The sequence below is a fragment of the Schistocerca nitens genome, chromosome 3 (genome assembly GCF_023898315.1).
Source record: "Schistocerca nitens isolate TAMUIC-IGC-003100 chromosome 3, iqSchNite1.1, whole genome shotgun sequence".
Lineage (NCBI taxonomy): Eukaryota > Metazoa > Arthropoda > Insecta > Orthoptera > Acrididae > Schistocerca > Schistocerca nitens.
Genome location: NC_064616.1, coordinates 378627683 through 378771861, shown reverse-complemented (window position 1 = coordinate 378771861; position 144179 = coordinate 378627683).

Genomic DNA, 144179 nt, shown 5'->3' with positions numbered 1-144179 from the left:
AGTTACAGTTATGGTTCACACTAATTCATTATTGAACACACATTTTTGTTGGTGTGGTCACTGTTGCTCAATAAAGATACACAATACTCAGCAGCTTGGTACACTAGAAACTATGTGGTGACATGAAGAAATCTTCTTGTATTCCCCTGTTTATTCATGCCAATTTACTTAATATGTTATTTCTAATACTTAGTTTTCGTTCTGTCAGCTGTGAGTGATTTCAATATCTCAGAAATCCGATGGACTGACTTTTGGTATCAGTTAGACAGACTTCTCCTTGTGCATAATTATTCAGTGTGTCAAGATTGGTATCTTGTTTAAAATTGGATGAGAAAATTTTTTTGGGATGAATGCAAGAGGTGTTAGAGAAAAGTCATTCAACCATAGGCAGAGTTTGCCAAGTAATAAAGCTGTATTAAACATTGCAGTACGACTCTGTTATTCAGGAATAGGACTCAGTCCATAGTCCTGATTTTTATGTACATGTGGATGAACGAGGAAAAGAACTGTTAACTCCAAATGCAGAATACAGGAGTTGAATAAACATATGAACACACTGCAAGAAATGTTTGCTTGAACATGCAGGCTATGATGTTGTCTTTGACCTCAAACAGCACATGTGTGATGCTGCCAGTATTTTGCAAGTGATATGCATGCCAAGAAAAGTGTTCTGTGTAGATTTGAGTAAATTATGTTAGAGCCACTTGAATCTGAATGTGAGCAACTTGTTGGTGCTCATTTTGTGTCTGTTTCTATAACTACAGGAGGCAAAGCTCTCAGTTTTTCAGGAGGCACTGTATCACAGATTTATACCACACACAGGGAAAGGGGAAATACATCATGTGCTAAGCCACACCATGGATAAATTTATGTTGAGTGAGCATGACAGACGGTCATTGAAGAGCATTGTGACAAAACAAAAATGTGTGACAGCTGCAAAAGTCACTGCATAACTTAACTCACTAACCCTATTAGCACTGAAACAACACAAACATAACTCCAAAAGCCGGGGATTATAGGGCAACCTGGAATTCCGAAATCACTGATCTGTAATCCGAATGCCTGTAACAGAAAATGTGGTGTAGAGCAGTAAAACCATGACTATGGAGGCAATGAAAGCAAGTCATTTGGTCAGATGTGTCTTGTTTTGCTTTATTTCCAATTTCTAGCTGAGTTTATGTCCTAAGAGTGAAATGTAGTGGGTGTTCAGTGATGATTTGGATAGGCAGATTTATCATGGTATTCCACAACCCTCATGGTTACTTTATAATGTCACATTACTGCCAAGTATTATGTGACCAGTGCGGCTGATCAGATCCATCCCATAGTACAATATTTGTTCCCTAGAGCTAAGGATGTGTTCCAAGAGTATCGGGCCCCTGTTCACAGAACTCACAGAATCTAGGACTGGTTTTGTGAGGTTTAGGATAAATTTTCACATCTCCCCTGGCCACCACAGTCACCAGATCTCAATAATATTGAGTATTAATTGTCTACTTTCGAAAGTAGGGTGCATGATGCCTTTACACCTCCACATGATAATGTGAACTTACCACTGTTTTAAAGGAAGAATGGTATAAGGTTCCACTGTAAACTATATAGGAACTGTATTTCTCTATTCCAAGACAACTAAAATCTGTTTTGAATGCCAACAGGTTTCCTACACCATATTAGGCAAATTAAACACTAATCAGCCAGAACAGTATGACCACTGACATACTATCGATATAAACCTCTCCAGGCGATAGCAGTATCACCCGGTGAGGAATGACGACTAGTCAGGCACACACATGTTGCATGTAGTATCAGTGAGCATGCTGTCCATGTGTAGAATGAGGAAGGTGCATTATCTATCTGAGTTTGATTAAGGGCAGATTGTGATGGCCTGGAGGCTCAGGATGACAGTTTTGGAAACTGGATCACTGGTCAGACGTTTGAGGAGTGCTGTGATGAGTGTCTTCAGCATGTGGCAAAAGCAAGGTGAAACCAAATCCAGACATTGTAGGGTAGGGCGACCGCCCCTCATTCCATACGTTGGACATTGTAGGCTGGGCAGACTGGTGAAACAGGACAGGCAGCCAAATGCAGTGAATCCAATATCAGTCTTTAATGCTGGGTAGGGTACAAGTATGACTGAACACGCAGTGTATTGAACACTCCTAACAATGAACTGTTCATGGCCCTTAAATGTGCCAATGTTAGCACCTTAACTTTGGCAACTACAGCTGAATTGTGTATGTGACAACTGGCACTGGACAGTGCAGTGCAGTGGCAGAGCATTCCATGGTCTAATGACTCTTGATATATCCTTCATCATTCCAATGGGAGGATGTGAATCCATTATCTTCCAGATGAACAGCTCCTTGACACTTGTACAGCAGTATGGAAACAAGCTGGCGGCAGTTCCATTATGTTCTGGGAAACATTCTTGTAGACATCCATGGATTCAGTGGAGCTCATGCAAAACACCGTCACTGTCAAGGGTATCATACACTAGTTGCAGACAATGCACACCCCTTCATTATGATCATGTTGCCTATTGGCAGCTACATTTTTCAACAAGATAAAGCACCACATCACAAGGCCAGGCATGTGGTGGAGTGGCTTGAACAATACAGTGGCAAGTTCCAGTTGATGTGCTGGCCCCCAACTCAGCAGATCTGAACCCGATCAAATGGATCTGGGACGGAATTGAACATGGCGTCAGTGCCCGAGGCCCTGCCCCCCCCCCACCCACCCCCCACCCCTCCCCTTCCCGTTCAGCGATCAGGTGATGTGTATGGAGACGTGGTGCCAGTTCCCTCCAGCAAGCTACCAAGGCCTCATTGCTTCCATATCACCACTGTTATCCGTGCCAAATGTGGACATACTGGCTGTTAGGCAGGCGGTCATAATGATCCGTCTGATCACTGTATCCGTGCCAAATGTGGACATACTGGCTGTTAGGCAGGCGGTCATAATGATCCGTCTGATCACTGTACATTGTGTTTTTGGTGCTTCCATATTTTCGCCACCCCCCCCCCCCCCCTATTATTAACTAAATCCAGTTCATATTGTTAGAAACATAATAACAAAATCACAATTAAAATGTCATTAATACCCAAATATTGTTATTCAACACCATCAGTTCGCATAAACCTGCTGTTTAGCAGTCTGAGATACCTTTACTACAGTAACCGCAAAAATATATGTTAGATATCAGTAGCAAAAATGTATAAAAAGAAGAACATTGTGGTAGATAAGCATGTTGCAGTTTCGCAGCCCAAAATCCAAATAAACTTTCTAAACATCAGTACCACTCATGAATTAGTTGTTAAACCTGCTCTGACTGGATTACTGTTCCCTACAGTGCAGTACAAGGAGCAATCTGTGATAGTGGGACTTGTAGTAAGTGTACAATAACACAGGGCACCGCAGTGCTTGTGTTATTCAGAAGTACGATGCAATCCGAAAGAAGCACAAATTTTCATTGTCATCATTCTGTTATACAACTGATGGTTGTTCATACTTGCAACTGCAAATACATTTCATGTATGTGATCAGCATGTCACCAATCCCTCCAGCTGCTATTATCAGTAGATTGCTGCTCATTATTCTGCTCCTTCATTAGTGAAGCAGTTCATGAATTGGTATCATGTGCCGGCCGAAGTGGCCGTGCGGTTAAAGGCGCTGCAGTCTGGAGCCGCAAGACCGCAACAGTCGCAGGTTCGAATCCTGCCTCGGGCATGGATGATTGTGATGTCCTTAGGTTAGTTAGGTTTAAGTAGTTCTAAGTTCTAGGGGCTAATGACCTCAGCAGTTGAGTCCCATAGTGCTCAGAGCCATTTTTTTTGGTATCATGTGCCTGAGGGGACACCTTTCCAGAACTCCAAAAAATCTGAGGAGGTACTGGCAATCAAACCTAGGTCCTTGTGCACTGAGGGCAACAATACTAACCATTCAGCTATGGAGGCAGTCAAAAATGATTTTACCATTTTAAATGGAGGTAAGTGTTCTCAGTCAATGGAGAAAAGCAGTTGTAGGTCTTTTCCAAAACTTTTGTAATGATCACACTGGCCTGAGTAGTTGCTATAGCATTGATCTAGCCAGTTCTATATGAACAGCACTAAAGCACTTATTAGGGGTATTTTATCACAGTTTGAAGGGATGTGTTACTAATTGTAAATAGAATATAATTAATTAATTACTGGTTGTTTTTGTTATTAGTTATTAATTCATGATTCTCTTATGACAATTCACATGTGGTTCATTTTGTGATAGTTGTGTATGAGGTGTTAGGCCCTATTCCTCATTTGCTGATTATCAGTATTTATTGGTCCATTTTGATCTGTTAAATAGTGCACTGAATATAGAAATCAAATGAGAGACAGATAAACATCTAAACATTCTTATTTTCATTAATGACATGTGACTCTGTCCCTATACAAAAAGTAGGTTAACCCTATTTTTCTTATAGATGGCTTCTCAGTTAACAATCTTGAACAAACTGAGAATAAAGTTTTCACTGAAATCTTATACAGAATTTCTACAAGTACTCTCCCATTCAATGCGTATAAAACCCATTACCGGTAGATGTGTCTACATATACCAAAACTAGAACCTGAAGAAATTAACATAAAGTGTAGAGGATAGTTACTACAGAAATTTGAGAATACAAAATTCCTGTGTGCTTATATAGACAGAAAATGTAATTGGTCAACCCACAATCTTCATCTTTTTAAAAGATTTCATTCAGCAACATTTGCAGTATGGATTAACACTTCAGTGGCTGAAACATCCACCATAGGTGTGTACTTGGATACCTGTTGTGAAGGATGGAGATCCTTACCTCTACCTCATAGTATAAATTTTCCTTGTTGACTTTTGCCCGTAGTAAATTTTCTCTCTTCAAATACACCAGCAAGTAACTTGTGTACAGAACAAAAGTAGTCTGTGCCTTGAATTAAAAAGTCTTAAGGTGATTCAAGAAAGAGTTTATTTTTCCAGCATTGTGCAGTTTTATACACTGCTACCACATACTGAATGTTGTCATAAACAATAGTCCAAATTTAAACAAATCAAGGATAATAATATTTGTTCAGCACTGAATAATCAAATACCATTCCTAGAAATAATACTGTTTCAGGACATCATACAGATTATTCTTCTGTCTACATCAGTTTACAAACTAAAGATTTGTATGTAGCAATACACTTTAATGCATTTTACATTTGTTAATATACAAATAACAGCATTACGGATGTTTTTACTGTCATTATACAGCTTGTGAATTACCTGAAACTATAAGTTTGAAATACTTACAAAGCACTTTTCATAATGGTATAGGCCTCAACAAGAGTATAAATGGGATTTTCAGTTAATATTTTTTAGATGTTCATTTAATTTGCTAGTAGGAAGAGATGTCAGGCCTTATGTTAGGACATGGCTAGCTTCAGCCCATTATAAAGGGCATTTTTCTTTCATATAATGCTGTGGCTATTTGCATGGTATCTTAATTTTTGTATTTTATTATACTGGTGTAGAGCACAGGTTAAATTAGAATTTATTGTTTTCACAAACATTATTACTTTTAACATATATACACCTATAAGGGTAAACATACCTAATTTTTGAATGGGTTTCCTACATGATCCTCTAGGTTCGTCACCACAAATAACCTTGATAGCTTTTTCCATAGTGTTAATAATGTTCTTAGGATGACTTGTGCTGTTGCATGCCATATTCCTACCACACAGTTTAAATTTAATGAGAATAATGTAGGACAAGGAGTTTTTAGTGCACACATGTCATTAGAATATTCGCTAATCATTTTCATGGCAAATATGTTTCTAAACACCTTACAGCATAAGGAATCTGTATGCATGTCTCATTTGAGATTTCCAGTGTTGTGATTCCCCAGAATTTAGTCCATCTCTCCTTTTTTAAAGTGTCATTCCTTATGGATAATTTAATGGTAAATTCTATTTGCTCCTAATGTTATATTCCATAATCGCAATCTTTGGAACACTGACATTTAAATGGATTTAATTGAAGTGTGGTCTACTTCACTATTTCATCGGTAATGCTTCTGCACAACACCTCCAGATGGTCATAGGCCCTGTTTACACCACTTTCTAAAAAGCTTAGAACCACTGCTCAACAAACTAATGCATATAAACAGAAGAGTAATTCTGTGTGGTGACTTCAGTGTAGCCTTTGCAAAATATTCAAAGCAAAAAAACAGATTTACTGATCCTGTTTTCAGCCTTCAACTTAAAAATTACACATAACAACACCAGCCTTGACAATTGACTAGATATTCATTAATGTGCAAATGAAGTAGCAGAAACACAGGACACAGGCTTTTGGGACGAGCTAGCACAAAAACTTACTCTTGACTTAGAAAATCAGTTTTAACTCAACAAACTGCTACAGCCACTGCTTGAGCAAAGAAAACTGGAAAGAAATATACAAATGTTCAAATACTAGTGACACTCTTCATAGCTTCATTAGCAACTTTACTTATTACTTTGATCACTGTTTCCCCATTAGAAAGAAGAAAATTCAAAAAGAAAAGTTAAAAAAAAGTTATTGGATTACCATTGGAACACAAATATCTGAAGAAAGGCTTTTGCACAAAACACCTATACAGAACAAATCTTCAGAGTTTAATATGTATAAATCCTACAAGAGAATCCTCAGCAGAATCATAAAACAGGCAAAAACCGTAGCAAATGATACATACATAAAATCCCTGAAAGTAAAATAAAAGCCATGGGGAATACTCTAAGAACAGAAACAGTAGTAGAATGTCCACTACTCCTAAATATTAACCTCGCAGGAAGCTCAGCAGTATTATTGGACCCCAGAAGAACTCCAAATAAATTTAGTCCATACTTCAGACAGGTAGAAGGAAATCCCATACAGAAAATCTCACAGTGACCAGTAATAAATCAGTTCAAATGCAAATCAAATGATAAGACTCTCTTCCTGCTCTGAATAGTGGGGGTGAAATGCTAGACATAATTAAGAAACACAAATCAAAGCACTCCTTTCGTATAGGCGGTATACCTGTCTTCAGTACAAAGAAATTTGCACCCTTCATAGTCAAGCTTCTAGTCTACAACTTCAACTGTTCACACTCAGAGGGTGCATTTCTAAAAAAAAAAAACTGAACACAGCTTAAATAATGATCCTCTACAAAAAGAGAATAAAAATAAATATATCCAACTGTAGGCTGATATCACTGTTATCTCAGTTTTCCAAAATAATGTAGAAAATCTGCCATTTAAAGAGATATTTTCTAAGATGGGATCTGTTCTTTCAGACACGTCCGAAAGAACAGATACTATCAGTGACAAAGCAGCTCATTAGAATGAAATTACAATGAAATGAACACCCTTAGCTGCTTACAGGCGTTGACATATGTCAATGGGGACAGATGAACATGTGTGCCCCGACTGGGACTTTAACCCGGGATCTCCTGCTTACATGGCAGATGCTCTATCCATCTGAGCCACCGAAGACACAGAAGGTAGCATGACTGCAGGGATTTATCTCTGGCATGCCTCTTGCGAAACCCAATTTCTCAACGTATTGTCACGCACTACATTCGTAGAGCCCCCGCCCATTATACTCATTACTCGCAGCACATTGCCAATTCCCATAAGAGTTCGGGCACGGTTTGTGCATTTGCACAGAAGAAGAAGATGGTCAAGTGGCCGGTGAGCCTTAACTATTTATTTACTAAGATGCGGATTGTGTTGACTCAGGAATGTCATTAGTCTAGGATAAATAACATCTTCAGATACTTTAGAAAGTGCAGATAAGATTAATATGGGAGACTGTTTCCAGCTGTAGATTTATCCCCTTTCTCTAAAATAGGGGCTAATTTTCTATTTTTGGATACTTTGGGAAACTGCCTGAGTCAGTCCTGTCATTTACCACTGTGGCCATGGAATCACATATGTTGTCTGTGCACCTTTTTAATGTGTTAATAGATAATCCATCATAGCATGGTAATTTTGTATCTTTTTAGTGACCTTACTATGTATTTTATTTCCTTGCTGTTACTTGGGGCTACGTGTGTGCTTTTTTAACTGAAAACCCATGTACCTATACTGCAGGTTATTGTAACGGCTATTTATCGACTTTCCAAGAAAAGACAAGTACTTGTTAAAAACATTTGACGTGTGATATTGGCATTTGATGATACTCTCTTTATACATTGTGACAGAAAAAAGATCGCAACACCAAGAAGACGTAATGCAACATAAACGAAATTTGGTAGGCAAAATTCTACATCTGAAAGATGATGTCTGTACAGATTTCGCACCAGTCACATGAGAGTAGCACCAGTAGTGGCTCTATGAGGATGAAAGTCAGGTTTGCTTGAAATACACTCTGTAACAGTCTTGATCATTAGTTACCTTTGAGATTGGACGTGTTGAGTTGATGTTAGTCAAGAATTCCTTCAAGGTGACAAAGACGCCATTATCAGCCCCTCAATGAGTTTGAAAGAGGTCATGTACTAGGGCTATGAGAAACTGGATGTTCCTTCTACAGTACTGCAGAATGACTTGGTATGAAGTTAGCCACTGTACATTACAGCTCAAAGTTGTGGTTATGAGAATGTATGGTTGTAAGAAGACCAGATTCCAGGTGTCCACGTGAGACTATCGAGATGGAAGACTGTCATGTTTATTATATGACTCTGGCAGATCACAGTTCATCTGCAGCAGTAATCTGGGATGCAGTTGTCGCCACAGTGACGCAATGAACTGTTGTGAATTGGTTACTTCAAGGATAGTTCCGAGCCAGAAACCCTGTAGCGCACGTTCTGCTGACCCCAAACCCCCACCGTTTGCGACTTCCGTGGTGTCAAGCAACAGCTCATTGAAGGGCAGGGTGGAGGTCTGCTGTGTTTTCTGATGAAAGCTGGTTCTGCCTCGGTGACAGTGATGTCTGTGTGTTGGTTAGAAGGAGATCAGCTGAGGTCCTGCAACCAACCCGTCTGCATGCCAGACACGTTTAACTTACACCTGGAGTTATAGGCTGTGGTGCAATTTTGTATGATAGCACGAACTATCTCGTGATTATCCCACGCACCCTGACTCAAAATTTGTACGCCAATATGGTGATTCGACCTGTTTTGCTGCCATTCATGAACTGCATTCCAGGAGGTGCTTACCAACTGGATAACAGTATTACACATACTGGTGTTGTAAACGAACATGCTCTACGGAGTGTCGACATACTGAATTGGCCTGCTTGATCACCAGGTCTGTCTCCAATAAATCACATCATCAGACATCAACTCCAGCATCATCCACAAACATCTCATCAAACGTCCCTGTATTGACTGACCAGGTGTAACAGGCATGGAACTCCATTCCACAAACTGACATATGGCACATGTGCAACACAATGCATGCACATTTACATGCTTGCATTCAACATTATAGTGGTTACTTCAGTTATTAATGTGTCATTATTTCATATTTGCAATGGCTTATCTCATTGTTACATTAACCTGTGATCTTGCTGTGTCAATCACTTAAATATGTTACCTTGGCAAATGTAGTCCAGAAATTTTATTGATCTATATTAATTACTTTTTATGTTAATTGTCCTATCAATCCCTAAAGCTATTTATAGCTTCACAAAAAGCTAAACCAGTGTTAGTAAAGTTTCTTACCATAATGGCTACCTATTTACTACTACTTTCTAACAGCAGATCTTTGTAACAATCATGATAGTTCTTAAATTCTACCTTTAGTCTATTATTATTATTGCTATTCTTTAGCACTGCAAATTGTAAAAGTCTAAGTTTTTGGCTTGCTGTTTTCAAATCATGATTTATCCAGTTATTTTTTTTTATACTTTTTTCCAATAATTTACTGGCAAGATCATTTCCAGATGCAAGGCATCAAAACAAGAATAAAAGTCTGACGCACGTTCTCTGAATCTAAAGTAGTTTTTTTCAAACCACTGCAAGGTTGTTAGCTTCCTGTTAAGATCTTGAGCACTGTTGTCGCATGTCGTTCCTCACATAATTTTTCTTTTTGCTTCAGATACAAATATTTTAAGCTTCTATCAGCGCCTCAACAGCATGGTGGTGAGAAATGGCAAGCTTCAGAACTGATGCATTATTTGTAAAGTGATACATGTTAGTTAAAATGTTATCAATGTACGATTTGCTGTTATTAACCTCTCTAGTGGGCTCATATATCAGATAAGTTAAGTTAAATTGACCTAGTATTAGCCTTAGGTCTTTTAGAGCTGGAGTCATTAGGCATCAAGTCAATTTTTGTATATGTATTTAGTATGATGTTAAACCATCCATTTTTATGCAGTGCTGTTTTATCTATGCCAACAAGCAGGTCATTAAGAACTTCAAATAAAATATCTAGGTTACCATGTGGAGGTGTGTATAGGCCTATAATAGGCCTATTTAAATACTCTTTCCCCCAATAGTTGTTAATTGCTGCTAGTTGTATAACACCTTCTATGCTGAAAGTACTTACATATATCACTTTATAGTTACTACCTCTTGCTGCAAACCACCATGTTTCTCATTTCTGCTGAAGGCAGAGCAGAAAATCATGGAGATTGGCTGACATACACTAATTAGCTCATCTCTATACCAATGTTCACTAATAACTAAAACAGCAGAGTTATCAGTCGTTGCAGTGGTGTCCAATTCATTGTGCATATTGCTAAGACTTTGAAAGTTTTTTGAATTAATTTCAATCTATGTCAGGGTTACTGATAACTAATTGGTGGTGCCACTCTTCCAAATCGTTCAGCACACCTTGCAGGATTCCCTCATTCCCATTTTGATGATTACTACGCGTATTTTGGTTCCCGATATGGTCTATTAAGTTCGTAGATACAAGATTCTCTCTTCATAGTTTTCTGATTTTGGTGTGATTGTCGTGTTTTGTTTGCTGTAGAGCAGTTTGCCTTAATATTAATTGTGCTACACTCGTTTCCATTGTCCATATGATTGATGTTGTGTTTGCACTTGGGTACCAATATTTTATTTGTTATAAATTGTGATCTGTCAGGAGATAACATGACCGCTGGTACTGATGTTTCGTTCTCTGTATTCAAGTGGTATGGTGGGAGGATTTGGTGCATTTTCTTTCCTCATGGCTCCTAGCATGAAATTTGCAATTTCATTTTTGTTGCTTAAGTGAAGCCCATTTCGTATATCATATAATGTCCCTGCGAAGATCACTTGCTGTAATTGCTGTAATATTAGTGTATTTTGGACACAGTTTATAGTTCTACCTTTGAACAGTTACTCCTTTGTTCATACATGGTCAATTTGGAATGTCATGTCTAAATCGCACCCCAATTAAAACACTTCTATTTTTACAGTATAAGGTAGTTTGTTTCGTTGTTGCAATTACTGCAGTATCACAAGTGGATGTTTTGGGAGTGTTTTGAGTAATGTTTTTCAGGACGATACTTGCATTAGCCTTGGGTAATCATTATCTAACGTTTGATGTGTGAATCTTCATTTAGAAATTCAGATAGTTTGCTATCCTGTCAGTCGCCCAAGAACTTCTTGCCCCACGAATTTTGTTTCACATGAAATTTTGTAGTTAATTCACTCTATTTTGGGAATTAATGATCGATATCTTAGATTTTTTTTTCTACTTTGCTTACATTGTTTTTTCCGAGTGAATGTTGGTTTTACCTGACGTAGACATGGTTGCGCCCTACCTTCTGAGCCCCTGCTAATATCCACAGTATTGAAGGATCATGATCCTTGTTCACAATTACGCACTTGTGTTCATCAGCATACCTAATCACATGTGGATCGGTCAAACACAATACTGCTACACAAGTTGCATGTTGATTGCTTTTTGTTTTTGGCAGTTTTTTCTTCAGTTCTTCGTATTTCCTCATGAGGCCTTCACACTCAGAATATGTTGCAGCTAAGCTTCCTTTTAGTACTCTACATTAATTTCCTCTTCCTGTGATGCCAAAAGAACCTCAAGATTGCTTACTGCCAAGCAATCACCAAATAGCTTTTCTCTCACTATTTCATGTTTCTTCAAGAGTTCTTTATGTCCTGGACACATTGCTGCTACAGTTTATTTTAATGCATTAATTTATATTTCCTGAAAGAGTGCGAGTCCTTTAATTTGTTTTCTACTACTCGTAACTGTTCTGTTGTAACCCAGGCCAGTGAGCGCGCATAATTAAACAACACGCGCATCCGCAACTGGCCTATAGAGGTTGCTTTGAGTTGGCACAGATGGCGCATCAAGCACTGCGCCGTTTACAAAACAGCTTTATAGAAGCCGACGCACCGGGTCCTTGATTATTGTAATGTTTACGTGACAAATGTATACTTCATTGTTAGACTGGGCCTTAATGCACTGGTTGGTTACATGTGTTTGTAATGATTACTACGTCATTCGGTGCCTTAGTGTACGCCTTCATGTCGAAGCGGGATAAAAGTTGGTTAGTGGGAATTCTGATATTGTGGTTGTGCAATGTTCCAATTTTTTGGCGACGAGTGCAGTATTCTATTCCACGTGTTTCGTTTCATGGCTCACTATGGCTAATATGTCAGTGGAAGAAATTCTTCAATATCTTGTTGAACAGCATCGAGGTCTCACTAGCAAACCTTCTCCATGGCACTAAACGGTTTTGCAGCATCACTAACGTGTCTGGGTTCATCGCCGTTCTCACAGCCCCCACCGTTTCCTCTTTATGATGAGTCCGCAGAAGACTAGGATGCATACGAAAAACACCTTCAGTGATATTTCCAAGATTTTGTTGTCGCCGACCCCAACGTGTGAAAGGCTTTCTTTCTGTCAGTGGCTTAGCGTGGTTGTAAAGGTTGGGGAGACTCTACAGTTACAGGGAGACAAAGTAGTACAATAAACAGTAATTTAAACAAGTGAAACAAAATGCATCAAATAAAACAACAACAACTATTACTACTGCTACTACTACTACTACTACCTCTACCACCGCCACTAATAATAATAATAGTAATAATAATAATTATAATAATAACTAACTTGTTCAAGAAATTATTACAAAATTCTAGAACTCCAGCAGCAAGAGAAGAAGCACTTATATTTTCTTGTACACAAGTGCAACGCACCTGTCTTTTCTTTCCACGAATAAGTCTATAACTCGGTCTACAAAGATCTGAATACTGGATAGCTCTCCAAGTAGTGTGTTTTCTATTGCTAACGTGCTCAAACACGACAGCCGGGTGTTGGACACTGAATTCCTTAAATAATTCTTCACTCGTTTAAGAGTACTCATGCTTCGCTCACTGCTTGCTGTCGTTGCGGGTAGGGTCAAAACCAAAGGCAGGAACTTCGCTGTTTCTTCATTAACAGAGTGTAAATCATTGTTGAGAATGTACTTTAAGAGGATTCTTGGAGATAAGTGATTTTCTCATCAGCGTATATGTTACTCACTGTCAGTTCAGTTTCAAGTTGTTCTTGGTTGAAAAAATGGTACTGTTCTAATAACGGAAGCAGTTTCAACTTTGGGAATTCTTTTTGATAGTTCGGGAAACACTTTTCGTTCAAAAGTTCAACAAACTGTATTTGGGGAAGGTCTTGAAATCTTCTTTCCATCTGAACAACAATTTGCAAATCCAGTATCTCGTAAGTTAGTGCCCTCAGAGATGTCTTTAGACTATCACAGAATGATAAGTTGCCATTCAAACACAAGCTGCATTTAATGCATTCAGCAACGAATGTTTCCGTTCTCAATTGTCGTCAGTTAATCAAAACAGTTGTTATTTCGTCGTGGCAAGCAGTTATACTGACAAATTTTGACTGAAGAACATTAAAGAGATGATCGACATAAACAAAACACCCTCGGTAGAAGCAAAGCAAGTAAACAAACGCAGTGTCATCCACCGTCGTTTCATTCCCACAGCACAGCTAAAACATTCTGGGTCCCATTGAGAGTCTGTATAATCAATTATATAATTAAAAACACTATATATATCTGAGAAATGACTAGATATTTTTGAATCTGTTCCAGTGAGTGTTGCTAGCATGTGGCAGTTTAAATCCTTTCTCTGTTAGCAATACAGTTCGTTTTGATGATTTGCTGAAAAACGAATGGAATGCCGTAAGATCACTTACAAACATGCGTACTTGTATGATTTTGGAAGCATGTAACAGTACCAAATTCAGCTGGTGTGCGTAACAATGAATAAACAGCGCATAGGGACAGAAATGCTTCACCAACTGGTGTAGTCCTCTTTCTCTGCCCGCCATTACTGAAGCGCCATCATATGTTTGACTAACCACTTTTCCTTCCATATTCCATTCTTTCAATACTGCATGAATAATTTTTGGCAAACCTTCAGCAGTTTTATCCCCAGAAACATTGTAATATCCAACGAATCTTTCCTCAATTTTGTCTGCAATACAGTACCTGAATATTATATTCATTTGACTCTTCCATGATACGTCTATGTTTCATCAGCTTGAATCGAAATGAAATTGCAGTTCCGAATTTCAGATTTTATTTTCTAATTAACTGCCAGAGTTATCATTTCTATTACATCATTCTGTATATCTGGAGGAGTTCCGTTAAAGGTTGAAGGTGATGATAGATCATCTTGGATTAAATGCTCGCCTTGAGCTAGTAAATTCAACAATTCCAGATAGTTACCTTTGTTGCTGGAGGATTCGTCTTCTCGATGGCCGCGAAAGGCTAGTTCTTGTTTACAAAGAAATACAATTGCCTGAATAAGACGAGCCAATGCTCTTCTGTTGGATGCAACCTGTTCGTTGTATTTTATTGCTGTCAGACGAGCGGCTTCAGAAAGGGCGTGCTGAATTCTACTTTTGCCCAATAACTGAAATGATTCTTTGTTTTGTAGTTGACGTTTTGATATCTGAGGCTTTTGTGCTTTCCTGTCAAAGGTCTTTATTGTACAAATGCCCTCATTGCACCATTCCTTTTCACCACCAAACAGAAGACATATATAACAATATAATCTGTTATTAACTGCATTCGCAGTCAGCCAAGTATACTTTTCGTACCAGGCTGTCTGAAAAGTGCGTTTTTGTTTGGCTTCACTTAAAACTACACTGAGTGTAGGAGTAGGTCGTTTGTCCTTCAATTCGCACTGTTTCTCATACGCCAATGTAGAAAAAGACGTCTTTAATTAAAATTTCTATAAGGTGTTCAGTTGCTGGCTCACTCATGTTGGCGACACAACGAAAATATGCACTAAAATCACACAAGAATGACTATGAACACAAACCGCGCGACTGTTCAGTTCCATGTTAAAAGCCAGCATAGAAGCGCCAGAGACTAGTCTCGATACCTACTAACAAGTGCAGCGCACCGGCCTTCGTGGAAGAGCGGAAGTGGAGGGGAACCGAGAATGCCCCTAACACAGCTAGGTAAGGGAAGAGAGGCAGAGACAGAGCAGTCGAGTCTCAAGCAAGCAAACACACGAATACTCAGGGTTGCGGCGTGGGCTACAAAACTGATGTCTTCGCACATTTAGAGCTCTTAGTAGAAAGTTGTTTATATTTTTGTTATGAATTACTATTGCATCTTTTTTAAGTACGAATACAGGGAGACTAAGTCTCAAAGTCTCCCCTCACGCTACGCCACTGCTTTCTGTCATGGATTTCTCCTCATGTTTATCACCTTTTCTGTCAGAAAGCTCCTCTTCAGGAATCCGTCAGTCTATCTTTTGACGAAATGTGTCAGTGGCTCTCTGCTTATCACTGCAAACATATGCACGTTGTTGTAAAAAGTGGCCGCAACAGTCGTACAGAGCTTGGGCAGTGGAACTTCACGGGATTAACCGCCATTGTCAGTTTGTTACTGCAGCTTACCAGGAGTAATATGCTGATTCGATGGTTCGTGATGCTACAATTCGCTTGGCCATTGATAGGGAAGTTCATGAATGCGCTTTAGAATGTGAAAATCTCTCTTCCACATTGCAACATTGCTTAGTCTTTTGAAGTATCTAGGGAAGCAAGAAATCAAATAGAAGCTTGGTATGAAGTGGGCGTCATTGTTTCTCCTCAGCCACCGTTAGTTACCTTACGGGGAGAGGGGAAGGGGGGAGGGGAGGGTATGATGGTTGCGTCTGTGCAGTCGCACTAGCCACGTTCACAGCGAGAGGCCTTTTTCAGTTTGATACTTATGAATGATTTTTTGTTTCATATGCAGTTCTAGCCACACTATTGCAAGTCATTGCCTGTAGTAGATTACTAAGTAATTACAAACCTGGAAGAAAATGTAAATTTTACTTTAATGCCTGTAAAACACCCTATGTAGATCTTATTCCCGACCCTACTACTTTTAGTTTCTCTGAACAACAGCTGAATGGTATTGCTCTGTCTCTTAAGAAACTAGTGACGTACTTGGGCCTTACACTCAATGAGAAACTTCTATAGCTATTCCATCAGAGAAATCTAAATTTACATGTCACTCACGACACTCAGTATTTTGAATAGCTGAATGTAATAATCTGGGACACACAATGAACTACTTGATTACAATTACCCAAAAGCTTTATTAGGTATGAGCATACTATGAGTGCATAATGTATGGGTAATATTTTGAAATTTTAGACTCTGCCAGTCTTGCAACAAGTCAGCATAAAAAAATGGAGAGCCACCACCATCTAATCAACATTCAACAGTTCACAACATATGAATTACATTGTCACTCTCACAATTGCTGGCGCTTCCTAAAATTGTCAGTACTTCTACCACCTCTTGGCAAGTACACACAACTACTCCACGAATAATTTACAGGAAGTGACACCCTCATCTGTGTTCATGTAGTGTTAGGCATGACTGAAATTTGGTTGTTGATGAACCCCAGATTTTAAAGTATTATGATACATTATATGCACTAAACAACATTTTAATGTAATAGTTTTATTGTCTTAAATGAATATTATGGCTCTGTAGTGGTTTACATTGATGAGACCAAGCAGAGATCCCCCCACTCACCCGCTCCATCATTTTTCCTAACAGAGTCTTAACAATCATGTGTCGAAGTAATTTAGTGCCTAAGCAGAAATCAATGCAGGTCGCAATCGATCTGGTGTTATTAACCAGGTGCTGTGGTTATTCATCACCTATGATTATCTACATTACATGCAACCTATTCTACTCTTTTACACAGGAAATAAAATGGCCCATATTGTTCAGGATGCTTCTTTTCAGTTCTTTAAGAACAAAATGCAAATAGTTCCTGGCTCTTTGTGAAGCAACGTTCAGCCATATAACATTACAGAACAATGCCTTTCAGAGTCAAAGTGAAGCAACTCCTAGTTTTAAATCAGTCTACCAGATGATATTAAGTGAAATTGTTTATTATTTTCAGTTAGGCTACTACTCATCATAACATCGCATCTTTCCTGTTGAGAGGAGTCATATGTTGGTCTTGAATTGTTTTACCTGATGATTTTGATTTACTGATAGGTAGTGACCATGAATTTAACTGCACACATTCAGTACTTTATGTGATGATGTGAGAAATATAGTAAACATTTTTACGTTTTATGTCCTCTTTTACATTGTTTCCTCTGTGATCAGACAACTAAGTACATTCTACATATAATACTATGGGGCATGGAGTGTGAATATGCGCAGGGTTATTTCATTATTGATTATTCATTGACTATTAGACTATGACACAACTATAGGTAGCAAGATATCATATACAATTACTTTTGTAGATATCTCTGCTGGAATAAGACTAACATCAGAATAGGAGAGTTAAGTACTGCAATTTCCCATGATCAGCAGTTGGCTTCCTGCTCTTTTAACAAAGGTGAATATAATGCCGAATACTCCAAACTGAGCTTTCAGAAAATCTCATCTTTTGTGGTGACTAGCATATTGTGACAAAAGGCCACAGCTCAGAAATTATGGACATGGCTGAAATCCTTATAGTTCACATTAAGAAAAACTTTTCAGCTCTTAAAGTCACACCATCAATGCAGTTAAGAGAAAATGGTTTACAACATTTGGCCACAAATTTTGATGGGTACATGTTAAAAGTATGTGTGTATATCAGCCTCCTGAAATAGTAGTTCCAACAGAAACATATCAGCCACACAGAAATGACCCAATGTGATAAAGAATGCAATACTATTAGAAAGATGAACAATCACTAATTACAGGAAAGTGTACAGTTTGTTGTGTCATATACCCTTCAGCGTGGCAATGACACTGTAGAGGCATGCAGGGAGTCTTACATGTGTCTGAAGTCCTCTTCAGTGAAATATGTCAAAACTGTTAGAGTGAGTCTGCATATTAGAAGCGGGCTATTATAGCCCCGTCATTCAGTTCAAAATACGTTCAGTGGACGAATGATTTCCCAGGCCAATAGACTACATATGCGTCATGTAACACCACACCCGAGAACAACTGGCACGGCTGCAAAGCATTTGAAGTGTCAGAGAAGTAGTTTAGTAAATTTCATAACTTTCAGTTCATGAGGCAATCAGTTATTCAGTAAATTGAGCTTCAATCAGACCAGCTGAATATAAATCATGTGCCCCACATATCCACCCCCCCCCCCTCTCTCTCTCTCTCTCTCTCTCTCTCTCTCTCTCTCTCTCTCTCTCTCTCTCAAACACACACACACACACACACACACACACACACAAGGAGAATGAATGTAACCGGTAGACATAAACATGAAATTGAGCTCTCTTTTATAGTACTGTTGCTTTGTATTATCACTGAGATACTATGTAAAAGAAGGAGCAAAATATTTTGTAACAGAAATTAGCTACTGCTATTTATAAATATAATACAGTCTTTAGAGATTTTCAATAACATTAGCCACAATTGGGCACTGGAATGAATCAATGGCAATGGATGAAAATTTGTGCCAGACCAGGACTCAAACCCATATCTCCCACTTAACATGGGAGGTCGCCGAATCTGCTTTGGCCATACCAGATTTCTTTCAATCTGACCCAAATTCCTAGCCCATTGCACACTACTAGCATAGTGTCACCTACCCCTTAACCTTTCGCTCGCCATTTTGGATTTCGCAAGAGATGGAGCTCGTTTAGATTACTCATTTAAATAAAAATCCTCTCACAAGTAAATAGGAAACACAGCTTACAGTTTTAATGATGGCATAGTTGTTTCATCTCTAACAAGACCATGTGAAGCACAGCGCAGTACTGTTGAACATACGAGATGTGACAATAAAGAAACCAGGCTCATGCACTAACTCTTTACTGAAAACGGTTACACAGCTGAAATGTCCTCCTTCAGTGCAGTCCCATCCTCGATCCCTGCACCGCTCCATGCGAATTTTCCTGTTTTGGAAACAGTGCAGTAAGTATTTTTCTGTTATGCTGTTCAGGAGGCTAGTCACTTTTTCCTTCATTGCATGCACGGACTTGAACCCGGTTCCTTCGAGCGCAGACTTCAGTTTCAGGAAGAGGAAGAAGTCGAATGGTGCTAGGTCAGGGGAATACGATGTACCTGTATGTTCCGTCATTGGACGTTGATTTTCGCCAAGAACCAATTCACAGGCTTCGTACTATGGGCCGGCACGTTATCCTGACTAAGAATCCGTGAGCGATTCTTCCACAGATCTGGTCTCCTTTGTCGCACACATCCATGGAGGGTCTTCAAAACAGCTACATGATAAGCCTGATTGATAGTCTGACCTTCAGGCACCCCATCAATGTAGATGACCACTGAAATATCGAAGAAAACAATCGTCATTGCTTTGAATTTTGATTTACTCATGCGCGCTTTCTTCTTCTTAGGGGTTTGAGGGCTCTTCCAGTGCATGGATTGTCGCTTAGTCCTTGGATGGTATTGGAATATCCATGTTTCATCACAATTAATTACTTTGCTGAGGTAATCAGGGTTAATTTCAATGTTTCCAAGAGTGTGAGCACAGCAGTCCATTCGATGTTGCTTTTGCTCGTTTGTGAGAATTCTTAGCATCACTTTCCCTACCGTGCTTGACCCTGTTAACCCATTCGAAAACATGCGTAAGAGATAGACACTGATCACCACAAACTTGTTTCAACAGATCGTAAATTTCTGTGGCGGCTTTCCCAAGTTTTGAAAGGAATTTGATGTTAACACCTTATTCACTTTAGAGCGTAGCATAATTTCGAAGGAACTCAGATACAAGACCCGTTTCTAAGAAGGCTTACAGCCTGACCACAAGTGCATGAAATGTTGTACATGTGCCAAGGGAGTCCCAAGGTTATTACCCCACTCCCCACTCTTCTCGTTGTCATCGACGAAGCCGGAAATACGCATAACAACCAGCCCGGTTTCTTTATTGCCATAACTCGCACTTTACGGTTAATAATTTTAATATAATACAATTTCTTTTTACGTAAATAAGAGAAATAAATAATTGACGCCATCTTATATTACTGTTCATTTGTTGAGGCAGATATGAAAAAACTGCTATTGTTCCAAAAAGGGTCATTAGGGGAGAGTGGGTGAAATACACGCACCTAAGGAAAAATCGATGTGAACCATTCGTTACGTCATTAAAACCTACGAAAATAAGTACGTACCATACAATGGACATTTCTCTACGTAATCCAATCGTCTGTAAATAGTTATAAACAGTACCTTAATTTTGAACATTAAAATAGAAAAAAGTGCAAATGCGTGGTATTCCCCACCCCTGAGGGTAATGACACGCAAAGTACTGGGTAATAACACGCAAAACAAACAAACCATACGAATGTACAATACTTGCTATTTTTATTTGCTTATTAGTTACTACAAATAGTAAACAGTATATTTGAGAACGAAATATTTTAATTCTACAAAAATCTCTTATAATTTTCGTTTTTTACATTTTTATTGATGTGAAAAGAGTTCATTTTCTCATACAGCAAAGATCGCACTTGTAACCTTTTGGAGTGTTCCAGCCACTACATTCTTCATGACTCCATCTGCTACAAGAAATACATCGGTACCATAGTTCTCCGTCTTTCCCAAACTCTCCACAAACTAAACAGACATCTTCTGAAATCGCCAATGGATCAATATCATCCATTTCATCGTCATCACAAATGTTCTGCAAGTCCAGATTTAGTTCATCCTCGCTGCTACTTCCACTTTCTTGGTGGTGTTTCTTCTTATATAATGTCTGTTTCCACTTCGAGACTTTTTTAAGTTGCAGATTTCTGCATTTATCTGCTTTATCTTTAAGATTTCTTTTCTTGTTTCCTTCAGCTTTCTTTTTCATGGCTTCTTTTCGTTTCTTTATTGATAACTCCGTTAGCAGTTTATTCTTCTCTGGAGTTGATGTAAGGATCACTGATTTTCCCTTAGGCTTTCCCTTGGCTTGTTTCGTCTTAGGAAGAACTTGTTTTTGTTTTGGAACAGGAGATATGTCAAATACACTAACGTGCTTGACACATGCACTTTTATTTGATGTTGTTGTGACCTCTTCTAGGCCTATTAGAAGTAGAACATCTTCTGCTGAAGATCCAGGAATCTGTTCTTGACTGCTTTTGGGGATATGTGGCTCATTTGTAGATTTAACTACTTCATTCCCATTTGTTGCATTTGAAACCTCTTCATATTCAAGGACAACATCTCTGAAGATCTCACATTGTTGTAAGTCGTCATGCTGAAATTTGCTTGGATTGAAAGGGCAAATCCCACATGCCTTAAACCCTTACTACCCTTTAACCCTGACTACCCTTTGTCCATGGTAGCGACCTTAATATATGCCTTATTAAACAGTTCAGCTAACCCTGAAAGGGTACAGTACCGCCCGACATTGAAAATAGGTACAATGTACTTCATTATTCTTGTCATAACAACACATTTTTTGTGTAAAAAATAACTCAATTTCAATTAATACAGCGAAGCCGGATACCAGTGTGGGAAAGAATGACAATTTATTTATTTAATTGATCACATGTGCACTCCCACAAAGTAAATCCCTACATCCAGTTTGGTGAGATCTGTGAAATGAATGAATGTATGGTCGTCTGCTAACCGCAGATAGTGAATGTGGATATATGATCATCTTTGAGTCGATCCTTTGGCCACCTTTGGTGGGACCAAAGAGATGAAAGGTACCAGAGCTTTGAGCGCCTGAAATGTGGCTGACCAATACGATAGCAAGGTGCTTCCCCCACCTCGGCAGAGGTGCGAGATGACCTACAGAACGGCCATATTTCAGCACTCTGCCGCTGGATCTTCTGCTGTTAAGACCTGTTTTAGTTGTGCTCAGTAATGACGAAAGACTGGAGGCATGGTATGCATGTGGAATATTTAAGAGTAGTTTGAATTAATAATTTCTCTTTCTCAGGAACCTTTGTGGGGAGAATTAAATGTCAGGCAGGTAATATTAAGGGGATTGTAGTAATCTTCGGAAGTGACCAATGGTCACAATGAAACCACGTGTAGTTATAAGTTGAGATACTTCCGTGTGCTTAAGTTAAGCTGAATTACTAGCGTGTGTACAATAAGTTGAAATATTTAAGAAATAGCGTGTGTATCATAAGTTGAAATATTTAAGAAATTACGTGTGCAGGACTTGAAATTAGAGACGAGTACTTCCACGTGGTGAGTACTGTGTGAGTCTCAATCTGTGTATGAGACAAAGGATAAAGAGAAGTACTCGTCCATGGTATCAGTTGAGGACTCGCGTGTGTGCTTAATATTAAACTGCATGATATGATTCCGTGTGACGCTAGATTTAAACTCTGAGAGAGAATCAAGGTGAGTCGGCCGTCTATCCAGCAACGCCACTTGGCTTGCATTGCACAGGAAGACGTGCATTTATCTCCAGAGTTCACAGTAGGAAAGTAGAATTACAATTTGGGGCAGTGTCATGTGAAACTGGGATAAATATTGATTGAAGTGGGAAAGCTGAAAGTGATAATGTTGTAACCATTCTTTGTGTAGTATTTCATATTGTTGTGTGGTGTATGTCATGTAATTTGGGTATGTGTGGTTTGCATGGGAGAGTAGCAAGGTAGTTTCAAAAGATTGGCGGGTTATGCATGTTCTTTCGGTACCGCTCGGTCTGGAGGAAAGTTTCGTGATGATGATTGTGAGAGTCGAAGTGTGAGGTATAATAAAAGATCCACCATCCTATCCAGAAAGTGCACTGTAGCGTTAAATAAATTACGAGACCATAATATAGAGATTCACTAATGTAAAGCCAGGCCCACTGGGCGGAATTTCTCATGTGATATTGTGTGGGTTATAGAATTTGTGTGTTTTGGAATAAATAATATAGTGAAAAGAAAAAGATTGGTGGATTTTTCCAATTAATTGCATGTTGTCATGATGCCCCGAATTTATAACGTGTGCGCCATTCACATTCAGTGCGGTGGCCACGTGTTGATAAAAGCCGTTAAATAAAAGACAAAAAGAAAATGTGATATTGCCAGTGCGTAGTGTACAGTCAGAGTTCTGTAATTCACTGATAGTCAGATATGCGTTTCCGTTGCGTATTATTCATACAGGAGGATAATTTGTAACTAAATAGTAAGATACGAGAGTTCATGTTACTCGATAAATTAAGAAAGAATCCACTCGCTTGGCAGACCACTCATCTTGCAGGCCTGACTGCTTAATGCCACAGTGTGAGTAAGGCAAGTGGGTGCCTCTCAAACCATATGATGTAATTTTTTGATACACCTGTGACTTCATATACATGTCACATTCACGATTGAAGGCTGATTTCAAAGAAGAAAAGAATGTAACATCTAGTGGTTGAAGCTTGTGAGAAGTGTGTGTAGGTATGGTTACCATGACAATAGAATGTTTTTTACAAAATTCAAAAATATCAAGTGGAATGTGGCTGCTGTGATTATCTAAACTCAGCAGCACAGGGTCATCAATAGTTGATTTTACATTGTTCTGAAAATGTTGGATCCATTCGAAAAATAATGACTAATTGAACCAGCCATTGACAGAACAACCATATACTGCTCCAACTGGTCCACCTTTACTTAAGAGATTTGACATAGGGGGATGTAGATAGGGGGATGTAGATACCAGCAGCACTGAAACAACATACCACAGTCACGTTTTTCCCCCTTTCCCAAGACGTGGCCCCACCTATTTGTTCAACACCTTTGGGAGCCAAAATTCTCTCGGGCTTTTGTACAGTATTTATGCCCGTTTCATCGACGTTGAACACTCGCCCCTCTTTAAATTTATATTTTTCAAAGACATGTTCTAAGTTTTCAAAATATGCATTAACTTCTTCTTCATTAAACGCCTGTATTCTGTTAAATGCTAGTTGCTTCAGGTTTTCTCATGGTAATACTTGGGTTTCTTTTTAAAAATAGAGCTAGCGAATCCTTTCCAGCTAACCTAGATGACTTATCAAAATTGTTTGCAGTGTTGTTAGCCTCTGCATACTCAAATGCAATCTTTCGCAGCTGAATGCATGTAACACCATTGAACAGCTTGGCCATTGTAATAACATGATCCCTAATCTCATTTTCCTGTTCTGTCGAAAATGTTGGGTTTCTTCCAAGTTTTGGACCCTCAGTGTTTTTAACGTTCATTCTCGTTTGCAGAGTAGCTTCATGCATCCCGAAAGCTCTTGATACTTCACTTATTTTTCTTCCAGATTTGATGGCATCAAGAGCCTTACAAAGTTCCTCTTGCGTCCATTTTGCTTTCTGGGTTTTTCTTTTATAAAATCTACCCATCTGAAATAAAAAAAAACCTCAATAGTATTGAAAATATAACCTGCAAGGGGGAATACCACGCACTTCAACAGTTGCGTGGCATTACCCCACTGTAAGTTCGATGACTAACCTAAGCATAACTCAGCACCTAATTCAAATAGCGGGACAAATCTACAATTAAATTAAAGGTTTCATCTAGGGTTAGTAGTTGATACGCAAGAATTACATTAAAGCAACTTATAGTAGCACTTACCTTGCAAAATACAGCTGACCAAAATTACATGAGGCATGCCAAAAATAAACAATACTTCACTGCTTCAACAATGCCACTGGAAAATGGCTGGCGTAAGCCTGGTAGTAGTTGTTACTCCTGCCAGCAGGGTGTAGCACCAACTGGGAACAGCTTGCGCCATTCAAACTGCGCAAATCAGCCGGCGTGGGATTACCCACATCCGTATGGGAAGGGATCTGAAGGACCACAAAATGGTAGATCCTGTGGTGTTAAACTTTAGGAGATTTCAGTATGGCCGGTCACTTTACAACTGAGGGAGAAACCATAAAATAAATTAAAAATCAGAGAAATTTATTACTCTTCAATTGTCTGCCTCAGTTAATGGCAGCTCATGTAGAGTCATTGTATCTTGCTCTTCTCTTAAAACGCGGAGGAAGGTCACATAAATATGCAATACATCACAGTTATAAAAACACATTTTATTTTAGTATACGTAAACGGCTTTTGCAGTGCAGCACATCAAAAACATTTCAGAGGTCACAAGGAAGACATTCCTAACACTGCAGTAGGTCATTGTTAGGAGATAAAATGAGTGCAAACAAATAATACACTGTAATATGTAGTGCGTTATGCTGACTCATGATATAATGTTGATAATATACTGAAACTGCTCATTGTTTTTAACAAGGTCTGTATCTTATGTGTTATTTTTACAGCCCATGGCACTCTTCCAGTTCGCGTTCACCTTTGCGTGCTTTCTACTGCATAAGTGGAACCTGGAATTTTTTGGTAAGTGCTGTCTATTATTATATTATGAGGGCATAAATTAACGATTTTGAATTGCTACTTGAAGCACTTCTGCACACTACCTTCCCACCTGTCTACTGTATACACTGATCAGCCAGAACATTATGACAACCTACCTAGAAGCCAGTACGTCCACCTTTGGCGCGGATAACAGTGGCAAAGCATCGTGGTATGGAATGGCGTTGCTACATGGCACGTTTTCTTGCTGAAAAATGCCACTGCAGTCTGGAAACATAATCGTCATGAAGAGATGTAAGTGTTCTACAACTAGTGTAAAATACTCCTTGGCAGTAATGGTGCCTTGCGCAAGCTCCACTGGTCCAATGGATGTTCACGTGAACGTTCTTCAGAGCAAGCTGCCACCAGTTTGTCCTCGTCCCACACTACAGGTGTCAAGGAGCTGTTCCCCTGGAAGACGCGTCCTCCCATCGGCATGATGAAGGTATCGGGATTCATCAGACCATGCGACGCTCTGCCACTGCGTCTAGTGCCAGTGGTCAATGCCCAATTCAGTCGTAGCTGCAGATATCGTAGTGTTAACATCGGCACATGCAGTCAGCTGTGGAGGCCCATCATTAGGCGTGTTCAGTACATTTTGTGTTTAGACACACTGTCCTGTTTCACCAGTCTGCACACGCTACGACGTTCGACATCCGTAATGAAGGGTGGCCGCCCAAGCTCACGTCACCTTGGTTTCGCCACCTGTTGAAGACACTCACCACAGCACTCTCCAAACACCCAATAAGTCGTGCAATTTCCGAAATGCTCGCACCGAGCATCCGGCCGATCACAATCTGCCTTTATCAAACTCAGATAGAACGCTCGCCTTCCCCATTCTACACACGGACAACACACTCACTGGTACCTCATGCACCGTACGTGAGTCTGACTAGCAGTCAAGCCTCACCAGGTGACGCTCCTATCGCCTTGTATCGATAGTGGGTCGGAGGTCATTATGTTCTGGCTGATTAGTGTAAGTACTGTACACCCATAATATCCAACAGAGAGACAGTGAATAAAACTAATTCTATAATCTAGACCTTTATGATCAAGTACCTGCCCTATAATTAGTGTTTTCAGAAGGTGAAACAAGCTGTAATAGCAGCAAGTGTGTCGTGTTCCTAAGGTACTTCTCATCTAATTACTTCACTGCAAAATGTTTAAATGTGTGCGAAATCTTATGGGACTTGACTGCTAAGGTCATCAGTTCCTAAGCTTACACACTACTTAGCCTAAATTATCCTAAGGACGAACACACACACCCATGCCCGAGGGAGGACTCGAACCTCCGCCGGGACCAGCCGCACAGTCCATGACTGCAGCGCCCAAGACCGCTCGGCTAATCCCGCGTGGCACTTCACTGTATGTCCCCAGTTTTTTGGTATTAACATGTAGGGGTCACTGATTGTGCATGGCCAATCTAACATAAGTTTTGAAATAGAGTTTCTTTTTCATGAAACACGATCCAAGATGGCGAACACGGCAAAAGAAATCCACAAAGTAGCAAAAAATGTTTTTCTTAATTAAGTGAAAAACTGTAGCTCCGTCAGAAAATGTCAGATGAAGTAGTTGTAGTGCTACAAGCCAGCTATCTACTGCTTTTTTGTAAGTATCAATTGCTTCTTTACGCTGTGAGATATATCGAAAAAACCGTTAAATCGAGTTCTCTATAACTGATTAACATTCATGTACCCATACTTGCTAATTACTGTATGTATAGCCCGCAGTAAATAAAAAATAGTTGTTTGGAAAATTAGGAAATATTAATTATTTTTCGAGATTTGTTTTTCCCGTCAAGTGGCTAGATCTTCGCAGAGGATGGCCCTACACTATCGATTTTACGCTTATCTTATTTGCAAAGAGATGTTCTACTGTTATATTAAGTAATTTTTACGATTTTGTTAATTTTAAGGATCAAAAATAGCTTCGAAGAACTCGCTCGTTTGTTGGGAGTGCTTTTTTAACTGTCTTAAATTTTATTATATGAAAGTAACTTTTAATTAAAGATATTGCCTACATTTTTTTCACTAATTTAAATAATAGATAAATAAAAAATAATAACTTTGTTCTTTACTTATTTTCATTTATTTATCTTTAAATCTAATGGACGTATTTGACATGTTACGGCGATGGGCTTGATGGAGGATAATATTGAGTACTTATATTTTCAAGAAAAAAAAACTAGGATATGTTTAATTGATTTTTTAGTATTAGTAATTTAGTATTAAAGTGAAACCTGCAAGCGCGGAGTGCATTAGTTGTAGCGGGTGGCAGAGTGGGGGCTACCAGCGCTTGCATGCTCTGAACACTGATTCTAAATGGCCCACAGTTGCATAATCTTTGATATCTAGGCTTTTGGGCCACTTATAAAAATCCTTTTGTACTTACTCTGAGGTAGCTTGACGAAATAAACCTGGATTTTATAGTCTTTTTCACCTTAAAAGCAAAATAGCCCCAGAAAAATTTAATTTTCATTGAATATACATTATTTTATCTTTACCATCATGATAAAAACTTTATGTTATTACAGCAGGATTTTCATGTAATACCTAAACCTTTTTGCTTGATTAATGATACTTAAGTTGTACTTGTTGCTGGTTTCCTTAACAATTACTCCGTTACTAAATTATTTTTGTACAATAGTAAATAAGTGCAAGATATCACATATATTGCGTATATAAAATCATTATCGCTTGCTTAAATACATAAGATTCTTTAAACATATCCTGTTATGTTGAATTTATTTAATTTTGCAACAAAAATAATTAAGTGCTGAAGTAACTGTTAAAGAAATGAACAGTAAGTATAACGTAAGTATCATTAATCAAGCAAAACTCTTAATGTTTTACATGAAAAATACTGTTGTAATAATATAAGTTATTAAAATGAAAGTAAACAACATGAAAATTAAATAAAAAACTAAATATTTGTGGGGCTCTTTTGCTTCTAAAGTGAAAATGACTATAACATTCGTGTTCATCCCGTCAAGCTACCCCAGAGTAAGTACAAAAGGATTTTTGCAAGTGGTACAGAAGGCAAGATAGCGTAGATTTCGCAAGCACGAGCCTTTTAGAGTCAGTTTTCAGAGCGAGTGCGCACCGGCTTCCCCATAATCCACTGCCCGCTGCCGCTGACGCACACTGCTCCCGCAGGTTTCAATTTATTACTCCATTACTCAATGACGGATTCGGAGGGGGGGGGGGCGTCATGGAGACAGGTAAACCCCATCTCCCCCAGGTAGTCCGAAATAAAGACAGAGAGAGAGAGGAGGGGGGAGAGAGAGGAGAGAGAGAGGGAGAGGGAGAGAGAGAGAGAGAGAGAATCTCGACATAATCACAACATTTATTTATGGGCAGCATGTAACTGTGAGTTTAAAAAAATGCAAAAAACATGGAATTAGCAGAATGTATGACTTGTGTTGTGCCGTCATTTGTTTGCTTCTCGTTTCTTTTTTGGTCAGAATTTAAGATAAAAATGCAATAAAATATGACGTCCTTTATCGTGTCGTGATTGCGTAACAGACAAATGAGCTATTGCATCGGTCGCTGTACAAAAAAAGATAAATCTTTTACTTTGTGAAAAATTTATGAATTTTTTGGGGCTGTATTCAGGCTCATAAATTCAGATATTTTTGGTAAATGTTTGATATTTCAGGATTCTTTTCCTAGACACTAAGAAACAGAAATGCTACCAGTTACTATGAACAGCTTAATTTAAAGCTACAAATTTCGATTTTCCACCATTACCAGGCTTCCTGTTAGAAAATAGAACCTTTCATTCTCTTTGGTGTATTTCAGTCATGATGGAGCACTTCACTTCTAATACAGTGTGTATCATAATTAATGGCGTAAACGCACACAGTTGAAAGTACACGATACTAGAAGCAAAAAAAGTCTCAGTAAACATATGGTCGAAAATGCATATATAAGAGCTCCGAGCAATTTTTCATCTTCGATACTGCGAAACAAATCTCTTTTGCAAGTTCTTTGCTTTCCATATTTTGAGAAGTGGTAGTATGGACCAAAACAAGAAAAAAGTCCAGTAAACATGTGCTCTAAAATGCATATGTTAGGAGTTATGAGCACTTTTTCATCTTCGCTACTTTGAAAGATAACTCTTCTAATGTACAAATGCTCATAACTTTCAAGGTATGCACTTTAGAGCACATGTTTACTGCGACTTTTTTGCTTCTAGTATCGCTTACTTTCAAATGTATGCGTTTACGCCATTAATTATGATACACCCTGTATACATGGTACCAATTCTATAAATGTGAAAGTAACTCTGTCTGTTATCTTTTCAAGGTTGAGCCACTGAATCGAAGTTGATGAAGTCTGGTATGGAGATAGCTTGAATCTTGTGGTAGAACATAGGCTTCTTTAAAAAAAAAAAAAAAAAAAAACTAGACAGAGGTGATAATAGTCGACAATAATGAATCAAAGGAGCAAAACGTTTGTTGGCAGTGCACTCTTTTGTAACCTAATACGTTGCTTAAGCGATAAGAGCTACTTCGAGTAGGAGAGTACTAAATTGTAGATCATAAAAAGATCTACACAAAAGTCGACGAGCGCAAAGGCTTGCCTTTTATGGCTCATCCGTAATCATCATTTGTGTCTTTTCATTGCGCCTACCGTAATTAATCCGAATGATAAAAATAGTGATTGTGGGTGAACCATATGTGGCGAAACAAGTGCGTCATCATTGTAAGAGGTACAGAGAGGCAAGTTAGTGTGGCGGGGCTTATCCCAGTTCACTACTACCAGCGCCACGTTATTATAACGTGCCTGTGCTTAACATACAAAGGACTGCACCATAATCTAAGAGTGAAATTAAAAATTGAAATAACTTCCACAAACTTCATCAGAATATACTTAACTATATTATGGTTAACATTGCTATGTCTGAGAATGATCAAATGAGTATGTCAGGCAAAACATACGATCTTCAGAAAAAATAAGTAACGATAAATACAGTAATAAGACTAGAAAGCAAAAAATTGGTCAGAATATGCAAAAGTGTCACAACTGAAACTAACAAGTTACAACTTGATTTTGGTCGAAATAGACGTTTTTACGGAAAATTGAATGCGTTAAATATTAGACTCAGAAAGATGAAAAGTCGTACGTAAACCAGATATATGTAAAAACCTGATATATGTGACACAAGTAAGCTTCCTCTACTACGTTTCAAGTTATTTATTGAAAACCACATTGTAACAGAAAGTTCTACTTACAGCACTCGTTTGCAATAATGTGATAATACAGCTGTATCTAGTTCCAAGACTATATTGTAAACAATAACAATTACAAGGAATCTTAAAAAGGTAGTTCAGAGGTCGTGTTCTACTGTCAATTCCGTTCTAAGAATTCTAGCCGACAGAGTATAAATCCAGTCGAGTTAAAACTTTTTCAGTAACAAAAGCAAACTTAACTCTATTTACGTAAAAATTAAGAATATCGTAAATCGTTAAACGACAGACATATTAATTGATATATGCTCTAGAAAGTGGCCATTTAGATGTTCCTACCTGTGCCTAAGGCGGTTGATAGCAGATGTTTCGTTTGGCGGTCCGTTGCATCCATATATAAATACGGCCAGAGAGACAGTTAGGATAGACACTTCGCACAAAGATAATGTATCAATCCGTCGGCGTCAGTCGAGCGCCTGAGTGCCTGGTGCCTCGGATGACGTCAGAGCTGATAAGACTTGAAGGCGTTTTCGGTAAAAGTAGGAAGTGAACTCGAGAGGACTGTATACCGTCTTGGATCGCTTACATTTCATGAAAGCAACTGTTTGTGAGCTGGCCGTAATGTTGAAGAAACTGCATCAAAAGTGGCGAGATCATTTTCACTTTTAAGGCGAGTATTTAATTTCTGGTGATTAGAGGTCAGGGTGATAGAACATTTTACATAGAACTTCCCGTGAAAATTATGGTTAGTATGTTCTCCATCGCTGGCTATCCGTAAAAATAGTTTTCAGGCTTTTGTTAACGCCGAAGGCCGGTGTAAAGTACGCACAGAAATTGAAGTGCCTTTTTTATAACTAAGAAACGACCATATGATTGTATACCCGCCACCCCAGGCATAACAGATAAACGTTTTCTCATGAACTTCTTTGTAAATTTTTTTGAGATCTGTGTTTTAGTATGACGTCCAATTATGTACCACATATGGATTAGGCTGCGTATTGTTGCCGGCAAACTCTTTACTGTATATAGCAGATTACCTTTAAAGGGCTCAAATAACATTCTTCAAACTATGTCGCAACAATTATGATTGGACTAGGCTTAAAATAATAATAAAAAACTGCGTTTCAATCGATGCATTCGGGTTGAAGCTGTGATGCCATAGACAGAAAGATGTTTAACTTCCAACACCTGACTTCCTGCAATGGAGTTGTGGATGGGACGGCACATATGCACATCGCGAGCTGGCTTCTCCGATATTTACTCATCACAACAATACTACTGATACGCTAGCGAAGCCGCACTTAAAGGCTAGTTGAATATATATCAATAATTTCTTTTCGAGCTAGATTCAAACTCCTGTAACCATTACTGGAATTCAACAAAACTTTCTGAAGCTATCAAATTTTAATTTTTGGCAAATTAGAAATTTTGATGACATTTTTCCGCAACTAAGATACAGAAGTCTTTCATGATAGTAAAATTTTTTTGTAAAACGATATTTATGTATAATTTTGTTGATCGAAAAAAATTTCTTGAAAACTTGTCACGTTTTTTACAGAAACCTTACAAGGCAGGAAGAAGAGATTGATTCAGTACAACACTTCGTGTGTGTGTGTTTGTGTCTTTATATTAAAATTAGTCTCACAAAACCTATAAGTACATGTTCACCTTTCTGATTATTGTGCCCCCTCCAGAAAAAAAATTCTGTGTTCACCCCTGCAGTTACTAATACTAAAAATCAGTTAACCGTATACTAGTATCTTTTCTTGATAATATAAGTATTCAGTATAAACCTCCATCAAGCGCATCGCTATAAACAGTAAATTTCGACCACTAGGTTAAAGAAAAAAGTTATCTCAGCTCCAGAAGGACGGAGAAACTTCTTTTTTAAATTCGTGAAAAAAATCTGCAGTATCTTTCTTTCAAAGCTGTCTTCACTGAATAAAAACTGTGGTATTTATTTAAAAAACAGGATCCACAAAAGTGCAAGTTCTTCGAAGTCATTTTTTTATCCTTATGATTAATAAAATCGTAATTATGAGGGAAAGTTTAAACTGATCGTAAATCTCTCTCTGTGTGTGCCGAGTAAGTGAATGAAGGACGGTAAAGACACACCGTGATTTAATCAGAAAATTCTGCGGATGCTGATACTGAGACACACCCGGTCCAAAAAAGAAAGTGGAAATGTCGACAGATAAAACTTAATAGAAATTCGTGCATCTACAAAAAGATCGACGCGCGAAGTATACAACTTCCACCTTAGCGAAAGATCTTGCCAAGAAATTCTGTTCCTACGTAAAGTCACTAAGCGGGTACGGCTTCCACACAAACACTTGTTGAACAGTCTGGTGAGGCAACAGGAGACAGCAAAACGAAAGCTAGAGTGTAACATTTCGCATTTAGAAAAATCATTCCCGCAGGACGATCGTATAGACGCCCGTGTGGAGTACATAGAAACAGCCATACCTCGCGTTGAGAAGCAACTGCTGGAGATGAAAACAGATAAGTTCCGGATCGAATCCTAACATAGTTTTACAGAGTACTCTTCGCCACTGTCCCGTTACGTAGCTTGCGGTTATCTCGAATCTCTCGCCCAGCTCAAAGTCGCAAACAACTGGAATAAACGGTGGTCACTTTCGTATATAAGAAAGGTAATAGAGCGGACGCGCCAAATTACAGACCAATATCTTTGTTGACATTGATTTGTTGCAAATTTTTAGGCATATACTAAGTTCGAACATAACAAATTTCATTGAAACGGAAAAGCTTCTAGCCACAAATCAGCACGTTTTTAGAAAGCAGCGAAATTCAGCTTGCCTATTTCTTACACGACATCCTGCGAACCAACGATGAAGGGCAAGAGGCAGACTCCATATTCCTAGATTTCCGGAAGGCGTTTGACACGGTGCCCTACTGCAGACTGTTGACGAAGTTCCGAGCATACGTAATAGGTTCCCAGATATGTCATGGGCTCGAAGACTTCTAAAGTGACGGAACCCAGTATGTTGTTCTCGACGGCGAGTGTTCATTAGATCAAGGGTATCGTCAGGAGTGCCCCAAGAAAGTGTGATAGAACCACTCTAGTTCTCTATATACCGTGCATAAATGATCTGATGGATAAATTGAACGGCAATGTGCGACTGTTTGCTGATGACGCTTCAGTGTTCTGAAAAGTGTCGTCGTTGATGGCTGTAAGAGGATAAATAAATGATTTAGACAGAATTTCTGTTTAGTGTGACGATCGACAGCTTGCTCTCACTGTAGAAGGGTGTAAGTCAATGAAGATGAGTAGGAACAACCATCCCAACTCAAATGGGAATCCCTGGAGGGAAGACGTTTTTTTGGTGAAACACTATTGAGAAAATTTAGAGGGCCATGATTTGCGGCTGAGTTCACCCATCCCAACTCAAATGGGAATCCCTGGACGGAAGACGTTTTTTTGGCGATACACTATTGAGAAAATTTAGAGGGCCATGATTTGCAGCTGAGTTCACAACGATTTTACTGCCGATTACATACATTTCGCGTAAGGACAGCGAAAATAAGATAAAAGAAATTTGGGCTCGCACGGAGGCATAGAGACAGTAGTTTTTCCCTCGCCCCATTAGCGTCTGGTATAGAAAAGGGAGCGACTGGTATAGGTGCAGGGTACTTTTCGCCTTGTACCAAGGTTTCTTGTGAAATATGCCTGTAGATGTTGAACGTTGAACTGATATAATTATTAGCACAATGGGCAGATTATTGTTTGTGATTTATTGTGATAAAAACATTGAATTTCATCTGTGATAGAAACACATGAATTGTGTCAAAATAAGTATAGTAAAGGGTCGCTGCCATCAGTCTAGCTGGGACCCAAAAAGATATATTCCGTGGAAATAAAATGATGATCATATACTCCACTTTCATTCCCGCAGATAACACTTCTAATGCTGTTATTTGTTATGGTTTGGAAAATCCACTTTCAAGTGCAAAATTTTCATAATTTGTGAATGTTGTCAACATAAGTTTGTTACCAAACATGGGGCCAAATTCAGTCATTACTACATAAAATGGCGTTCCAAATGTTCTCGTATTCTTATCAACAAAATCACCACTACCACGTCAATGAGGATATTAACTTCAGTCCCCTAATAATTCTCATCATATTGTTTGTATCAGTGGCATCTTTCCCTTCTCATTCATCCGTTAGATCTTTGATATCGAGATTCATTAGCTAATTGGATGGGGAAATCTCCTTTGCTAAGTGGAGAGGTTTCAAAAATTCCGTAACTATTTAATACTCACACAGCCGTTTCGGCTTCTGTTTAACCTGGCGTTTAGTAGCTGCCTCTACAAAGACTGCTGCATTTCTTATACTCGTATAACTTACCGAATTCAGAATGGTGCTATACACAGAGGAACTTTCCGTATCTAGAAGGGACCCAGTAATTCTGGTGATATTTCTATTATTATTTTACAGTCAATAAGATCTGTCTGTCTCAGATAAAACTAAGTCCATGAGGTGATGCTACCATGAGATACCTGCAGCACTTTCCACTGACTGAGTGTTATTACTCCCAGGTGGTTCACCCATATTTCAATAAGTGATAAACTTGTTGCGTCCCCACGAACATCTAGGACATCAGAATTCGACTACTGCATAGCACTGCATGGTTAAACAAACCTAACACTATTGGAAAGCGTTACAAGTTACATGTTCCACAGCCTGAACGTGATCACCAATTTCGCTCAGCAGCAATATGCCCCATAGCGCGCAGCTCTCCAGGGTTTCTCTGTTTCTTAATTTATTATATACAGGTTCGCAGCAACTTCCCGTTCCGAGCTCTTGTAATGGAATACTGGCGCTGCTGATCACCCCCAGTTCAGAAAATCCGTATACGCCTACCTCTGGCTTGGTATTTGCTAACCAGGTTCCCCGAGGCAGAGATGGATAGGTTCGGATGGAAACGGTTCCTTGGACCTGTATCAGTTGAGCTAGCTCTTCTTCTTCTGGTTCCTATCCGTTCCGGATGTTGGCAACCATCTTGGCAGTGCTTTTCCTATCACTTGCAGCTCTAAATAGCTCTGTAGATGTTTTACAGGTCCACGTTCTGATGTTCTTAAGCCAGGATATTCTTCTCCGGCTAACGTTTCTCTACCCTGGTTTTTTTCCTTGCAGGATGGTCTGGAGGAGATGGTATCTGTTGTTGTTCCGCATGATGTGTCCCAGGTACTGAATCTTTCTTGCTTTCACGGTGATCAGTACTTCTTTCTCTTTCTTCATTCTTCGTAGAACCTCGAAGTTTGTGACATGTGTTGTCCAAGGTATTCTTAACATTTTCCAGTACAGTCATATCTCAAAAGCCTCCAGCCGTTTACCCAACGATTCTGTCAGAGTCCATGTTTCAACACCATAGAAGAGGGTGAAAAATACGTAGCAGCGTCGTAGAAGTCTGATATTCGTCATCATTGCTAAGCCATGATTCTTGAAAAGGTTACTCATCTTATTGAAGATAGCACTGGCTTTTCCAATTCGAGTTCTCGCATCATCAGAAAGATCCCGCTGGTTATTTATTGTAGTGCCAAGGTACGTCTATTTATGTACTTGCTCTATGTGATTTTGGCCTATCTTAATGTGACATGCAGGGACTCTGTTTTCACTGATTATCATTTTTTTCGTTTTTTGATGGGTGACGTCTGGACCGTATTCAGAGCCTTTTTTGTGCAAGTCTATCGACAAGGTACTGCAAACTATCCTCACTATCAGAAAATATTACTGTGTCATCAGCATATGGGATATTGTTGACATGTTTTCCTTTTAAGAGCACTCCCATCTCTACTTCATCAAGAGCTTCCTTAAAGATGTGTACTGAATAGATGTTGAAAATCACTGGGGATAATATACAACCCTTGCCTAACACCTCATAGAATGTCTATGCCTTCTGTATTTTCTCTGTCCAGCCTCACAGAAGCCGACTGGTTCCGATATAGTTTCACAGTTATAAGTAGGTCTTCATCATCTAAACTAATGCTTCTTAAAATGTCAACAATCTTCTGATGTTTTACTCTGCCAAAAGCCATCTGATAATCAATAAAACAGGCATAAATGTCGCAATTCACGTCTCTGCACCTTTGAAATAGTACCTGGATACTAAACAATGCTTCGCGCATGCCAAATGCATTTCTGAAACCAAACTGTCTAGACGAAATGTTTTATTCACAGATCTTGTAAGTTCTTTGGTGAATGACCCTCAGAAAGATATTTAGCAGTTGACTCACGAGGCTGATGGTCCTGTATTCACCACAAGGCTTAGTTCCGGGCTTTTTGGACAATGTAATAAATTCGGATTTAAGCCATTCCCGTGGAATGTTACCAGAGTCGTAGGTGTCATTGAATATTGCAGTCAACCATTTTAAATTATCCTCAAAGAGCAGCTTGAGAATTTCGGCATTCACATTGTCGGGACCAGATGATTTACCATCTTTCATTCCATTTATCGCAGCTTGTACTTCTCCCAGCAGAATTCTAGGCCCTGTTTCGCAATATATTTGAGGAAGTTCCGGCCGGTTGTTATAAAAGAATTGTTCTGTGTATGTTTTGTATGTTTCTTTAAGCTCGCCTTGTCCAAATATAATTTTTCCTTCATTATTCACCAACCTGTTTCCTGTCTTTTTTATGTAATTTCCTGTCACTTCCCTGACTTTTTTATGAGTGTTCAAACTATCATGCTTCAATTCTAACTTCTCTGTTTCATTGCACTGTTCCTGTATTTCTCTTTCCTTAGCTTCTCGTATCTGTTTCCTGATCTCCTTGTTGATATTCTTGTATTCATCTGAATTACTTTCCTCATTCTGTCCATCATTTTAAGTATCTCTTCAGTCATTCATGACTTCTTTTTGCTGTCACTGGATTTCAGAGGTTCTTCTTTAACTGATTCTAATGTAGAGTTTACCTTTTTAATTTTCTCTTCGGTGCCCAAGTTACCTGACAGAGACTAGTTCATTATTAAGATGGACACCTGCATTTTCTCTTATGGAAGATTCTTTCAGTTTGCGAATATCATACATTTTGGCTTTTTTCTTTTGAACTCTCTTCATTCTGATTTTAAAGCCACCAGCTAGAGGAACGTGGTCTGAGTTAATATCGGCACCTGGATAGGTTTTCATTGAGAGACAGCTGTTTCTATATCTTTGATTTATCAAGACATAATCAATCTGATTCGGGGTAATATTTTCGTCTGAATCTCTTGGGGACTTCCAGGTGTAGAGACGTCTGGGTGGTAGTGTGAAGAATGTGTTAGTTGTTACGAATCTCCACTCTGCTGCAAATGCACTGAGTAGTTCGCCTCTCTCATTCCTGTCACCAAGTCCATACTGGCCTATAATGTCGCCTTCGGATCCCCTTCCTATTTTTGCATTAAAATCTCCCATAATTGTTGTAAGATCTTTTTCGGTAGTTGTTGCAAAAAACCTGAGATTTGGGAATAAAATTCTATAACTCCTTCATCACTATGGTCTGTTGTTGGAGCGTAGACCTGAATAATGTTCAGTTGTGCGGGTAGAGCACTTATTTGGTGTAACATCACTCTCTCTTAAACAGGTATACAATTAGTGACACATTCTGTGATTGCTTTCGATACTATAAATCCTACTTCAGACTTATGTTGTCCATGAGATGTTCCTGAGTAGTAAATTCTGTGTTCATTGATGTTACAAGAACCTGAACCTGGCCATCGCATTTCACTAATGCCCATGATCTTAATGCACATTCTTCCCATTTCTTGGATTGCATTGATTTTTCCAGCGTGAGCCATCGTCTTCACATTCCATGTGCTTATCGTTATACTATCTTTCAATGATACTCTCTTCTTTGTGACAGCGTTGCTCAAAACTGTCCTTCCGCCCCCCTCCACCCCCACCCCCCCGGAGATCCGATTTGGGGGGACTTGAAACTCCGGATAATTTTGTTTTGAACACAGCCGTGATATGTAACTAGAGAAATCTATAGGACATTTAATGTAGTGGTTTCTCGTTGCCTTCCACATTTTGATGCCGTTGACCAATCTGGTTTTTCCGTCTTCAGGAACGATTTCTCATCCCTAGGACAACGGAGTGCCTATCGTTTACCTGCTCATCCGCTCTCCGAGGAATGGTTGAAATGGCTCCGAGCACTACCGGACTTAACATCTGAGGTCATCAGTCCCCTAGAACTTAGAACTACTTAAATCTAACTTACCTAAGGACATCACACACATCCATGCCCGACGCAGGATTCGAACCTGTGACCGCAGCGGTCGCGCGGTTCCAGACCGAAGCGCCTAGAAGCGCTCGGCCACACCGGCCGGCGCCCTCCAAGGAGGCCGTTGGAACTTGGTAGAAGGGGACCACTTATATAGGTGGTCACTCGGTTTTGGACGCAGTTTAATGTCATTCCCGGGACGAGTTGAGCTAGTGATGGATGTAAATCAGAGAGGAATTCGGACACTCGTCCTTGAACTCCCATCGAATGTGTATCCAGACCAGCAAACATGTGACGCGCTGCCGGAGTTGGAAACACAGTGGTGGAATGGAAGGGAGACCGAGTTGTAAAGCCCGTGCCAGATGAGGAGTCTATTGTAACCGCAATACGGTAATTAAATGGTTCAAATGGCTCTGAGCACTATGTGAGTTAACTTCTGAGGTCATCAGTCCCCTAGAACTTAGAACTACTCAAACCTAACTAACTTACGGACATCACACACATCCATGCCCGAGGCAGGATTCGAACCTGCGACCGTAGCGGTGGCGCAGCTCCAGACTGTAGCGCCTAGAACCGCTCGGCCATCCCGGCCCGTTACGGTAATTAGATGCTCCAGCAGGTGCACACAGCCACTGCGGCCTGCGGCGAATCTGTCTTCTGTGAGAAGCTGGCTCAGGCCCGACCGGCAGGCCGCTGTCCGTCCCGTCTTCCTGTAGTAGTAATTTTGTTCAATACAGCCCCGCCCGACCGTTTCCTGGATTTGTGTTGTTATTCACTGAGCAACTGTCTAAGTTCCGTTGAAAGGTGAGGCTCCTACTGAAAAGTTATTTCGAACTATACTAACTATTGATTGTGTGTGACTAAAAAGTCTGCAGTAACATTTTATTGCTCGGCTTTATGTATTTTATGGTATGATTTTAAGGTATGGATATCTTTTCGTGATAAATAGGAAGGTACAGTCGAAATTTTCTATTTTTATGATTTTTTAATTATCATATATTTCCAAGTTTTAATTAATTTTCACTGCTGTCCGTCAATCAAATGTTGCAATTTTAATTGACCACATGAAGTTATTGACAGCATCTTGGTCCACTGATTTAATAATCGATAACTAGTTAAGCTTTTTAGTGACACCTGCCTATTGTGTGTGTTCACGTGATGCCAAGAAAATAAAGCTAAATGTCGATATTGTTCTCTAAATCCTGCGTACAATACAAGAATTGGAACGGAAAATCTCGTTCGACATATGAAGAAGAAACACAACAGTGTTTCTCTACAGCGTCAAAGACTCGAAATAAATTTATCTTCTAATGAATAATTTACCAATCTCAGGACCAATTCTAATAATACTAACCACAATTCTGTATCTAAATCTGTACCATCCCGTTTAGTAGAAGTTTTACCGTCCACTTCAGCAGTCTTGCAGCCCACCATTAGAGTGTGTCAAGAAGTCCAAGCAGTATATCAAACACCAAAATCAAATTTAATTACAAATTATACGATTAATACAAGATCCTCGCCAACTCATTATTCCAAGCAAACTGATAATCAGCTACTAAAAATGATTGTAAAAGAATACCACTCATTTAAAATTGTAGAAGATCATGAATTCCGAAAACTGCTTAATTTACTTTGTCCAGCATATAAGATACCAACAAGAAAAGCAGTATCTTGCAGTTTATTGCCTGCCATCCACAATGAACTAAAGGGAGAAATTTGAAATTTATTTAGGCGAGGAACAGATGTGTGTTTAACTGCTAATGGATGGACAGCTCACAATAATGAAAACCATTTCTACGTCATCACAGCCCCTTCATCGATGGAAACACGATGTTGCAATATTTACTGCTGGATTGTATTCACTATCAAAGCCGGCACACAGCTAACAATATAGCAAAAATGGTTGGAGACGTATACGAATGCAGTATACAGAACAATGTTATTCCCATGGTCACGGATAATGCTGGCAACATGTTAAAGGCTGTCATAATCGCAGGGTGGAGACGAGTGAGGTTCTTTGCACACTCCTTAAATTTGGCAGTAAATAGTAGTCCGGAATAGGAAGAAATCAGATCAGTTACAGCAAAAGTCAAAACTACTGTCGAATGTTTTCAGCATAGTTCATAAGCGTTGTCAAGGCTACAGGATAATCAAGAACAATTAAACCTTCCGATATTGAAACTAAAACAGGGCTGTGTAACTCGTTGGATCTCCACGTATGATGCGATTAGTAGATTTCATCTAATGAAGCCTGTTATGATAACTATTCTAGATATTGAAAACCCACAGCTAAATAATTTGTCTGTTGAGAAATGGAAAATTATTTCAAAATGCAAAGAAGTTTTACACAAATTTCACCGAGCGAGGTGGCGCAGTTGTTAGCACACTGGACTAACATTCTGGAGGACGACGGTTCAGTCCCGCGTGCGGCCATCCTGATTTAGGTTTTCCGAGATTTCCCTAAAATCTCTTCAGGCAAATGCCGGAATGGTTCCTTTGAAAAGGGCACGGCCGACTTCCTTCTGCATCCTTCCCTAATCCGATGAGACCGATGACCTCGCTGTTTGGTCTCCTCCTCCAAAACAACCCAACCCAACCTTTTACGCATATTTCATGTTGTTACAGAGTCTCTTTGCTCAGAGAAACATGTTTCCTCCTCAATAGCATCCGTTTATGTTTGTGCCATGCTTGACAACTTAAATGGATACTTAACAAAACAAGATAAAAGTTCCAGTGAAGAACTATGACAGACAACTAAGCGCGAGATAAATGCAAGATTAGGTGAGGCTGAAACAGAAGAATTAATTGCTCCAGCAACGTTGCTAGATCCAAGGATCAAGCCTCATGGTCTAGCGTCTAAAAACACAGAGAAAGCAATAGGTGACCTCAAGCAGATGTGTGCTGCAGTTAAGTTAAATACTGACCAAAACCGCCAAGACTTTAATAGAAACAATGAAGAGTCTCTCCTAGGTCAACATGAATGTCAGTCACTGATTTGGGGAAAATTTGACCAGCAAGTTAAAAAATTTGCTTGCTACACAAAATCCTGCTGCATCGAGGGCTATGGAAATAGATAATTATATTACTGAAGAATTACTTGACAGGATTCAAGATCCTCTTATCTAGTGGAAACAACGAAAACATATTTATCCACATCTCATTGAAGTGATGCAAAAACGGCTGTGTATTACTGTCACCTCTGTGCCATGTGAGAAGATTTTTTCCAAGATGAGCCAAATAATTATTGAGCGACGGAACAGACTGAAGCCAAAAAAATTATACCAAATAATGTTACTTGCTCAAAATTTAAAATAACTGAGCTATACATGCTTGTGGACAAGTTTACATCTATTTACAGGAAACATTGCTGAGTCTGAACGTAATTTATTACATAACTAATACTCCTAATTATTTAAAAATATTGATTGATTAAAACTGTTTTTACAGTAAGAACTATTAGTTAACAAAGAATTTAGTTTTGTAGAAATAATTAGCAGAATACTAATGTGATTTGGGTGACGTGTAGTAATTGATGACTGTGACTTTATAATGCGACAAAGTTTTTGTGATTTTCTTGTAATAAGATGTAATTTTATCACATTTAACATCTTCTTATTAAAAAAAATCAGTACTAAGTTATTGACTGCATATTATATAACCCGTTTGCAACACAACGGCAATCCTTCTCGGTCACAGAAGGTTCACTTCATAGATACTCTTCGTCCGCCGGCTGTAGAGCCAGACCAATACAGGTCCAGTGGACACGGATTCACTTCACAGATACGTTCCGTCTAACCGGCTGTAGAACCGGATCCATACAGGTCCAGTGGACACGGAACCTGGATGCATGTCCGCAGAGCTGGATGCAGATCCGGACCCAGCTCCTTTAAAGTCTTGGACCTACCCATCCCTACCCGGAGGTGCTTACCATCTGACAGGACCCAGGAGGCATGCTATAGACGTGACGATATACCAACCCCAAAACCCGCTTCTTTCGTGTCTATATCGGTGATGAATAGTAATGATTATTTTGAAGGGTATCAAGAAAATTCTCAGTAGTTGATTCATTAGAACTCATATCAGCAAAACATGACGAGAACGTAATCAAACTCTTTACAAAAAATACAGGCTTTCGATAAAATATATGTGCCAATAATTTCCTAAAAATGCACTAATACACACACACATTTATGCTTAAGGCAGTCTGTCTGAACCGAAAATATACCTTGCAAAAACCTTTAAAATATTCGAAATGGAAGATACAACATCACGAAATTAGGTAAGTACCGCTAGCTGAGTGACTGATTAACACTAAGACCTCAGCCATGAAAGACTTCATGAGAAAGATAGCTGACACATATACTCGTCTCATTGCCATTTAAATAGTGGGCAGAGCCGTATTTAAGATATGCAGTTGCTCTCTAGTCATATTATAAAATGCACTCTTTTAAAACGCAGTGCGTAATCATCTGTACAGCCTAAAACTGGGAAATCCTCCCAATGGACTGTGAATCTATAGCTACTCAAGACTAGCGTCCACTACCTGAAAACGGCGTATTGCCAATGATTATGAGAGGAACTGTTTCACGAAAATGTTTACTAATCAGCTTTCTGTGTGATGTGAGGATTACCTGCGACGTATTGTTGTCGTAGAACAGTACTTCTGAAACAATTCTGGGTCTACATAGGCGACGTGTGGTCTGAGTACCTCGTCTCTTTTTCCCAACTGCCAATTAAGCTATGATCTTAGTTGAAGCTCTGAAACTTAATGCATCCACCTAATAAGGCCTAATCTCTAACAAAGTGATCTGAAGTCTCTATGGTTCAGAGACCCAGTCACAATATACTACGAATCTATAACTCCTGCGGTAGTTTTTAGTTCTTCATACAATTGTCTTGCACAGAACGAGAGAAGATAAGTCCACGAATCAGATCTATTGTGATCGTACTCGAAAATGCTACACTGGTCTTTGACGAATATTTTATCTGCTGTGGATTAACCGCCAAGCCTTAAAATTACTCTTTGGAACTCACAAAAACTTAAAGAGAAATAGATTAGCTTCTGACAAGCTACAAAGTTTCCCAGGGTTCTACCCCGCTCACGACTGGGACGTTACGAGCCTAGTGCACTGCTTTCCATTCTCTTTGATACATACGTGTATTCGAAGCAGTATACAATTCTTTTCGATTAAGATAGCACATTTCTACACTGTCCCACACAAAAAAACCGGTGCAACACGAAGGAATTTTCTGAATTGGATGGAAATCTGTAGATGTGATGAACATGTACAGACAAAAAAATCATTTCGTTTTCAGAAAACATTGCTCATTAATTCAAGAGAAAGAACATCACAATTTGAGCAAGTCAGGAGCGCTGTGGTCCACCTCTGGCCCTTTTGGAAGCAGTTACTCGGTTTGGCCATTGATTGACAGTTGTTCGATCATATCGTGCCAAATTCCGTCCAGTTGGCGCGTCAGATCGTCAAAATTCCAAACTGGTCAGAGGACCCTGTCCATAATGCTCCAAACTTTCTCAACTGGGGAGAGATCCGGTGACCCTGTTGCCCAAAGCAGGGTTTGGAAAACCCGAATACAAGCAGTACAAACTTTCGCCGTGTGTGGACGGGCATTATCTTGCTGAAATTTAAGCCCAGTATGGCTTGCCGTGAAGGGCAAACAAAACTGGGCTTAGAATATCGTCGACCTAACGCTGCGCTGCATGGGTGCCGGGGATGACAACCATTTCAAAATGAAATAACGCTCCAGACCATCATTCCTGCTTTCTGGACCATTTGGCGGTCAGGTTGGTACCTCACCACTGCCCAGGGCACTTCCAGACTCGTATTCGCTCGTCATCTGGGCTAAGTTCGAATCTGGACTCATCAATGGAGACAATTACACTCCAATCAATGAGATAACAGGCCGAAGACGCGTCTGGAGACGACCCAGATAGTTGTGAGATACAAACCTGACTGTCGCCCGCCTTACAGATTGACAACTAGGGATGATGGTCTGAGGTGGCATTTCTTTTCATATCAGGACTCCTTTGGTTATCATCCGCGGCACCCTGACAGCACAGTGGTACCTCGCCAATATTCTACGCCCCGTTTTGTTGCCCTTCATTTCAAGCCATCCTGGGCTTACACTTCAGTAAGATAATGCCCCTCCGTACACCGCGACAGTTTCTACTGCTTGTCTTCGTGCTTGCCAAACGCTACCGTGGCCAGGAAGGTCGCCGGATTTCACCCCAGTTTGGAGTATTGTGGGCAGGGCCCTCAAGCCAGCACGGGATTTTCACGATCTAACGCGCCAATTGGACAGAATTTGGCACGATATCTCTCAGGAGGACATCCAACAACTTTATCAATCAGTACCAAGCAAGCCGAATAATTGCTTGCATAATGGATACAGGTGGATCAACACGTTATTGACTTGCTCAGTTTGTGAAGCTCTTTCTCTTGAATAAATCAAATTTCCGTCCCATTCGGATAATTCCTCCTTAATGTCTCTCTCTCTCTCTATCTTTGTTTCCTATATTATACAGGAAATTATCCTTAGCTTAAGACACTTGTGCATATGATACACTGTTTCGGTTTTTAATCACTCGTCCTACAGCGGGAGTACTGGAGCTTCCATATGTAACGAATCTAAATGACTCTTTCAAACAAAGAGAAATATTCGACCTGTTTTTGAGGTGTTTAGTAATATCGCACTTGGTCAGACGATACATAGACCAACAGTACTATAAACATACACTGTTGGTTAGTGTAATGGGGATTGTCCTGTGGTCGCAAGTCAGTTGTCTCGAAAAGCAGAGTTCCAAAAAGGCCATGGCTGTGTGGCTTATTCAGTGCTGTTATTAAGAGTGTCTCCTCACTAGATGCCAACGTCATAACAGAATTAATACGCATATCAATCATGGATGTATTTGTAAATGACTGTACGCCAAAAGTCAAATGTAGAGAAAACGAGATAATGGGACGCTAGATAAGCAGTCGTTGCCGAAAAATGACATTCCAAGCCATGTAGCTACGTAAAAACAGCGATGTTCGTCGCGACAGCAGTACGCTAACTCAATGTTACTGGTGTCACAGATGTTTTTATTTTCCCTGGAACGTGTACGAATGAGTATTTATTTACAGTATTAACGGAACATCAGTATCTACAAACTGAGTGACTAGTACATTTCATTCCAGGAGTTCGAGATCAACGCATTCGTTTGATGCTGAGTGAAATAGCATTCGCCATCCAGGAAATCTATCTCCAGTAAGTAATTCGTACCTTAGTGTTATCTGCGCTTTAGGATAAATATTGCTTGTGAATTTAATGTATAATTTAATAGTAACCATCAACTCTGAGTATGCTGTAATGAGTACTTGTAATCCTAGTAGTAGGCGGGCGGCATATTACAACATAAACAATTTGTTTTAAAACTATTCACTGCGTACATTAGCAGTGACTAATCATCGTCGTAAAACTACGAGCTTTTGCCTTACAAGGCATTTTTTTTCTTTAGAGTTGTAAGATGAATTGCTGCAACAATGAATAAATTTTTATTTCCGTCGTAGTTGTTCTACACAGTCGCAGAAAAAGGTATATGCTTAGAGTAGAGTGATAACCCAATTAGATGTCCTAGATGACTATGTTAGTTGTCCGGTATTGAATTATTCCTCAGGTGTTGACAGGAATGCACTCCATATCTATGCTTATGTTTACAGGTACCCAGATATAGTAGTCATCATAGGATTGACCATCTCCTTTTTCAGTCTCAGATACGTCCGCTTCAAGTGGGTAAGTACGCCACCCTCATTTTTATTTTCCATAGAATACATTATTTTCAAAACTTTGGGCAAATGCAGTTGACGGTATACTGGAGAATCAGGGCGCATTTGACAGGTGAAGAAAATTTGCTGCTAATGTCATAACAGTCGGATAACGTAATCTTATGAATTGTATTTTGTATGTGTTAGCATTGTTTGTGTCTGTCGTCAGTAGCTGTTAATTAATAACAGAAATCATCCTACAGCGACGCGTCTTCAAACAAAACCGTTAAATTGAAGGCATGGTTCCGTACTCGAAACAAAAGTGTATATTTCACTATATCTCACTGAATACAGAGATACAATTGTTGTTAAATATACGATAATGATAATAGTTCATTGTTTATAGGTGATGAAGAGGACATAATACATTAGCAAAGGCATTATTACCTTCAGTTCGTTGTGGCCTCTAGCTCATCTACATCTACATCTACATGGATACTCTGCAAATCACGTTTAAGTGCCTGGCAGAGGGTTCATTGAACCACTTTCACAATTCTCTATTATTCCAATCTCGTACAGCGCGCGGAAAGAATGAACACCTATATCTTTCCGTACGAGCTCTGATTTCCCTTACTTTATGTTGGCGATCGTTTCTCCCCATGTAGGTCGGCGTCAATAAAATAGTTTCGCACTCGGAGGAGAAAGTTGGTGATTGGAATTTCGTGAGAAGATTCCGTCGCAACGAATAACACCTTTCTTTTAATGATGTCCAGCCCAAATTCTGTATCATTTCTGTGACACTCTCTCCCATATTTCGCGATAATACAAAACGAGCTGCGTTTCTTTGAACTTTTTCGATGTACTCCGTCAGTCCTATCTGGTAAGGATCCCACACCGTACAGCAGTATTCTAGAAGAGGACGAACAAGCGTAGTCTCCTTAGTGGGTCTGTTACATTTTCTGAGTGTCCCGCCAATAAAACGCAGTCTTAGGTCAGTCTTCCCCACAACATTTTCTATGTGTTCCTTCGAATTTTAAGTTGTTCGTAATTGTAATACCTAGATATTTAGTTGAATTTACGGCTTTTAGATTAGACTGATTTATCGTGTAACTGAAGTTTAACGAGTTCCTTTTAGCACTCATGTGGATGACCTCGCACTTTTCGTTATGTAGGGTCAACTGCCTCATTTCGCACCATTCAGATATCTTTTCTAAATCGTTTTGCGGTTTGTTTTGATTGTCTGTTGACTTCATTAGTCGATAAACGACAGCGTCATCTGCAAACAACCAAAGACGGTTGCTCAGATTGTCTCCCAAATCGTTTATATAGATAAGGAACAGCAAAGGGCCTATAACACTACCTTGGGGAACACCAGAAATCACTTCTGTCTTACTCGATGACTTTCCGTCAATTACGACGAACTGTGATCTCTCTGACAGGAAATCATAAATCCAGTCACATAACTGAGACGATATTCCATAAGCACGCAATTTCACTACAAGCCGCTTGTGTGGTACAGTGTCAAAAACCTTCCGGAAATCCAGAAATATGGAATCAATCTGAAATCCCTTGTCAATAGCACTCGACACTTGATGTGAATAAAGAGATAGTTGTGTTTCACAGGAAAGATGTTTTCTAAACCCATGTTGACTGTGTGTCAATAGACCGTTTTCTTCGAGGTAATTCATAATGTTCGAACACAATATAGGTTCCAAAATTCTGCTGCATATCGACGTTAACGATATGGGCCTGTAATTTAGTGGATTACTCCTACTACCTTTCTTGAATATTGGTGTGACCTGTGCAACTTTCCAGTCTTTGGGTACGGGTCTTTCGCCGAGCGAATGGTTGTATATGATTGTTAAGAATGAAGCTAATGCATCAGCATACTCCAAAAGGATCCTGATTGGTATACACTATGGACCAGAAGGCTTGCTTTTATTAAGTGATTTATGTTGCTTTACTACTCCGAGGATATTTACTTCTACGGTACTCGTGTTGGCAGCTGTTCTCGGTTCGAATTCTGGAATATTTACTTCGTTTTCTTTTGTGAAGGCATTTCGGAAGGCTGTGTTTAGTAACTCTGCTTTGGTAGCACTGTCTTCGATAGTATCTCCATTGCTATTGCGCAGAGACGGCATTGATTGTTTCTTGCTGCTAACATACTTTACGAACGACCAAAATTTCTTTGGATTTTCTGTCAGGTTTTGAGACAAAGTTTCGTTGTGGAAACTGTTATAGGTATCTCGCACTGAAGTTGGCGCTAAATTTCGAGCTTCTGTAAAACATCACCAATCTTGGGGATTTTTCGTCTGTTTATATTTCTGTAGTTGTTTCTGCAACGCTTAACGTTCTAGAATGAGAAATTACAATTACGTGAATCGGTTTCCCATCATGCTGGCACTTTTCCCATCCCATACATCTCACACAGTTCCCTATATACGTGACAGGTGATAGAAACAAATTGTGGCTTGGAGTCTTCTCCAGGCAGTAGAACATCACAAATAACCACACGCTCTATTGTCAGCATCTAGAGGTGATTAAAACTTTGAATTAATATTTGATTCTGAAGCGGACGGTGCCTTGTTATTAGCCTTCCGGACAAATTGAAACTTTATGCCAGAGAGAGATTTGAATCTTTCACGGCCATTGCTCTTAGCCACTCTACACAGGTCCACTCCTGTCAAAAGTTCTCCTTATAAACTTTTCAGAAGCTCTCGAGCTTGCTGGACTAGTATTTTTGGAAGATACGAAATCGCAGGGATATGTCATACGCAGCTGTGAAAAACAATGGACCCGGATTTGAGTCACGGCCCGCCATACAATTTTGATTTCCCGGAAGTTACAAGGTTGTATTAAGTGGTACTCCAATAGTGCTCGCTTCTGCCCTTCTTAGTATTCCCGATAAGATCACGCAGAAACATGCAAGATACAATTAGACGCGTGTTCACGTTGCTAGCACCGTATGTCCGCCGTCCGTAATACACAGTGATCTCTCATGCAATGACTGACGTTTATTTAGAATGATACAAAACGTTGAACGATTCTTCATAGAAGAACATATAGGATGATGGATCACTTGATACACAGTTATGTAACGTATAAACAGAATGTAAATTATATTTCAGTATGTCGGTACCATCTCTGTGGTAAAAAATGGAAATGAGCGTTTGGCGTCATTGGCCAGGAGGCCCCTTATAGGGCAGATCCGGCAGCCTTGGTGCAGGTCTTATTACATTCGACGCCATATTGGGCGACCTGCGCGCCGGAGGGGAGACAAATCCCCGACCCAGCCGGGAATCGAACCCGGGCTCGTAGGACGGCACTCCGTCACGCTGACCACTTTTTTTTAAATCTCATTTTGATCGTTATAGTTTGTTCTATGTGTTCGGGGCGGACGTCCTACGACGTTCGTTTAAGTTCTTCGTCGATCCATTCACTCAGTTTTTTTTATTGCAGAGGGCAGCTAACCCTCTGACTAAACACGCTGAGCTACCGTGCCGGCACCACTCAGCTATCGGGGCGGACATCTCTGTGGTAACACCAAGTAGGAAGTAAACTAGCAACCAAACGTTTTTCGTAATTAACAAATCGGATTATATTTACTGAAATGGGTGTCGGAAGGCTTACTGACAAAGTTACGGCTCTATTTCAAGATTTTTAACATATAACAGGTACATAAAGAAGTCAGAAATGTTCAGTAACACACGATATATATTTTGCAAGATGAATTAAAGCTTACAAACGTTGGCTACTATGCCAGCATAATATATAGTTGATTTAGTTACCAATAGCTACCCCACGTTCTTGAAAACTTCGTGACATACTTTATGTAACGTGGTTCAGAAACTGTATTGCCAGTCGATGCCAATCTAGAGAAATCATTTTGCATTCTGTATTAACTAAACGAAACTCTTATTTGGCGTTGTTTCAAAAAAAATTATTTTTATTGTGAGAACCAGGTTTCGGGTTATCAACCAATTGCCTAGTACACAACTGCTCCCAAAGAAGGTAATCAAGTAAAGACAAACAAGTCAGCTTCTTGATCTATCGATTTATGACTTAAAATATAACGGCTATCTCAGTTGACAATTTTGACACAGTTACATTTGTGTCCCAAAACGTTCGTTAGGACAGGATTTACAATAGCTATGAATAACATACACTGGAGTAGAGTTATGTGCGCAGGGCATTGTTTCATTATCTGTTTATGAATGAGAGCACCCAGGTTTCGCATCTTTGTAGAGGTTATAACGTTGTCTGAATGGAGTGAATAATTCAGTTCAGTCTGCTCACTCAAGAGCAAATGTGGGAATACATATTTTTCTCCATAATGAGTGCAAAGCGATTTCATCTCATAAAAATCGTCGTACATGAGCATGCAATATCTCATCTCTGCACCATAATAGTTACCAGAATTCAACCGGTCACCAACTAAGATGCAAAGTCCCATTGGTTCACCAACTTTGATAAACACCCCATCCCTCTTTTTCCTGAAATTCTCTGACTGTATAGGTACCTCCGTTCTCTCCAGACGAATGAGAGGTGAAATTAATTCAGTAAGCTGAAGAATTCTTCTGCAAAAAACAGTCTTCAATTTTGGCATTATCTTGGCTAGCCATTCTTGCACGGCTAGTGTGAATAAGACGTAGTCTCCAGAACGAAATTTTCACTCTGCAGCGTAGAGTTCGCTGTTATGAACCTTCCTGGCAGATTAAAACTGTGTGCCAGCCCGTGACTCGAACTTGGTACCTTTGCCTTTCGCGGGCAAATGCTCTACCGACCGAGCTACCCACATACGACTTCCGGCCCTTCCTCACAACTTTACTTCCGCCAGTACCTGATCACCTACCTTCCAAACCTCTCAGCAGCTCTCCTGCGAAACTTGCGGAACTAGCACTCGGGGAGGAAGAAAGGCAAAGTTCCCGAGTTCAAGCGTCGGTCCGGCACAAAGTTTTAATCTGCCAAGAAGTTTCAGAGTAGCGCATATTCCGCTGTAGAGTGAAAATCTCATTCTGGAAACACCCCCCAGGCTGTGGCAAAGCCATGTCTCCGCAATATCCTCTCTTCCAGGAGTGCTACTTCTGCAAGTTTCGCAGGAGAGCAGCTGTGAAGTTTGGAAGGTAGGAGACGAGTTACTGGGGGAAGTAAAGCTGTGAGGACGGGTTGTGAGTCGTGCTTGGGTAGCTCTGTCGGTAGAGCACTTGCTAGTGAAAGGCAAGGGTCCCGAGTTCTATTGCCTGTATTACACTCCAGCCGAAGATAGCAAGAATACTGACAATATCCGAGAAAGTTTTGCAGTGAAGTGTTTCGGAAACCTATTTGGATTTCGTCGTACAGGTATCGAGTATTTTGTGGAGTTGTTACTCTAATTCGTACATGAACTGGAGTACGACCGACATTATCTTAGCCTCGCTACAGTTATCAGAGCTATAAAGAGTCCAACAGGCATCAAGATGTCTTTAAATTTAACCGTGAAGACCTGTGTCAAAATAACACCCTCATGAACTAAAAAAAAAAAAAATGGTTCAAATGACTCTGAGCACCATGGGACTTAACATCTGAGGTTATCAGTCCCCTAGAACTTAGAACTACTTAAACCTAACTAACCTAAGGACATCACGTACATCCATGCCCGAGGCAGGATTCCAACCTGCGACCGTAGCAGCAGCGCGGTTTCGGAATGAAGCGCCTAGAACCGCTCGTCCACCGCGGCCGCCCATGAATTACACACTAAACTTCTCAACACACAACTGGATCAGACGACTGATCTTCTTTATCTTTGAATCAGGTGCCTGGTCGAGTTGAAATCCTGTAGGTTGAACATTTCCGTGATTTCCGTAAATCGATTTAGGCAAACACCGGGACAGTTCCGTTGCAAAGGATACAGCCGTCAGTCATCCATCCTCTCTCTGATGTATCTGCAATTACTTTATCATCGACAGGGCATTGGAACCTAATCTCGTTTCCTTGCAACATTAGAATGCATGACAACTACTCTACGTACACACAAACAGCCGCCCAGTGTCACTCTGGTAGTCATAATTACTCTGAATTATCCGAAAGTCATAGGTTTCTACTATGTTGCCTGCATGGTCATTAATACGCACCTTAAACAGCAAGGCCCTCAACAAACTTCACTGGGATACACCCTTAAGTTACTTTTACATCTGTCGATGATTCAATATCGAAGATCTTGCTGTTTCTCTACCAAGAAATGATTAATACAGTTACAAACTTCGCTTGATACCTTATAGATTCGTACTTTCGATAATAAGAGGACTTGAGGTATCGAATCAGATACTCTTAGAAAGTCAAGACATACTGCGTGTAAACGACTGGCTACATTCACGTTTTCAGGATGCCATCTTGGAGGCGAGGTAATGACTTCCAAGTAGCCATTTTGAAGCCGTGATTTACAAATAAAAATGAAAATACATATAAATTTCAGAATTGTAATACAGTGACGATAATGATGAATGACATGATTTTAACGATGTTGATAAGGTGTATTCTTCTCAGTGAATGTGTTGGGCGCTCTTGGTAACTCTAGGTAGGGAATTTTTGTGTGAAAGGTATTTGAGCGAATGTTATATGACAATTAATGTAAATGGAAGAATGTACTGACAGTTGACAAATAGGGATTAGGAAATGATAGGATATGAATTAGTCAGGATGCGAGTGAGTTCGAGCCTTCATTTGGAATTGGACGTATGAGCTACGTTACAGTTGATAGTTCGGGTATATGTATATTTAATGAACATGGAGAGGGAGGCAGTTGAAATTGACCTGGGAAAGGATGAGGGGTTTTCGAAGGTGAAAGGAAGGTGTGATGTACTAATTCAGGTATAAGAGTCTCGACAAATCAGAGTTCCCATGTATGATAAGTACAATTGAGTACTGAAGCTCGAGTTGAGATTTAGAGCAGAATAAGTTGTTCTAGCTGTGTGAGAAAGTGAGAGAACTTCATAAGCTACTACCAGATCCATAGGGGAGAATGGGTTCCTGGCGAAGACCACGGAGGAATTTTATACAAGTTGAACGCAACAGAGAGTATATTATAAAAGAAAACCGTCGCGAGTTTCTTCGCGGTCTTAAAAGATGTCAGTGTTCCAGGAAAGCTTTTTCCAATAGTGCAAAGTATGATTCCCAAACACTGCAGACACAAGCATCTTTGTGTTCCTTCTGTGCATAACAAAACTAGGTCCATGCTATGCAGCGTCACATTCAGCACTGTTTTTGATATTTACTTACTTAGTTCTACAGTGAACATTGACTTATACTATATCACTGGACATCTCTCATCTTGACTGCTCAAACATTGCTAGAAATACATCGTTCTGTAAAATAAAAATAAAAACAAAGGGTTTCGATGTTCCGGTAGGTAAAACGTTATTAATATAAAAGATGCGTCAAAAAACTGTCCCGTTTGTCTTGAAAATCCTTTTCAAACGTTGATTGCTTTATTTGACGTTATTTGCGTTGCCCAATTCACGCACGTGCTCTCGATCTATAATTGTAATCGGTGACATGATTACATGCTATATTCCGCTTTCGTTATACTGAAGGTTTCTTATATACACATGCATGGCCCCAGTTTGAGTAACTGATGCTATTTCCTTTTTTTAGGGTTCCGTATCTCAATAGGTAAAAACGGAGTACGTATAGAATCACTTTGTTGTCTGTCTGTCTGCCCGACTGTTAAGATCCCTTTTTCGCAGGAACGGCTAGAGATATCAACTTGAAATGTATGACACATAGTAAGATGTGTGTGGTCCCTTGGTGGTGTGAACAATTTAAGCTTCTAAGTCATTTCAATTAAAAGGGTATGGCCATTCATGTCATATATTTCGATTCTCGTAAATCCATTCATCAAGACCTATAGGGAACGTTCCATTGACCAAGAATCATGAAATTTGACAAGACTTAAGGTTTCACGGTACAACTAAGAGAAAAAATCCGGGAACTGTTATTTTTCATTATATTACATAAAAGTATTTTTTGCCATTTGTTGTCCGTCTGCCCGTCTGTTCTTCCGTTAAGAACCTTTTCTTCAGTGGTATGAAGCTGAAATTTTTGTGAAATATAAAGCTCTACAGTCCCTTGGCAGTGTAAATAATTTAAGCTTCCAAGTCAATGCAAGCAAAAGATACGGCCATATATCTCTCATATTTTTGTACTCGCAAACCTATAGATGAATCATCTACAGGGTAGTCAGAAACAGTCTGAAAAGTTTGTAAGGGTATTGCAGAGTAGCTTGAGCAGAGAAATAATCGTTAAGAAAAAAATTCGATACATTAGGATTAGAGTTAGCCAATTAGGGAAATGCGCGCACAAATTCTAGGAGCCCGTCAGTAATAGTGTCGCGAAACGTGTTCTTCCTTTGATTTCCTAAAACCGAATAAGAGATCGATACAAAAATTGGGCGTAGGACGGCGGTTTGGATGGAACCAGAGCCAAAGGCCTCAGCGCCATCACGTACGCTATGAAGATAACTGGCAGGCCGCTTGAATTTGCGCGCACACAGGCCTGATTGGACGAATTCAGTGCTAATTAATTAGGAAACGGTACAACTTATCGCATTTTTCTTAAAAATTATTTCTTCTCGCAACCTCCCCTGTAACACGCTTGCAAGCTTTTCAACAGTTTCTGGCCAGCTTGTCTCTATAACTCGGACCTGGTGGTCTAGCAGTGAAGAGTTTGCCTGGAAACCTCGAAGTCGTGGGATCGAATCTAGGCCGGACGATGGATTTGTCAGTTTTCGTTTTAACCTTACCTTCACTTCTGATCGATGTGAGGAGTTGCCAGAAGCAGCACGCGGTTAGTATTCCACCATAAACTGTAGGTCACCTTGGGTGGGTTAGGGACACGCAAGTGGCCAAAGTGGCGTCCAATATTAGGACTTGCACTCAGCCATTGAGGCACGCGACATTACTCTATTATTATCTAATACTACTACTGTATATGAAGGAAAGTCGTTGTTTAACGTTGCTACTAAATATCTATAAAAGTTCTGGACTGATTTACATAAAATCTTTACACGATACTCTAAATAAACGTTCGGACGGAGATAGGCTACTAATTTTTTAATCTATACACTATGTGATCAAAAGTATCCGGACACCCCCAAAAACAAACGTTTTTCATATTAGGTGCATTGTGCTGCCATCTTCTGTAAGGTACTCCATATCAGCGACCTCAGTAGTCATTACACATCGTGAGAGAGCAGAATTTGGCGCTCCGCGGAACTCACGGACTTCGAACGTGGTCAAGTGACTGGCTGTCACTTGTGTCATATATCTGTACGCAAGATTTCCACACTCCTAAACATCCCTAGGACCACTATTCCCGATATGTTAGTGGAGTGGAAACGTGAAGGGACATGTACAGCACAAAAGCGTACAGGCCGACCTTGTCTGTCGACTGACAGAGACCGCCGACAGTTGAAGAGGGTCGTAATGTGTAATAGGCAGACATCTATCCAGACCATTACACTGGAATTCCCAACTCATCAGGATCCACTGCAAGTACTATGACCGTTAGGCGGGAGGTGAGAAAACTTGGATTTCATGGTCGAGCGGCTTCTCATGAGCCACACATCACGTGCGTAAATGCCAAACGACGCCTCGCTTGGTGTAAGGAGCGTAAACATTGGACGATCGAACAGTGGAAAAACGTTGTGTGGAGTGACGAATCACGGTACACAAGGTGGTGATCCGATGGCAGGGTGTGGGTATGGCGAATGCCCGGTGAACGTCACCTACCATTGTGTGTAGTGCCAACAACAAAATTCGGAGGCTCTGGTGTTATGGTGTGGTCGTGCTTTTCATGCAGGGGGCTTGCACCCCTTGTTGTTTTGCGTGGCACTATCACAGAACAGGTCTACATTGAAGTTTTAAGCACCTTCTTCCTTCCCACTGTTGAAGAGCAATTCGGGGATGGCGATTGCATCTTTCAACACGATCGAACACCTGTTCATAATGCACGGCCTGTGGCGGAGTGGTTACACGACAATAACATCCCTGTAATGGATTGGCCTACACAGAGTCCTGACCTGAATCCTACAGATCATCTTCGGGATATTTTGCAACGCTGACTTCGTGCCAACCTTCACCGACCGACATCGATACCTCTCCTCAGTGCAGTACTTCGTGAAGAATGGGCTGCCATTCCCCAAGAAACCTTCCAGAACCTGATTGAACGTATGCCTGCGAGAGAGGAAGCAGTCATCAAGGCTATGGGTGGGCTAACACCATACTGAATTCCAGCATTACCAATGGAGGGCGCCATGAACTTGTAAGTCATTTTCGGCCAGGTGTCCGGATACTTTTGATCACATAGTGTATGTAAACAAAGTTATATATTTCTTCTTCTTTCTCTTCTCTTCTCTTCTCTTCTCTTCTCTTCTCTTCTCTTCTCTTCTCTTCTCTTCTCTCTTCTCTCTTCTCTATATGAATAACTGAAGTCGCCACATAGCGTCTGTTGGTATGTGCAAGCTACTTTCACGAACTGGGATTTTGATCCGGTTTTCACTAATACCGGTGGTATTAAATACAGTGCAGCTACTCAGAGAGGTCCAGTGTGTACTGTAATTATTGTAATGTCTCTAATGCGTTAATGCGGAACAGATTTACGCTCGGAAAATGTTAGTTCTTCCAGTTTTGGCCACCAGGTGCAAATATGGCGATGGGAATGCAAGAAAGACGTATAGAAATGTTTCCATGTGCAATGGATTTATGCAGGAAGTGTGCAAAAAACGTCAAACAAGTGACAAAGGCATAGTGTTGACTTTATTATTAACCGCCTATTACAAAATTTGTTCAGTACGAGCACTGCTGACGTCGACGAGATGCTGCATCCGTAAAACGATGTGATCAACAACTGCTCGCAGCAGTTCCAGTGGAATCTGAACAAGGTATTCTTGTGTAATGCCCATCAAATCAGGTAGACACTGAACGCGTTCCAAGTAAACGCGTTCTTTTACACACCTCAGAACCAAAAGTTACATCGATTCCGATCAGATGATCTTGCAGCAGTCCATCTGGAAAATCTCTGGAGATAATACGTTCGTGGATGGTTGCATTAATCTGATCATTCACTGGGTGGGAGACATGAGGCTTCGGCCCCTCTTGCATAAATACAGTAGTTTCCACATAGTTGTGGTCTTCCAGAGCAGAAACAATATGCTTTACAAGGTCGTCTCGATAACGTGTAGACGTCACGGTATATATGGCAAACCCCCTTGGTGTATTCTCTTCCAAAAAGAACGGACCGAGAATAAAGGTGCTTGTGATTCCACAACACACAGTCACATATGGTAAGTGCAGTAGCTCTTCGTAAAGAACACGCCTCTTAACAATACGACAAATTCGGCAGTTCTGTGTACTCACAGCACCCTGTAGTACAAAATGTGCTTCGTCACTCCGTAGAATATTGCATAGCGACATGTCATCAACTTCGATCCGTGCCAGAAAGCTAAGAGCAAATTCTGAACGTTGCTGTGGATTATGGGGTTCCATTTTCTGCGCCGTCTGGATTTTGTACGGGTACCTTTGTAAAACAGACTCTACAGCTTTATGTATTATTGTCCATAGGATGTACAATTCTCGTGACACTGCACGAGCACTAGCATCGCCTAGGGCACATGCTGCATGGTAAGTTGCAGCAACAGTAACCTCGTAACACCTTCCTCTTGTGGATGCCACACCAAGCTCATCCGTGTTTTAGAATCTTATTATCATCTTCTTTAAACAATTTAAAGGCATCAGACCTCTCCTCAGGCCTTTCATTCGGAGACACTCTCTCAGTGCAGCACTGTAACTGCTGCTGCTCACATAAAACAGTTTCACAAACAGTGCACAGTGTCTTTTCTAGATAGACATACTGTTCACTCACGTCGTGACTCGTCAAATGATAACGTGGATGTCATACAGTCATACTAACTGTGTACGTGCCAGATTTGAACCTGGTAATCAAAATTGGAACAAATATTTTTTCCAGCATAAATCGGTTCCACATAAACGCATTTGCATATCTAGCAAGCTTAGCTGCCATATGATAAACCACCCAGCAGATTCGATGATGCGTAAGGAATTTTTTTGTATATAATTTATAAACATTTCGTACAAACAGTCTGATTTATGATAAATTAAAGTTTTGTTTTTAAAAACGAGGCCACTGCCATCTATCGAACAACGGCCATAACCCGACGGCAGAGCGCACCTGCTGCGTGTTTCTGCCCGCAGCGCGAAGACGCTCACCTTGTTTACGTCCTCTGGGTGACACTAACGTAACGCTGTAGCGGATCAAGATCATGGCGAAACAATACAGGAAATCAGCACTGAAATTTGCATTTCGAAACGACCTTGCTATGCCAAAAGCTCTCGAAGTCGAGCGCCTTTTAAAGAAATACGCCAAGAGCCCGGTTGCTGACATCGTCAGCATCCACTTTTCGATCATAAGTAGTATGGTCAATGTGAAACGTACATTACATGTGACAAGATTCTTCGAGAAATGAAACAAGAACTCCTCTTCTACTACGCGAACAGAAATGTTGACAACTTCGAGGCTGACCTAGCTGGACTGGGCCTGCAGATTATTTGCATATTCGAACTACCCTTCGAATTCTCGGCGGCAGACGCGGTGACAGTGCTCTGCTCCTACAGCACGGTAAAAGAACACGGGGCAGAAAAGTGGACCCAATTTAAGAAGTGTCCAGTCCTCAACGAAGTACGCAAGTGCACATTGAAGTCCACTGACACATACCATCATAACTCAAAATAGGGGGCTGCCGAGCGATAATTATTTATGACGGCCAGCCTAAAACGTGTTCCAGTTGCGTTAAGGAAGGTCACCTAGTTTCGAATGCCGCCAGCGTCGGACCACACAACTTCCACCGTAGGATGTAGTACCTCCATCGACGTTGACGAACCTCCTCCCACCAGTGTCGTACTCGGCAGTGCTCACGACGCCTCCACCTGTTCATACACAATAGACCGACGATGCTGTACCGGAACAACCTGCCACGGACTGACGCCCGGCCGGTTAGTCAGCCTGGCCAGCAACAGAATTCAGTACTATGCCAAGTATACCACTGGAACATTGCAGGTACCACCACCACCACCAGGATGACTATATCGATTCACTTATTGTACCTTTGTACCAACGATGCGCGCGTAACTGCCATTGTCCAACACGGAAAGCCACGCACGAAAACACGTGTTCACCGAAACGACGAAATGGGGCGGCATTACCGTATCGGAACATGGCCGCTCCTATTCCTCAGAGGAAGAAGAACTGAACCCTCAGGGCGCCAACCACGAGGCTGACATCATTGATACCGACTACACTCCTGCAGAACAGGTCGCAGGATGGGTGGCCCTGCTAACCCTCTGCATGCTGTGCAGCTGCTCTGTCATTTCCTATCAACCACTAAAACCCTATGGAACATGAACAGACTTCCATGCCCACGTCGTGGGCTGACGACGTGGATGTGTGGCAGGACGTCGATACAGGGCCCGCTGAGATTTGGTCGTCTAGGTGTGACATCACTCTCGATGTCGGCTTCTCTCCACCTTCACTGTGGATAAGCCTCCTCAACAACCACACCGCCAGGCTTACCACTTGGCCACAATCACTGTCAATATGGTTACCTTCCCTGCCAAGGTCAAACTCTTGAGTGAAACAGTACAAGCCTGTGAGGTAATGGGCGAATTGTGGCGCACTGCAAATATTCTAAGTTCGGAGTTGGCATGGTCGCATGGGCCGATCGGCAGGCGCAGGCCGCTCAGCAGGCCGACCACGTGGTGCCAGACGTTGGCCGAAGCAAGAGGGGTCCAGCCCGATCGCATGGCTGGGAATTCCATGTTGACGCTGTGACGAGGACGGTGCTTTGTGTCGATGAAGGAGACGTCTATGCCGGGAGTGCCAAAGATGGCGGACATTGTGAAACCATAATAGCAGACATTTCACAGTTCGTATAGAAATTAAAAGTAGCCAGATGAATGATGATACCTCAAAAAGAAACATGTACATTACCATTACTTGCACGACGATTCTGATGGTGTATTCAGATTTTCAATATCTTTATTAGTTTAAAGTTTAGTATCTGATGGTACATTATACAAGTAACACCCAGCAACGGATTTCCAAAATCTAAACGCTTCATCCGATTTTCTCGATCGACGTGTCTTTAGAAAGCTGTTAGTGTAAATATAAATTGGTATAAATTACAGGCATTTAACTTGAACAGTACATGAGTTATTGGAGGTCAAAGTGGAAGATTACTATCGATCGCGTCAGGCCATAAGTACTCCACAGTTACACAAAAAAACGGTTGCAGCATGCTTATAAATATATTTATTTGTCTCTGTCTTTGTTTATATCCAATGTATTCTATTCATGAAGAAATTGGTCAAATATTTACTGTGTTTTAGAAAGCACAGAGACATTAGGCTACAGACCTACTTTTGCCTGCTATTCCTTTGATATATGTTTATTTAATTTGTTTATGTATTTAATAATTGTATGTCAGAGCGTGTTTATGGTCCAGCCGTATGAATATTTATTTAATTTCAATTTATTTAAATGTAAATCCAGTATTTCGAAAGTGTTTTATGTTTGTCAGTGTGCATTGGCTTGAAGACATGGCGGGAGCGCTCTAGCCAATCACAGCGGTCGTGAATGGGGAGACTCGATAGAAGTGGGAGAACAGGACGGCACAGGACGGGAAGTGCTGGATGCGACGGGGGGACGGACGCACGGTCGCGAGAGAGACTTGAAGAGTGTGGATCGGTTTGCGCGTGGTCGCGAGAGGGAGAAATACTCCAGAGTGCCGACTTGTGAACTTCTGAGATTTCCAAGGTTTCTTCAGTGAAGACGTAGCATGCATTTAAAAGTGAATATCTCGCGAACTATGTTGCTGTTCATAACTAATTACATGAAGATTACGTGAAGTAGGAATCTATTGTTTCCCTGTTATTCAGCTTATATTTTCTTTAATTGCTGGACCATCGACACCAATAACTGTTTTGCAGAAATATACAGCATTCTCAAAAGTACCTCTGCTATGGTACTCATCATTTAAAGGCGTTAAGATAGTACCGACAGATTTTATTTAATTGCAAAATTTTATTTATAAAATTCGCAAATGCCGAGTGACAGTGTGTATTTTCATATTGAACACTATAGACTCAGCAGTATTTGGCTTGTAATGCGGCAACTACGTATCCCAGCGCCTAGACAACGAAACCAGCAAAACTCTTAATATTTCAACTCTGAGTCTGAGGGTACGTAGTTGAGGGCCAACATCGCCTCATTTTTATTTGAAAGCCTGCAAACCATAGGAGTCGACCTCACACTTCTGCAAGAAGTGTGAAAGAACGCACCTGCAGACGTTTCTAGTTACACAACGTACATGATGCCTGGTGGTCCCACAGACAGTGGCGTGGTGCTTTTAGTACATGACGGCATCGAAACCACTGATTTCACGTATCTCCCCTCCGCACGAGGATTAGCGGTCATGGCACTCGACACCCAATTCATTAATGTTTATGCACTATCAAGCACCAGCAAACGTAGTGACTGGGCCAGGTTCTACACCACAGACATCACCCCACCCGTTTCCCTTGGATGGTATGAACACAGCGTCTTAGCCAGCACTTTTAAGTGCATCCTTCATCCCAAGGACCAAATCCTACACTACACGCCTTGTCTGGAACTGATTATTGTGATTGACTATCTTCGCTTGCGCGACACGTGTGAAAAGGTACATGACGATGGGCATATGCAACTTACCAGTCATTCAGTGATCTGACTGAATCGCATATATGTGTCACAAGGTCTTACACAGGGTGTGATGGCCTCCAAACGATGGCCTCTGGCCTTCTCCGATGACAGCGCCTATATCTGAACGATACATCTCCACCCACAAGAGGTCTGCTGTAGCAACAGCGTTTGGAAGATGAACGTAACTCATCTCCAGGACCCGGACTGCCGTCGATAAGTCGTCACCACATGGCCCACCTGTGAACAACGTCACTCCCGATACCCCTAGACTTTGACCTGATGGTTCCTCTTGCCAAACCAGCATTCCGCAAGATACTTATGGAATTTGGTAAGGACACGGCTGCGTGGCACCGATGGACCATGGATTTTTACTATGCGTTGCTGAGGGACCTCGATGCTCTATCCCCACATGCGACGACACGACCGAACAGCCACAGAGGTACCCACCATGCACCACATTGTGGCAAACATGCGTCGACGTCGTCGACGGTCAGTCGTCTTACGACGCAAAACGGTCACTCCTGTTCAACGCAAGCAACCGTAGTGAAAGTCATGGAGGATAATTTTCGTCATCCTTACCAGGAAAGAACTGTAGATGACGAAGCCAATGCAGTGGCGTTACAGCAGTTGACGCACACTGTCGACACAGCAACAGTGGTGGCATTAACGGAGGAAGTCTGGCCTGAAGAGGAGGGGTATCCGCGGACAAGTCTGTGATCAGTAAGTCTCCACGACCTGCTGGATTACCTGTCGAGTTTTACCGGATCTTCGTGACTTCATGATGTCCCAATGGACAACAATGTTCCATAAACTCATTTCCACAGACTTCATTGTATCACCTGCTGTTGTTGAAGCAATTCCAATACTGTATGCAAGCCAGCGGAAGTGCAATCAGCCAACGACTGTCGGCCAATTACAAGGTTGAACGCCGACTATAATATCTTCGCCAGGCTTTTGGCAGGCCGCATTAAGACGACATTGCTGATGATTCTCACCCCAGAACAGTCTTCTCAGCAAGGATATGAAAACATACAAATGCCACCGGTGACTGCAGAGACTTGACAGCTACTGCCTGGGCGTACCGCCTGAGAACGGCGATCGCCTCCATCGATTTCGATCGGTTCTTCGATAGAGAGCACAGTAACCTCCTTTTCCTGGTGATGGACCATATAGTATTTCCCTCAAGACTCAGCGACACCCTGTGGTACTCTTTTGATTGGTTCAAATGGCTCTGAGCACTATGGGACTCAACTGCTGAGGTCATTAGTCCCCTAGAACTTACAACTAGTTAAACCTAACTAACCTAAGGACATCACAAACATCCATGCCCGAGGCAGGATTCGAACCTGCGACCGTAGCGGTCTTGCGGTTCCAGACTGCAGCGCCTTTAACCGCACGGCCACTTCGGCCGGCTACTTTTTTGAAACAGCCAGTTATCAGATACAGATCAACAGACGGTAGTTGGACCCAATAGCCATTAAGAGGTCTCTACGACAAGCTTACTCCCTTTCTACCTACCTTTATGCAACTTCACGCGAGGGGCTCCTCGGATGTCTCACTCAGCCTTAGGCTATTTGGCATCACGCTGTGGGATATCACCTTCCGCTATAGGGTGTACGCTGACGTCCTGTTACTGCCGGTTCATTCCACCGGTGAAATCCACAGTGTACTAAACTGGATCGAGCGATACAGACAGGCCATTGGCAGTCTTCTAAATATGAACGAGTCAGCGGCAATGGATATCAGGAGTGGTCTCTGGCCAGGTGCTGTTGGCCCCCTGCCACCAGTTACTGAACCGAGATATTTGGGAGTCACGTTTACGAAGGATGTGCCCAGAATGGCCATGGAAAACTATCGACACTTACTACTGACCATACACATGATGATGCACGATAACCTGCTCTGGAACTTGAACCAGCTGTAAGGTTTGAAATACCTGAATCTCTATGAGGCGTCAAAACTCCATCACGTGGCACAGTCTTCCCCCTAGGGATGATGATAGGACGCATCCTTCAGGCACCCTTCGGTTACTACCTATCAACAGGACACAGGTTTAAAGTACGTTACAAAACTCTCTCACCCTTCATCTGTTTGATGGAGGGCTGGGTCTGGTTAACATCTGGGCACAGGCAGCTGCCCTCTATATCAGCAAGATGATGAGACGATGGACCAATCAACATACCTCATTCATAGATCGTCTATTGGAGGTTTTGATGCCAGCCTCTCACGTCTTGCTGGTGTCGGTGATGCTCGTTGCATACAACTATGTGATCTCGAAGTTTCCCGCAACACACCGTTACACAGGCAGTTCCGTGTAATGTGGTAGAAACCAAGTACCCAACTGTCGAAAACGATACACCACAACTTTATGCCAGCACTGTGCACGTGACGTGGTACGAAGTCACCAACAAAAAGGTATGAGATGAGACATTGGCTCCATGCTATCAGATTAATGGATTCCCCTCTTTCTCGTGACTGTCACCTACTGGACAAAGCTGAACATCGCTGCATGTGCGCATCGTCGTCCGGCTTTTGGCGACTGGCACAGAAAATCTTAGCTTGTTAACTCCGCGTCACATCCGACGTGATTGAACCTCGGACTCTCTTCTATCTATATGACTATTACTTTCCACCCGCAAAGTACCATGTAATTACATGATTTAAGGGAATGGTCATCGACTATGTCTTCGGTAAAGGGGAGAAAGTGGAGGTTGATTACTAGTGGTACCTGCAAAATTCTCACATGGCCTTCAAATGCACATCTACGTAATGTACGATCTTTGGAAATTATTTTCGCAATGTTTTCGTTAATCACCCTCTAGCTGAAGACTGACATGCACAGTCTGACGTTCCGCGCAGCATCACAATGAAGACAGAAAGTACTGAACTGCAAGAAGTGAAAAAGAAAAGAGATTGGTTAATTGATGGAAAGCTACGTTAATTGAGGCATTAGCAAAGCAGAATAAGTCTGTTGTAGATATTTTTACACAGCGTTGTTGGAAATACAAAACGCCAGTTACAGTGCACAAGAAACATACAGTTGCACCATTCCTGGGAGAAAGGTTCTTTTAGCTGAAGTTGCCCAATCAAATCAATGAATGTTATTTTGGTTTTCTTTTGAATAACACGTTTTGTAAGGGATGTTCTATAGGATTTCGTTTTTACACAATTACTAATTATAATCATGTAAAACATGTAAAAATTATAGATCATCTTGGGATAATGTTTGGGAATAATTAGGGGAAACGCCTGCAGAGAAATAGTTCATTATTTTTATCGTAGAGTAACAGGGGCGGTGCCAAGTAGGGGTAGCTCTGATTTTTGTTTCATTTTTTTTAAGATTAAACATTATTAGACAAGTACATAGTTAAAAAAGGGACTTTCGCGTCAAAAAACCAAAGGTTACATGATCGAATCCTTGCCGTGTCTATTTTCTTCACTCTGCGTCTTAGTCCAGCATGCGGCTAGAATTCCACGTTACACTGCAGTTGCCCTGTTCCCGGTTTCATAACTCATTAGGAACATACAATTCGCCTAAGTGACATCCAGTTTCAGGAGAACTGCCAAGCAAAATGGCATCCGAGTCCACAGCCTGTGCTTTTCAATTATTTATGCATAGAGTGAAAGGTAATATGTGATTCAGCTTAACTTCGTTTGTGTAGAGAAAATTTGCATTATCGCAGCAGATGACTCAACTTCAGGCTTCCTGCTTTCGTTGAGTCAAACACAGATGCGAAAAGGATTATCCGCATGACGGGGAGAAAGATCCTAATTCTATGGACGCTTTCAAATTACAAAGAAGACTTGTAAACGAATCTCCACTGGCGAGAACGAGATTTAGGCTTTTAGATCATAAAGGCATGAACACGATCTACTTGATTTCAATTCGGGAATTTCTTGAGGATAAAAGAACAAGATTTGGAAACACTTCTGCAGATTTTTAAGGGGCGCATTTCGAAATATGACAACAATTTCAGACTGTAAATTTCTTGTTCCCTCAGATTAAGGGTCGCAGTTCATCTCAAATTCTTCGAATATTGGAGAGAGAGCTACTCAAATCTGAAGTATCAAAATTAATATTACCAAGAGCGAAAAGATAACCATCTCACCATTAGGCTTAAATGTACGATTTACAATCTGAAATAATCAAATATTTTTAGCCTATAGTTTCTCTGAAATCGTTCAATGCGACTTCTTAACGCCTGCCTACTGCGAGGGTCTGTATGCCCGCATGGTAGCACTCTACTGGTCGACGTCGGAGCCAACGCCTTGGTGTATCAGTGAGCTCCCCATCATTTAGGTACTGCTTACCGCGGAGTTCATCCTTCCCTGTGCCAAACAGATGGAAATCGGAAGGTGCAGGACCCAGGCTGTAGGATGGATGAGGAGGGTGAAGGAACAGTATAATGAAATTTGTGAGCTGTTGTCGAGTGCACATACTTGTGCGAGGTCTTGTATTGTCATAGAGGAGAGGTTCGTTTGCATTTTTGTGACGACGAACACGCTGAAGTCATTTCTTCAATTTCCTGAGAATAGCATAACGCCACCTCAGAGTTGATAGTTGCACCATGAGGGACCACATCAAACAGAATATTCCCCGCAGAGTCCTTCAAAACGGTCGCTATCACTTTACCGGCTGAAGGTGCGGCTTTGAACTTTTTCTTCGGAGGAGAGATGCTGTGGAGCTATTCCATGGATTGTTGTTTTGTTTCCGGTTCGAAGTGATCAACCCATGTTTCATCGTCTGTGACGATCAGATTCACAACTGGGAAGCAATTCCGCACAGTTGATCCTTCGCTGCTCCTTCAGGTCTTCTGTTAGGCGACGAGAAACCCAGCGGAAACACACCTTTGAGTACCCCAACTGGTGGACGAGTGTGTAAGCACTAACAACGGAGACGTCCAGTTGAGCAGCGAGGTGTTTGATTGTGATCCGTCTATCACCTCGAATGAGAGTATTCACACATTCCACCTTTGCAGGAGGCAGCTGTTTGCGGCCGGCCGGCACCTGTGACATCGAACAAGTTTGTTCGATCTTGTATGAACTATGACAAACACTTCGCCCAACGGCTCATGGTGCTTTTGTTCACTTTCAGGTCTCTGCGGACATTCTGCAAGCGTCTGTGAATATCTGTGATGCTCTGGTTTTCCGTCAAAAGAAACTGAATGACAGCTCTGGCTTGGAACGCATCTCCATTACAGACGCCATTTGGAAAGCTACGTATAGCCTCGCCACCTTTCGGAACATCATGACACTATAGGGACTGAAGCGGAAATATTCCACAATGTTCCACTGCAAATTCCACGATTTTTCCTCCGAAACTGGTCAAGAAGAAAAGTGTTGCATTACATATTGAACGCCCATCGTAAAACGTTTTCCGAAAAAGTACTGCAACAACTTTACTTCGTTAACATACGATAGTTTAGTTTACCAGCGCAGCAGATGACTCAACTTTTAGCTTTCTACTTTCCTTGAATCAAACCAATATGTGTACACGATTCTTTGCGTGATACGGTGAAGAAGTCTTCCATAAAGAGCCCACGACGAAGAGTTGTGTCAGTGGGTGTCAAGAATGCAACACTGTCATACTAAGCTTCGCAATAGGAATACCGCAACTCGAGCTAAACGTGTAGTTCATGAGTACTTTTTCTTATTTTTTCTTTTATTTGTGCACTTAAGCCAGCCTTCGATACATATTGAATCACTCACTGACACAAACACCCATGAACTTTTCGAGATTTTTGGTAATAATGTTGAACAGCGACTTCGCTTTGTACTGGATGACCCACCTAACTTTACCCCATATATTTTCGATATGAAACAAAATTTGAAAAATGCAGTTGGCCAGGGATACACCTATGTCAGGGGCTCACACAATGGGCAGAAATGTGCAATCCCTACAAGTAAAGTAACATTACTTTCAACACAGAGTTACGTTTTCTTCAAATGGAACCTGTGAGCTTTCTCCAACGAATTGAAAACTAGAATTATGTTATGACAGACTTGGTTTCGCTGCTCTAAAACTTATACCTTCTGGAGCACTTAGACTTTGTTGTTGTTGTAGTCTTCAGTCCAGAGACTGGTTTGATACAACTCTCCATGCTACTCTATCCTATGCGAGATTCTTCATCTCCCAGTACCTACTGCAACCTACATCCTTCTGAATCTGTTTAGTGTGTTCATCTCTTGGTTCGCTCTACGATTTTTACCCTCCACGCTGCCCTCCAATACTAAACTGGTGATCCCTTGATGCCGCAGAACATTGGTTACGTGATCTATCCATGTAATCTTCAGCATTCTTCTGTAGCACCACATTTCGAAAGCCTCTATTCTCTTCTTGTCTAAACTATTTATCGTCCATGTTTCACTTCCATACATGGCTACACTCCATACAAATACTTTCAGAAAGGAATTCCTGGCCCTTAAATCTATACTCTGTGTTAACAAATATCTCTTCTTCAGAAACGCTTTCCTTGCCATTGCCAGTCTACATTTTATATCCTCTCTACTTCGACCATCACCAGTTATTTTGCTCCCCAAATAGCAAAACTCATTTACTACATTAAGCATCTCATTTCCTAATCTAATATCCTCAGCGTCACCCGATTTAATTCGACTACATTCCATTATCCTCGTTTTGCTTTTGTTGATGTTCATCTTATATCCTCCTTTCAAGACACTGTCCTTTCCGTTCAGCTGCTCTTCCAGGTCCTTTGCTTTCTCTGTTAGTATTACAGTGTTTTTATTTCTTCTCCATGTATTTTAATACCTACACCGAATTTTTCTTTTGTTTCCTTCACTGCTTGCTCAATATAAAGATGGAATAACATCGGGGCTAGGCTACAACCCTGTCTCACTCCCTTTCCAACCACTGCTTCCCTTTCATGCCCGTCGACTCTTATAACTGCCATCTGGTTTCTGTACAAATTGTAAATAGCCTTTCGCTCCCTGTATTTTACCCTTACCACCTTCAGAATTTGAAAGAGAGTATTCCAGTTAACATTGTCAAAAGCTTTCTCTAAGTCTACAAATGCTAGAAACGTAGGATTGCCTTTCTTTAATCTGTTTGCTAAGGTAAGTTGTAGGGTCAGTATTGGCTCACGTGTTCCAACATTTCTACGAAATCCAAACTGATCTTCCACGATGGCGCCTTCTACCAGTTTTTCCATTCGTCTGTAAAGAATTCGTGTTAGTATTTTGCAACCGTGGCTTATTAAACTGATAGTTCGGTAATTTTCACTTCTGTCTACACGTGCTTTCTTTGGAATTGGAATAATTATATTCTTCTTGAAGTCTAAGGGTATTTCGCCTGTCTCATACATCTTGCTCACCAGATGGTAGAGTTTTGTCAGGACTGGCCCTCCCAAGGCCTTCAGTAGTTCTAATGGAATGTTGTCTACTCCGGGGGCCTTGTTTCGGCTTAGGTCTTTCAGTGCTCTGTCAAACTCTTACGCAGTATCGTATCTCCCATTTAATCTTCATCTACATCCTCTTCCATTTCAATAATATTGTCCTCAAGAACATCGTCCTTGTATAGACCTCCTGTATACTCCTTCCACCTCTCTGCTTTCCCTTCTTTGCTTAGAACTGGGTTTCCATCTGAGCTCTTGATATTCATGCAAGTGGTTCTCTTTTCTCCAAAGGTCTCTTTAATTTTCCTGTAGGCAGTATCTATCTTACCCCTAGTGATATACGCCTCTACATCCTTACATTTGTCCTCTAACCATCCCTGCTTAGCCATTTTGCACTTCCTATCGATCTCATTTTTGAGACGTTTGTATTCCTTTTTGCCTGCTTCATTTACTGCATTTTTGTACTTTCTCCTTTCATCAATTAAATTCAATATATCTTCCGTTATACAAGGATTTCTATTAGCCCTCGTCTTTTTACCTACTTGATCCTCTGCTGTAATGCGGGTTGCCTACGCTCACCTGAAGCCTGCCTGCTGTGGGAAATCCTTGCCGCGCGCATAATGGGCAGAAACTGCGGCGACGTTGACATCCTTTAAAGTCTACGTACTTCAGAAGGTATGAGGTTTAGATCAGTGAAGATATGTCTGCTGTCACTAATTGTAACTCAAATTATCATTTCCGTAGAGATAACATACATATGCCATTTAAAGAAACGTAACTTCCTGTTGAAAGTGATGTTTGTTTATAGTTATGGATTGTGCATTCCCGCTCTTTATGTGAGCCCCTGACATAGTTGCATCCCTGTCCAATTGCGTTTCTCACATTTTGTCTCGTTTCGGGAACATATGAGATGATAAAGCGATAAAGTCAGGTGGGACACACTGTACAAAGACAAGTCGTTGTTTAACATTGTTACCAAATACCTCGAATAGTTGTTGACCGATTTACTTCAAGTTTTACATGGTACTTTGATAAACCTTTACATTGCTATAGGCAATATATTCTTTTAAAAAAAAACAATGTCTTAGTTTTCTGTTAAAACCGACTGCGAGAAGGAATACGCTGTGAAAATGTGGTGTGTTGTCTCCTTTCTCGCATTTCGTTTTAACTACAATAATAGTGCATTTAAACCATTGAATAGATTTTTTTATACAGTTCATATTCATTCTTACGATACATATTTTTAAACAAAAATTGTACGCACAGCAATGGGCTGTTTTGTTTTTCTCCTCTCATTCGATTTTCACGGAAAAGAGGAAATTTTTATTTATGACTTATCGGCTTATGGTTAAAATGCTACTACGGAACCTGAATTTGAAAGAACAAAAATAAGGCTCAGTGTCTGGGAGAGGGATTAATAGGACATAGAGGTAGGCTGGGAGTGGGAAGGAGGGGATGGAGAAAGAAATGGGGGAGAAGGAGAACAGTACGTACATTTAATTCATGTACGTATTTAACAATAGCGAATTATTGCTGGGTTCGACAGTCTGTATATATAATTAAGTTTTTGCGGAATCCACAGAGCGTTCTCCTGCTCGCCCCTGTACAGTTATTTTCTTTTTGTAACTACTGCTTATACTACTTTGTAACACCTTGTGAACTGCATTACAGTGTCATTATTTCTTCTGTTCTACAGGCCATAATCAACGTTATTGCAAGTTTGACAATGCCAAAGGATATGGTGCAGACTATGATTTGGCGGATGCTATTAAGTGAGTATACAGACTCTAATACTAAATTTAAAAAATATCGCTTTCGTTTTGATGATACTTCATTTATTATTATTGTTATTGTTGTTGTTGTTATTATCATTATTTATAATATGATTGTGACATACTGATATTTTTACAACGAGAAAAATTTCAGAAAACACCCTTAAAGATACTGAATTCATTTATTCTCTGTGTAGTAGGAATATAATGAATGTGGTTGAGAACCAAGTTGGATTCAATATAGTAAGACTTGATACGAGCTAAGTCGACTTGGCTTAAGGTCGAGGGATTATAGTTGACGAGGAATTATAGGTAGACATTTTCACTCTTTTCTATGTGGGGCAGTCAAATCAAAACCGAACACCCTCCACAAGAGGACCATGGAATTGTTCCATTAAAAAGTAAATATCTCACGCATTACGACATTTATCTCTCTGGGGAACGAGACGGTCAGTTCCTGTTTCGTAGAACACGGTCGGCCGCTGACGGATCCACAACAGCAACCACTCTCGCACTTCCTCCTCCGACTGAAACCGACGTCCAGGCATGTCTTTCTTCAGGTCACCATAGATGTGAAATTTTCACGCTGAAAAATCCAGGCTGTACGGGGGATGTTGCTGTATGTCCCAACCAAATCGCTGAAGCATAACCGTAGTCCAATTGGCAGTGTGGAAGCGGGCGTTATCGTGCAACAGGTTGATTACATTCGACAGCATTCCGACACGTCGAGGGCAACAGCAAAGTCAACAGCGTTCTCGAGCGTGGAACCACAAAATATGCGCAGCGCTATGAAGACACCTTACAGGAACTGCGATTAGCCATAAAGTCAAAATTCCCAGTAATGCCGTTGGACGGAATCAGGCTGCTGCAAGATAACAACAGCCACCACACTGCCAATCGGACGAAGACTACTCTTCAGCGATTTTTTTCGGAAACATTGCAACTTCCTCCGTATAATCCAGATCTATCATAGTGTGATATTCACATCGTTATCGGCCTGAAAAAAGACATGCGTGGATGTCGGTTTCAGTCGGAAGAGGTTCAAATGGTTCAAATGGCTCTGAGCACTATGCGACTTAACTTCTGAGGTCATCAGTCGCCTAGAACTTAGAACTAATTAAACCTAACTAACCTAAGGACATCACACACATCCATGCCCGAGGCAGGATTCGAACCTGCGACCGTAGCGGTCACGCGGTTCCAGACTGAAGCGCCTTTAACCGCACGGCCACACCGGCCGGCCTCAGTCGGAAGAGGAAGTGCGAGGGTGCGTGCGGTTGTGAATCTTTCAGCGGCCAATCGCGTTCTATCGGTCGTGTCGTCTCCCTGAGGGACAAATGTCTTAACACATGTGGCGACCATTCCCTGATCCCGTTGTGGTGGGTGTTCTGCTTTCATTTTACTGCCCCTTTAAGATCGGGAGCGAGAATCTTTTCTGTACCATGGGATAGGCTGTGGGATGTCTGGAAATGAATAAGTGATCAGGTGTGTGCTGTTGGGGGCTTCGCATATTATGGAACACTGCTGCTCACTCTTATGGGGTGTACCAATTTCTGGAGGTGTAAGTTTAATGAATAGTAAAGGTTATGTATGACAGAATGCGAGCAGATGTGAAAAGAACAAGTGGGAAAAGTATCACTTGGTACAACAAAATTTTTGTAAGGTCTTAAGGATTTTATCCCCTTTTTTGGTTTGTGTAATTTCCAGGTTCATATTAGTTCTGTTGCCAGTCCCATACATTTTAAAGTATTAGTAAGTTTGATGGAATGGTTGTGGATGGTGCTGTGGAAGCCACAATAGGTAGATGGCTCGAATTCTGTTTAACGCCTATTTTTTGACAGGATTGACCGTTAGGTACCCACGTTATACCTTGACATGAAATTGTTAAGCTGTATTTGATAGAATGTTTGGGAAGATTGAAAAGATTTTATAGAGGGCAAATAATACGGTGTCGTCAGCGTTATTAAGAAATCAGTCTTCACGGAATACCAGCAGTGGTGCGGGCAAATTAGATGTGTAGAGTACCGACTCTTAGATCTCTCCTGCCGACGGGTGGAGGAGATGGGTGGGAGTATGATGTTCAGTAATACACACATTAGGTTTGGAGTTAAGAGAGAATACCGGGAAGGTTCACACGATCGACAATTGTTCGTTCGGTTGGTAGGATAAGAGACGAATGAGTTCGGAAAAAGTGGTCTTCAGTAGAATATTCGGGGTTAAAGCTGCTTGGAGTGTGGGAAGGATTAGATGCCGTTCGACTTGCTCACCATTTAAAGCGCAATAACCATGCCGATTGATCAGTAGAAAGAAGTTCCCATACTGGGTTAGTTGGACGTCAGAAATAAGAGGCTTTTTGGAGGTAGAATGCTGATCCTTAGATTCTTAATATTTGACCGATATTCCTGCGTAGGGGAGGCACACAACTTCAGGATTTCATATCCCTACAGTGTTAATAGTGATTATTTTCCATGAAAACTTGAATTTTAACGTTAATTTGATAAATTTTAGCCATCAGTATTTCCTAAGGAAATGAGTGCTGATACAAAGAAGCAGCAACCATTTGAGTAACACTGCCGGATGTCATATTCACGCAGGCTGCATGCTCAGTACATGACAGAAAGTAAGAGGAAGGACCCGTTCTTGAGCCTTCAAAAGCTAACGATACTGAGAAAATTTTCCATTTATTGGTATGTTGGAGAAGGATTTCTATTACAAAACATAATTTTCTGTACTTCCGTTTCATACCCTACACATGACATACCAAATGGCTCTGAGCACTATGGGACTTAACAGCTGTGGTCATCAGTCCCCTAGAACTTAGAACTACTTAAACCTAACTAACCTAAGGACATCACACACATCCATGCCCGAGGCAGGATTCGAACCCGCGACCGTAGCGGTCACGCGGCTCCAGACTGAAGCGCCTAGAACCGCACAGCCACAACGGCTGGCCATGAATTACCCCGCATTTACATGGTCGTCCAGATATGACACCAAAACTGACTTATCTGTTAGTATATTCTGCCTTTCAATTAAAAGTATCAGAATGAGGTACCACACCTCTTTCGATAATTAGGAAACAATTACACTCAACAATCAAACATAAACTGTTCGCTGAATGGGCACTAAATCACTGTATTTTAATCATTACTTTAGGACTTTTTATTTTTTTAGGGGACTGGAGAAACGATACACACATAATAACCTGTTTCACTGGCAGAGGACGTTCTTAACCCTCAACGATACTATCTATGAACAGCTGAATCTCTACTAACATGAGAGGAGGATTACAATGTAATCTCACAGCGTGCACAAAATATTTTAGAGACGGGATACATGGCTCATTTATTTAACGATTGCGTAGGATATCGTCTGACGGAAAGTAATCTGATCCCATTCGTTCCGAGTGCCAGTCCAGTACTGTAACGAGTGCGCCATAGTTCTACCTTGGAATTTTCATTTGCTCCCTCATGAAAATATGCCACCTCATATACAGGTATAGCATTGTACAAATAGATCATTCCACAGATGTTTGTTCAGTGGTTAAGGGTATTGGCCTCTTACCGAAGCAGAACACCTCTGCTGTCACTTTGAACAACCAAGTTTGTCTGTGGTTCAGTGGCTTGTTCGTGTCCTCTCTTACAAGGGGACCGCGCATACTAGGATTCACCGGTTTCGTCCAAATTTGTTATGTATGCGGCGCTTTGCCACAGATGAAAATGACAGAAATGGGAGCTCCAGTTGGCTAAGGGTTTGGAGAAAATATCATATTTGCCTTGAGTGGGGTGAGGCATGAGCCATTTACATTAACAGATCTTCCATGGAGTGACTGGCGCAGCGGAAAGAGTACCGAACGGTGGTCTGAAGGTCTTGGGTTTGAGTCCCTATGTGGAACTCCTTTTATATTTCAGTTTTTAGGATACTAACACTGCAAATAATCTCAAATAATGTTGAAGATATTGTACTTCTCAATATTTTCATAAAAGCCTCGAAAAGAAAAATCAAAGGAAAATTTAAGACTGGAAATCAATTTCAAGGAAGGGATTATAAAGCGTCCACCAGAACTTAATATATAAAATTATGTACTATTATTATTTTACAGTTGATGGTTTATACGTGTTGATGATGATGATAATGATGATGAAAGCAATTAGATAATAAACAGTTTCAGTTGTAACTAGTTTTATTGGTTCATTCAAGACAGGCTCCGGACGATTATAAGTCCATTTTCAGGTGAACAACACTGCAGTAGGAAATGGAGAAACTATAATACCACTTGACAGTTGTCTGTTATAATAATAGAGGTAAGCCACTGTCTAGCTGTGAATATGAAGCTAGTATGGTCGGATTAGTCAGAATAAAACACGGGTGTTGCACCAAATAATCAACAAAAATTATCTAAACTAATGAGCGGTCAAAGGAAGAAGAAAGGAGAAAAAAACACGATAATATCAACGAACAACGGAAGAGAACTTACACCATGAGCCGCGTTGTCAAACGGCACACTGGACGTCATGCTGAGGGCAGGTAACAGCCGCACGTGAAGTCGAGATACTGTATAACACGGCGGTAGAAGGCAGCCAATCACCAAGACTAACGACCGTCATTTTACAAGGAAAAGTAAGGCAATTTAGTGGCTGATAGCCTCAGAGCTGACTAGCACGATCGTTAAAATGGTGCACACATAAAATATTACTGTTCAAAAGATGGTCAGACGTACATCGTCAGGATATTAAAAAGATGTGAAAATTATGTACTCCGGCATAAACAGTGAGAGTGCCCAACCACCTGTTAAAAGTGATATAAAAGTAAAATTTAAATTTAAAAATCCACAAATTATCCAACATTGGAAAGTTGAATAAAAAACTAAATATAGCAAGAGTTGAGTATCCACATAGCATGTATTAAGTAACATTAATACTTTTTCCATCGATCATCAATACAACTTTTCATAATGGTATGAAACGCGTCAGTATAACATAAGTTTTCTTTATACAATATAATTAATATTTTTTTAAAGTTTCTACTTCGCATCTAAAAATTCATCTATTGAGTAGAAAAAGTTGTGATTCAGAAATTCTTTTAATTAGTTTTTAAATTTTGGTTGGCTATGTGTCAGATTTTTATTGCTATTTGGCATATGACCAAAGATTTTTGTGGCAGCGTTAACTACCCCCTTTCTGTGCCAAAGTCAGATTTAACCCAGAATGGTGAAGACCATCCTTTCTTCTAATGTTGTAGCTATGCAGTTCGTTATTATTTCGAATTGAGATGGGTTATTAATAAAAATTTCATAAGTGAATATATGTATTGCGAGGGTAGTGTTACTATCCAGAGTTCCTTAAATAAATGTCTGCAACGTGATCTTGGGTGGGCTCCAGCTATTATTCTGATTACACGCTTTTTTGCAATGAATACATTTTCTCTTAATGATGAATTACCCCACAGTACACTGAAGACCCAAAGAAACTGATACACCTGCCTAATATCGGTTAGGGCCTCCGCGAACAAGCAGAAGTGACACAACACGACGTGACATGGACTCGACTAATGTCCGAAGTAGAGCTGGGGGGAATTGACATCATGTATACTGCAGGGCTGTGCATAAATCCGTAAGAGATCTCTTCTGAGCAGCATGGTGCAAGGCATCCCAGATATCCTCAAATAAAAAATGGCTCTGAGCACGATGGGACTTAACATCTAAGGTCATCAGTCCCCTAGAACTTAGAACTACTTAAACCTAACTAACCTAAGGACATCACACACATCCATGCCCGAGGCAGGATTCGAACCTGCGACCGTAGCGGTGGCGCGGTTCCAGACTGAAGCGCCTAGAACCGCTCGGCCACTCCGGCCGGCCAGATATCCTCAATAATGTTCATGTCTCGGGAGTTTGGTGGCCAGCGGACGTGTTTAAACTCAGAAGTGTTCCTGGAGCCACTCTTTAGCAATTCTGAACGTGTGGGGCAGTGGCACTGTCCTGCTGCAATTGCCGAAGTCCACCGGAATGCACAATGGACATGACTGAATGCAGGTTAATAGACATAGGATGCTTACATACGTTTCACCTGTCAGAGTCGCATCTAGCCTAATCAGGATTCCCACGTCACTCTAACTACACACGCCCCACACCATTACAGAGCCTCCATCAGTTTGAACAGTCCCCTTCTGAAATTCAGGTTTCATAGATTCATGAGGTTGTCTCCATACCCGTACGCGTCCATCCGCTCGATACGATTTGAAACGAGACTCGTCCGACCAGGCAACATGTTTTCAGTCATCAACAATCCAGTATCGGCGTTGACGGTCCCAGGCGAGGGGTAAGGCTTTGTGTTGTGCAGTCATGAAGGGTACATTTGTGGACTTTCGGCTCCAAAAGCCCATAACGATGATGTCTTGTTGAATAATTCTCACGCTGACACTTGTCGATGACCCAGCACTGAAATCTGCAACAATTTGCGGAAGGGTTGCTCTTATGTCACGTTGAACCATTCTCTTCATCTTGCAGGATCTTTTTCCGGCCGCAGCACTGTCTGAGATCTAATGTTTTACCGGACTCCTGGTATTGACGGAGCACTCGCGAAATGGTCTTACGGAAAAATCCCCACTTCATCGCTACCTTGCAGATGCTCTGCCCCATCGCTCGTGCACCAGCTATAACACCACATTCACAGTCACTTAAATCTTGACAACCTGCCATTGTAGCAGCAGTAACCGATCTAACAACTGCGCCAGACACTTGTTGTCTTATATAGGCATTGCCGACTGCAGGACCATATTCTGTCTGATTACATATCTCTGTATTTGAATATGCATGCCTATACCAGTTTATTTGCCACTTCAGTGTATGAAGCCATATGAAGGCAGATAATGGCGTAGTTGGTTAATTTACTGATATGTATATAACCCAAATTTGCAGTAAACCTTATAGCATAACTAGCTGAAGCTAACTGTTTTAGCAGATCATCAATGTGTTTCTCCCAGTTCAACTTCTCGTCAGTGCACACACCCAAAAATTTTGAATATTCTGCCTTAGCAACAGACTTCTGCCCAAAGTTTATATTTATCAGTGGTGTCATGCCATTTACTGTACAGAATTGTATGTACTGTGTTTTCTCAAAATTTTGTGAGAGTCCATTTGCAGAAAACCACTTAATCATTTTCTGAAAGACATTATGTGTTTGATGTGATTACTATATACTTGTATCATCAGCAAAAAGAACTCGCTTTGCATCTTCATGACTAGTCATTAATATATGTTAAGAACAATGAGGGACCCAAAACTGAACCCAGTGGGACACCATTCTTGATACCTTCTCAGTTAGAGGGCTCTGCTGAATTTTTGCTGACTATCTGTACTGTTAATTTCAAAATTCTGCATTCTTCCAGTTAAATATGAAGTAAACCATTTGTACGCTGTCACACCAATACCACAATTATTAAGCTTATCTAGAAGAATTTCATGATTCACACAGTGAAAAACCTTTGAGCGACCACAAAATATCCCAATGGGTGATGTTCAGTTATTCAAGGCATTTAATATTTGATCAGTGAAAGCACTGAGAGCATTTTCTGTTGAAAAGGCTTTCTGAAATCCAAACTGACATTTTGTTAATGCTTCATATTTACAAATACGTGATGCTACTCTTGAATACATTACTTTTTCCAGAATTTTGGATAAAATTGTCAGGAGTGATATTGGACAGTATTTGTTAGCATCAGACCTATCCCATTTTTTATGTAGTGGTTTAACAACAGTTTATTTCAGTCCATCTGGTAAATGTTGTGAGGTACTTCATATGTGGCTGATAATCCTACTTACCTGATGGCAACAAGCTTTTAGTACTCTGTTGGAAATGTCATCAGTTCCATGTGAGCTTTTACTTTTGAGTGACTTTATTATTTTTATAATTTCAATTTTATCAAACTGCATAGCTATTGCTTCTTCCGTATACTGCCTTGCATTTTCTAATGATTAACTGGATCCTATTTTCTCTAAAACGCTTAAAAATGATAATTAAAAGTGTTTGCTACTTTTGACTTTTTGTTAACAGATTTTCATTGAGTGTGATAGAAATGCAGTCTTCTTGTGATCTCGGTTGCCCTGTTTCTCTTTTAACTGTATTCCAAATCGTTTTAAATTTATTATCAGATGTTCTAATATCAGGCATTATGCACATACGTCTGGGAATTTTAATAATTTTTCTGAATACAATGCAGTAGTTTCTACAATGTTTCATTGTTTTTGGATCATTACTCCTTCTAGCTGTAAGATACAGTTCCCTTTTCTGTTTAGAAGATATTTTTATCCCTTTATTAAGCCATAGCTTCTTAGATGGTTTATTACACTTGTATTTCACCATTTTGTTAGGGAACCTCTTTTCAAATACACTCATAAAGCCATCATGAAATTGGTTAGATTTTAAGTTAGCTTCAGGTTTCCTGTGTACCTCATCCCAGTTAACTGTTGCAAGCTTTCCTTAAAATTTTCAATTGTTAAATTGTTATCTTGGTCTACAAAAACATTATCTACCAATAACTGAGTTCAAATTGAAATAACCAATTAATACTTCAAGGTCAACCTTTCTATCGGACTCTGTCAGAAGATCTACATTGAAATCTCCACAAACAACAATTTGCTTCCCTCTGTCTGACAGGTAGCACAATAAAGAATCCAAGTATTTCACAAATAGCTGAAAATTTTCAATTGAGGACCTATACACGACTACAATTATAAAAATACAGTTATTTAGTTTAAGCTCGCACATACATGCTTCTGTATGTTGCTCTACACAAAATTTTATAGTTTCTAAATTTTTCACTCTGTAACATATTTTAATACATATGGCAACTCCTCCTATCTCCAGAGTGTCTCTACTTACGTGTGAAGGGCTTATTTCAATAGTGGTAGAAGTCCATTTTTGTTCATTCTGAGATACAGAGTCCTAAAGTTAAATGAGCGCTGAAAAATCTGCAGTTGAGATACCAGAAATATGCAAGCATATGGCTTCTTGCTAGAGATGAACCTTTCTTTCTGTTTGTTTGGGCCATTAACGTCAGAAGCATTATAGACAGATAAGTGGAGGTAATGCACTTGTACCACTATTGAAATAAGCCCTTCATGTGCTGAAAGTTTATTTCCACCTAATCTTCCTTTTCTATATCTGTGACTATATGATGTTCAGACAGGCATCGTACATCTTTCAACTGTCAGCTTCTAAATCTTATAAACAAACAAGGAGCCCATCTACTTTGTTTTTTAATCTCCTGATATTCTGATGAAATAACTAATTTATTTTTCGCAGTGCCTTTAAAGACAATCTTGTGACATACAACATTATTTTTCACTGAACTTTTACTAGAAGCTTGTCATATTTCAACACTTCTAGTACCTGTCTGTGTGAGCTTCTCATTAAGCTTAATTTCATTCAATGTTGAATTATAGGACACTGATCTTAACATACAAAAGAGGTACTCACACGAGGTTTAGAGCGCCCCCCCCCCCTTTAAAGCGTTTACTATCACCCCAGCCAATTTACCCTTACCATCCCTATTGAGATGCAGGCCATGTCTTCTGAAGTCCCACCTATCAATACCATCAACAAGAACCAAACCTATGCCTGAAAAGTAGCTTCCTGAAGCAGCTGATCTGGCTCCATAGGAAAATTTGGAAATTTATGGTAAGCTGTTATGGGACCAACCTGCTGAGGTCATCGGTCCCTAAGATTACACACTATTTAATCTAACTTAAACTAACGGACCGTGTCAAGACGCCCGAGACCGCGCAGCTACCCCGCATGGCAGGGCTCCATATCGACACTCCTGACAGAGCTGTTCAATTGGGGACAAATCACACCGCATGAAAGCAGGAACCAAGCCAACATTTGTGTGGTTTGTTACAGATGCCACTTTTACCAGGTCACACTCAATAGTGTAGCCCTGATCCAAATCAATAGTGTTTCCCGCACCACCCACTATCACAACATGATCCTGCTTTGAAAAATCCTTTGACAATAATCCTACATTCTCTATTACTTGCCTAAGACATGCACTGGGCTTGAAAAAATTGTGAACTGGAACCTGTCACCTAATTTTTCCTGCAAGATCTGTCCCACACCTCTTCCATGGTTGCTACCTAACAACAGTACTTTCCTCCTACTTTCTACTTTTTTTAAACAGTTGGTTTCCTGGTGAAAGTCTGTTGAGTCCTGACTACACTTACATCTACCTGGGCCTCTTTCGTAGTTACCTGAGGCAGCGAGGCAAATCTGATGTTTGTGCCAATGACGAAACTGTCAGATACTGTTCTCTTTCTGTGGCCCCTGTCCCTTGCTACCACAAGGAGAAATAGTACCAGTTGGTGACAGAATTTTAAAGGGATGAAAAGAAGATTAAAATTTTTGAGAAATGAGTTTGAAAGGAATATTGGTGAGGTTTGAGCGCGATTTCAAAAAAAGAATAATTAATTAGAAGATACATTTACTTCAGCGTGGTTTCCTCTTTTAGGGTTGTTGATGGGTTCTTGTTTAAGCTGTGCGTAATTTATATTCCCTCTAGTAAATTAATGAAGTGACCTTTGTGGTGACGATAAAGGATACTCAAATTGATTTATATATCACCAGCAGAGTGCCCATTGATTTTCAAATGACTGGACAGAATGGACTTAGAATAATTAAGGTCCCGATGTTCCTTGAATACGATGTTAAAAGTGCGCCATGCCTGTCTGATAAAGAGGCATTGGCAATCATCGTAATTAATTTGACAAATACCTGAGCCCATGTGGCGGTTGTGGGTCCTAGCTTCTTGGTGCCGGTACTGAAGACCAGTTCCACTCGGTATAAAACATGCCACTGTGACTCCAAATGTTTTGAGTCATTGGCCAGCTTGATCTGAAATTTAACCGAAATATGGTAGCTTACTGATTGAATTTCACGGAATGTCCTCATCGATGGGTGTCAGGGTAATGCGATGGTGAATACCATCAAATCCTCTATGTTGCATTTGCTCAATAAGGGTGTCCACAGCCTGAATTGTGTAGCTGCTAGAGCTTGCAATGTACCTGATGATTTCAAGTTCATTTTTATATTCGTTTTCGTAAAGGGGTACTTTGGTAGCTTGGTGCACCATTGCACGTGAAGCAGCAATCTTATGTTTTTGTGGGTGGTTCGATGAGCTGTGGATTATACTGTCAGTCGTAGCCTCTTTGCTAAAAATGTGATACGAATTTTATTGTTTTGTAAAATGATTTGTACATCTAAAGAGGGTAAAGTTAAAATTAAAAAAAATTAAACATCATTTGCTAAATAATATGGCCCCAGTGGCCAGCCTAAGTCCTTCATGGTACACCACGTCCAACATCTTTAAATAAGATGTTCGTCTGACCCATACACCAGGAACCCACAATCAAGCCGAGATCGCACTAAGGCCCTGATAAACTGGTACAGACAAACCAGGCCTGCTCCTTGTGAATTGTGTATAAGATATTTTGAAATGCTGTACTTTAATGGACAGTCTTTTCAGGCCCTTTTAAGGTATGGCAACGATGTAAGTTTAGAGTCAAATATCAGACTCAGAAATTTCACCGTGTCTTTAAATTTAAGAATCCTTCGTCCTCAACTCGGGGAAGTTGAAAACCGAACAGGAATGACTAAAAAGGACGCACACAGATTTCTCAAATGAGAATTAAAAACCTGTCTCCTCTGTCCATTCACTACTGTTGAAGAGTCAGTTGCAACTGATGAGTTGTTGTTGCAACACTTGAAAAGAAACAAAAGACAGGGAAGTCATCAACAAACAAAGAACACTGGACACGAAATGTAACAATGGACGAGATAGTATTAATAGCTATTTTAAAGACAGTCACGCTTAAAACACTGCCTTGAGGAACAACGTTCTCCTGCTCAAAGTGATCAGAGAGGGAATCATTGACTTGATACCTTAAATGTCTGGGCGAGAGAAAGATTATTTGAAGACTGGAAGACACCCTCTAAAACCCCATTCACGAAGCTGCCCGAGAACGCGATGCTGCTAAGTAATATCTTGGGCCTTATTGATGTCAAAAACAATGATCAAATGTGTGTGAAATCTTATGGGACTTAACTGCTAAGGTCATCAGTCCCTAAGCTTACACACTACTTAACCTAAATTATCCTAAGGACAAACACACACACCCATCCCCGAGGGAGGACTCGAACCTCCGTCGGGACCAGCCGCACAGTCCATGACTGCAGCGCCTGAGACCGCTCGGCTAATCCCCCGCCTATCGATGTCGAAAAATATACCTAGGAGATTATGCCGGTACAGGAAAGCCTGTTGTATAGCCGATTGCAGGAAGGGCAGGTCATCAAAGGGGAGCGATACCTCATGAACCCATACTGAAAGCGACCAAGGAGCAGTCAGGATTCTAGGATCAAAACAAGGCAGCAGCTCCAATGTTTTTCCACCCAACTAGTGAGGACACTATTACGATAACTACTCGCGTATATTTGGTCCTTCCCAGGTGTTAAGAGTGGAATTAAAATGTCACTTCTCCACAAATTAGGAAAGTAACCTGATGTCAAAATGAGATTAAAAATGGCGAGAAGTATTCCTTTGCTGTGCCCCGTGAGGTGCTGTAACACACTATAATGGACCCTGTAGTGACCAGATGATGTACCACGAGCTGCAAATAATGCAGTATTCAGCTCTAACGTGGAGATGCGGCAGTTGTCTTTTCCATCCGTGGTGAAACTGAATCCCAACTGGCCCTCCCAGCAGTCACTCTCTAACGCTAGAAAGCTGAATCCTGATGGGCTGTGGCGGTGGCTGTGGGAAAATAGACCACCATGGTCTGAGCACTGTCTCATGGGATGGTCTTCAGACTTCCATTCACCATTACAGCAACAAATCGTCACCTCCCACCTCTTACAGAAATCCTCCTGATGGCCTCGCATACAACTGTACTTTCAGTGAAACAGTTTATGGTGGTCAGGAACTGTTCTCCCTAATAATTCGGCATTTCGCTCTCGCTACCCGAAATACTGTGTGGTTCTCTCCAGTTGACTGGCACTTGTACCTACGCAGAACTGCCCACCTGGACCTGATTACAGAGTAGCATTGGTCGCTACACCAAGAGACAGGCTGCCTTTATAGCTGGCCTAAAGACTGCAGAATGGATGCTTCAGCAGTATGGCAGATTGTTTGGGTAATATGATCAACCCATTCTTGGACGCTGTTACTGTGTTCAAACACATCATGTTGGCTGTAAAGCATCCAGTTTGCCCTTCGAAGCATCCATCATGGTGGTTGTCTTTCAGGTTTCACGCTGTCTGGCAGGTGAATCCAGACTGGGAAATCGTCACTTGAGTGCAAGTCATCAACGAGTTACCATTGAGCAATGTGTGCAGGGGTTGGAGAGTATACCGAGAGAGACAGCAGTAAACGACACTGTAGCAGTTTTCAAGTATGTACTCTGCCCCATATTCAACATTCACGCATGTGAGAACAAGAGAAGATTCTCAGCTGCTCTACCCAGCGGGAAGATTGCCGCAGAGCCCTAAAGCACATTATGTTGTTTTAAAATCACGTCACAGGTTGAAGGGGTCTGGGAGCTGAGTAAGGATGCCATGGAAGCCTCTTTATCTAGCACTCATGTGTGAGCCGGTAGAACGAACATATTGTCAACTGATGACGCACATGCACCAATACAGCGACTAATAGCATGGTGTTTGTGAGGGAGAGAAGCGAGGGACGGTAGGCATTGTTGACGAAAGGAGCCACTACTAATTTAGCTCTCTCTTTACTAAGGTCATCCTTTTGGAGAAAATAATCACATAGCTCAGGGGCATCAGAGAATTTAAAATGTGTGTGTTGAAGACAGAGACATGTTGGCGTACCCTGAGTTAACAGACGTAGTTCCTCCACATGTGTCCTGAAACCATTCAAGTTTCACTGCAGTAGGAAGCCATCTAAACGGTAAAGTTTTCCTCTATCTCTCACCTTTCCGTACCTCCGTGGTGGGGCGATTGTATCAGAGGGGAGTGGGTACGCCTCAGGCAGACGTCGACACCCGCACCATCGTCCGATCGATCGGACAGGACAAAGGTGGCGTGGTCTGATGTCTTCGGACCTGATCATTTTGGTTTGATGGTTTTCGACCACAACTTGGACTTCAGGGACGATGGCAAAACCATTTTAACACAAACAGTTTTTTGGGACTCATCTATCATCTGCTGTGAGAGTTTGTTACCTTTTGGAAGAGTATGTTCCCCAGCCACCATTACTGCCATGGTGGATAGGCTTGGTTGTTGTTGGACTAGCGGTTGACAGGTGCAGGTGGAGGTGCAATGGTCAGCTGACAACGCCAGTTTTCTGCACAGGCTGCTTCAACATTGAACAAATGACTGCACAGAAGTTGGTGGCTCCGAAGCCTTGAACGTCTTTTTCGCGTCCGAATAGAAGAGCTGTTGTGTCGCATTAATTTCCTGGATAATCTTCTCTTTTGCAAAGACAGAACATTCTTTGCTCAAAACAGGATGGACTTTCGAGCAATTGACACACATGGACTGGATAGTACGTTGGATGCTGGAGTCGTGGGCAGTGAAGGCTGCATCTTCCATAGATAGCGTACCCATTATGACCCATGGTGGTATGACCGAAGTGGTGACTCTTAAAGCAGAGCGTTACATTTGACACATAAGGCCTAACGTTAACGCGGAGAAGGTCGGCCACAACACATTCGGGTAACTTTGGTAAATGGAATGTCAGACGCTGCCATTGGGAGTTCGCCTTCATCCCGTTTCATGACATTCTGAACTTCACTGATCATCGCTTTCTCATTCCGGTTGCTGTTTTTTGGTATCCCTACCCATAATTTTCTGGCACCTCACAAGTCCTTTACAACACAGATGTCTCTGGTGGAATAGACACGAACTCCTTGTAGTAAACGAAAGAGATTTAGACTTCATGGAAGTCCAACAAACAGTTAGGGGACAAAGCGTCTACCCAGACAGAGCCCTGCTTGCCTGGGTACGCCTTATACAACTTCTGTGCAGCAGGTTCCCCAGAGGCTGCCCGCTAACGACTGTTCCGTCTCAACTGGCATGCATCTCATCGGCACGCAGCACAATTCGAGATTGAAGTTCTTTTATTTCTTTAAATTAGGTTTGCACTAGTCTCACAGTCAAGGCAGTCAAGCCAAGAGCCCCGTTCCCTGCGACATACAACATTCCACCGCCGTGCCACACGGTGGTCGCTGAAGCATGCCAAAAAACTGGTGACGATCACCAGTCCCCAGCTCAGTAAACCTGGGCTCCCTGAGGAACACTCGTGGCCTTATCGAAAATACCATGGATGTGGTGAGCATTACCCCCAATTTACACCTGCTGGGGTGATATTCATCGTAAAAACAGGGGAAGTAATAATTTTCTCGACATCTTGCGCACGCCATAAACGCCGAATTTTTAGAATTACGTGTTTGTCTGAAAACTTCTAAAGAAAATCAAAGCTCTTTTACGTACATAAAAGATTCGCCCGCATTGCACAGATGCGAAGACTGGCAGCAAATCACGCGGTACGCATGATTTCGCCAAATATTGACGAGGATAGCTGCTGATGCCCAATGGACCATATTTTGATGCATTCTTCTCGGGATGTGATGTATTTTTCTCTTTCGGTGAGATAGTAGCAATTTTGAAGGTTTTTAGTCAAAGTCTGTTCCTGACGATAAAAACAGATATCACTGGGTTGCACTAACGCAGTGCATTTGAGGGAAGTCACTTTAGTTGTGCACGATGACAATCCTTCTTCATCTTGAAAACTTTCGTCGTATAAGTGGGGATTTGTTTGTCCGTTCCACGAGTCAGTTAACAGAAGAAATTTGTTCTCCTACACACAGCGCCTCATCACGTTACACTTTTTTTTATGGTGTTTAAGGCTGATGAAACCTTCTCACATTTTGATGAAGTATTGACGACATTACTATATTTTGCCACGTGCCCATCTTCAGTCCAAAAGAGCTCTCATGTAGCCATATGTAGACTGTTCGCAATAATTTTCCAGAAAGGGCTGTAACATGTAGCGCTGTATACGAGTGGGCTATTTTGTTCATATTTCGATTTATTTGAAGTGTAAGTAACGTAAAAACTGAACATGAAAATGTTTTCCCAGAGGGATTCGGCCCACGACGCTCGGTTGAGCGTTCCTCACTCTTTCGGTTGTGCCAAAGATTGCTTGAAATTACACTAACGAAAATGTCTCATGCGTAACCTGACCCGTCATTTTTTTCTAAACGTCAGGCCATATTGAGCTATCACTTCTGCCTGTTTTATTTCGGGCCAAGCCCTGAATTTACCATAAATTGGGTCGAAATCAGTGATGACGGGTAGGCGCAGTCCCCTTGTAAGTCGTACTCGCGTGTTTAACCGCCTTGCATACATTCAGCCTTCTTGTCACTTTCTATATTCTGTACCTGATGGTGTATTCCTTCAGGTAGTTACAGTAACAGCGGCCTGTATTTGGTGCAGAGGATGTGGCTACTTTCTGCTGTTGTGTGGTCTCAAAAACAAGACATAGGCGCGTAATATTGGCTTTGACCATGCACACCTGAACTTTCTGGGTGCTTGACTTCGTTTAGAAGTTTTGTTTCTATACATTAAGTAGAGAAGAACCGTAATTTACCACTCGGCAAACACTTTCTGACTTTCATCTGCCAATTCCCAGGCTGTAATGCATGTAACTGTGAGAACAACTCTACTCTCTCAGCTGCTTTTTCCTGCTCTGCCTGCAGCAACATGCATCCTACTCCTAAACATGCAATTGTTTGCCATACAAAAAGGAAGAAAGTAGAGGGAAAATTTTCTAGTTTTCAAGTGAGATTCTCTTGCAGACTACTGCTGCAGCACAACAATCTAATTTAATTTGAACAATTTTTACATACTGGTGTTTTAGTGGTTTTTACATAATTTATTGAAACCCGTGTATTTTGTTCCCTGCCTGGTTGCTGTATATGATTTTTCTACCTCTTTAACGAATAAATTATGTATTTCATGCTATCCATTTGACAACGTACTAATTTCCAAACTGCAGCAATACTCCAAAAGTCGATATATAACTCGAGGAGGAAATTCTTGTTTTCCTTTTTTTTTTATATCTGAAGCCACCACATTGCACAACCTGCTTTCTTGTTTCCTACTGCAAGCCATTCTTTATAGGTTTCTGGCGCGACAACTGGAGTTATTCTTATGATACATAAACAATCTTCATGTTGTTTCTTGGCGTATTATAAAGTGTATCAATAAATATAAGCGGAAAGCATACTGAATTTTGTTGTTATTGTGATCTTCTGTCTGTAGACTAGTTTGTAGCTCCTCTCCACGCTAGTTTATCTTTTGCAAGTCTCTCCATCTCTGCAGAACTGTTGTACCTTCATTCACTTGAAACTGTTTACTGTAGGGAAACCTTGATCACCCCCTACAATTTTTATCTCACACGCTTCATCTCATTACTAAGATCAACAATTCGTACCTGCCTGAGCATTTGTCATACAAGCCTATACCTTCTTTAGTCAAGTAGTGTAATGAATTTCAGCTATCGTATATTCGGTTCCGTACCTCTTCATTAGTCATCCAAGCAATTCCACTGATTTTCAACATTCTTCTGCGGGACCACATTTCAAACCTTCAGTTTTCTTCATGTCTGTACTGTTCATCGTCCACGTTTCACTTCCATAACAGACTACGCTTCAGACAGATACTTTCAGAAAAGACCTAACACTTATCACATTTTGAAATATTTCAGTTTTTCAGAGACGTTTCTTTTAGTACTGACAGTCAGCATTTTATAGTCTATTTAATACGTTCAGCAGTTTTTCTGCTAAAATAGCAAACCTCGTCAGCTGCTTTTAGTGTCTCATTTTCTGATCAAATTCCGTCGTAATCAACTGATTAGTTTTACCTTTGTCGATGTTCGTCTTATTACCTCCTTTCGAAACATCAATTTTGTTCAATTTAAAACGCCCTTTGTTAAGAAGGGTAATATTATTTCATATCCTTTACACTATTTATTAACACTGGTATCTGACATAGTTTCCATACGGCATTAACCTTATTTTACCTTTGTTGGTGTTCACTTTATTACCTGTTTTCGAGACTGTACAATTAAAAGCGCCCTGTGTTAATAAGGATAATATTATTTTACACGCTCTACATTGTAACGTTCTCTAAATTTTAGAAACAGCTCATTCTACGATAAGCTGCGTCTTTATTAACACTGGAATCTGACGCAGTGTCTGAAGACTTGTAGCTCTCACATCCCAACAAAAAGATCCATAACAGACGTCACTATCTTTTGGTGAACAATTTCGTTTTTTACAATAATTCAGACGTAATAATCATCTCAATCAAACGATTGGCATACCAGATGGTTCCACACAAATTTTTTGTATGCAACGTCATACGCTGAGAAACTGCCTCCCTCAAAACTCCTTGCAACATCCTACACCTGACATTTGCCTCGTGTGATTGGCACATTCCTTTTTCCTTGTAATGGTACGGAGGCACGACAAGCTACCTGAACAAAATCGTTGACCTGTAAGTGGCACCAGACGCTAATCTCGTTGCTAAGTTTGATGTGAGTCACAACTTTTGCTGTAAGAGATGACTTCATAGACTGTGAACGATCTTTGATAAATTGCTGGAATTATCTGCGAAATCATTTGCAAATACTGTGAACTCTTTCAAACATCCATCTGTCATGTCTCATATTATTTAATTGTTCCTTTGCAATAGTGAATCTCCATCTAAAGTGAAATTTAGGTTACCACGAAAAAAAAAAAATCTCGTGCTCGTGGCACATTTGATCGGATATTCTTATGTTCATAATTTTTTAACTAAGTAGAAGTGTTGAACTATAACTAAAGACTAAAACTACACTTACCTAACCGCCTCTTTGTCTCTAGACAAAGAAAGGAGAGAGACTTGAATGTCATGGGACCACTGGTTTCGTAATATTAGTCCATATCAGCACTAATAGTAGTCTCCGGTGAGAGACACGTATTCCGCATATTCGAGTGCAGTTTTCTGCTTGAATGAAATTGAAGGTAACAGTTAGATGAGAATGTTAATGCATTGCGTTAGAGAGTGAAAGAAGGGGGCGAGGGGATGGAAGGAAGGAGGGAGTGAGAGACCGAGACAGCGGTAGGAGAGTGAGGGAGAGTAGAAAACTTGCAGAGGGTGGGGGAGGGGGCACAGAAATCATGACATAGTGGTACAGTGTGTCTTATTCTTAACAATGGCCGATTAATACAGACCTATAACTGAACATCAATTTGGTCTCACGTAAGAACAAGAAATCTGACTCTGTGAACATTGTCTGTTTTTGCTGATATGTAATACAGCTAAATTCTGCATCTGTACAGTAGCTAAATATAATGAACCATTTAAATTAACGACAGCTTGCTCATGACAAATTTCGACAACTATCCATAGTTTTAATTCGTAAATATATATATGTCACATCTTTATCCAATCATGTATGACAAAACTGACAATAAGAAAGTGTGTTTTATTAGAGACAATGTATGAGATGGATGAGGTTTGTTTCAGTGACCAGCGCCATGGCAGTTGTTTATGTGCATACAGAATGTATTCGTCTGCTTCGCAGACGACCACGTCTGCCTGAAGGCCAAATTCCACTGGAGCAAATGATGTAAGCAGAAAACTTAAAACTGTCAAAATGTACTAAAATTATGCACTGCCTAAATCAAATTACCTATTCCTATATTTATGTGCTGTGATTAGTTACCTGGAGTAGTATAGAATAAAAACAACTAACAGTTTTTCTTCCATTGTCGTGACCAAGAATTTTGTTGTGATTCATCTTCATGTATGGAACTTCAGGGGTGTTCAGTTGTATTTTATTAATATTCTGTTATTGTATAAAAAATTCAAGTGGTTTATTGCTGGCATTTGTCTTGTAATGATTTAAATTGACTGCAAATGCAGTGAAGAATATCAAATTCAGTGATTTTAGTGAAACGATTGGTTACATTTTACAGTCATCTTTTGTACTTTAAAAATTATCGTTACTATTAATATTATGTGCATTAATATAAAAAAAGGTTTATTACAATTACTATTTCAGCTGTCCAATACTGTTATTTTGCAACTCAGTTTCTTTTCACAGCCTGTTTTTCTCAGATAAACTATATGCGTTTTCTTATACTAATTTCCATTTAAAAGTGGGAACGAAACAGTATAGTGTAAGTGGAAATACCGGAAATACAGGTGTTTATAATTCAGTTGTACAAAAGTAACCATTTTTTGTGAAAAAGTTAATCCATTTGCAGAAATGTTTGATACAGCGCTGAGTGCAGTTTTATTTACAGATTCAATGTGGCTAACTTTTGTAAGACGACAAATGTCCCATGTTTAATCAGTTTCCTGCCAAATCCTATGAAGCAAATCTTGATGTATCGTAGCAACTGCTTGTGTCATCCGTTGTCGCAGCTCGTCGACGTTTCGTGGAAGTGGAGGAACAAACACCCTGTCTTTAATGTAATCCCATACACAGAAGTCCGATGAGGTCAAATCAGGTGATCGTGGTGGGTGGGATATTGTTCCACCACGTCCAATGCAGGCCGCCAAATTCCTATAGAGGTACGCGACAACTTCACGACGATAATGTGGATGTGCACCATCTAACTCGAAAATAAATTCTGTGACCATATCCTGTTGTAGTTGAGGCAATAGGTAATGTTCAAGCATGTCCAGGTACGATATGCTCGTTACAGTTAACTCGGCAAAAAAGAGAGAAATGTAAATCTTGCTACAGCGCAAAACACATTTACCTCAGGTTTCATGTTCGACTATGTGAAGAAGTTTCCGTTCACCCCGTATTCGAGTCACACTGCCGCAGGTAAGGAAGGAGGTTCCGCCACTGAACGCAATTTTATTAAGAAAATCATCTTCAGTCTGCGTTTTGTTAAACATTTCTATATAAAACTCAGCTCATTTTTCATTGTCACTTTCTCTTACAGCTTGCAACAATTCAATTTTTAGTGTTTCAGTGACAGGCCTTTCTGTAATACCTTGCAGACTGTAGCACTATGCATCTTAAATTTGAAGATGGCACGTCTCATTGACTACGAATCTAACACTGCCGGACTGGTTCTATTGCTGCATCAGAGACTGCTGGCCCACCCTGACCCGGCGTCCTATGTGATACAAAGCCAGTTTCGGTGAAACGATTGTACCAATTAACAACAGTTTGTATCAAGGTGATGGCTTGCAGTGTTTAGTCCTGAATTGGGTCTGAACTTCAATAGCGGATTTGGATTCATGAAACCATAAGCAATACTGTGCACACACTACACCGTTGTACGACTCCATAATGACTTAGAATAACTCAGTTGCGTGTGTCACTTAGCGGGAACGTCGGAATCTAATAGTGGTAAGCGGAAATAAAACTTGAAGATACCCTGGCATTCACCGCTGTATCAAACTTTTTATAAGTTATTTACTGTTTTCTGAATTAAAAATAATTTTTATACAATTAATTTATAAACATCCTTTAGAATAATAAATCTGCTTTACACTAACATTTACACAAGGGGCAAGTATGAATTGATTCCGATATTGTGAGTTTCATCGTTCACTAGTTCTTATGCTTTTAAAAGGCATTGACCCATGTTATTATGCTACACAGGAAATGTACCTGTCTGTTTTAAACAATTTTAGGCACCAAGTTGTTTCATTCTTGAGACTTTTAAAGATTAAACCATTATGATTACGAAGTGAGATGCGAATGACGATTCATAAGTCCATGTAATCTTTTTAGACGTTCAGAATATGCTGAAACTCTGCGCATCCTGTATGTTTTTCACAATTTTTCTCCGGTCTTCTGCTCTCTCTGATACTGAATTCAGTACCAGCACCAGGTCTTCGAAAACCCCAGTAGGGATCTTCAGTTCATACTGTATACGGAATGAAATATCCATCAGTGTCAACATTCTCCTTGAGCGATTTAAGAAAACCTCGAAATCCCAAATCTGGATTTGAACTCAGCTCGTCTAGAATCCGAGGCCAGTAGTGCGAGTATTGTAATACTCTCTTTCTGTTATACACTAAAAAGCCAAAACATTATGACCACTGACCATCGTGTCATTGGATGCCGCCAGCTGGCGTTGCGGGCACGTAACGCGGTAATAAAAATATGTAAGAGCGGTAGACACGGACGGGGGATCACCCTAGCGAAGATATGGGTTGCAAATGGAGAAATCCACTGAGATAAGTGACTTTCACAAATGGTAGATTATTATTAGGCAGAGACTGTGAACGAGTATCTCGAAAACGGCGAAGCTAGTCGAATGTTAACGTGCTACTGTCGTGAGCATCTACGGAAACAGGTAGAAAGATAGTGAAACTACCACTTAGTCCAGTAAGGGCGTCACAAAATAGGCCCTATAGGCCCTTTTCCTTGCAAAACACGAGGTACAAGATTTTATTTTCTATCTTGTGTATATATCTGGGAATATGTTGAATCTAAGTTTCCGACCTCCAAACCCCTCGGGACAACTTTTTGTGGCCAAAAAACCAAGAAATTTTGGCACTTTTTTCAATTTTTCGCATATTACTTGGGAATTATGTATCCTACTGACAATGTTAACCTTAGAAAGAACATTAAATTTTGCGTCCTTGATCTATTTAAATCTCAAAATCGGTGCAGCCCTTTGGCCGCAGTCAGTTGTCAGTTGTCGCTCATCTATACCAACACAGCCAAAAAGTCGTCTCCAATGCCTGTAACTAAAATACAGCTACTCCAAATGAAAAACGTCAAGGGAATCTCTTTATTGTGCACCAAGTACATCGTAACTCTTTCACAGCACCGCCTGCCATCCGAAAAATAATAATGGGCTTCCTCAAACATTTTGTTTCACCCTACTTCTTTGGCTGGAACTACTGTGACATGCATAGGGTGCCGTTAACACCACAAGACAAATGGCTGTGTTTGGAGTGGTGCTGTGACAGGGGAACATGCGCTGCTGAAGAATTGCGTCGCATTGCGTTCCCCGACGCATGGCGGTCCTGCACAACCCCGGATGACCATTACTGGCGAATAAGGAGGTGCCCTCGAGAGTGGGCTGTTTTCCAGTGTTTTGGAGAGACACGGCAGTGTTACGCCTGATATAGTGGCGTGGTGAGCCATTGAGTATGACTTCAGCTCAAGGCAGATAGTGACTGAAGGGAAACTGATGGCACAACAGTACGTCACGGATATCCGGAGTCCTGGTGTGTTACCTTTGATGCAACAGTACTATAGTGCAATTTTTCAACAGGACAATGCTCGTCCGCACGTGGCGTGGGTGTCTATGAGTTTTCTGTGTGATGCTGAGATACTTCCATGGTGCCAACTCCGTCCCACTGCCAGTATCCGGGATATCAAGGACAAGTTACAACAGTTGTCGCCAGCTCACCCCAGAGGATGATACAACTTCATCACGACACCCTTCCCAATCTAATCTGTGCATGCATCCTGGTCAGAGAGGGAGCCACATCACACTGACAAGGAGGCTCAAACTGACAAGTTGTTTGTAATTCTGACTCGGTTATGTCATCAATAACTCATATACCCTATGGAACAGTAGAGTTTGATTTCGTGCTGATTGCTCCTGCCTATGTAGGTCGGTGTCAATAAAATAGTTTCGCATTCGGAGGAGAAAGTTGGTGATTAGAATTTCGTGAGAAGATTCCGTCGCAACGAATAACGCCTTTCTTTTAATGATTTCCAGCTCAAATCCTGTATCATTTCTGTGACACACTCTCCCATATTTCGCGATAATACAAAACGTGCTGTGTTTCTTTGAACTTTTTCGATGTACTCCGTCAGTCCCATCTGGTAAGGATCCCACACGGCGCAGCAGTATTCTAAAAGAGGACGGACAAACGTAGTGTAGGCAGTCTCCTTAGTAGGTCTGTTACATTTTCTAAGCAGTCTCCTTAGTAGGTCTGTTACATTTTCTAAGTGTCCTGCTAGTAAAACGCAGTCTTTGGTTAGCCTTCCCCACAACATTTTCTATATGTTCCTTCCAATTTAAAATGTTCGTAATTGTAATACCTAGGTATTTAGTTGAATTTACGGCTTTTAGATTAGACTGATGTATCGTGTATCCGAAGTTTAACGAGTTCCTTTTAGCACTCATGTGGATGACCTCACACTTTTCGTTATTTAGGGTCAACTGCCACTTTTCGCACCATTTCGGTATTTCTTTTAAATGGTTTTGCAGTTTGTTTTGATATTCTGATGACTTTGTTAGTCGATAAACGACAGCATCATCTGCAAACAACCGAAGACGGCTGCTCAGATTGTCTCCCAAATCGTTTATATAGATAAGGAACAGCAAAGGGCCTATAACACTACCTTATTTCCCTAGTTCCTAACAGTCAGTCAACAATATTTATAACTGACCCCTACATGCTTACTGACATATACACGGTCCAGTCACATTAATGTGAGCGCTATCCATGTTCAAAGTCAATGTGTGGCGATCACTCACAGACGGCAGGAGGCAGCACTAACAGCGGAACGTATATGAAGTATGTGGGGAGACGCGGAAGACAGCGCAGTCGTTGTCATAATGCTGAAACGGAACGGTTGATCTGACGTCCAAAAGGGCACGATCTTAGCTTTCAGGCCAAGAGTGGATGCATTTCCGAAAAGGCTAAGTCTGTAAATTGTTTCGGTGCCGCCGTGGTTAAAGTGTAACGTGCAATGCAAAATAGCTTACTCAAAACCGGCACCATAGATGAAAGGGGTGAATGACAGTTGCAGAGTGTGTAGTGGCCTATAAGTGTGCAACTGTTGAGCAGCTGAACAGCCAGATGAACTAAGGGATTACGAACAGTGCCTCCTCAACGACCGTTCGGCGAATGTTGCTGCATGTGGACCTCCGCAGCGGGCGCCTGGTTCACGCACCAAACTGACGGCTGTTCATTGGCGACGAAGGGTGGACTTTGCACACCAACACTGCAACTGGACGTCCATTGAATGGAGACAGGTGGCCTTTTAAGGGAATTACGTTTCATGCTGCATTTGACAGATAGCCGTTGGTGTAAAAGGCGCGAAACGTCTGGAAGCAAACACCTTACAACAATCGGTAGCCACAGGAGGGAGCGTTGTGGCCCAAGGAATACATTCGTGGCATTCCATGAGTAATTCCGTCATTCTGGAATGCATAATGGATCAATACAAGTATGCATGGATCTTTGGGGACCATGCCTACCCCTACATGCAGTTTGTTTTTCCTCGGCACGACGACATCTACCAGTCGGACAATGCGACATGTCACGCAGTCCACAAAGTACGTGTGTGGTTCTGAGAGCACCAGGATGAGTTTACCGTACTCTCCTGGCCACCAAACTCAACGGATTTAAGCCCAACCGAGAATCTGTAGAACCACATCGATCGGGTCCTAAATCCAAAACTGAGAAACCAAGGGCAGCTGGCTCGCGTACTGGTGTCGATAACTTCTAGAACCTCCTTGACTATCTTTCTGCACGTCTCGTAGCTGTTTGTGCTGCAAAAGTTGGCAATTTCAGCCTGTAGTAGGTGGTCACATTATGTAACTGGACAGTGTATATATTTATGACTATTACATTTTGGAAATTACTTTGGCAATGAAAATGAAATAATTTATTCTCTGATTAGCACTCACTGCAGTTCTAAATAATGATGTGATTATTGAAATTGTCATTTCGGGTAATACAATATCATTGAGTATCAAATTCTAAGATCCCTAGCGTGTAATTTGTCTGATTAAACTGACGGCAACATCTAGTTTTATTTTGCGATTTCTGTCACACAACTGATTAATTACGTCGACTAATATAAAATTATTAGTAGCAGTAGCAATATTAGCTGCAGGGACTATGCAAATTGCCTTTTTAAGCAAAATGTAAAAAATCGTACAAATATGTACTCATATATTTCTTTTTAATTTCAGGTTATTGCTTGATGATGGAGCAAATATGCCGGAGCAGGGTAATTGAGTAAGCTTTGCGTCACTTGTAACGAGGTTGCGAGAAAATGCAGCAAGAGGTGTTCACAACTCGCAAAAAATATGTATAATCCGTGTGTTATGATAAGAATTTACAAACTTTACATTGTCATTTTTGTATTATTTATTTGGTGCGTGATACCTATGAAGTATATTTGGTCTTACTTGAGATAAGATTTATAACTGTAATAAACTGTTAAAGATTATCATTTGCTGTGTCAGTGTACATCCTCCACTGTGTAGTACTACATTTTGTACATCTCCTAGCATATGGACGCCTAGAAAAGTAATTGTCACTTAAGGTACAGCATGAACCCCCACACATCTCCGTTGATTTTTGAGACTTAATCACATACAACAGTGAGGACTGCTGTGGTAACTTTCACCGTTTAGCCAGATCAACGAAAATTAGTCTCGTGGTAATATGCCACTACAAATAATAATTCTAGCAGTCACATTCCACTTTTTGTCTGCATAGTGTAGTACAGACATAATGCCTCACAATACCGACTTGTTTCTGTCAGAATGAGGCTACGGATATAGTCCGTTAAGTTCGAGCAGAGTATGAGTATGGGACCCACACGTTCGGGTATCCGATTTTCGAAGAGGATTCATGTGCTCATGTCACAGCCATGACTTAAGGGTGATATGTGAACATCAGAGAAGTATTATATCTAATATTTGGTTGTAACTGATAGGGAAAGTCGAAATCTGGTGGTGTCAGACTTCCTCTCGAATTACTGCAACTACTTTGGGTGGCACCTCCCATACAGACGTAAAATGATACACCGAGAGGCGAGATGATTCAGTTATCATTGTCGTGCTGCAGCCTTGCTTTATGAGGGGATGGTGAAGGTAAAATAAAGTAGTAATTTGATTAACTGCTTTCAGAGACTCAGTAGCGGCAGTTCTTTGTTGATGATGCGAAGAACAGAATAATATGGTTGAGGTTATAGAATGACTGTCAACAATGACATCATTAGAGACGGAGTAGCTGATCGGATAGGATAAAGATGGGACTGGAATTCGGCCGTGGCTCTGCTGTTCCTGAGTGTAGCTCCAGTGACGTAACGATTGCAAAACCAAGGTAGTAAAAGTGATATTTTCAGTCAGAAACTACTAACCAAAACTGTCTAAGAACAGCAAAACTTGTCGAATACTAAACCCAGTCGTACCTCAGTACGAAATATGGAACTACTGAAGAGAAGTAACCTTGTTATATGTGTGCTAGGGATGAGTGCGCGTTTGTACTGTTGTAGATGATTATGGAATTCCATGCAAATAAGGCTCTCATATCTGGTGCCAACATATAGCCTACTCCTCTCTAATGGCACCAAGAGGACCACTGAGTATTTTATCTCTTTTCAGATGATGTGTCACCATTAACATTTATCCTCACTCTGGCAGACACCGCAGAGAGGTCAGATAATTAACTTGGGATATTGACAAACAGCCTGGTAGTCTGGCGATAAATAACACAGGATATTGACAAATAGCCTGGTAACTTAGAACTCTACAACAAAACCTCTTCTTTTCATGCCAGCCAAGCACTGCTGACGAACATTTCTCCCACCAACAGGATTCTAAGGGGCTATATACGATTCTTCATCCAAAAAGAACTATAGAAATATGAGAACAAATTTTGAAACAACGTAAAATATTGCGCAATCGTTCCTATGATGAAGGCGTAAAATAGCTGATCCCTAAAAAGTCATGGGCTGATGTCCAGGTTCTAAGACCACTAGTTCTTTCGAGCAGTTATTAATAATGAATTGTGAAGATGAATTATTACCATTGTGTACACCACAATTATTGCAAAGACTTGAACATTATAATAGTAGCAGTTGTAGAAAATGAAGTTCGTTGTAAAATGATGGATATAATTTTTTCTTGAAATGCGACACTTTTTATTACGAACTTCAGAATCATATCCATAAACCTCACAAAACTTCGCTTATAACCTTGTAAAATCCTGAAAAGGTACATTAATAGCTGTTTGTTCCAAGCCCATTACAATGCCAACGCAGTCCATGACTTCACCACAACTCCATACAATAACTCTTTGCAGCCAGCCTACTACCAAAGACAGCCATGATACAAAGATAATTTTGAAAACTGTTACATTGATATCAAAATGTAAACTGTGACATAGATTCACGTACATTTAAAAGCTGAATTTCAGCTGTTTTTACAAAGTATAATTTGCATTAATATTTAGAAATAATATTTTGACCTGTGCTGTTTGAATTAACTGTAAGAATGTCTGCACGACCAGTTTGTTAGAGTGCAAATATTTTTGTATGAAAAGCATACCGAATATTTTCATAACTATACAATATGGTAAAGCAGGGGCGGCGAAGATTTTGGCTTGCAGGCCATCCACGAGAGTAAATGCAAATTGGCCTTGCTTCACATCTCCCCCACAACCACACCACGCTGTCTGAATGCAAGGAGAGGGAACAGGGGAAAACAGAGTGCGTCGCATTTAAATAGTAGTGCAGTCGCAATGCGACTTGGTTTTATATTTTACATTTCTCAGCAACATTGATCAAAACCAAACAAATTTTCAATATTAATAAATTATCTTTGGCGTGCTGAAGACATTATATAATTTTTATCTGGTACAAACTACCAGCATACGCACAGACGCAACAATTTCACATAGTTTCTCACATAAGTTGCCACTTAATCGTGACCTATTTAGTTTCATAATCGAAAAAAGGTCTTTCATACAAATATGTCGATATAAATACTGGAGCATTTTTGCAAGCTCATCGTGGAGACTTGAAAAATTTACCTGAGCAGAGTAAGTAGACATCCTGGACAGTTTTAATGTAAAATATTTGTAATTGAAACTGAAACTGTCTTCCAGGTCACTCAGTTACGTCTGCACATGTACAGAGTGATTTCAAGTGAACCACCAAACGGTCTCGAAAACACCTCGAAAAGAGATTGAAGACTGACAATATCTTCAAAACTTTTATAAAAATATCCTTTTAATTATTGTAAGGCCACAATAAAGTCTTCAAAGCTCACACTTTCTCTAATGCCAGTAAGTTTAGGGAACAGTACCGTCCTTGCCAGAGTGTGTCCCTTCTACAACGCGATTTTCTTTCTAAATGCATGCCCACCAAACCATAAAGAAATAACCTTAGTGAAAATTATCGTTTTAGCCAAACCGATCTAAATTGTTTGACAACTTCGTTGTTAGACGGTAGACCGCCGAAATGTATAAGATGATGATCAGAGATCGCTGGATTGAATCCAATCAAAAATAATATTTTAACTTATTTGTAAAAACGACTCGACAGTTTTCTCATATGAAAACCAAATCACAATTATAAAACTTCACCACACTGATCAGAAACAGAATATTATTGTGTTTTTCTTGCTGTATATATGAGGTTACATTTACAGTCGCTGTTCACACACGCCGCATTCAGAAAGATATTTTCCAGTTAATGTGACCACACGTATTTTACTTTATTGGAAACAGTGTTCTTTTTATCTTTGTACTATCCAGCTAAGATCCTTATTGTGCAAACTTTTGAAGTATCATCATCTTACTTAAAGATGAAGTAAGTCTGCTTTGGACACTGACGTTAGTTTGTACTCACAAACATCACAGCCCTTACGTTTATATTGCCTGCATGTTGTACATGGTTTATATCCGTCCGTATAGAGAACCTAATCGTCCTGCATCTCGTTGTACCGTGGGAGAATGGTGATACCTTCACTATTAGCAGTGCTTGCCAAAAAAGTAAACCGTTTTTTCGCGAAGTGAATGTATTTTTCCTCTGTTGTCCATTTCTCAGACTAAGATTAATGTGAAGCTGTATATTAAATATCCCACCATCGAAATTACTACTACAATGAGTTCTTGCTATTGCTGTTCTCGTATTTCGACTAAAACTTTTAAAAACACATGACCTCTTTACTTACAGTCAGCTGCGCTACCCGTTGCGTCACAGAGCGCCTGCTGGGCAGTCTCTCTATGCTCAGTAACTTCTACAGAGGAAATCAGCACTAACTTTGCCAAGAATAATTTTATTGTTCCTTTGGTCGTAGCTCATGACTGATAGTCGACAATCTAGTTATAATATACGGACCAATTTCAAAAGTTTTACAATTCCTCAGTTTTGTGCGAGTTTAATGATGTTGCAGGGAGCAAGGCAAAAAATGTTCGCCGTCGCACATATCGCCGCTCTAAGTGAGTGGAGCATAAAAGCATCAACTTTCGCTACGTTTCCACTATCAGCGTTCACAAAATTCCTTTCTACTTTTACTTAAAAGCTATAGTTGCGTTTTCCTTCATTAAATAGCTTAACTGTTTGTAGAAAAAGTACGTAAAAACCCGTCACTTCGTCTAACATTCCTATAACACTCGTACAGCTTCGTTTTTACTCTAGTCTGTGACGTCACCAGAGCGTCAGCCAGTAACAGAGCGTTTTCGATCACGTGACCAAATCTTGATATTTAATGATTTATAAGCTTTAATTAATTAAAAATAACACATATTTTGTTCGAATATTGACCGTAAATGCTACTTAAATGTTATGAACAACTGGAATGACAATGATTCGAATAATATTTTTAACGTAGGAAAATAGCCTATTGCTCCAGTAACAAATAAAACAAAAAAAGAAGCAAAACTACATGCATCTCAGTGTTACAGCTACTACCACTTTTCTGTTAAGGTCGTGGCTTCTAGAACATTTTATTATTGTGTATGAACGTACGAATGACCTCAGACTGGATGTGCTCCATTCTAGGATATTTTACAGTGGACACCCGCACTCAAAGAAAATCACAAGTGGCTGCAGCTCCCGAAACCCTACAACATCATCCGGGATAGAGAGATAATGTCACCAAACTGCACCTGATGCTGTAGTGTCCCGTATGTGTTTCAAAATAATACCACAAGTGACATGAATAAATAATGACTCCTATTCTCTCACCAAGGAAGTCATAACTAGCAACGTCGTTGAATCCCAAAGATAAAATTCTTCGTACTGCTCTCATTATAGCGCCATAGACCAACTAGTGATAACTCGTATGATATTGCCATTATTGTTATTACAACCCTCTCCTATGCTCCAAGTGCTACGAGTGATTGGAGTTTATCTAGTACAGCTGAAAGAAGTCAAGGACGCATATGAAGGTAACCTCGGTAAAAAGAATCTCTTCTCAGTTGAAAATCAAATGATACTGAGTTACAGAATCATATCTCAAAAAATATTCCCAGCAGTAACGCACAAATTCGTAGTACATTTGTCATTTCTACTTATAACGAATTGCTTTATAAGGGCGCGGCATCCTCAACAGATCATCCTCGTATGCACCTCAACTGAATAAGTAATGCCGCGTGAACTGTAAATCTGGATGGTGGTGCGAATTCTGCCATTCTTGAATAAAGCTCCGGGGCCTTAACGAATTTACAACTTTTCGAACGTCTAAGGTGTAACAGAAAAAGAAATATTCTTTCTCTTAGGATTAATTAACTCCAGCAGTTTGGCTATTACAAATTCCGAATGCACGAGAAGTGTCCCTAACATCATTTGGATAAACAGCAGGATTGCTGAGATATTACATCGATGAAAATGATGATTCTGGACAGAGGCAGTAAAAGTGATAATTTCAGTCACAAGTTGCTTAAGAAGGTAGTAAGAAGGTATGTGGATATTACCGTTCAGTCGGTGTTACAAACTATATTGGTAGGTTGTATGGTCGTATCCTAAAAGCGGGACAGAAGGTATGTTGTTGGACATTGAAGAGCAAAGTGAATTCCAGAGGTATGATGTTTTAACGACAATATTTTTTGTATTAAGACAAGTAATAGCAAGGACACAGTAATGAAATCTGAGCAGCAATTTAGTGTTCATAGATCTCGAGAATGCGTATGACACAGTGCCGCTGAAAAAACTATTTGAAATCCTAAGGGGAGTGAGCTTGAAAATACATATTTTAGAAATAATGCGACCTATAAAAGTCTGCAGAGTGTGTAGTCAAAGTGGGGAATAAAATTTCATCACAGCCCTTCAAAATTACAAATAAAACGATTAGGAAAATGTCCCAGATTCAAGAAAGCACCAGATATAGAACAGAAGAAGGCAGATCGCTTGGTATAGACATACAATGCGAATAACAGATGTCAGATGACCAAAGAAGATCTTGATACATCATCTTCAGGGGAGAAGGAGAAGAGGATGACGGGTAACCTGGTTAGATGGGATACAGGAAGCCGTGAGAAGAGAAACTGAACAAGACGAGGAAGCACTGGAAGACAATAACGGATGGCGACATACACGATGTGATCAAAAGTATCCGTACACCCCCAAAAACTTTTCATATTAGGTGCATTGTACTGCCACCTACTGCCAGATGTCACTAGACATCGTGAAAGAGCAGAATGGGATGCTCCTCGAAACGTGGTCAAGTTATTGGGTGTCACTTGTGTCATGCATCTGTACGCGACATTTCCACACTCCAAAACATCCCTAGGTCCACTGTTTCCGATGAGATAGTGAAGTGGAAACGTGAAGTGACACGTACAGCACAAAAGCGTACAGGCCAACTTCGTCTGTTGACTGACAGAGACTGCCGACAGTTGAAGAGGGTTGTAATGCGTGATAGGCAGACATCTATCCAGACACACAGGAATTCCAAACTGCCTCAGGATCCACTGCAAGTACTATGACCGTTAGGGGAGAGGTGAGAAAACTTGGATTTCATGGTCGAGCGGCTGCTCATAAGCCAAACATCACATTGGTAAATGCCAAACGACGCCTCACTTGGTGTAAGGAGCATTACCATTGGACGATTTAACAGTGGAAAAACGTTGTGTGGAGTGACGAATCACGTTACACAGTGTGGCGATCCGATAGCAGGATGTGGGTATGGCTAATGCCCGGTGAACATCATCTGCCAGCGTGTCTAGTGCCAACAGTAAAATTCGGAGGCGGTGGTGTTATGGTTTGGTCATGTTTTTCATGGAGGGGGCATGCACACCTTGTTGTTTTGCATGGGACTATCACAGCACATGCCTACATTGATGTTTTAAGCACCTTCTTGCTTCCCACTGTTGAAGAGCAATTCGGGGATGGTTATTGCATCTTTCAACACGATCGAACAGCTGTTCATAATGCACGGCCTGTGGCGGAGTGGTTACACGACAATAACACCCCTGTTATGGGCTAACCTGCACAGAGTCCTGACCTGAATCCTATAGAACACCTTTGGGATATTTTGGAACGCCAACTTCGTGCCAGCCCTCACCAACCGACAACGATACTTCTCCTCAGTGCAGTACTCCTTGAAGAATGGGCTACCATTCCCCAAGACACTCTCCAGCACCTGTTTGAACGTATGCCTGCGAGAGTGGAAGCTGTCATCAAGTCTAAGGGTGGACCAACAACATATTGAATTCCAGCATTACCGATGGAGGGCGCCATGAACTTGTAAGTCATTTTCTGCTAGGTGTCGCCCGCCCTGGTAGCTGAGTGGTCAGCGTGCAGGCTGTCAATCCTAAGGGCCCGGGTTCGATTCCCGGCTGGGTTGGAGATTTTCTCCGCTCAGGGACTGGGTGTTGTGTTGTCCTAATCATCATCATTTCATCCCCATCCACGCGCAGGTCGCCGAAGTGGCGTCAAATCGAAAGACCTGCACCAGGCGAACGGTCTACCCGACGGGAGGCCCTAGCCACACGACATTTTTTTGCTAGGTGTCTGGATATTTTTGATCACATAGTGTATATGTGGGATACGGCGACAGCTATAGTAATTCCACAGCGGAGAGACAGAAAGAGCTTCCCTAAAAATGGCTAAAAGCAGAACAGCTAAATGTTCCATAGTAAACACAATTAATCCTCAACGAAAAATACCGAACCACCAAAACAGAGTCCATTTTCTCTAAGCGTAACATGCTTCCTGCTATGGTTGTTAGGGATGAATGTATCTGTGGTGTATGGTTGCGTTTGAGTTTTTGTCGATTATTATGAGATTCCAAGAAAATAAGAGTTATATCTGTTGCCAACATATAGCCTATTACTCTATAATGACAAATGACCACAGAAATTGATAGCTAATTTCAGTGAACGTGACACCACAAACACTTACCCTCAGTCCGGGAAGCATTGCAAACGGATCAGATGATTAACCCAGGATACTGAAAAACAGTCTAGTAATCTGGAACTGAATACTGCAGCCTCTCCTCACCATGCCTGCTAAGCACGGGTGACGAACATTTCTCCCACCAACAGGTTTCTGACTCTAGAAAAACAGCACAAATGTGACAAACATTTTCAAACAACATAAAATCATGTGAAATCGTTTGTGTGGCGGGAACGTGTAAGTGCTTATCCGTTAAAACTCATGGCGTGTTTTCACACACGCCATCACGAAATTCAGCTCAAGTCTGTTCCGAGGCATGTGCAGGTTACGTAACAAAGATAAAAAAACAGAAACAATTACAGGTTAGATACACTTGTAGCTAAGTTAGGAAAACTGAAGTACACGCCTAGAAACTTGGTAGTGCGTTAAGAAATATATGAGGTGTTGCGCATGTCATGATCAGTCTTTATTGCTTTAATATTTTACAAGATGAGAGACTGATACAGATATTAAATTTTACACTTCGTTGGAGCAATTCGTGGATTTAAGGTAAGCAAGATGTGGAAGAGTTACCCATACATGAAGTAGTCCATTCAGTGACACGCACACAGTCCACTCGACGGAGATATACTAGAAAATCTGATACGCTCAACATTAACCTGACTGCAGCAATGATCGTGTGCATGTAGGTAAACCGTAAAATGATGAATTAACAGCTCAGTAATGTCGTGCATTAGCGAAATAGTGCAAAAGGAAATAGATCTCTATATTTTTAAAAGAATTGCACACAGTGCTCTCAATTAATCCAAACCTTCTCAGACAAAATGTGCAGTAACGCCCACTACCCCTTGCTGGTAGCTTCTCATCTATCTAGTCTCAACATTCTGGTTTCCCGTTCTCACTAGTGAAGGAAATCCCTTCACGATGCTGATTCTTAGCTCGATGCGTGTGATTTATTAGTGTAAACCGAAACCTGTTCTCTTTGTAAGTGGGCCATGTATTGTAATTATGGAAACCAGCACTTTGTGTAGGCTGAAACATGACTCCCACAGGTCAAAGGAATGAATTTAAGGGTCTAGCTGTCGTTCCGTTATGGTAAAAATGGGTCGTTGCAAAGCAAACACAAGGAACGTGATAGGATTGACGCATAAGGGGAGTGCTCAGTGCAATTACTACATTCTATGCGTCGATATCCGGATGGTGCTAGGATTTATCTTGGTAGATGTGTCTTTCGCCTCTGACATAGCCTGGTCAATATGAAATCATCTCGGATATGTTAGGCGATGGCTTTGAACTACTCTTGACGCTTTCCAAGCGTTTTACAATACTGCGTGACGTGAAAAATAATGCTTCCTAAGCCTGTCACCATAGAAATCATAATTAGCTATGTCATCGTATCCTTAATAACAAGTCTGTCCTACTACCCTCAAAATCATGCCATACTCTATCCAGTGACAACTCAGATAAAACTGAAATTATTGTTTTACTACCTGATACCATGTCCTAAGTGTTTTTCTCCAGCTGACTTAATGAAACGTGCATGAGAAAAACAGTTATGCTTATGAAGGTAAACTTAATAACGCAATCTCTTTACAACTGAAAATCATAGGATACTGAGTGACAAGATCACAATTCACCACATATTCGGAACAGTTATGCATAAAATTCTTAATACCATAAACTTCTCCTTTATACACTATGAGACATACACACGCGCAAAAACTACGTACCCTGCAGAAATTATCCGAATGGGACGGAAGTCGGCAGCTGTGATGTACGTGTGCAGACAAACGAATGATTACAATTTCAGAAAAAATTGCCTGATTTACTCAAGTGAAAGAACTTTAGAAACGGATCAAGACCATAAAGCGTTGGTAAACTTCTGACCATTATGAAGCAGTTATCCAACTTGTCATTGATTGATACAGTTACATTATGTCCTCCTGCGGGATATCGTTCAAAATTCTGTCCAGTTGATTTGTTAGATCGTCAAAATCCCGAGGTAGCTGGAAGGCCCTATCCATAATGCTCCAGGCGTTCTCAACTGGGGAGAAATCTGACGACTCTGTTGGCCAAGGTGTGGTTTGACAAGCAAGAAGACAAGCAGTAGACACTCTCGTAGTGTACGGGTGGGAATTATCTTGCTGGAATTTAAGCCCAGGGTGGCTTGCCATGAACGGCAACAAAACGAGGAGTAGAATATCGTCAACGTACGGCTGTGCAATAAGGGTGCCCCAAATAACAACCAAAGGGGTACTGCTATGAAACGGCATATCACACCTGGTTATCAGGCTGTACTGTGGCCCACAGTCGAGTTGGTATCCCACCACTGTCCCAGGCGTCTCCAGGCACGTCTTCGGTCTAGAATCTCATTGACAGAAGTAGAATTGTCTTCAGTGATGAACACCGCTTCTGCAGGTGGTGGCTCATGTCTGTACCAATGACGTGTGTCGCTTTGGATCGGAGCACATTCTGTCTGGTTTCGGGCGGCTAACGGAAATGGTAAAAACGGCCAGTCTTGTTTCCAAGATTAAGGCGGGGTTCACCATCTGCAGCATCGTCGATAGAACCGACTGTGGTCCTTTGATGCAGCGCCGAGTGCAGGGTCTGAATCAGAGGCTCAGGCGGTTCTGTGATCGTGTCGGCTGCAGATTCCTTGACTTGCGCCATCGGGTGGTGGGTTTCCGGGTTCCGCTCAATAGGTCAGGAGTCCACTACACACAGGAGGCGGCTACACATGTAGCGGGGGCTGTGTGGAAGGGACTGGGCGATTTTTTTAGGTTAGAGGGTCTCAGGGAACCACAGAAGGGACGTCCGTCTAAAAGTGGGCAGGTAAAACAGAGTAAGGTAGGTGTAGAAACGATTGGTATTGTAGTTGTAAATTGTCGTAGCTGTGTTGGGAAAGAACCAGAGCTCCAAGCCCTAATAGAAAGCGCTGAAGTTCAAATAGTTGTAGGTACAGAGAGCTGGCTAAAGCCGGAAATAAGTTCAGCCGAAATTTTTTCAAACGATCTAACAGTGTTCAGAAAAAATAGATTAAACACAATTGGTGGTGGAGTATTTATTGCTGTCAGAGGTAGTTTGCCTTGTAGCGAAACTGAAGTAGATATTTCGTGTGAAATAGTATGGATAGAGTTTATATCTGACAATCGGACTAAACCATTAATGGGATCGTTTTACCGAACCCCCGACTCAGAAGATATAGTTGCTGAACAGTTCATAGAAAACTTGAGTCTCATTTCAAATAAGTACCCCGCTCATACAATTATAGTCGGTGGTGACTTTAATCTACCCTCGATATGCTGGAAAAATTATACATTTAAAGCCGGCGGCAGGCATAAAACGTCATCCGAAATTGTACTAAATGCTTCCTCAGAAAGTTATTTTGAACAATTAGTTCATGAGCCCACTCGAAGCGTGAATGGTTGCGAAAGCATACTTGACCGTTTAGCAACAAATTATCCTGGACAAATAGTGAGTATTGTGACGAATACAGGGATTAGCGACCACAGGGCAGTTGCTGCTAGGCTGAATACCGTAACACCTACAACCATCAAAAAGAAACGCAAAGTATATCTATTTAAAAAAAAAGCTGATGAAATGCTCTTAATGTCTTTTTAAGAGAGAGTCTCCACTCCTTCCGATCTGATCATGTAAGTGTAGAAGAGTTGTGGAATGTTTTCAAAGAGATAGTATCGACAGCAGTTGAGAGATATATTTACCACATAAATTAATAAGTGATGGTACTGATCCCCCATGGTACATCGTTGTTTCAGAAGCAGCGAAAATACATGCCAAATTTAAAAGAACGCAAAATCCCCAAGATTGGCAAAGTTTTACGGAAGTTCGAAATATGGCGCGTACTTCATTGCGAGATGCTTTTAATAACTTCCACAACGAAATTCTGTCCCGAAATCTGGCAGAAAACCCAAAGAGATTCTGGTCATACATAAAGCATACCAGTGGCAAGAAGCAATCAATACCTTCATTGCGCGATAACAACGATGAAGTCACTGATGACAGTACCACTAAAGCAGAGTTATTAAACACGGTTTTCCGAAACTCCTGCACCAAAGAAGGCGAAATAAATATTCCTGAATTCCAATCAAGAACAACTGCAAAGATGAGAAACATAGAAGTAGATATCCTCGGAGTAACGAAGCAGCTTAAATCACTTAATAAAGGCAAGGCCTCCGGTCCAGATTGTATACCAGTCAGGTCCCTCTCAGAGTATGCTGATAAAATAGCTCCATATCTAGCAATTATATACAAATATACAACCACTCGCTCACAGAAAGATCCGTACCTAAAGACTGGAAAATTGCTCAAGTCACACCAATATCCAAGAATGGAAGTAGGAGTAATCCGTTGAATTACAGGCCTATATCACTAACGTCGATTTGCAGTAGGGTTTTGAAACATATACTGTATTCGAACATTATGAAGTACCTCGAAGAAAACGATTTATTGACGCATAGTCAGAACGGTTTCAGAAAATATCGTTCTTGTGAAACACAACTAGCTCTTTATACTCATGAAGTAAGAAGTGCTATCGACAGGGAATGTCAAATTGATTCCATATTTTTAGATTTCCAGAAGGCTTTCGACACCGTTCCTCACAAGCGTCTTCTAACCAAACTTCGTGCCTACGGAGTATCGCCTCAGGTGTGCGACTGGATTCGTGATTTCCTGTCAAAAAGGTCACAGTTCGTAGTAATAGACGGAAAGTCGTCGAGTAAAACAGAAGTAATATCCGGCGTACCGCAAGTAAGTGATATAGGCGCTCTATTGTTCCTGATCTATATTAACGACTTAGGAGAAAATCTGAGCAGCCGTCTTAGATTGTTTGCAGATGATGCTGTCATTTACCGTCTTGTAAAGTCATCAGATAATCAAAACGACTTGCAAAATGATGTAGATAAGGTATCTGTGTGGTGCGAAAAGTGGCAATTGACCCTGAATAAGGAAAAGTGTGAAGTTATTCACATGAGTACTAAAAGAAACCAGCTAAATTTCGATTACGCGATAAGTCACACAAATCTGAAGGCTGTAAATTCAACTAAATACTTAGGGATTACAATAACAAATAACCTAAATTGGAACGATCACATAGATAATATTGTGGGTAGAGCAAACCAAAGACTGTGATTCATTGGCAGAACACTTAGAAGTTCCAACAGGTCTACTGAAGAGACTGCTTACACCACGCTTGTCCACCCTATTCTGGAGTATTGCTGTGCGGTGTGGGATCAGCATCATGTGGGACTGACGGATGACATCGAAAGAGTACAAAGAAGGGCAGCTTGTTTTGTATTATCGCATAGGGGAGATAGTGTCACAGACATGATACGTGAATTGGAGTGGCAATCATTAAAACAATGGCGGTTTTCGTTGCGATGGGATTTTCTAATGAAATTTCAATCACTAGCTTTCTCCTCCGATTGCGAAAACATTCTGTTGGCACCCACCTACATACGGAGAAATGATCATCATGATAAAACAAGAGAAATCAGGGCTCACACAGAAAAATTTAAGTGCTCATTTTTCCCGCGTGCCGTTCGAGAGTGGAACGGTAGAGAGACAGCTTGAAGGTGGTTCATTGAAACCTCTGCTTGCTACTTTACTGTGAATAGCAGAGTAATCACGTAGATGTAGATGTAGATGAACTGAGTCCCGATTATAAGTGAAGACGTGTCTGGAGTCGCCCAGAACAGCGGTGGGCTAACACTTTGACTGTCACCCGCAATGCAGCCCGGCAGCCAGGAGTGATGGTCTGGGTAGCCATTTCTTTTCTTAGCAGGACCCCTTTGGTTGTCATCCGCGGCACGCTTACAGCAAAGCAGTATGTCGACGATATTCTACACCCCGTTTCGTTGTGCTTCGTGACAAGCTATCCTGGGCTTACAAGAAAGTAAGAAAACGCCTGCCCGCACACGCTGAGAGTTTCTACTGCTTGTATTCATGCTTGTCAAACCTAACTTGGCCAGCATGGTCGCCGGATTTCTCCCAAACTGAGAACGTCTGGAGCATTGTGGCCACGGCTGTCCAATCATATATGTATATGTGTGTGAATTCCTAAGGGACCAAACTGCTGAGGTTATTGGTCCGTAGTCTTACACACTACATAAACTAACTTATGCTAAGAACAACACGCAAACTCATACTCGAGGGAGGACTCGAACCTCCGTCGGGATGGCCCGCACAATCCGTGACACTGCGTCTCTAACCGCACGGCCACTCCGAGCAGTGTTGTCCAGTCAGCTCGGGATTTTAAAGATCTAACGCACTAGCTGGACAGAGTTTTGAACAGTATCCATCAGGAAGACAGCCGACAACTGTATCATTCAATGTCAAGCCGAATAATTGTTTACATAGGGCCAGAGGTGGACCAACGCGTTATTCACTTCTTCGAGTAGTGAAGCACTTCCTATTGAATAAAGGATGAAATTTTTCTGAAATTGTAATCATTTGCTCGTCTGTACATGTACATCACATATACCGATTTCCGTCCCATTCGGATAATTCCTTTGAAGTGCGTCTTTCTTTTTCTTCTTTTCCTTAGAGTGTATATCAAGAAAATTTGTTGGAACTAAAGTGAAATATACACTACCAGACGAAAAGTGGTGCACTCATAAGTGGAAGAGTAAACGAAAATAAACTTCATGAGTGAGTAGGTAAATGACGCTATTCCAGTGAGTACGAAACCGGGTTAAATTAATTAGAATGTCTCCACCAGGAGCAGGTCGCCGCGTTACACAGCAAACAGCAACAGCACTAACATATAACACCAGTGCGCTAGCACACTAAAATGTCTTCAGTGCAACACACCCTGGTGCATGGAAGCCAGCAACAAAATGGCGCGCTAGGTGAGAGACCAGTCGCAGCAATCTGTCCGCTACTAGGTCGCGATGGTAATTCAGGTGCGGAAGTGCATCATATGGCTTTCAACGCACCATTGTTCTTGACTGAATGGCCAACCCTACGGTTCACTCACGTCGAAGGCCTCCACCGCAACGCAGGATGCAACAATGTGTAACCTCATCATGGCATATTTACACAGCCGAACCGAGCTCGCAGTCAGCGATGTAACGATGAAACTTCCATCGACTGACCGCAACGAGAGTCTGGAAAGAGATATTGTTCGGTGGCTATTTTACACACACACACACACACACACACACACACACACACACACACACACACGAACGCAAGCACACAATGATAACAGCAGCATCTGTACAAGGAGAAGCTGAGAACAGAAAACGTGATTTCTAACACACTTTCCAGAGCTGGCGTCATATATCAGCCAATATATTTCAACGAGCTGGCAAAAACGCAGTTGAAGGATGCATAATTAGAGAACTTGTTGGAAGGAACATTGGCACTTCACAGGGATCTTGTCGGCATCCTACTTGTTATTTATAATTTCCACTATTGTCTGACAGTGACCGAAACGTTCACGAGGTGGTCAGACGTTCTACATGGTCCAGTCATATTAATTTGACCACCGCTTATGATCGACGTCAACGTGCAGTAATCACTCACAGACGACAGATGGCAGCATTAGCAGTGGACGGTATACAAGCGCGTGGGGAGGAAGTGAAAAACAGTGCAGTCATTGTCATAATGCAGAAACGGAGCGATTCATCAGACTTCCAGAAGGGCATGATCATTAGCTTTGGAGCCAGGGGTAGAAGCATTTCCGAAATGGCTAGGTTTATAAACTGTTCGCTTGCCGCCGTGGTTAAAGTATACCGTGCATAGCAATATAGCACTATCCAAAACCGCGCAGAAGAAAGTATGGTGCATCACAGGCCATAGATGAGAGGGATGAAGGACGGTTGCGGAGATGTGTACGGACGTTAGAAAAGCAACTGTTGACAACTAATCTCCCAGATGAACCAAGGCGCTGCCAATATCATCTCCTCAACGGCTGTTTAATGAACGTTGGTGTGCGTTGGCCTCTGCAGTAGTCGTCTGGTTCATGCATCCATGCTGACAGCTGTTCATCGCTGAAGAAGGCTGAAATTTGCACGCCAGTACCACAACTGGACCTCTGAGTGGTGATATGTAGCCTTTTCAGATGAATCACGTTCTATGCTCCATCGGACAGATGGCCATTGGCATGTATGGCTTCTGAAAGCAGACGGTTCAGATCGGAGGAGGGAGTATTATGGTCTGGGGAATGTTTCCGTGGCATTCCCTGGGTGACTCGTCAGCTTGAAAGGCACACTGGATCAACGCCAGTATACATCTATCCTTTGGGCCTATGTTCACACCTACTTTCCTCAGCACGATGGCATCTACGAGCAGGACAATGCATCATTTCTCACGGCTCACAGTGTATGTGCATGGTTCGAAGCGCAAATGGATGAGTTTACTGTGCTCTCTTGGACACCAGACTCCCAGGATTCAAACCCAGTCAAGAATCTGTGAGGCCACCTCGATCTTCCAGTTGGCGTCACGGATCCTCAACTGAGAAACCTGCTCAGATGGCCAATGCATTGGACTCAGCACGCCTCCACACCTTCCATTACCTCACTGACTCTGTTTCTACATGTCTCGCAGTGGATCATGCTGCAAACGGTGGTTACTCAAGCATTTGACAAATGGTCACAATAATGTGACTGGACAGTGTATTACTTCAACGTCTTGAAGAGAGTGTGGTGCACGCATTTTCTTTTGCTTTTCGGCTGCCAAGAACAGCTGACAACCGACCAAGGTCGCCAATGGGAGGTAGAGGTCTACCGTTCCATGATGTGACTGTCCAGCTTTCGCATCTGAAGAATTACACCGCATCATGCAACTTCAAATGGCGTGGCGCAATGCTACCATCCATCTTTCAAAGTCGTTATCATATGTGTTGGTGGACACACTCCCACTAATAATGCTAGGAATAAGCAGCATGCTGCTGGAGGACTGTCAGTCGCTGCAGCAGATCTCATATATGGTGAACTCTGCAGTTGACGAGTGAGTTCTTTCTCTCGTCCGCCATACCAGCCTGCACAAGTCCCTAGATTCTTAACGTCCGGAAAAACATGGAAGAGTTGAGATCGATGACTGCTTCGTATAATAACAAACTAGTCGCGTTAGTTTTCACGGTCTGGCCACGATGAAACATGCATTTCTGCTCAGCGGTCCCTTATATAAAGCTTTGAAGCCGCCTTACCACAATCCCTAACCACTCATGGAACCAGATGACAGGAAGCATAATCTCCAGTTAAACGGGGAAACGAATACATAACCGGATTACTGAAGACATCGCTGAAACGCCAGCCACTACCATGTGCCCACTGTGTAACCCGACAATCAGCAGCTCAGACATAGGCCGCCGCAAGGCAGCAGTGTTGCATCGTGCCACACGTCTAGAGAAGAAGAAGAAGAAGAAGAAAAAGAAGAAGAAGATGATGATGATAACGCAACTGTGGTGATGCGATACGGTCGGCGAGTATGAGGCCGCCTGCACTCACAGGTAATTAGTAAACTAACAATTATATATTAGCTCTGTGTCTATATTTGACAGTGCCTGTGAAGTTCGATGCAGTTTTTCTTCCAAACAATGCATTGGTCTTTACAGACAATGTCAAATATAGACATTGCACTAATATATTTCATATCAAAGCCAAGATAACCTGACAAGAAAACTAAATACGTCTTTTCATGTACGGGAATCATCTAATTGTCGCTCTTGCCTAGCGGAACCGCGCTGCTGCTACGGTTGCAGGTTCGAATCCTGCCTCGGGCATGGATGTGTTTGATATCCTTAGGTTAGTTAGTTTTAAGTAGTTGTAAGTCTAGGGGACTGATGACCTCAGATGTTAAGTCCCATAGTGCTTAGAGCCATTTGAACCATTTGAACCATCTAATTGTGCGAGCATTATGGGGAGCACACGCTGGGACAATATGGAAGTTTGGGCCTGTTCGGGAAGCGTGCTCGGATAGCTGCAGCGGCTAAGGCGATAGCTCGTGTAGAGTATAAAATCCGGGTTCGAGTCCTCGTCCTGCGCAAATTCTCACTTGTTTGCAGTAAACTGTATAGCTGTGGTGGTACCGTACTTGGACGTTTAGAATACATTTCACGATAACTATTATTGTTTATTTCTCCATGCAAGGAGAGTGGAGTGTCGGTCCCAGCGCCTCACTTTTTCACACCTCGAAACCGGCAAAATGGGAACAAAGATTTAGCAGGTATTTTGGCAGACTACTATGCCAGTCTGCACCCAGCCGCTGTCCTGGCCAGAAGGGAGCTACTTTGCGTATAGTTATGAAAATATAGGCGTGTGCTTCCAAATATCGTCCAAGCGCATTTGTACCAGATTGGGCGAATAGCAGGCTGCACAGTACCTAATATAAAGCCAATCTTCTCACTCTCCGTCCGAAAATACAATTCTAACAGAAATAAAACTACATAGATCTGTGACTAGATCGTGTATGTGTCCCGCTGTCGATCTGCTACTGGGTCAGTCATCTTCCTATGGCACATCTGGAGTTATATATTTCGGAATGTTTCCTCAGCGCGCCAATAACCCGCTCAAATCACTTTTCCGAAACCGAAGATTATTTCCCGTCAAGCAGTTCCCAGTTATTGTTACGAGGCTACGAGAAGAACATGGCAAGTGCCGTAACCCGATTTCCCAGAAACTTCTCACAGTGGAATAGGGGTCACAATAAGCGACCACGTGTCTTAGCTTATACGTAGATACTCGATCATTTCTGAGAAAACGACGATCAAAGTTTTAGAGATACATTATGAGCAGTTTACCGAGTAAATAGTTTGATCGAAGAGGTGATCCAGTGGCACAAGGGCTAGCGTCGCGTTTTCGCACTTTTGCGGCTCGTGTTCGAAACCCAATTATTGTTTTTATTTTTGGGTTTCATACATAGAATAAAAACAGGCACCAGTTCAAAATTCGTTCAAATGGCTCTGAGCACTATGGGACTTAACATCTGAGGTCATCAGTCCCCTAGAACTTAGAACTACTTAACCTAACTAACCTAAGGACATCACACACATCCATGCCCGAGGCAGGATTCGAACCCGCGACCGTAGCAGTCACGCGGTTCCAGACTGAAGCGCCTAGAACCCCTCGGCCACAGTGGCCGGCCAGCCACCAGTATCGGAAGGTGTTAGTCAAAAGCTCTTGACCTAGATTTCAACCCATATAAATGGGCCTTCTTCAGAAGTCTTATTACGTCTTACATGCTGATTATGATGTGACGCCAATAGGCTTGATCAGCATGTAAAACGTAATGAAACTTCTGTAGAAGGCCTATTTATATGGGTTCAGACCTATGTCAAGAGCTTTTGACTAACACCTTCCATAAATTGTGGCTGTTTTTATTCCATACACGAGGGTCACTCCAAAAGAAATGCACACTATTTTTGTCAAAATACAGTTTCCATTCTGTATATGTGAAAGTTTTACAGTATGTAGATACATCCTTCCCGCTTGTTTTAAAACTTAGTTCATCCTGTTCCCGTGAATGGCGCCGTCACAGCATGTCTTCAAGATGGCTGCTATACTTGACGTTCGTCAGAAGCAACGTGCTGTCATAGAATTCTGATGCATATGTGACGACACTGAACAAACTTCAAGCTCGACTGAGTCGTGTTCGACTACATCGGCAAAAGCAGGGTGTTTTGCTGTTGCACGACAATGCAAGGCCACATGTCAGTCAAAAAACCATGGAAGCGGTCACAAAACTAGGATGGACAACACTGAAACACCCGCCTTACAGTCCTGACCTGGCTCCATGTGACTATCATCTCTTTGGGAAACTGAAAGCCTCTCTTCGTGGAACAAGGTTTGAAGATGATGAATCCCTTGCGCACGCTGCCAAACAGTGGCTCCAACAGGTTGGTCCAGAATTTTACCATGCGGGTATACAGGCGCTGGTTCCAAGATGGCGTAAGGCGGTTGTGAGGGATGGAAATTAAGTGGAGAAACGCAAATATTGTTCCTGATGGATGTGTCTAAAACTTTCAAACATGTAGAATAAAAGCTGTACTAAAAAAAATAGTGTGCATTTCTTTTGGAGTGACCCTCATATTACATTTGCACAGTTGCTGCTGCTGCCATGGTTAAGATTCTTTTGTGCTTCATCTGTCTACCCATGTCAATAGAAGGTTACTACAGAAATGTTTTCCACTTTATATTGAAATAACGTTGTTCCTATGCGTCTACCAGCTGTGCGTCTGAATTAAAAGGAAGAAAAAATGAGAAAATTATTTGAATCTGTTTCCGGTCAAATTTCTGTAGTGAATCTTGATTCATGATCAATTGCAAGCGCACGTTTCCGGTAACATGATCCGTTATGCGTGATTTGCCGTGAAATTCATCCCGACGTGTGAAATGTTCAGCAATCTCAACGACCTTACGTTCCCAAATGAGATTCATACGAAAACATGCCACTGTGGTAAATCTGCCTTAGCGCGATGTTGGTGGTATTCACAATTATCATCCAAGGGAAAGCATCAAATCTTCCTATAGAATATACATAACAATAAACTATAAGAATTGAAATAAGAATGAAATAGAAGAATAAAAGATTTTAAAAAGGTTGTATCCCCTGAAAACACCATACACACATATATTATTTAATAAACGTATGACACTTATTGTGAAACACAGTTGTAATTTTATAAGTAATATAACACCCTTGTGTCCCCTAACTTGGTACGAATCATTCGCGTAGTAACCTTCTACAGACGTGGATAGATAAATGAAAGAAAAAAATAGAATTAAATAAATACAAACAATAATCGCGACTCAAACAGATGAGCAAAATAGATACGTCGCGACGCTAGCCGCTGTGCCACCATATCGGATGAGATTATGCCGCGCTAGAAGGCATCTAGATTACGTTGAAAACTGTGACCGTTTTCTCAGAACCTGTCGAGTATCTACGGGCATGCTGAGACACGCTTTCGCTTATTTTGCTGCAGTTTTACTGCGGGAGGTTTCTTGGAAATCCGGTTATGACACTTGCCGTGTTTTCCTCGTTAGCACTCCCAGTTTCATCCCACCTATAAAGTATGAATCCGTGACAGTTTCTAGAATCCAATGGAGACTGCCCACATAGTAATGAGAGAAGATGACGAAACGAAGATTGGAGTCCAACGTTTCAATGACAACGAGGTCATTAGAGATGGAGCACAGGTCTGAAATGGTGAAAATAGGCACTACGTTGACAGTGCCCTTCCAAAGGAAGCATCACAACATTTACGATCAACGAATTAGGGAAATAATGGAAAATCTAAATCTCGAATATCGGATCGAGATCTGAACCGTAGTTTTATCGAATACGAGTCCAACGTTTTCCCACTGCTCCACACAGTTCCGCTAATTAATCATAGACACTAGACAGTCACCTAGGGGGGCAGGCTAACCAAAATGTGTGGCACAATAAAATATTACTCCTACGACGGACTTTCTGCATATACCACATTGAAAGGAGCAGGAACTTGAAGTACTTATGCAGTGAAGGTGTTGGTTTAGAAGATTGATGTAGGCATATCTCCGTTCTAGATGAGGATGTTTCCCACATCAAGTGCTTATCTGTACAACAAGGAGATGATCAGTCAGAACATTATGACCATCGACCTACTATAGATATAAACCCGTCCACACCATAGAGGAGACATGTGGCGAGGTATGACTACTAGTTAGAAACACACACAGTGCATGTACAGGGTGTTTCAAAAATGACCGGTATATTTGAAACGGCAATAAAAACTAAACGAGCAGCGATAGAAATACACTGTTTGTTGCCATATGCTTGGGACAACAGTACATTTTCAGGCGGACAAACTTTCGAAATTACAGTAGTTACAATTTTCAACAACAGATGGCGCTGCAAGTGATGTGAAAGATATAGAAGACAGGTGCGCCATTCTGTACGTCGTCTTTCTGCTGTAAGCGTGTGCTGTTCACAACGTGCAAGTGTGCTGTAGACAACATGGTTTATTCCTTAGAACAGAGGATTTTTCTGGTGTTGGAATTCCACCGCCTAGAACACAGTGTTGTTGCAACAAGACGAAGTTTTCAACGGAGGTTTAATGTAACCAAAGGACCGAAAAGCGATACAATAAAGGATCTGTTTGAAAAATTTCAACGGACTGGGAACGTGACGGATGAACGTGCTGGAAAGGTAGGGCGACCGCGTACGGCAACCACAGAGGGCAACGCGCAACTAGTGCAGCAGGTGATCCAACAGCGGCCTCGGGTTTCCGTTCGCCGTGTTGCAGCTGCGGTCCAAATGACGCCAACGTCCACGTATCGTCTCATGCGCCAGAGTTTACACCTCTATCCATACAAAATTCAAACGCGGCAACCCCTCAGCGCCGCTACCATTGCTGCACGAGAGACATTCGCTAACGATATAGTGCCCAGGATTGATGACGGCGATATGCATGTGGGCAGCATTTGGTTTACTGACGAAGCTTATTTTTACTTGGACGGCTTCGTCAATAAACAGAACTGGCGCATATGGGGAACCGAAAAGCCCCATGTTGCAGTCCCATCGTCGCTGCATCCTCAAAAAGTACTGGTCTGGGCTGCCATTTCTTCCAAAGGAATCATTGGCCCATTTTTCAGATCCGAAACGATTACTGCATCACGCTATCTGGATATTCTTCGTGAATTTGTGGCGGTACAAACTGCCTTAGACGACACTGCGAACACCTCGTGGTTTATGCAAGATGGTGCCCGGCCACATCGCACGGCCGACGTCTTTAATTTCCTGAATGAATATTTCGATGATCGTGTGATTGCTTTGGGCTGTCCGAAACATACAGGAGGCGGCGTGGATTGGCCTCCCTATTCGCCAGACATGAACCCCTGTGACTTCTTTCTGTGGGGACACTTGAAAGACCAGGTGTACCGCCAGAATCCAGAAACAATTGAACAGCTGAAGCAGTACATCTCATCTGCATGTGAAGCCATTCCGCCAGACACGTTGTCAAAGGTTTCGGGTAATTTCATTCAGAGACTACGCCATATTATTGCTACGCATGGTGGATATGTGGAAAATATCGCCGGCCGGTGTGGCCGTGCGGTTAAAGGCGCTTCAGTCTGGAACCGCGTGACCGCTACGGTCGCAGGTTCGAATACTGCCTCGGGCATGGATGTGTGTGATGTCCTTAGGTTAGTTAGGTTTAATTAGTTCTAAGTTCTAGGCGACTGATGACCTCAGAAGTTAAGTCGCATAGTGCTCAGAGCCATTTTTTTTTTTTTTTGGAAAATATCGTACTATAGAGTTTCCCAGACCGCAGCGCCATCTGTTGTTGAAAATTGTAACTACTGTAATTTCGAAAGTTTGTCTGCCTGAAAATGTACTGTTGTCCCAAGCATATTGCAACAAACGGTGTATTTCTATCGCTGCTCGTTTAGTTTTTATTGCCGTTTCAAATCTACCGGTCATTTTTGAAACACCCTGTAGTATCAGTGAGAGTACTGTCTTATGTAGAATGGGGAAGGCTCACGATCTATTTGAGTTTGACCAAGGGCTGACTGTGAAGAGCCGGAGGCTCGGCTCGAGCGTTTCGGAAACTGCACGTCTTGCCGGGCGTTCGAGGAGTGGTGTGGTGAGTGCCTTCACCACGTGGCGAAACAAGGCGAAACCACGTCCAGACGTCGTTGGGTTTCTCGGCCACCCCTCATTATAGGTGTCAGACGTCGTAGGCTGGGCCCACTCATAAAACAGGAGAGGCGGCGAACTGTGGCTGCACTAACATCAGACTTTAATGCTGCGCGTAGAACAAGTGTGTCTGAACATACAGTTCATCGAACACTATTAACGATTGGCCTCCGCAGCCAACGACCCACGCATGTGCCAATGTTAACACCACGACATCGGCAACTAGGACTTAAATATCTACGTGCCCATTGGCACTAGTCGTTGCCACAGTAGCAGAGCGTTACATAGTGTGATGAATCCCTTCTTTATCATGCCAATGGGAGGATGCGAGTCTGTCGTCTTCCAGGAGAACAGTTTCTTGACACCTTTACTACGAGATGGAGACAAATTGGCGGCGGCGCCATTACGCTCTGGTTAACATTCACGTGGGCATCCATGGGTCCAGTGGAGCTAATGAAAGGCACCATGACAGCTCATTGGCTGTATCGTACACTGGTTGCAGACCACATACACCCCTCCATGACGATCATGCTTCCCTACGGCAGTGGCATTTTTCAGCAACATAATATGCTATGTTACAAGGCCAGGAGGGTGAGGGAGTGCTTAGAGGAGCACAGTGGCGAGTTCCAATTAATGTGCTGCCCCCCTAACTCGCCAGATCTGAACCCGATCGAACACATCTGGGGTGTGATTGAACGTGACGTCAGAGCTCATCGCCGCTTCCCCGGAATTCACGGGAATTAAGTGACTTGTGTCTGCAGATATGGTGCAGAACTCCCTCCAGCGATCTACCAAGGTATCATTACTTCCATGCCAAGACACATCGGCTCCTATATCTGTGCTTAAAGTGGACGTACCGGCTATTAGGTAGGTGGTCATAATGTTCTGCCTGATCAGTGTACAGCACGTTTGGAGATTGCGCCAATGCGAATGTTCACACATCAGCAACTAAGTAAGTAGAGACTTGGTCTGACAAGCAAACGCAGTTGAGACTTTTCAACCTGGATGAAAATCTGTCTTCCCTCTGTAATATTTTGATGCCTGTGGATTTTCTGTCGTGTATAAATCAGAGAAATGTTTATGAAGAAATTGATATGGAAATACTGTAAGTCATAGTACTAGACAGTTTAGTCAACAGTGACATGGGGAAGGGATTCCCACTGGATTTTCTTATCTCTACCAGTTTCCAAGAAAGCACTGTTTCACGTTATCAAGCTCTTAGAGGAGGTGTGCTGCATTAAAAAGTAATCATAGAAAACACATAATAGCACCTCCATTTATCATACGGAATACCAGAAAGACACATGTTATAACTTCAAGAAAGAACAATACAATGCTAATGTGTTTGGGAAATAACACTGCCTACCCCGTGAAGCGGTATGTGGGCGCAGCGGTCTTCTGTATTTAAGAGACAGAGTGTGATGTACCTTGTTATATGTTTTTTGGATGTCAAACTAGTTATAGTGTTAGCACAGTTCGCAATTAATTGCCTCAAACTTTTGATTACACAGCGTTAAGGTAAGCCCTGCTTTGTATCACATAGTTGTTTATTAAGAATTTGAAACATGCAGAGTAATGGCAGTCACCGTGTAAATTGACCCAACCACTGGTATGCACATTTCTAAAGGGAATGGTGACCATCCAAAGGGGGAATGATGGCCACATAATATAGGAATGGTGACTAAACAAAAGGGAATGGTGGTCACCTGCCAGGAATAGTAATCTCTCAGAGGTGGAATGGTGGCCACCTAGGAGAACGATAGCCCCCAAGTAGGAGATTGGTGACCACTTAGGTGGAATGGTGGCCACCTAGTTGGTAACCACATAGTAGGAAAATGATGACCACCTAGGGGAATATAGGCCACCCAAAAGTTGATGATGTCCACCCAAAGGGGGGGGGGGGGAGGAGTGGTGGCCACCGTGTAAAATGGCTACAATATATAATATAAGAACAAACGAAGCTAAAATAATGAACTACAGCAGATTTGAAACTATCAAAAGAAGCTGTTGCAGAAGGTTTATCAATTAGTAAGGCAGCTGAAATTTTTAAAATACCTCATAGCAAACTGTGAATCAGATTAAGAAGTGGAAATGGGTCACAACCAAGCTTAAGAAAGCCATGTGCACATCATGTTAAGACACCTGAAACAACAGTGTGTTTGAAGAATGAACTTCCCATCAGACTCAGTGAGAAATGCTGCAGAAAAGGGAAATATTTATGTAATATGCTACCGTTAGTTAACACAGATATACACTAACGGGAAAAACGCAACATCAAAAAATAATTAATGTAGAATAATGAAATTCTGAGATTATATTTGTCTAGGTAACATTCTGAGGTGATTAACATTGCAAGATCACAGGTTAATGTAAGTGGGAGTAAGCCAATGCAAATATGAAATGCTGGTACATTAATAAACGGCGTAACTAACAGAATGTTGGATGCAAGCACGCAGATGCGCATGCAGTGTGTTGTACAGGTGCCGGATGTCAGTTTATGCGATAGAGCTCCATACCTGTTGCTCTGTGTCAGTCAACACAGAGACAGTTAACGCTGTTTGTGGGTGCTGCTGCAGTTGCCGTCCGATGGTGTCCATATGTGCTTCATTGGAGACAGATCTGACGATCGAGAAGGCCAAGGCAACATGTTGACATTCTGTAGATCAAGTAGGGTTACAAGAGCAGTATGTGAGCGAGTGTTATCCTGCTAGAAAACATCCCATGGAATGCTGTTCATAGCCGCGCGGAATTAGCCGAGCTGTCTTGGGCGTTGCAGTCATGGACTGTGCGGTTGGTCCCAGCGGAAGTTCGAGTCCTCCTTCGGCCATGGGTGTGTGTGTTCGTCCTTAGGATAATTTAGGTTAAGGACTGATGGCCTCAGCAGTTCAGTCCCATAAGATTTCACACACATTTTGCTGCTTATAAATAGCAACAAAATACATCTATTCACCAGACTGACGTACAAATTTGCAGTCAAGGTGCTTAGGAAAACCACGAGGGTGCTCCTGGTGTTATATGAGATCACACCCCAAACCATAACTACAGGTGTAGGTCTAGAGTGTCTAGCATGCAGACAGGTTGGTTGCAGGCTCTCAACTGGATTCCTTCTCCTCAGAAGGAGCGTTACACTGAACTATTGGCCACCAGACCTCCTTTTAGATCACACATGTCTTACAAGAACCAAGGGGCCACAGACGGTGCTCCAGGAATCGACCTCTGAGAAGATCAGGCAACACACACTTCCACGAGCGATGAGATAGGCAGCCAAGAGTTGCATTCACTTCACAAGATGGTAACTCAGACTACTGGCAGTCTAATGAATGACTAATGATAATCTTGCTGAAGCTACCTGACGTCCGATAAACCAAATGCAACGATGGAACAATACGCCAAAGTCGGAGCCGGCGGTCTGCACCACGTCCCCAGAATCCTGTGTTTAGAGCGCCTGGAACGAGAAAGGAACCACTATCACTAGAGTAGAAGAATCACCAACCGGCCTACGATGAAGAAAGCTTTCAAAACTACACGCCTTACCGGACAGCAGCGCCAAGGTGAGGAAACGTAAACCGCCGTTACATACACTAACCCCCAGGGCAGGTAACTGGGGCGTTAGCGGCCAACAGACAAGGAAACTTACCTCTGGTTGAACTTATCAAATTGTAACAAGTTGAACGCAGTAAATAGTAATAAGTCGAGGAAAGCTAATCAGATCCACCTTCCCCAAACACTCCACTCTCTGCTTTTCGCCTCAGCGACACTACGAACAGCAACACGAACACAAGTCACTGGAGAATCGCGAGATATCACAATGGTGGAGGTATCTCTACTTGGATTGAAATGCACTCATCTTAAGGCTTGCTGGATCCGGTTTACAGCAAGCTCGTGCACCCTCGTGACCACAGCTCTTCCATCCGGCAATCCATGCGTGTCGCAAGCGGTCCTGGCATGTTTCTCGCATTACGCGGACCTGGCTCCTCCTGAGTCCCCAACTGAACTCCGCCCACTCAAACGACCCAGGAAAGCAACGACGTCGCCTCAGAGAAAGCGCAACCTGTTACTACATATCGATAATCGCCGCTGTTGCCACTAGCGGACAGGCAACGCTTGCAAAACCGAGTGGCGCCAGTCAACACGAGAAGAAGACAAACAACCGCAACCATACCAACTAAACGATACCGTCTGGCCTCCAACAGAGGGCGGAAACCTACAAACAGCACCAACGCGAGCCACAGCACGGCTCAACGACCATTCTCAAAGGTAATTAATGCTCAAGATCGTTCCAGTGTGTATCTAAAGTAAACCCTATTGGCATCCTCATAGTAGCGCTACTAGCGCCACGCTTATACGGCTGGTGCGATATTTGAATAGACATCATCTTTCAGATGTAGAAACACACCAAAAAATTTCGTTTATTTTGCACAACTCCTTCTTGGTGTTGCGATTTTTTTCCGTCAGTGTATTATTCTCACTTGAAGACACTAATACAGTTTTGCCTAACGTTGGATTCAAAAAATCTCACCAGGTTTTGTCGGAGGAGAAGAAGATGTGAGCCATTTGACTTCCTATCAAACTCAGCGTGTAAAAATAAAAAATAACATTATTTATATATTTATACATTATTTATATAGTATCTCATCATTACTTAACAGAGATTGTAATGACACATTATTGTCAATTTCAGACCATAATCCACCGAGCGAGGTGGCGCAGTGGTTAGCACACTGGACTCGCATTCGGGAGGACGACGGTTCAATCCCGTCTCCGGCCATCCTGATTTAGGTTTTCCGTGATTTCCCTAAATCGCTTCAGGCAAATGCCGGGATTGTTCCTTTGAAAGGGCACGGCCGATTTCCTTCCCCATCCTTCCCTCACCCGAGCTTGCGCTCCGTCTCTAATGACCTCGTTGTCGACGGGACGTTAAACACTAATTTCCTCCTCCTCCGTCTCTAATGACCTCGTTGTCGACGGGACTCTAAACTCTAATCTCCTCCTCCTCAGACCATAATCCAGAAGTGCCTAATGTTGTTTAAAATAAATCTCGTCACTTTTTATTGAAGCAAGGGAGATGAGGTCCAAGGAGTGTGCACTTCAATTTTCCAACGTACCTACTTCCCAACAATTAGGACTATTCCGAATGAAGATAGACGAATATGTTCAGAACGCTATATTTACGGAAGCAGAGGGTGGAGAAGAAGAATAAGATGAGTACGACGAGGAAAATATTGGTCATTACGATGAGGTAAAAGAAGAGGAAGCAGAAGAAGAAGACGAAGGAGAAGATGTCGTTCACGATCGGAAGACGTTCTCCTGCAAGTCGCTAGCAGATATCAATCCGAATGAGATGGTAGAGCGATTAGTCTCCTTGTTGGCTTCGAAAGCGTTTGTCAATAGTTCACATGATAGTGAAATAAAGTGATTTTTCATATGAAAACATTAAGTCATATCAAGACTCGTTAGTATATTGGGAGGTAAAAATTGTAGCACGCACCATAAAATGTTGAGGGGTTCTGAGAATGCCGGCCTGCGTAAAACTTGTTTCCAAGAAGAAATAGGAATAATCTTCTTTCTGTGAACACACATCGCTGTTTGCTTTAAATGTGCTCTTTCCCTTTCCTCATGTGCTGTGTGTCAGAATCCTGCTTTAGTTACGGTAAGAGAATAATCCTCGTAATAAATTCAGTATCAACGAACAGTTTTGACAGTGGATTCTTAATATATATTTTTGTCTTTTTTATCTGTGAGAAAGAAATGACTAGTGTTAAAAGAATGTCAACTTATTGTTTTTTACTAGCAGACTTAGATATAACACACTTACGTGTCCCTTACAAGTGCTGCGTAATCTAAAAGTTTTTGTCAGTAGTGGCAATAAGATTGCTGTGAGTATTTTAATAACTAATGCAGACGACTGAGATCCAGTGCAAAGTGTGAAAAATCTCACGTATAACATAAAAATGATGATTACATTTGATAATTATCGGGGTACCGACTCTGTCATTGTCTTTGGAGATGTTCAAAAAATGGCTCTGAGCACTATGGGACTCAACATCTTAGGTCATAAGTCCCCTAGAACTTAGAACTACTTAAACCTAACTAACCTAAGGACATCACACACACCCATGCCCGAGGCAGGATTCGAACCTGCGACCGTAGCAGTCCCTCGGTTCCGGACTGCAGCGCCAGAACCGCTAGACCACCGCGGCCGGCTTTTGGAGATGTTATATCTCTCACTGTTGTCACCTTTGGTTGTCTCGTGAGTGTGTGTACAAAAAATGCATCTCATTTTGGAGTTAACTGATACATGGTCCAGTCACATTAATATGACCACTGCCTACGTTAGGTGTCAAACTGCAATAACCACTCACACGCGACAGTTGTCAGCACTAGTAGTGGCTGAATATAAGGCATGTTAGGAGAATTCAGATAACAGTTCAGTTATTGTTGTAATGCGGAAACGGAGCGATATATTTGACCTCCAAAAGGATATAGTCATTGGCTTTCGACCTGGGTTGGAAACATATCCGAAACGGCTAATGTTGTATTCTGTTCGCATGCCGCCATGGTTGAAGTATACCGTACATGGAAAAACGGTGCTATCCAAAACAGTCGCCGAGGCAACTGTGGTGCACAACGGGCTATCGATGACAGGGCTGAAGGACGGCTCTGGAGATAAGAATGGGAGAATAGACGTGCAATTGTTGAGCAGCTGATCGCCCTGATGGACAGAGGGGCTACCAGCAGTGTCTCCTCAACGACCATTCAGTGATCATTGCTGCGATAGGTGGCCTTTCAGATGAATTACGTTATATGCTCCGCTGGCGAGTACGGCATGATACGTCTCAAAACAAACATCCTGCATCAGTCTTTGGGAGGCCAGAGGAGAGAGCGTCATGGTCTGATGAACGTTTTCGTATTCCTGGTTGATGCCGTCATTCTGGAAGGCGCAACAGATCAACAAAAGTGTGCGTCAACCCTAGGGGCCGTGTTCACCCCTATATGCTGTTTCTTTTTACTCGGCACAATGAAATACACAAACAGAACAATGCAACGTGACACACAGCCCACACTGTACATGCGTAGGTTGGAGAGCACCAGGATGAGTTTACCGTATTCCACTGGCCTCCAAAATATCCCGATTTGAATCCAATCGAAAATCTGTGGGAACAACTCGTTCGTTCTACGTACGCCATGGCTCCTCAACCGAGAAAATCTAGAGCAGAAGCACGGTACTGTGGTGGGTACCTTCCCGAACACCAATGACTCTCTTCCTGTACGTAAAAGGTGGTTAGGGTAGGCAGGAGCAAATGTACCCACGTTGTAAATATCAGAATCTAGTGTTATTCCTACTTCCGATGACAGCCTCTCATTTTAAGTTGAGAGCTGCTGTGGTGGAATAGTCAGATGTGTTGTGTTAGTTATATGCGCTTTGAAGTTTTCGTGATATGAGGTGAGCTACTTTTTTTGGTCTTTCGATCTAAGTATTTACGATGTAATTGATGGCTTTCTGCCTGCTATAACAAAATCTCAAAGAATTACCAACACCTCGTACGTCAGTACACAACCTAAGTTGCTATTTAAGCTTAATTGTTATTTTAATAAATTGCCTTAGTTGGCAGTTCATATCAAAAGTTCATAAATCAACGCCACCAGGCAAAGACAAAACGAATTAGTTCAAATTCAAATGGCTCTGAGCACTATGGGACTCAACTGCTGAGGTCATAAGTCCCCTAGACCTTAGAACTAGTTAAACCTAACTAACCTAAGGACAACACACACATCCATGCCCGAGGTAGGATTCGAACCTGCGACCGTAGCGGTCGCGCGGTTCCAGACTGTAGCTCCAGAACCGCTCGGCCACCAGCGGTCGGCAACGAATTAGTTGGGGAAATGTCTGGATGCATACCTTTGCCACAGAACATTTGTCTTTTCTTTCTTAGTTTTGAATACTTAACGTGTAGGTTTATTTTACATATTTTAACGTTTAAACACTCCAGACATTTAGCATATCGGTTTACGGAAAGTGACGGAGTTAACCATCAGTTTAATTAAGAAACCCAAGTGGCAGTGGGAAACTGGGCTTCCTCATTCATCGACCGTCATAATTTAAGTTTGAGGCAACCGGAGAAAACCAGTGTCGGGAGGATAGCACACAAATGGAAATTTTTTTTAGCAACTTCGATATTTTGCAATTTAAATATAATTTTCTGCACACACGAGTTTATAATGAAGACGAAACAGGAATACAGATTGTACTGGTAAAACTGCTGCAAAATATAGCAATAAAAGGTCAAAAATGTGTAAGTAAAGCAGTTGCGACCGACAATGGTGAAACCGTTCCTGTGGCTAGCTGCTTGAGCGCCACATGACATTACCTACCACCAACGTACATCTTCAAATGAAAAAGAATGAACTATGTGCTAACCAGTGGAATCTCTCCAGGTTCACTAATGAAGTTTTCAGAGAAGGGATACATGACAACGGCCGATTCCACTGAATGGCTCCAGAGTTTCCAGAAATACATGAATGCTACTTCAAAAATGCTGCTTTACTAGTTGTGGGTAGTTGTATTTCACATTTGTCAGTGGAGACTATTACTTTTTCTAAAGAAAATAACATTCACTTACTCAGTTTGCCTCCACACAGCAGCATCGAGACCCAAACGCTGGACTGCTGTTTTTTCAAGCAATTGAAGCCAATGTATGAGAAACTGTGGAATCAATGGTCAGTGAATCACGCTGGAGCTCGCATACAATATATGAATTGGCTAGTCTTTTTTCTCAGATATTTTCAAGAGTAGCAACTATGGGAAGAGCCATTGTTGCTTTCAGAACATGTGGCATTGTTCCAGTAAACAAGTTCGCTTTCACAGAATAACATTTTCTGCGGTCGCAGGTGATTAACCAGCCAAAAGCTGACCATAAGAGAATGAACCAGTTACGAAACTCCATCAAAGCCGATGATATCTACTTCTGTCAGGGACATCCGAGTACTCTATGAATCCTTGTCATCTTATATTAATAACATCTGAGTAGCGTCTGAATCCATGCAATCTACTCCTGGTATCAACAAGCCAGTAGCAGATGAACCTATGACATCTACTCCTAATTATGCGATCAACAACCCAGTAGTAGGTGAACCCATCCCAACTACTTCTGGTATCAACAACAACCAAGTAAGCGCTGAATCCGTCAATGACAGATCCAAGAATAAACATAGTGTTAATACAGAAATACCTGCACATTCAGCAGACGAAATTAACATTCCATTGGGACCCGTGAGAGACGCTACATGTGGTAAACTTCCTGCTATAAGAACGTCACTTGCTGATTTTCATCCTCTTCGGAATTATGCAGTACAGGAAAAGAGGCAGAACAGGGGTATGACATCTACTATTCTAACCAGCAAACAAACTTTAAATTTGTTAAAAGTGTTACAGGCCCTCATGTGTAATGGACAAAAACAACATCCAAAAATAGACCAGGAACAGAAATAATACTCCAAAAATGGTTCAAATGGCTCTGAGCACTATGGGACTCAACTGCTGAGGTCATTAGTCCCCTAGAACTTAGAACTAGTTAAACCTAACTAACCTAAGGACATCACACACATCCATGCCCGAGGCAGGATTCGAACCTGCGAGCGTAGCGGTCTCGCGGTTCCAGACTGCAGCGCCAGAACCGCGCGGCCACTTCGGCCGGCAATAATACTCCCTTCCAGCTTGTGACGGGAAGTATGAACATCCACAGGGCCAGATCGGGTACATCCAATGCAATGACTGATGGCACGAGGAATGTACAGCATACAAGTACGACGATTTCGTTTATGGTCTGTGTACAACAAAAATAGAAATAATATGAAACCTTAGATATAAAAGGTATGATAAACTTATTTTTGGCATTAGATATTTCTCCCAGCATTTCGGAGTTTCATTTGTTTGTGTAAAACTTACTTCTTACAGTTATTTGTCATTAACCTAGTTTGTCTTGTTTTTTCTAGTTCTAAAGTGTTTCCCTTATGTTTCAATTAATATCAGTTTTTGAATCAGATGTTTCTGGCACTTGACTTCGACTTTCAAATTAATGATATTTTAGTGTCCTGTTTTGATCTTTAATACGATCGCGATGATGGAGACTGTGATGATTATGATGGTGATGATTATGGTATAGTAAGACATTATACACTAGTGTTTGTAAAAAGTGAAACATTCAGAAGCAATGGTCTGTAACACGGCACAACAACGGGACGTGTACAACCACAATAAATTATTTAAAGGGCAGGGAGGTGGCGTGCATGTAGGCCCAACAGAGTTCCCTTTCGTGTGACCGGACAGCTCAGTGTAACGCAATACTCAGCCGGTGCGATGCGGAGCCGCCATACGAAGTGGAAACGTGTAACCCCGTGCCACTATGACTCACCATCACCAGTGGAAATTCGGCATGTGAATGCGTTCGTACGGCGCATAATGAATTGATTAGTCTCCCGGAGACGGATCGTTCCATGACATTGTGGCTCGTACAGGGCACGCTGCTTCAACAATGAGGTGTATGTGGAACCAGTGGAGAGAAGTGACCACAGTACAAGATGACCGCCACCATGTTCGCTTGGCCGTAGTGGAAAGACCGACTTCGCACACAGTGCTGGCGCGAGGTTTGAGCACTGCAATTGGTGTGGACATACCTGCGTTGACGGTTTGAATCTGTCTTGTGCGGGCTGGAGTGGTGGCACCCATGCCATTGTCCTGGCGTCCATTGACGAGAATCGACCAACGTTAAAGACTGCATTGGACACGAGAACGAGGACAATGACGAGGTGAGTGGCAAAACGTAGTGTTTTCGGACGAGTTCTGCTTTAACTTGTTCTACAGTGATGGCCGCGTACGCGTTCAACGCCGCCGTTCTGAACGCAATCGGGCAGGCTATGTTACTGAGCGGCATAGCTGACAAACGCCAAGTGTCATGGTTTGCGGTGCTGTTGCCTGTAACACACGATCTCGCCTCCTACGTCTGGAGGGCAATTTGAACAGCTACCGCTACATCAGGAATGTCTTAGACCCCAAGGCACTGCCCCTCCTACAAACCGATCCACATGCCATATTTCAACAGGACAACGTCCAGCAGCATGTGACGAGGACTCTGCAAGTCTTCTTCGAGGAACGACAGGTACCACTGCTTCCTTGGCCTGCCTCTTGACCTGTCTGGGACATGGTTGGTCAGCATCTTAGTTCGTTAAGGTCCTCCTGCAGCCACTGTTGATGCTTTGTGGACGCACGTACAAGCCACATGGCAGAGTGTTCCCCAGCAGCATACTGAGGTGCTGTTTGACTCCACCCCACTATGTCTAGTGTCTCTAACCATAGTGCATGGTGGCATTACTCCGTACACATTCATAGTGCATATATTGGTCCGTAATTCTAGTAATTTGTCTAGTGTTGTGTCCGTAATCGGTGGAATAAATTTCCAAATGGTTCAAATGGCTCTGTGCACTATGGGACTTAACTTCTGAGGTTATCACTCCCCTAGAACGTAGAACTACTTACACCTAACTAACCTAATGACAACACACACATACATGCCCGAGGCAGTATTCGAACCTGCGACTGTAGCGGTCGCGCGGTTCCAGACTGTAGCGCCTAGAACCGCTCGGCCACTAAGACCGGTGAGTAAATTTGTGTTCACATCTCCTGGTCTTGGTGTGTCACTTTTCCCAAACAGTAGACTACAAGTTAATGGCGGTACGTGACAAATACTGAAATTCTCCTTTAGGCTTTTATAAGTATAATAATTTCATCTTTGTGGAATATTGTTCCATGATAATGTAATGTAATTTCACCCCAAGCCTAGAGCAAAGATCCATTTTCTTCACTTGCAACATTTTGTTAAATATAACTTCAATACATCACACAATCAATCTTGAACCTGAGTTAGGCCGGCCGGAGTGGCCGTGCGGTTCTAAGTGCTACAGTCTGGAGCCGAGCGACCGCTACGGTCGCAGGTTCGAATCCTGCCTCGGGCATGGATGTGTGTGATGTCCTTAGGTTAGTTAGGTTTGATTAGTTCTAAGTTCTAGGCGACTGATGACCTCAGAAGTTAAGTCACATAGTGCTCAGAGCCATTTGAACCATTTGAACCTGAGTTAGCATTAAAGTATGATCCAAGGTGTATTCAGTTCAGTTTTCATTGTCATGTAAGCAGAAAAGCAGAAGTGAAAAACAGAAAACTGTTATGGGCACACATTTGTCCCCGCCTACATCATTCAGCCGGCCGAAGTGGCCGTGCGGTTAAAGGCGCTGCAGTCTGGAACCGCAAGACCGCTACGGTCGCAGGTTCGAATCCTGCCTCGGGCATGGATGTTTGTGATGTCCTTAGGTTAGTTAGGTTTAACTAGTTCTAAGTTCTAGGGGACTAATGACCTCAGCAGTTGAGTCCCATAGTGCTCAGAGCCATTTGAACCATTTTTTACATCATTCAGAGCTTTACAGGTGGTCACAATAACGTGACTTGACAGGATATATCGTAATAAAATCACTTATTCCTCCCTAAAATCGAACAGGTTCCTTTCCTCCTTCCCTAAAAAATTGTATTGTGCACATGATGGTACTTTTTTTTACATTTTAGTTCATTGGAAGTTTATAGCGAGACATTATTTCGATTGCAGCAGCAGTTTGTATAAAACTTGTGTCGATTGTATTTTCTCTTGTGATGCATTATCTATGCTCCTTTCCTAAACTGGTGATGAAAAACACGTTAGGTGATGACAGTACACATTATCAGACTCACTACACTTTACAAATTTAGATACTATGGCAACGCAATCATTACATTTTCTTGCTTTTTGTGAGGCACTTTAGAACATTATGGCGTTTGAAAAACATCATAGACGAGGTAAAGTAATTAATTTAAGAGTTTCAACTGTTTTATTTAACCTCAACTAGATCACAATCATTTACAATACTTCTTATCTATCATATTTTTCTAGTGATGTATTAACTTCTCTCTCCCCTCCTCTGGCTCACATTTAGAATACACAATCGTGTTTTATTGACTGTTATCAGTAGAATTTGGTTTTAGTTACTTATAGAAAGTATGTTATATTCTCGCTCCATTACACCATAGCAAATGGTGTATCGCTTCAAATGAAATTTACTGATCTGACAGATCAGCCAGTCCGTAAACGATTCATTAGGATATCAGTAATGGAAACATTGTTTGTCTTTTTTACGCAATTGAGATACTTCGACGTATCCTTCGATAAGTATTTCGTTTACATTTGAGCACAGTCCAGATGAGGCCAGACTGTAATCTGCACTTTTACTATACACTGACCAGTAACGTAAATGTGACCACCTGCCAGAAGCCTGAATAACGACATTTTGCAACTCTTACCACTGCGAGGCATTCAGGAAGAGAGTCAATGAGCTTCTGGAAGGTACCGACGGGGATGTGGAGCTATTCCGACTACAGTGCGGTGGCAAGCTGCATTAGGTTTCTCGGTTGTGGATCCATGGAGCACACGGCCCCAACGAGATGGTCCCAGGTGTTTAAATCCGGATGTTCGGTGTTCAGGAGAGCACGGTAAACTCATCATGGTGCTCTTCAACCTACGCACGTACACTGTGAGCTGTGTGACAGGTTACATTGTCCTGTTTGTGGATGTCATTGTACTGAGCAAAATGAAACAGCGTATAGGGGTGGACATGGCCCCAAGGGTAGACGCATATTTCTGTTTATCTCTTATGCTTTCCAGAATGACGATGTCACCCAGGGAATATGAAAACATTCCCCGGACCATGACGCTACCCCTCTGGTCAAAACCCTTCCTGTGACTATTACAGGTTTGCTTTCAGACATATCATGCCGTCCACGCCAACGGAGCATATAACGTAATTCAACTGAAAAGGCCACCTGTCGCAGCATTTTTCACTGAATGGTCGATGAGCAGACACCGCTTGTAGCCCCTTTGTCCATCAGGGCAATCAGCTGCTCAACAGTTGCACATCTATTCGCCCATATCTCCACAGCCGTCCTTTAGCCCTGTCATCGATAGCTCGTTGTGCACCACAGTTGCCTCGGCGCTAGTTTTGGATAGCGCCATTTTACCATGCATGGTATACTTTAACGACAGTGGCATGCGAACAATGTGCAAACTTAGTTATTTCAGAAATGCTTCCACCCTTGGCCCAAAACCCAATGATCACAACCTTTTCAACGTCAGACACATCTCTTCGTTTGCGCATTACGATAACAACTGCACCATTTCCACGTACTCCCAACACGCTTTACATACCCTCCACTGTTAGTTCTGGCACCTGACGTCTTCGACTTGTTATTGCATGATGACGTCTAATATGAGCGATGGTCATATTAACGTGATATTAACGTGTAATACAAACCTCTGATTGGAAAGCTGATTGCGTTTCTTTTTTTTTTTTTTTTTGTATTTTTTTTTTTTACCTGGCTTTTATACTATCGGGTGGTTGGAAGAGATTAGAGGAATAGATTAAGGGCAGATTGACCACTACGTTGTTTATGTGCACCATTCTCCATATACAGGGTGTTGCAGAAGTGATGGTCAATAATTCAGAAATGGAAAGTACAGGCCCAAAGTAGCTGAAAAGCTTCAATAAACATGGGTCCACAAATCAGCCGTTGTCGAAATACAACACATTTTATGTTGCGTTTCATTAGTGTCTAGGAACTCATGGTATCTCTGAACGTTAGAGTAGATGTTCTAAATGTTGTCCATGCGTCTGAATGCAACACTGAACTCGTCTCTGAAATGAGCTGCGAATCATCTCAGGCAGTCCCGGGGAATTCTACAAATGCTGCTTCAATCCGAAAGCGTAATTCCTCAAGAGAGTTGGCCTCAGAATCATAGACCAGGCTTTTTACATGACCCCATACACAGAAATCCACGGGATGTAGATCCGGAGACCTTGGAGGCCATGGCACATGCCCTGCTCTACTTATCTACTGCTGACCATATGTGCGAGTTAGAAGCCGGTGCACTCGTAAACGAAAATGTGCTGGAGCACCATCATGCATGAACCACATGTTCAGACGTTGTTTCAGTGGGACATCATCATGTACAGTTAGCATAAACCATATGTAGTACAGCTGTCTGGTTAATGTCTGTGGTAGGAAGTGTGGTCCAATTATGTCATCTCTGAGGACATCTGCCCAGACCTTCAAAGAAAAGCGCTACTGATGTGATATCTGTGTTGCATTACGATTGGCATCAGCCCAAATGTGACAGTTACTGTAGTTAAAAAGACCGTCAGAGGGAAATCCAGCCTCATCTGCGAACAGAATACTGCTTACAAACAGGGAAGTCAGGGTACACTGTTGTTGCATCTATTGACAGAAATCCTGTCAATGATGTAAGTGTGCATTGTTGAGGGCTTCCACTAGCTGGAGATGATATGGACAGAGTACTTGTCGATACAAAATCCGCCACATACTGCTATGACTCAAGACACACTCTTGGGTAGCAATCCTCCTTGTTGAAGTACTCAGACGTTAGTGTACATTGCGTAACTCTCTTTCCTCAGCATCGTGTGTTATGGATCTGGATCGACCTCTCGTACATGGTGTGTGAAACTCCCGGTTTCTCGAAGGTGCTGATGTAATCGGTTAATTGTACGCCTGTCAGGCTGCCTGCGGAGAGGAAAAGCTTCTCCGTACAATCGTGCAGCCTTAATGACACTGCCATTCGCTCTGCCATATATGAAGTGCATGGCAGCGTACTCTTCATTGGTGTAACCTCTGTCAATGCTATCTTCACGTTCGTAACTGATTGTGAGGCTGGCACGGCACAGTGCACGGAGGGGGGAAAACGGAAGTAGTTGCGCATGCGTTAACAAACAGATAGTCGATTCCAAACCTTGAGATACCAACGTAAATACCGCGGTATCCAGGGGCATTTAAGGTTGTTTCCCAACTCGAATTAGTGCGCTGCCTCAGCAACGGTTGATTTACTGATCCATGTTTATTGGAACTTTTTAGCTACTTTTGGCCTTCACTTTCCATGTGTGGGTTATTGAATATCACTTCTGAAACACCCTGTAAAATGCATGCCTTTGACTTCCAGAATGAGGTTGCATACTTTTTTTATAGAATATCTGGCCTCATTTTCTAACTTGACGCTTCAATTGGTTGGAAAGAGGAGGGAGGTGATGTATAAAACACACAAGTAGACTGTTTCGTTCATCTTGAATTTTTTAACACTGCTCTATGCGTGGAGATCAGGAGGGACAAAGGGAGAAAGGAGCGTGACCTGATGTGGACGTAAGAATATACGTAACTTGACACGTTCTTTATGCATCATTTTAATACTAACCTCAGATTTTTTGGGTTTTAAATTTTCCACTAACACAGTTGGGTTGTTTTCCCAATCTAGGATTTTTAATTCTGCTCTATGATTGGGCTGTAAATAGGGGGAGGGGAGAGGGTTTTTATTGTCCCATTAACACAATTGGGCTCTGACTGGTTAGAAAGAGAAGAGTTAGGGGGTATAAAACTCACAATTGGTCTTTTTCCGTCATCTTGAATTTTAATACTGACTAGGATTGATTGGAGTAATGGAGTACTGCATTGTGATTGGTTAGAGAAACGGGAGGGGAGGATATGGCTTTTAATTTCCCACTAACACAAATGGACTATTTCCACCATCTTGCATGTTTAATACTATGTTATCATTGTCTACAGATAAGGAGAGGGGAGGGTAAGCGGAAATGGGTGTGACTTCCCACTGATAAGGATGATGACATCACTGATAATAGTGAAGACATCAGTGGTGATGTTGGTAAGGATGATGACGTCGCTAGGCCAGTGACCTCAGTGGACCAAAGTAACCAATATAAGAAAAGTTTATCGAAGTCACCATCACATTACTACTTGTAACAACCATAGAGTTTACAATATAAAACAAGTCACAGAGGTTACTTCGCAAAGAGTGAAAAAAATTATATCCGATAGCTGGCATGAATACAGTTACTAAAATTTAAGTCCAGTTCTTAATAAAATAACTAAAAACAGATTCTAATGAACTGTAGGAAGTGGAAAAACGCCGCAAGATGGACAGTGTATGTTTGTTTCGATGTGTCATCTGTTACGTCATATCGCTGCACTTTGCCTGAAGGAACTTCATAGGGCGTAGTCACTCACACGAATTGCGATATGAAGTTAATAGAATTAAAACATTACGCACTTTTTAAGCAATTAGAAAAGAAAATAAACTCCTTCAAATGGTAATGAAACATTACAAATCTATTTCCTGTTAGTCCCATAAAAGCAAATCAAGCTGTCCGTATACAAAAAAAAGGCGTAATACAGATAGAAGTATTTTAAATGTGGCAATGTGATATCGGCTATATAATCCTGAACTATCAAGAGTGTGGAGTCTGGCCGTTGAATTCAACGGTTATTGAAAACATCCAACAGCTTATACAAACGTGTACAGATGTAAAAATCTCATTCCCATTTGTAGTGATCACAGAATATTAATGTTGCACGTAAAATTTTGTACAAACGACCGTCTCACCCTGCTTTCCGCGGTTGAATCGTATTGCAGGGTTGCATCTACCTTCACTTTCGCCTCATATTTACCACATCCCATGGGAAATTTTTCAAAAACTTTCGTTGCTAACACCGACAAGCGTTTTTCAGCTTTACTCGGTGTTTCAAGATGTATCAGATGTCGGTAGAACAAGACATCTTTTCATTTAGAAAATGCTACTCACATCTTGACAAATAAATACATTAATAATCCACTGCAAAATATTCTCTTACATATGAAAAACTCTCCCCAATGTCTTGGACCGTGAATGAAGTAAGAGACATCCAGAGAACCACATATGTTACTTACGTTCACAGATTTAATACCTATGTACTCACAATATGTAATAATGCTCCACGTTAATCTGGTCTAATGCCTGGTAGGCTTTCAGCATACTCTTCAGAGGATGTTCCCGACAAAGAAAGTGTTCAGAATATACACTTAAGTATCTAAAAACTCTCCCCAATGCCTTGGACCGTGAATGAAGTAAGAGACATCCAGAGAACCACATATGTCACTTACGTTCACAGATTTAATACCTATGTACTCACAATATGTAATAATGCTCCACGTTAATCTGGTCTAATGCCTGGTAGGCTTTCAGCATACTCTTCAGAGGATGTTCCCGACAAAGAAAGTGTTCAGAATATCCACTTAAGTATCTTCCACTTAAATTATCATCACGCTGGTTTCCAGAGCATGTTTAAGCAAGAGAAACGAGCAAGCCGAGATCATTACGTAAGCACACAATAACCCATGTGTCGAGATGGAAGGTCATAAGTAAGCCAGTTGTATACCTCTGTCATGCATCCTTTTAGTTATTAAAATGGATAAGAACTCTTCTGACACCATCACCGCCCCAAACCGCACAGCGAAAAACGCAGCGGGGTGTTAAGATTTGTGCTTATCAGCCACGATACAGCACACCTTTAACAAGCTCGACAGTTGTGTGAAGACATAAAGAGACGTGTAAGTGTAGTTTGTATAGCAACCCTATAGTGGATTATAGGTCCTCAGGATTCTGTGAGAGAATGGTGAAGAGAGAGCTGAGATGAAAATAGATGGATCTTGTGTGTTGTGTGTATTAAAATCGACTTCTTCTTGACTGCGTAGTGTATTCCGGCGATAAATCTTGACTTTCTTACCTTTGGTAGCAAATTTATTCATCATTTATATCTGAAGGAGTTTCACTCTGTTGTTTATACTTTGTGGGGCTGGAGAGAAGTACCTGGAAGTGCTGGAAAGATTGAGTGAGCGTTTCCATGGATATCTTGTGATAAGTTGGAGAAGCAGTTGCCGTCTGACACGAATTTCCACATGACTTGATAAGCCTAAAGACGGAACGTGCTTCAGAGGCTGCCTGTTAATATATGTGTAGTGACAGTGTACATAGTGAAAATTATTGTGACCCAAAGTATTCCAAGTCAGAGATGTGTAATGCATGTTATTCTCTGACCACTAATGTTTTTCATTCTTTGTTTTTCTCTTGGTCGCTTTGTGTATATAGAGATATCACTAACTCATGTATTCATGTACACTTCGTTCACCAAATGTTTGAAATAAACATCTTGTCATTAAGACCGAACGTTCATTTGTGATTGCAATGTAATCGTAAGATAATCGCACCGAATACAATATGAGTAGCAAGAAACAACAGGGCCGCTCGATGTGATCAAGACTCTACCGCGACGCAACGTGAAGGTGTAACAGCAGCCCAGCCGCGCCATGTGTCCCTTATGTGATTTACGAGGGCTGTTCGGAATTTAAGGTCCGATCGGTAGCGAAATGGAAACCATTGTTAAAATAAAAAATGCTTTATTTGCAACGGTTCGATACACCTTCCAGCTACTTCTATACATAATTACCGCCACGATTTAGACATTTGTCGTAGGTGCGCATCAACTCTCCAATACCCTCGTCACAGGAAGCAGCCACCTGTGGTTTCCACCATTTCTCTAAACTGGCCTACAGCTCATTGTCTGTTCCAAACTGTTGGCTTCACAGCCAGCGGTTGATCTGAACAGAAAATAAACTCAGGTGGAGCCAACTACGGGCTGTATTGTGTGTGATCAAACACTTTCCATCGAAAACGCTGCAGGAGCATCTTCATTGTCCCTGCAGAGTGCGGTCGAGAATTGTCATGAAATGAAGGAGGAAACCAATGACAGTTATGTTACGCGGGCTGCAAACTTCAGGCAGAATCTTTCACCAGCTGGAGACACGATTTCCTAGGCATCTTTACGTGCTCACTGTGTGCACAGAGCTGAGAAGAGCGACGTGACGTCATCGACGGACATACTAGAGACACTGTCCAACACACCTGTGCAAAGCTTCAACGGAATCCCACTGTGGTTTTACTTCGCACCCGATCGGATCTTACTTTCCGAATTGCCCTCTTACACAGAGTACTAGACTTGGGCAATGGCAACACCAAAATCCGCAGATGAGGTGAGAGCGAGCACAGTAGTCAGTCGCAACGCAGTGAAGCCATCTCGATTCTGACTAGAAAATCCGGTGCTTTGGCTCACGTACTTGGAAATCCAGTTTGTGTTGTCACATGTTATTGACAAGTAGATGAAATATAGTTACGCGTCGCCGCACTAAACAAAGAGATGGCCACCGAACTGCAGGACGTTCTAGCCGCGCCACCAGCTACAGAGCGTTATACAGAGCTTAAAATACACTGATCAAGCGCATGTCGCAGTATGAAACAAAGAGATTGGAGAAGCTGCTGCGGACAGAGGAACTAGGTGATCGCACACCGTCGCAGTTGCTACGTCGTTTGCTGACATTGGCGAGCAGCGCAGTCAGCGATGAGATTCTGAGAAATATTTGGTTGCCGCGCCTGCCATCAGACATACAAAAAAATACAGTGCAAGTAGGAGGATAGGCTGCTATTGTGCAGAGGGCTGACCACATTGCTGAAATGTATCCATTTGCGAGAGTGACGGCTGGCGACCTGCAGCCACATAGTACCATTATGGCGACGTTTGCATCGCTCCAAGCACAGCTGGTTGAATGTTCTACGAGCCGACGACGACGCTACCACCCACCAAGGAGTCGCAGTCGCTCACCATCAGCTACGAAATTATGCTGGTACCATAAACGGTATGATGCGCAGGCTAAAAAGTGCAATCCGTTGTGCGGAGTGGGTAACGCAACGGGAAATCAGTAATGATGGCGGCTGACTCTCCGGATAACAGCCGTAGGCCTTCTGTTACCGAACGATACAGGAAACAGTCGTTCATGGTGGACAAAGGAGCGGACGTATCAGTTTATCCGACCACCAACCTGCCTCGCCATAGTCGTGACGATTTCCATGTGTTTGCTGCCAATGGCTGCACCATTCAGACGTATGTACAGGTAAAATTACCCCTCAACCTGGGTGTCTGGCGTAGCTTGAATGGTAGTTCATAGCTGCACCCGATACTAGGAGCAGACTTCTTGACAGTTTTCGGGCTGCTCCCACATCTTCGATACCGCCGTCTTGTGGAGACGACAACCGGCCTAAGCAGCCAGGATCGATTTCGTCAGAGTGGCTGTATGGAGTGTGTTAGATAACATGAGAGTCATCATGTATTACACTTCTTAGGTAGTTTCCAGAAATTACGCGACAGTCATACAAGCTTGCGTCAGTACAACGTCAGTGAACCATATACTTACTACGCCAGGCCCTCTGGTAGTGGCTGGGCTTCACTGCTCCCTGTAGTACCTGAGAAACCTAATGCATGGCGCCCCTGCAGTGGCTGAAGTCAACTTAACAGTCGAGCTATACCTGACTGATACCTTGTGCCGCACACTGAGGACTTCGCACGTAATGTGCATGGTAAATGTCTCTTATCTACGATCGATCTAGTGCGTGCGTACTACCAAGTATTAGTGCCAGAAGACATGCCCCAAAACGATCGTGCATACACCAGTAGGGCTCTTCGAATTCACCAGAATGTCATTTTGTCTACGTAATGCCTCATAGGTTTTCCAAAGATTTATGGACTGATTCTGAATTTGTTTCGTTTACACAGACGATGTGTTAATAGCACCCATTTCACAGGCAAAACGTATAATCCATTTACACCAGCTTTTCGGTCGTCTCTGCGCACGCAAGTTGCCCTAATCGGGCAAAGTGTGTTTTCGAAGCTACATAGGTGCAGTTTCTGGGCCACACCAATAACGTCCATGGAACACGACCTCCACAGGAGAGGGCCGAGGTAGTGGTCGATTACCTATAGCCGGCAACAATACGCAAGCTACTTCGGCTTCTGGGAGTCACGAATTTTTATTGTCGCTTCGTTCGGTGACCATTTATTTAGTTTATTCTTTGTTTTTCCGTGGTTGCTATGCCTATCCAGAAATATCACGCACTCTCGTTTTTCTGTGTGCTATGTTCGATAAATGTTGGAAATCAATATCTTGTTATTAAGACCCAACATATACAGTATGTTGCTTCAGACCCACTCAACTGAACGACCTGTACGTCCCCTTATGTTGACACTATTTTATTTTGTCCCAGAACTTGTGTTGAATGTTGACAACGTGTTGATGAGTTCCTTATCTCTCAAAACACGTTGTTGATTTATCTTAAGTACAATTAAAGTAGTTCAACGCTAACAGCTATTGCTGATAAAATAATACAGTCAATAATTCACATCCGAGAAATCGATGATATCGCATTTAAAACGTCCCCTTTCTTTACATTTCTGATATCCCTACGTATTCTCAGCGAGATCAGTTGGTTATGTCCCGCAATGGCTGGCGAGAGCTCAGCACTACTAATTCGATGTTACTCAGGAGATTCTCTTGGTGAAGACAAATTGTTAATCCACATTCGATACAGCAACTTTCCAGTGTATTTATATGATGAATTTGAAAAATAAGTAAATAACTTTTTAAACGATGTGAGTTTCAGTTCAATACTTACGTTTTCTGTTTTTGAATTCTTGCTCCATTTGTGAAAAAATTTTGATTATCTTTCTGAATTTATCACATACATCATCACTTACAACTTTCCGGATAAACTGTGTACTACACTCCTGGAAATGGAAAAAAGAACACATTGACACCGGTGTGTCAGACCCACCATACTTGCTCCGGACACTGC